The sequence below is a fragment of the Canis aureus genome, chromosome 17 (assembly GCF_053574225.1).
Source record: "Canis aureus isolate CA01 chromosome 17, VMU_Caureus_v.1.0, whole genome shotgun sequence".
Classification (NCBI taxonomy): Eukaryota; Metazoa; Chordata; class Mammalia; order Carnivora; family Canidae; genus Canis; species Canis aureus.
Window position 1 is genome coordinate 8794895 of NC_135627.1, and position 144179 is coordinate 8939073.

General features: G+C 39.0%; 2 protein-coding genes, 3 long non-coding RNA genes and 2 pseudogenes across 5 annotated transcripts; 5 read left to right on the forward strand and 2 right to left on the reverse strand.

Moving 5' to 3' along the window:
• Positions 1-25408: 25408 nt before the first annotated feature.
• On the reverse strand, positions 25409-26809 carry LOC144287433 (SWI/SNF-related matrix-associated actin-dependent regulator of chromatin subfamily E member 1 pseudogene; annotated as a pseudogene).
• A 10105-nt stretch (positions 26810-36914) lies between these two features.
• On the forward strand, positions 36915-56715 carry LOC144287745 (uncharacterized). The gene is made up of 2 exons (XR_013355511.1): positions 36915-37907; positions 56429-56715. It is a non-coding gene; the product is annotated as an uncharacterized LOC144287745 (long non-coding RNA).
• On the forward strand, positions 45142-45758 carry LOC144287743 (iron-sulfur cluster assembly 1 homolog, mitochondrial pseudogene; annotated as a pseudogene).
• Positions 56716-60094: 3379 nt separating the features above from the next.
• On the forward strand, positions 60095-79464 carry LOC144287744 (uncharacterized). Its single transcript, XM_077855013.1, has 7 exons — positions 60095-60474; positions 62704-62793; positions 62947-63106; positions 63813-63917; positions 76821-76910; positions 77240-77391; positions 78968-79464. Exons 1-3 carry the CDS (start codon positions 60279-60281, stop codon positions 63009-63011), a joined length of 351 nt encoding a protein of 116 aa, XP_077711139.1. The 5' UTR covers positions 60095-60278; the 3' UTR covers positions 63012-63106; positions 63813-63917; positions 76821-76910; positions 77240-77391; positions 78968-79464.
• On the reverse strand, positions 70772-102604 carry LOC144287746 (uncharacterized). The gene is made up of 3 exons (XR_013355512.1): positions 102171-102604; positions 72063-72181; positions 70772-71727 (listed from the first exon to the last, which is right to left on the reverse strand). It is a non-coding gene; the product is annotated as an uncharacterized LOC144287746 (long non-coding RNA).
• On the forward strand, positions 94760-115679 carry SLC10A2 (solute carrier family 10 member 2). Its single transcript, XM_077855011.1, has 6 exons — positions 94760-95341; positions 102650-102768; positions 107027-107115; positions 108214-108389; positions 110675-110832; positions 113376-115679. The coding sequence occupies exons 1-6, from the start codon at positions 94965-94967 to the stop codon at positions 113501-113503; spliced, it is 1047 nt and encodes a 348-aa protein (XP_077711137.1). The 5' UTR covers positions 94760-94964; the 3' UTR covers positions 113504-115679.
• Positions 115680-140935: 25256 nt separating this feature from the next.
• LOC144287434 (uncharacterized) lies at positions 140936-142231 on the forward strand. The gene is made up of 2 exons (XR_013355239.1): positions 140936-141232; positions 141336-142231. It is a non-coding gene; the product is annotated as an uncharacterized LOC144287434 (long non-coding RNA).
• Positions 142232-144179: the final 1948 nt, after the last annotated feature.

The following is a 144179-nucleotide window of genomic DNA, read 5'->3' on the forward strand; positions in this document are numbered from 1 at the left end:
AAGAGAGAGGCAGAGCAGGAGTGGCAGGGGTGGTGCCTGAGGGAGAAGGAGTGAGAGAATCTTAAGCAGGCTCCATGCCTAGTACAGAGCCCAAGGTGGGGCTTGAGCTCATGACCCTAAGATCATAACCTGAGCTGAAATCAAGAGTGGGACATTTAACTGACTGAGCCGCCCAGATTCCCTGGACATTTCCATCATTTTTAGGTCACTGGCATAGAACATAATTTGGGAGTGGAAGATAGAGCTCTATGGCTTGCTGGAAAACTAAACAGAAAAAGATTTGGGTTGGCTGGTGGAGTGGGTGGTGGCATTAGGCTTAAAGCTTTGAAGAGCTGGTCAGCATGAAGCTGGGGAGCTGCTAACCACAGGATTACTCCTCAGCCTGTCTACTTTGAGGCTGATCTAACTGTGGTAGTGGGATGTGCTATTTTTGGAAGTTCTGTTTCCTTTTCTTTTCATTGCCTACCATGCCACAAAAATGGAGGCCTCCAAGGCTCACAGAATATGGGTTCTACATAACCATTGTCAAAGATAACAAAGCCAGCCACTTGTTGAAGATGTACAGACAGATTTGAATCAGTGACATACTGTTGCAATAGGGGAAAGAATCCAGTGTGAACTCAACTTCAATTTGTGCAGAGGTGATTGTTCTAAAGGGAAGAGGAAGGTATAGATAGGGGGTACAGCAGGAGCTCCAGAAGAGTCAGGAAGGGAAAAACCACAAAAAAGCAGGGGCGGTGTTAGTCCCTATAAAACCATCTGGATTTGCTAACTGGTGCTTGTGGAAGTTAGGTTCCTCCTCTCCCATGGAGGCCAGGAGATGGGAGCCCTGTCTTCAGGTGCCACTGGGAACAGTCAAATGAAGCCACCTGCTTGTGCATTTGGGGGCATACCATCCCTATGTCCTAGTGTGTGTGTGTGTGTGTGTGTGTGTGTGTAAAGAACAGTGCTAAAATCTCTCCAGCCCACTGAAGAAATGGTATCAGGGAGAAATGAGCAGTTAAGAAACCTTTCAAAGATATTTTTATCTCAGAGAAAGTGGGACTCCACCCACGGCTGCATATACCCAGGAGAGAGTCTGTTTGGAAAACGCTGATACACCATGAACCTTAGAAGGGAGGTTCACAGAGACATTTCCTTTTTAACTTCAGGAAGAGAGACACAGCACTAAATATTCCAAACTGCTGCTCTAAATTTGTCAGAGACAAAAGAAACAGCAGAAAAGTCAAAGGCACGGTCATCTAAACACAACAGATGGTAGGAAGCTCATCTCCTGAGGGAAAAAAAAAATCTTGAAAAATAATCAGTGTACAACAAATGTTATTAAGTGGCAAAAGCAAACACAGTAAAATACAGGTGGAAAATATAGTCTTAGCTGTAACCAGGCTAGAAAACAAGACAATTAAGAAACTGTAAAAGACTTCAGAATATAATTAGAAGGGAAATAAGAATTAACTGCCAGCTAACGGAGAAGGTATGGAGTGAACATGCACCCTGGGTGTGTAATGAATGAAGTACAAGGAGAGGGAGAAAATATGTCACAGATTTTGACCCTCTTCCTCTTGTTCCTATTAAATTCCAATTGGAATCAAAGTTATACATGCAGAACAGCAGGCTTAAGAAGATGTAACATGAATAGATGTATAAAATTCATTCTTTGCCCAAGAAACTAAATTCAGTCACGATTCTCTCTCATGCTTTCCCCCCATGCTCTGTCCAGTGTTATATTTGTCACCCCTGTGCTCAGAGAAGCCCATACAAGTAAGGACATGAAGCATGATAATTGCTCAACACACCACCTACAAGGCTCAAGAGATGCTACAAGTTAAAGGCAATGGGCCCCAGATAGTGAAAACTTCCCACAGGTTTTATGGGCAAAGTAAGGGCAAAGGCAACTCATAGCTGGTGCTTTGAACGTTTCCCTGACTCAGGTGAGGGGCATTCCCGGGACACAGGTATGGCCAGTAGAAGGGGTGTGGAAGGCGGTCAATGAAGGACAGCCATGAAGCAGTAACCAGAGATGTCTGCACAGTTCTAGAGGGTGTGAATAGATCAGTGGTTCTCAGTGGTGGTCGTTTTATCTTCCAAGCAACATTTGACAATATCTGGAGACATTTTTGTCACACTGGGGGAGGGTGCCACTGACATTTGGTAAGTGCACGCCCAGAACACTGCTAACAGAACCCCCCACAAGGAAGACTTATCCAGCCCTAAATGTCCCTAAAGCTGAGATCAAGAAGCCATGGTGCAGACCAAGAAATTTAAAACAAAACAAAACAAGAAGAACTGTCAAAGTGTGAAAAGGATTCAGCTTGTGGCAGAAGAATCAGTATTAAATTTGGGGGAATGATGGAGATATGGCAAACCAGATCAGTAGCATAGCATGTGGATATTGGGATAGCAGGCGTGTTCTGAGAGAAAAGAGAAAAAGTCATTGGAACAATATGAACAAGAAGTCATACTAGATCTTTTACTTAATGCATAGTAGTTGGACAAGCTTGCACTAGATGTTTAAGATTTCTTATGAAGTAAGATATGCAAATAGCGCAGAGCAAGGGGAATGGCCTGAGCCCTATGTAAGTCATGTGAAGTGGGCTGCAAGAGAGGCAAGCTGGATGGAAAGCACTTGAACTGGGCTGAAGAGATGGAAGGCTCACATCCCTGCCGGTCAGGAACAAGGTATGCAATCCTTAAATTGCAGATTTATAGGTTCTCAAAATAAACTTGTTTGTACAGTTGGAGGAGCAGCTTCTGCCATAGAAGGAGGCTGAAAGGGGAAAGTTCCTGGAAAAGTAGCATTAATTTGAAAATATTTCTTCTCCTGAGTAGAAAACTAGAAGTTACGGCATTAGCAGCCCATGAATATCCTATGAAGAGCTTCTTCCAAGATCCTCGATTTAAATATGGTGTGTTGGGGCCTCCACCATAGCTCTGACACCCTGGGACAGAAAGTTCAACCAAACCCTAACAATTATGAGCAGGACAACTGACCACGTCAGTCTAAAGCCATTTCCAGGGCCTGAGTTTCACTCTGCCTCATACTGACATGTCCTCATGGAGCCAAGGCCGATAGCAAATTTAATAAATCCCACAGATTGCGGTACTTAGTCCAAATCTAGTGTGTATTCCCCTAGCGGATTTTGTTTTATCATGCTTTAAGCAGTCTCTCCGGAACTCTCTGAGTAACTATGATTTTTTTTTAACAAATTTGTGTTCACTGATCCATAGATGTTGTGATACCATCGTAAATCCCTACAATACCAGGCATGCTTTCAGAGGTTTCATTTTTGGTTGCTTCTTATATTCTCATCTACTTTGATGTGAAGCAAAACCTTTACACAAATTTCAAAGGTCTACAACATTAAAAGGATTACAATGGCAAAATGTCAACAATTTTGCACAATGAGCTGAGAAATGTTTCTGAAAGCTGCTCTCTTTATCAAAAGAACATACACATCTAGTTATTCTGAATCTGTGCCAATCTTCCTGCAATGCTGTCTTTAAGAGCATTTAAAAGGCTTTTTGTTCCATTACTATGGCTGGAATGATTAAAAAAAATACAGTTGGAAATGACACCTCAGTAAGTGAATTAAAAATGAAAGGGGGGAGGACTTAATAAGGCAAGGGCACATGCAAAGTACCATCATCTTTCAAAATCTGTTCACCTGGTTCACCTAGATTGAACCACCAGAAAATGCCATATCGATCCAAAGATACCTTAAAAATTACACTAAAATAAAAAAAAATGGTTGCTTCAAAAAAGTTTACATATATAATTTTTCTTTTTGTCAGAGAGTCTTTTCCAATAACTGTAAAGTTGTAACTTACTTTCGAAAATTCCTTAGTTCTTCATCAAATGTTCATGAATGTCACTTCTTATAATCATTGACCTCAATTTTCTTTTAAAAATAAGTTCTAAGAAACACACATAAGCATGCCTTGGGAACCTGATCTTCACTTCAGATGACCAGATAAAACCTATGAAAATTTTAAAGCTTGCTGCAATCTTAAAAAGCTTGCTTTTAGACAAGGGGAAAATTATATCCAACTTAGGACAACCTGCAGCCTGTGTTAAATAAATTTGAGTATCACCTATTTAATATTCTATATCTATATTTGCATATATCCAAGTAATTGACATTAAGACAAATAATAATTATCCTAAAAACACTTCATGTCTACCATACACTTTTATATAGAACTTTTTAAAAAAGATTTTGTTTATTTATTTGAGAGAGAGAACATGAGCAGAGGGAGGGGCAGAAGGAGAGGGATAAGCAAACTCCCCGCTGAGCATGGCTGATTCCCAGGGCCCTGCAATCATGACCTGAGCCTAAGTCGAATGCTTAACTGACTGATACACCCAGGCGCCCCTACACAGAAGTTTTACCATATCTCTTAAACAGGAATCTTCACACAAATAAGTTCATATAAAAGTACCTTACAGAAAATGTACAGAAGCATAATACTGCTCAAGTGTGCAACAGGAAAGGATTAAAATGTTTCCTATTTAAATAACGCTAATAAAAATTCTTTGGAAAAAAAATTTGGAAAGATCTGTCAGCCAACAGATAAAAGTCAAAATTACAAAACATCAATTTCTATTTAGTATTAGTCTTAAGTCCTTGATTTTCCACAGAGCAAAAAGAGAAAAAGTACAAGGGGGAGAAAACCAATATTCCAGAAGCACCCACCGTATTCCAGACACTCTGCTTGGTGCTTTGTGTCAATGACCTCACTCCACTGCAAGAATAACAATGTGGGATAGAAGCGTAACTGCATTACCTTAACATACCCAATTTTTGACAGCTAAAGTCGTAGTAACTACAGCTCGGTTTCTCCCACTGTCATACTTTTTTTTGACTATCCCAGAACTTTCCAAAGACCTATAGGAAACAATGCTATTTGATTGTATTTTTTTCATCATGTCTCAAATTAATTTGAGACTTTTTTTTTTTCCTACCTTTTCCTACAAATGGCTGTTGAGGGAACATGGTAATACACCAGTCTTTTTAGTGTGAGTAAACTGAACCTATTACTGGAAGATGAAAACTATACAGTCTGTTGAGGATACTCAAAACAAGTTCCTATGAAGGAACGTTGATCTAGGTACAATGCTACTTTTCACTTCTTGGCTCTTTAATACAGACATACCTCAAAGATATTGTAGGCTTGGTTCCCGACTACTGCAATAAAGCAAACATCACAACAAAGTAAGCCAAATGAACTTTTTAGTTCTGTAGTGCATTTGAAAGTTATGTTTAGGGATCCCTGGGTGGCGCAGCGGTTTGACGCCTGCCTTTGGCCCAGGGCGCGATCCTGGAGACCCGGGATCGAATCCCACGTCAGGCTCCCGGTGCATGGAGCCTGCTTCTCCCTCTGTCTGTGTCTCTGCCTCTCTCTCTCTCTCTCTGTGACTATCATAAATAAATAAAAATTTTTTAAAAAAAAAGAAAGTTATGTTTATTAAAAAAAAAGAAAGTTATGTTTATACTATACACTAGTCTATTAAGTATGCAATAGCATTCTATCTCTTTTTTTTTGCATTTTATCTTTAAAAAGATACATACTTAAATTTTTGAAAATACATGATTGCTAAAAAATACTAATCATCATCTGAACTTCCAATACATTGTAATCACTGATCATAGGTCACCATAACAAATATCACAATAATGAAAAAGTTTGGAATATTGTAAGAATTACTAAAATATGTCACAGAGACACAGAGTTCGCAAATGCTGTTAGGAAAATGGTATCAATAGATTTCCTTGATGCAGGTTGCCACACAAACCTTCAATTGTAAAAAAAAAAAAAGTTATATCAGAAGAATGATAAACTACAATAAAAGCAAGTGTGCCTGTATTCTAAGAATCCCAACTTGTCTCAAACAATTTGCAATAAATTGTTATAGCATAATTGGCTACTCTCTCCAGAAATATCTGCACATTAAAAAAAGAGAATGGGGCAGCCTGGGTGGCTCAGCGGTTTAGCGCCACCTTCAGCCCAGGGCGTGATCCTGGAGACCGGGGATCCAGTCCCACATCAGGTTCCCTGCATGGAGCCTGCCTCTCCCTCTGCCTGTGTCTCTGCCTCTTTCTCTGTGTGTGTGTGTCTCTCATGAATAAATAAATAAAATCTTTTTTAAAAAATTTAAAAAATTAAATAAAAGAAGAGAACGGTGAGAATTCTCTCCTTTAACACAATGGTAAGATTTGAAGTGTTAAGGGTTTCATTGGAATAGCTAAGCTCTACAGAGCACCTCATATCTCAATACACTTGAGACGATCTGCTTGGCATATCTTGGGACAAGCACCAACTTGACCTAACTGCATCTTACTTTCCTCCAAGAAAATGTGAGTAACAAGATGCCACTTTGTACAGATGTACAGAAATACTTAACAAATGAGCGAACTGTTTGTAATGCAATTGGAGCTGCCCATGCAAAAGGTGTAGAAGGAGGCCTGTAAATGTAAAACACTCCTATCTGGTAAAGTCATTGATTGAACTTAAAGTACAGGTTTCCCTTAAAAAATGGCACAAACAGTGAAATGTATGACTTAGTAAGTCCAAAACACATCATATGAAAATGACTTTTTTAGTAAATCGGGAAGAAACTAAAAATGTTTTTGACTATGAGTTTGTTAAAATATGACATTGTTACCATAATTTCCATATTTAAATATGAAGTAAATGCATAATTCTCATTTGTCAAAGTATCAGCAAGCCAAAGACTATTTAAATGGAGATAATCTCCTTTTTTATTTTCTTGTTACTGCTTTTCCACAAAAAGTTCAGCAGAATAAGTGAGAATATATTACAGAATTTCAGTTCTAATATTTTCACAGATTCCTCTATTTGTAGGGTGTTTTTCTCTACATTATTCTGTGTGAAATACTGTGCTAAAATGTGACTCTGAAAAATTCAAATCAAAGTTTTAGAAACTGCTGGCATTCACAACTTTCCAAATATTTATCTATTTTGCAAAATTAAAAACACACTGTTGCTGTAAAATAATTCACATACTCTAATTCCAGTATCCATAGCTAATTCTTTAAACATCAATTTTGGGCTGAATCTGTGCTAAAGGCACTATAGGAGGACACCCACACAAAAAGTTTATATAACATGGCCCCTCCCCTCACAGAACTAAGAATTCAATTATGAATTAAAATAACAAGCAAAATAGTGGCCAAACACCTTACTAAAGTACAGATCCTTGATACTCTTGAAAAAGGCATTCAGAGAGTTTCATGGGTCCCAAAGCATCAGGCTCTCCCTACAGCTCTCCTGGGTTACTGAAATGGGTAACACATAAGCTAAGTGACTTTCAGAATTGAAGCAAGAAGAGGAGAAATGATTAACTGAACTTTCATAGATTCCCAAGTCTACTTAAGAACAATTATGAAATTGTGTGATACTGACAGCAATGCTAATATTCAAAAAGGAAGGACATACACAATCATGTATACACAATAAATATTATTGCATATCCACTACGTACCTGGAAACTCTTGTTGGTGCCGCAAATATGGTAGTCAATAAATATATTTGCAATGATGTATTAGTAACATTTATTAGTCAATAAGTACCAAGACTATTCTCTTATGCAACTAATATTCCACTAGAAAGAGACAGGGAGTAAATCAATAAATATTTAGTTTCTCAGCCTATGCTATGAGTGCGAGAGACATAGGAAATGCTAGAAATGGGGCTTGGTTACTAGTTATACAGAATGGTCAGGAAATATTTCTCTGATAATTTGATATTTGAGTAAAGAACTAAAAATGTCAAAGAGAATGACAAAAAAAAAAAAGAGAAAAGCATGTGCTAAGACCCTAAGGTGGCAGTGATGTTAGCAAATTTGAGTAACAGTGAGATGGCCAGTGTGGCAGGAGGGAAGTGTGAGGGAGAGAGATGGAAATGATGTTAAGGATAGATCTGTATATAGGATATGGGCAACAAAAGTCAACAGTGCTGGCCAGAAGCACACATGATGTAGAGTCATGTTAGAAAGTGTCATAACACCTTTCAAGGACACCTTTGCACAGATCTTGAAAGATAAATAAGATTTGTCCAACTAGAAGGGAAGGGTAAAAATATTGATTTATACTTAGCTCTATTAACTGCCTGATTTTTAAATATTTTTGATACCTTTGAGAACATTCAACAGAAGACCAAAACTTCTCCCCTGACTTCTCTTCAAGATGAATCTTCCATTCCTGGCCATTTTCTCCCACCAGAGCATCTTCTTAGAGCCCACTGAATTCTTCTAGCCAGTTCATGGCTTTCTAACTTTCTTCACTTTACTCTGGAAATTTCTCAAAAAAATAAGAAAGTATAATCAAACTACTCACATATGGCTCCATGTGAAAGGAAAACTTCTGAGAAACCATTAGTGTCTGATTAACATTTTTTAAAAAATCCATGGTGGCCTCAGTTGCTACCAGCTTATAGTAGCAGAAACCTTAAGAATGTAAAAAAAATGTGAATTTTCAGACTGCTGTCTGATAAAGGTGTTCAAGCATGGTTTGGAAAAAAAAGGCGAGAACTAATCATGCAAGATGATCTCATCCTAAATATACATTAATTTATGAGGTGTTAACAGCATAGGAATTAACTTATGAAATAACTGCTTATTTTATTAAGCAAAATGGATCAAAATGTGATACTCATATTATAACAAATATGAAATACATCATACTAAAAGACAACTAAATAATGCCTGAAATGGATTTTATAAGGGCAACATGCCTACTCAGTGGTCCAACCCCTCTCAAGTTCAACATACTAAATCAGGAACTAAATTTTCAAACTCATTTCTTTAGCCTTAATAGACATACACAAGCAACTGGTGGCTGTTTCTGTGTTTCAATTTCCTTAGCTATTCATTGAGGAAAATACTATTTCTTTACTTCCCAAGGGGTATCTTTTACAGTTAGTTCATGTCTGCCAACTGCTAAATATAATGGTTTTTTATATTGTGTGTCTATAGACCTCAAAACAATTATTTGCAATTTTCGAGGCACAAAAAAGAAAAAATCAATGTATCCTACTTTCATTTATTGAAAATCTAAAAGGTCATTGGAGTGTATAGCCCAATATCCTGAACACCAGTTCCTTGGGTCTATGATTCATAGTGGAGATTTCTGTTGAGCTTACATAAATGAAAAAAAAGAAAAAAAACAATTCTAAGCATTTAATTGGGGATGAGAGTTTTAAAATCCTGCTACCTTCATAAAGCCTTTCCCAATCCGCTACATAAAAGCATTATCTCCCTCCTCAGAAATCCTGTAGCAATTATGGCCTGTATTATTCATTTGTCAATTTACTTTATACTGCTTTTGATAGCTCTTCTAATTTTTTTGCAGTTAAGTGTCATTTTAATATTTCATTGTTACATTGCTCCATACTTAAGGCTTACTTAACCAGATTTTTAAGCCTTATAAGATTAAAGACTAAAAATTAAATATCTATATAATCCCTCCTTCACAGCTAGGCACCAGGACAATATTTGGAATATTACGGTCCCTTCTGACAATACGCTGATTAGATTTTTGACCTTAAATTGTAGGAGAAAAGTCTGCAGCTGTTTAGTATTAGGCATAGATATCGACACCAAAGTGATTAAGTCTTCCAGAAAATATTCACTCAGTCCTAAAGAGGTCAATTTACAAAAACAATCCCAATCTTCACACAAATGAAGATACAAAAGCTGTGCATTGAGAGACATTCCAGGAAGATTCTGAGAAGATAGCAGAATAGGAAGAACCAGGGATCTGTCTCCTCACCAAGACAACAATTACACTTACAGCATCTGTGTACTGTAATTATTTTTGGAACTCTGGAGTCTATTGAAGCCTTGCAACATCCAGAGGAAGACTTGGGTGGTAACTTGTGGCTAATATTAGTCACTTCCAGCTCTTAGCACAGTAGCATCTCCAACTCCCTAACCCTAACCCTGCAGCAGGCCTTGGAGCAGTTTGCATATAGCTTGTGGGAGCCAGGTGGGGAGCAAAAAGGACTCTTGTCATTTACCAAGGGATAAACATCCAAATATCAGAAATCTGTGCTGTGATTACTAATGCCACTTCTAGTCACAGAAGGACAGACAAAGAGGAGGACAGCCACTGTTGTCGCATCTCCCTCCACTGTTGCAAGGCAGTCCTCCTCCAGTTGAAGTGACTTCTAGAGAATTTAAAAGGTCAGTGCCCTTTTATCTATTTCCCTTTATTTTTCTCTTTTCCTCTCTTGGGAACCAGACACTAAAGAATAGGGCATGCAAAAATAACTGCATAATGGAGAAAATTAAAAAGTGACTGCACATGCCCAGAGAAAGGCACAGGCTCAAAAAAGAACTGAGGAGGAAAAGAAAAGGCTGATCCTTGAGACAAAGATGGAGACAACAATCAAAATAACAATAAACAACAAAAACAAAAACAATAAATAAAAACAATGACAAAACCCAGCAAAGCCTGTGGGAGAGGGAGAATCTGATTCTCAGAGTTATCATTAACCTGGATTCAAATAGGTACCATTCAAAGGAAAATAAATTAATTAAACAGAAACTTTCCTTCAAAAAGACCTGAGAGCAGATCTACTAGACAAAGATTTTTAAAACAAGTCTTTAAAATGCTCAAAGAGCTAAAGGAAGATGTACAAAAGGTTGAGAAAATAATACATGAACAAGGTGGAGATATCACTAAAGAGTAGAAAACCTAAAGGGAAACCAAAAGGACATTCTAGACCTGAAAAGTCCAATAACTGAAATGAAAAATTCACTAGTGGGATTCAAAGGCAGATATGCACACTAAAAAAAGAATCAGCAAACTTGAAGATTAGAAAAAGGAAACTTTCAAGTCTGAGGAACAGAAACAAGACTGAGGAAAAGTAAACAGAACTAAGGGACCCGTGGGACACCAGAAAACAGGTCTACATACACATTTTGGGAGTCCCAGTCAGAAAAGAGAGGAAAGGGGGCATAGAAAATATTTGAAAAAGTAATTCCTGAAAACTTACAAATGTGATGAAAAACATAAATACATCCAAAAAGCTCAACAAATCCCATGTAAAATAAACTCAAAGAGATCCACACTAACACACATTACAATAGAATTTTCAAAAGCCAAAGATAAAAAAGAATCCTGAAAGCAGCAAGAGTAAAACACTTACATGAGACACTAAGAGAAGTCAAAATCATAGACACTGAAAGAAGACTAGTGGTTGTTGGGGGCTGGGGTGGGGGCATGCAGGGGGAGGTTATTGTTTAATAACTATGGAGTTTCACTTTTACAAGATGAAAAGACGTATGAAGATGGATGGTGGTGATGATTGCACAACATTATGAGTGCATTTAATACCACTGAACTGTACTGTAGTTCAGTTTAAAATGGTTTTTTTTAAAAAATGCTGTGGATTGAAAAGCAGAATTCTGTAGAGAGCAAAACATGTACTATGACCTCAGAGAAATTTGGGTTCAATTCTCTGGTGCTCAGTTTATTGCATCTATGACATTGTATAAATTACAAATGTTCTCTAAACCTCCATTTCCTCATATACATAAAGGAAATGATAATATCTTCTTTGGAAATTTATTTTGAATAAGGAAGGAATACATTTAAAACACCTGGATAAGACAGAGGCTCAAGAAGCTGTCCATAGGTATTACAGCCCTCACTGGACACTAGCAGGTAATGTCTGTCATTAGCCAGATGGTCTTAGAGATAGGAAAAAAATATTGTAAGAGAGAATATTTTCTTGTTTAATTTTTATTTTTAAGATAATGCAGAGCTTTTATCCCAACTTTATTAGTAAACAAGCTCCGCTACATGCACTTTTGTGAACTAACTTTCCTTCTTAACTCATCTTACTTGTCTACTTCTGTTTTACTCTTACTCAGTATAATGTTTCTATTTATGTTTTATTTTATTATATTGTTTGTATTTGTGCAGCTGCAAAATTTTTAAGAAATTTCCTAAATACATGAACAAGGGAAATCAGCTAAGTGTTAGATGTTGAGGGATTTCCTAAAGGAGTACCTACTTCAATTATTGTTTTTTAAGTCAATAAGCAACAGAAGAAAAGAAGTTAAAAGCAAAACAGTCAAGTTTTCCACTTTTCAGTGGATTGTTGTGTCATTAAATAGAAAACCTATGGTTCTGGCAGTGGCTTATAAAAGCAAATATTAAAAAAAATAAAAAATAAAAGCAAATATTTTGATGCATTAAATTAAATAGGATCTTACAAGAGCATTGCTATGGTTTAGGGAGAAATCACTGCAAAGAATTAAGAAAAGGATATAATGGCTTTCACTAGTTCTCTCTACACCACTCATCCTCCATGAATGTCATGATTTTCTCATTTTACTGAGTTCAACAGGAAACCAAAAATTTCTGGAAAAGCTGAGATTTTTGGGTTAGCCCTATCACTTTATAAATGCTCTTAACAGCTTGAACCATACAATTTCGTACACATGGGAATACCCCCCAAGTCAGAGAGGTTGAAATTTTGACCTACACCTCTTACTTAGCACAAGATATCCCACTGCACCTGGTCTACAAATTAATGTTTGTAAAAGTCCCCACCCCTCAAAAAAACATTAACTTTTAAAATTGTGACTGAATCATTTCTTTGAGACTTTTTCAGAAAAATGCTGATCCTAACAGACTTGCTTTCAAAAATCTGGATATGATTTCCGTAACATTTTGAAGGCAAAATGCCAAATGTTCAGAACCATTAAAGACAGTGCAAATGACCAAGTAGACATACAGAAAATGTTATCAGCTATAAAAGCCATTGACTGGATAAGTTTCACTGGTAACTCTTGCATTTCCTCAGCTATGGACTTTTCTGGATCAGCTTTTTTCAGCAAATCTTATTATCTTTTGATCAAAAAGGAATCATAGTAAATGGAGAGTGAATTGGTACTATCCTTGGTGTAAAGTCACAGTTAAGGCATCACCACCTATATATATTCTCACAAGGGTTGCTATTTCCCCATTCAGGTAGTGGGTACGCTTTGTGCACATTTATGGAGCCATAATATTATGCTTTGTATGCTTTTGATATGTAAATTACAAAGATAAAAGTATGTTAAGTGGTTCTTAATAAGTGATATTGATATGAGGCTAAGCAGTAACTTTATTTTTCCAACACATTTAGCTTTACCAAGACAAGGTTTATTCATCCATTTAATTGAAGAGATACTAAAATAGGTAAGAGATATGAATGTTTTATGTGCATGTCAATCTGAGACATATACTGAATCCTGCACATTTGAAATACACATCAAATTCATTATAGGCAGTAATGAGAGGGAAGCAAGACAAGGAAAAAATGGAATCAGGGCACCTTAACTCTTTGCCACCATAATGGATATACCAAAAGTCTCTCATTATAAAGGAAGTAAAATGTATTTCCCAGAGAGAAATGGTGATTGAGAATTTAGTGATTATCACTGGGATTCCACGATTCAGTCTAATGCACACTCATTTGCATGGTATTTGAAAAGTATTCATAAATAAAATTATGACATCTACACACTATCTATTGATAATTGTTTTATACTTGATGTTCAGTCACTTATTCTGGATTTCCTCTTTTTCCTACTCTGAATGTTGCACCAAAGAACTTCCCCGCCTTGATCTATTCTTCTGTTTTGGGTCTAGAAAGGTGTGGCAAAGCTAATCAATTTTTACAATGATATTTGTATTCATTTTGAAAATGATAAAAATGGGGGTGCCTGGGTGGCTCAGTCAGTTAAATGTCTGCCTTCAGCTCAGGTCATGATCCCAGGGTCCTGGGATGGAGCTCCACATAGAGCTCCCTGATCAGCAGAACTCCCTGCTTCTTCCCCTCTCTTTGCCCCTCCCCGTGTTCATGCTCACTCGCTCTCTCTCTCTCCCTCTCTCTCAAATAAAACCTTTTAAAATAATAAAATAAAATTACAAAAATGATATTCATTTCAAGTTGATTTCCCAGATTCAACCTCCTGAGGCACCCATTATAATATCCCACATGCTTCTCTTGATTATCATGGGTTAAGAAATCTAGATATCAGTCTGAATGATGGCATACCTATTTTTCGAAACAAAAGGTAAGTCATTGTATTCATTGCATTCATCTTTCGATGGTAATTGGTTGAATTTTTATGTTTACTTTCTCTAAATAGACATAAATCCCACATTGACTTACCTTTTGTTTCAAAAAATAGGTATGCCATCATTCAAACTGATATCAAAAAAAAAAATTCAACCTATTAAAATGTGTGTGTGTGTGTGTGTGTGCTGTATGTGTCAGAAAGAGATAAAGAGACAGAGATAAGGAGAGAAGCGGAGACACAGGGAAACAGAGAGCAAGCATGAGAATGCTGGTTTGTAGAAACTGATCATTCCACACATCTATCACAACCTACCAAGTTTTATTCAAAAGCTACAGATTGTATAGCCCATTTTCACTGATATCCAACAAAAACAAGTTACATACTTATAAAGCCTTCTATGGCTATAAAGCACTTTTATATGTATCACTTCATTTGATCATTATAACCACCATTTTATAATGTAAGACAGTCATTAGTCTATCAGTTCCATGGGAAAGAAACTTTGGTAAATATTTTAGGGAAAACACACACACACACACACACACACACACACAAACCACATGCATACACACTCAACATGGGAAACATTCCCAAAGTCAAAAACAAGGAAATGCCAAAACTTTGTTTAACTGAAAACGTATGAAGTAGCTGAGAACCTGTTTAAACAATTCCACTTCATATTTTATCTGATTTTTTAAAATCTAGAAAATAAAACAGATTAAAAGGTCCAAATCAAACCATTAGTTGGGATTTTCAGAATATCTTCCACAATGTTTTTCTCTTCCTAAAGATGTACAGCTAAGAACCTGTGTTAATGGAGAGATGATAAGATTATCCAGACTGACTTCACTCACACCATATTCACTGATTACTGATTTTTCTTTTTCAGATTATTATGCAAAACAAGAGAAAAAGAATTCAAGTCAATTCTAAGCAGGCAGTTTTTTAGTATGTGAAATTTCTATTTTAAAACAAGACCCCAATTTTTTCCAGTCGTATATGATAGTTATCACAAAAGTGTCATATGTTGCATGAAAACTTAAATTATAAAGAATTACTTATGAGATTAGCACATTTCAAGTATTAACAGACTAAAATAAAGGTCATAACTTTGTCAACACAAGTGCCTTTCACATAGTTGATTAATAACAAAAGAAGGTATTCTGGACCTAATTTTTTTACTAGCTTTCCAGTGTTAGATTGTGATATACTTATCACAAATATGATAAATATTCTTAATCAGTGATACTAGAGTTCTCATTAGGTACTCATTAAACTCCTCCACCTTAGGATAACCTTGAGAAGTGTATTAGATACTAATGAGTAAATGCCTTCATTATATACCTCTTATTAATGATAATGGAATTTACATGCATGCAGTAAGCAAAGGCAGTATGAACTGTAAAAATAATGGTGATTGGAATTTCAGATCTCAAGACCAAAATAAATAATATTTCGTTGATTTGTTAAGATAAAATTGTCTGCACAATGCCACACACAGGATACAAATTAGTTGAATGAAAAAAAGCCTTTAGACTTTAAATATTTAAATATTTGTCTATAAAGAGTTAAGATAAAACATGATGATTTTTTTAAATAAGAATAACTATTTAAAAACAAAGCACTTTGGGATTCTGTAGAATGTTATAGTGAAATTCCTTAACATTAGTAAGCAATACAGTTGATGAATTGATAAAGCACTGATCTCCCCTCCACCCTTTCTTTTTAATTTAATTTTCTTTTAACTTATTGTTATTGTTTATCTTTTTAAAAATATCCCCATGCTCAAAACTAACTGTCTTGCTGTGGGGAAAGACATCATATAGGTCAAATTAAACTATGAGTTAGAGGTAATATGAGCCTGCCTATTCACTTCCTCTTGATTTTGAATATGTCACAAAGTTATTTTAATAAATGACTATCCAAACTATTTTTCAAGTTAATCTGCATTCTAGATTTCCTAAGGCCTCTGACCAACCAAATCATGAATATCATTGTCTTTCAGGAATTTCTTTTTCCTTGCTACCTAAATTACCCTAATGTACTTAAATTCCATTTCTTCTTGAGTCTCTCTGGAGATGAGAAAAATAAGGCTGCCATCTTGGAATAGTAGAATCTTAGATCTGAAAGAACCTGAAGAGGTTATCTACCAAATAGTCATCATTCTTCCTGCACATCAGTAGCTTTGAGACGTCTAGTTATAGAAAAAGCAGTTTCAATTGTTAAAACATTCTTTCTCATAATTAGCTGAAATCTGCTCTGTGGATAATTTCTTTCCAAAAAGCCTAGCTCTGAAAGCTTAATGGAATAAGTTTAATTCCCCTTCCACATAATAGATCTCAGATACATGAAAGCTTGTTTCTGTGCTGATGTCTCTTTTTCCCACTGAACAATCACAGCACCTTCAAACTATTGCTTATGTAAGGTAGGGTTCATTACCCAATGACCTCTCCACATAGATGTCAGAGAGATGTTCTCCTTCCTCAGTAAGGGACCCAGAATTAATCGCAATTCGCCTGGCGTGGATTTCGTAGTGCTGAGTGCAGGGAGCTTATTATCCTCTGTGAACTGGATACCATTCTTCTCTCTATTAATGCAGCCTAGGATTGCATTAGATCTTTTGTCAGCCTTATCACCTTGGATAACCCTCCATATCCCTGGATATATTACCAGGAGGGAATTGAGAGGAACTTTTAACAGAGCATCTAATCTGCTCCCCTGATCCCTTGATCAAATAGCAGTGCTTTTATAGCAGGCTATCTGGAAACCTATATAAATGGGTCATTAAAAACTCTGTAGTTTTTGAACTGCTAAAGATGGAGGGGAGGGGGAATATTGTTCAAATATCCCTTCTTTCATTCTTGTCCTCAAAAATTCAGTATTTATTATTGAGCCCCAACCATGTGTCTGCCTGGGTCAGAAACATAGAGACCAGACCCCTGAATCTCAATTCCCAGGTTTTTCAGACAAGTAAATCAACAATAACCTACTGTGCTGAGTAGTGAGATAATGATATGTAATAGTGATGTGAGCTCACAAAAGAGGGACATTCAACTTAGCCTCAGAGGGTAGCCTCAGAAGCATCACCTAGAATCCTATGCTGAGTTGGTCCTTAATAAAAAGTGAGAGTTCTCCTGGCTCCCTCTCCCCTGTGCCTTAGAACAGAGCCTAGGTGCTGAAAAAAATGAATAGAAGTGTAAAATAACATAGAGGTGGATGAGTTAATTAGTTGATGAAATTACTGATCAATGAATGAATTAGAAATTGACTGGCATATTCCAGTCACCAAGATGGGAGTTTAACCTATTTATAGACAGGTAAGTGATTTGGTTAAGCTACAGTTTGATCTTGTAGAGGAAAAACAAGAACTAGGATTAGAGAAGTAAGTAATAGAGAAAGGAATGTGAAGGGAATGATTGGATGCAGAAGAACCAGCCAGTGCTTCTTTGGCAAAAGTCTGGGAGAAAGAAGAGAAGGAAAGGTGGGGTGCATTTAAAAGATATTGAGGGCCAGATATATGTCAGAGGTAAAGGGTAGAGATCATCATTTCTTTGTTTCCTGCTTGGGCAGCCCTACAGAAGAAGATTGCATTTACCAACCTTCAGACCACAGGTAACACGAGTTTTGAAAGTAGGGAACATGACAAATCCAGTTTTATTTAGATTGAATTGAAGATGGAATTTCAATTCCATGAGCCACCTATGCCCCATCTCCAGTTGGGGAGAGGAATTTAAACACAGTTATCTGGGTCATCAGAGGGTATAAGTAATAACTGAAGCCCTTGGTGTGGATGAGATTGTCCAGAAAATTGCACAGTGTGGAGAGAAAAATACCAAACAACAAGTACTCGAGAACATAAATAACTAAGGACTTGCCTAAGGAAAACAGTCTGCAAGCCAGACCTCGGAAAGTATTAAGAGGTTTCCCGCATAAGGTGGAAGGACTGAATATATTTCTATGCAGAGTAACAAAGGCCAACTGAGCAGAAGTTGAAAACGTAGGAAGGACAGAATAATTAATGGACCGAGGCTTCTTGCATTCATCCATGGTTCTGAAAAGCTCTACTCTCCTACAGACTTTAATTATAAAATAAGAACTTTATTCTCAAATTATACATTTTTCTAAGAAATCAGCTAAAAGGGTGGTTTCTTAATTATTAATCACTTTTGCTTTGGCATCTTTCTCATATTTGGAGTTTCCACTCAGCTACCTTCTGATGCTAAAAACTTCTAGAACTTTCTGGGACATTGAGATAGAGTTTTTTTGTTTTGTTTTGCTTTTTACAGTTCAATAAAGATAAGTTTATGCACTGTTTCGAAACAGATCTCCCAAACTTTTTCATCTTGCACTGATGAAACTGAAACCCTAATACCCATTAAATAACTCCTCATTTCGCCTCTCCAGCCCCTGACAGCTACCATATATTTTCTGTTTCTATGAAGTTAACTACTTTAGACACTTCATATAAGTGTAATCATACACTTGTCTTTTTGTGTATAGATATTTTAAAGAATAATTATTTTAATACCTGGAGATCAAAACAAAGAGTTTTCTTTTTTTTTTGTATTTTTGAACAACTATTTTATTTTGTTTTTTTATTTTTAAATTTTACCTAAATTAAATTAATTAGCATATCAAGTATTATTGGTTTCAGAGGTAGATATCAGTGATTCATCAGTTTTTATAACACCCAACACTCATCACATCAGGCGCCCTCCTTAATGCCCATCACGCAGTTCCCCTCTCCCTACCCCTTTCCCCTCCATTGACCCTCAGTTTTTCCTATGATTTAAAGTCTCTTATTGTTTGTATCCCTCTCTGATTTCCTCATTTTATTTTTTCCTCCCTTCTCCTATGATCCTCTGTTTTGTTTCTTAAATTCCACATACGAGTGAGAACATATGATAACGGTCTTTCTCTGATTGACTTATTTTGCTTAGCATATTATCTTCTAGTTCCATCCACATCATTGCAAATGGCTAGATTTCTTTTTTGATGGCTGAATAGTATTCCATTGTATATATATAAACTACATCTTCTTTATCCTGAGATGGAGTTTGAATTCAAATCTCTGTGAAGTAGGAAGCTCTCAACAGCTAACATTCAGCAGCTCTGGACTGGGGTGTCCAGACTTCACCAGTAGGTGCTGACATCTAATAAGACACCTGTGCTTAGGACCTCAGTCCTGGAGAATCCCAGGGAGTGTGGACCATTCTAGAGAGCCTGATGGTTTACCTCCTTAAGCAATCAAACTGCTGCCCACATCTCTTTATATTTTTAATGGATTTTTCCCTAAAACTTGTCTACAAATGTTTCTATCTTTAGATCTGTTTCTTATCATCTTATAGTGAGAAAATAGAAGTCATGAAGGGACTTTCCTTCTCTCAACACCACCAAGTTGACTAGCCTTTTCTTATTTCTATCAGTTGTCTGCCCTCCCTCTTTATGGCCTGGATCAAGTGCCTCAAACTGTACCAAAATCTATCCCTCCTCTGGTGCTCTACATCCCACCCTGACTTACTCACTTCACAAAGACTTTGCCTGGCTATTATCAGAAATTATCTCATCTCCCCTTTCTTCTATATCCTTAATTTTCCCTCAATACTAGAACTTCCCTTTCAAAATACAAATATACTATACATCTCCCACCTTATCATTAACACGCAAATACCTTGACCAACCAAGGTTTATGCTCCCCCTCACAGAATAACTTCAACTGGGTGTGAACTGTTCTGACTGTCCCTACTTTCTCACTTCCATTTTCTCCACAACTGATGTTGCATCTCAATTGCCAATTTTGCAGTAGAATTTTGAACAGATTTCCAGTATCATAACAGAGCTCCAGTTAGATTTCTCTTCTGTCTATAAACTGACCAAATGAAGACACCAGTGAACTCCATGCTGGGAGATCCAGTAGCCCCTCCCCAACTATCATGGTATTCAGTCTTTTCCATGATACACTTGGCCACTTCTCCCTTCTTGGGCCACTTTCTTCTGTTGTCTTCTATGACAACACTAATTACCCACTCACCTGACCACCTGTTTCCCTTTGTTCATTTTTCCTCCTCCTCCCATGCTCTCCACTCCACATGTATGATGAACCTCGCACTCAGCACTGCAAAACAGGGCCTGTGATCTATATCCTGAATCCTCTCTTGCTAGTCCCCATTTCAGTAAAGACCACCAATAGCCAGTCATGCACACAGTTGCTTGAGTCAAAAGGCTGGAAATCTTCCTTGCTCCTTCCCTCTCCTCCCTTCACTCCCCACATGCGATCCACCAGCAAATCCCAACAGCTCTAACTTCTGAAGCACATCTGGATTTCACCCACTTCTCCCCACCTCTGTTGCCTCCTCCCTAGCTCCCAAACCCTCCTATCCCACCTGGACTTTCCTAACTACCTGACAAGCTCTCTCTGTTTGCCTTTTACTTCCCTGTAATCCAGAGTAATCTTTTTTTTTAACTGTTTTCAATTTATGTCAGCTTCCTGAATAACACCCTCCAGTGGCTCCCCAATTCACATAGACTAAATCCATATCAGGACCTTGTTTCTGGGCCCAGCCCCCTCCTCTATTTCACCTTTTCCAGAATTCTCTCTACTCACTGTGCGTCACCTGAGACACATGAGTCCTTCTGCTCCTTGAAATCACAAACCTTGTGTCAGCCTCAAGAACTCTGCATTTATAATCCAGCTGCCTGGAACTCCTTTCCCTGGTTGGGTCCTCTTCATTCAGGTCTCTGCTGAAAGCTCACCACTGTTAATAGCCTTCCCTAGTCTAGACTCCCCTCTCCCAGCCGTAAGCTGGGTCTCTATCACATTATCCTGTTTTCTTCATATCACTTTTCACTATCAGAAATTAATCTTTTATTTCATTTTTATAGTGTTATCTGTCTTTTCCCACTAAGAATATAAATTTAATGAAACCAATATCTTTGCCTGTTTGAGTCACTTCTGGATCTCCCCAGTGCCTAGCATATATGAAGTGTTTAATAAATAATTAAAATAAACTAGAGATAAATGCTGCCTGGTTTTGCTTCCGAGATGCCTGATAAATCAAAATAACATTTATGGAGATAATAGTTTTCTCCCTTAAATGTTAAAAATCTCATGCCCTGACTAAGGTATTTGAAAGCCTCTCATTTAAAATTGCAAAGATGGGCATGAAGCCTGAGGAATTTATTTTGACTTGGAATCCATACAAGGCTATGTAAATACATTTATATGTGACCTCTCCCAATGACATTAAATATTTTTTTAGAATTTTAAGCATTGCTGATTATTGTTTAATAATAAAGGGTGAATTAAAAATTTTTAAATAGTCTAATTCCGGGATCCCTGGGTGGTGCAGTGGTTTGGCGCCTGCCCTTGGCCCAGGGCGCGATCCTGGAGACCCGGGATCGAATCCCACGTCGGGCTCCCGGTGTATGGAGCCTGTTTCTCCCTCTGCCTATGTCTCTGCCTCTCTCTCTCTCTCTCTCTGTGACTATCATAAATAAATAAAAATTTAAAAAAAATAGTCTAATTCCATTTCCAAATCAGGAAAGCAAACTTTGCTGAAACCACCCAAAGTTAACTACACTAATATGAAGCAGGGACCTTGAAAAGTTTGCAATTGCTCACAAGAGAGAAGTAAGCATCTAAGTGGCTATCCATTGCCCTCTCCTATTATGACCCCATTATAACACCAGCCCACAAACTGAGACATAAAAGACAGTGAGATGTAGCCTTCAGCAGAAGTTGTCTTAATAGAGTGGCCATGACCATTCATCAGTATCCCAACCACTGAAGGCTCCCTAAGCTCAGGAGCTGCTCAACATGCTTGACCCCCCCCCTCACCTATATTCCCATGGTGATCAGTGCTCTAGATTAGAACACAAGTACCCTCTAGTTGTCTTAGGAGAGCCAGTTTCAAAGAGCCCCAGCGGGGGGGCCTGACAAGGCTGATGGGATGCTGTGAGCTTTACGACAGAAAGAACTGATGAGAATTACTCAGGCCTCCAGAATGAAAGGAAAGGGAGCATGGGGATCCAATTTGGGCCTAACAAACAGTAGAAACTAGATTTGCAGTAAAAGGGACTGTGATTTCTCCACACCACTCCATCAGCTTTAACGGCTGCACAGAGCCATCAAAACATCCTCAGGATGCCCCGGTTCGCTCCTTGGCCTTGAACCACAGGAAGTTGTTGCTTGACCTTTTGGAACTCAGCATTCTTTTTTTTTTTTTTTTAATTTTTATTTATTTATGATAGTCACACAGAGAGAGAGAGGCAGAGACACAGGCAGAAGGAGAGGCAGAGACACAGGCAGAGGGAGAAGCAGGCTCCATGCACCGGGAGCCCGATGTGGGATTCGATCCCGGGTCTCCAGGATCGCGCTCTGGGCCAAAGGCAGGCGCCAAACCGCTGCACCACCCAGGGATCCCGGAACTCAGCATTCTTATCTGCAAACACATGCAAGGGTCACTATTTTCTCCCAGGCCTGCTGGAAGAATTAAATAATATTAATAAGGCCATAGTAAAGACTTAATGGAGCTGTTATTATCATCACACAGGAGTGCTAAAACCATGGCTTCTTGTCTGCCTTCCACAGTTCTTTTGTATCCATCTTTGCTGTTGGGCCAATATTTCTCAGAGGATCTACTTTAAGTAGCTTTTTCCTATCCATCAGACTCAGTACTACTTATTTGCATAGGGCCTGAATTGTCTCAAAACTGACAATAAATTTATAATCTTCCATTTGTACTCTTCCCCCTTTGCTGTAAGCTCCATGAAGGCAGGTAAAGTCTGTTCTATTCTCTCTATACTCTCCCAGTTTTCCCCTGGGTTAAAGCAGACTTCTATTTGACTCCTGACTCAGTAAACATTTGTTGAACACTGCTGAGTGAGTGGCTAGAAATCTGGTAATCAGATCCATCAACTTAGTGATAAATGAGGATGTGAGTGACAGTTGGGGGCTCCATTACGAGGAGCATGCATAGTGGCACCTGGATAGCTCAGTTGGTTAAATGTCTGCCTTCAGCTCAAGTCATGATCCTGAGCTCCTGGGAACGAGTCCCTTGTTGGGTTCCCTGCTCGGCACAGAGTCCACTTGTCCCTCTCCCTGTGCCCCACCCTCCACCCATGCTCTCTCTCTCAAATAAATAAATAAAATATTTTTTTAAATTGTATTTGAGGAGCATGCATAAATATTAATGTATAAACTTTTTTAAAAGATTTATTTTATTTTAGAGAGAGAGTGCACACAGTGGGGAGGGGCAGAGGGAGAGAGTCTTAAGCAGACTCCATACTGAGTGCAAAGCCCAACACAGGGCTCAATTTCACTACCCTGAGATCACGACCTGAGCCAAAACAAGAGTCAGATGCCCAACCAATGCACCACACAGGCATCCCGTGTATGAGCTTTTAAAATAACTTCTCAGAGGCTGCTTTTGGAGAAACACTGCCTGGAGTGGGGAGGACATTTACCAACTTCTGTGAGTGACCCCATGGCAGCTGACTACCCTGAGCCTGAATTCATCCGTCTATGAAATGGAAATCACTGTGAACACACAGGAAGGTTATGAAGAAGAATCAGTGAGATATAGAAATAATTTGCAAACTTATTCTTAAGCAGGAAACATGTTTTTTGACACAAATATGACAGGAAATCCCAAGATACAATGGGTCCAGTGGAGCTTCAGTGGGGAGGACTGTCTGCTTGGCACTTTGCAACATCCTCAGGAAACCTTGTCAGAAGCCAGAGCTCAGGGGCCATGCTGGCAAACCCACTGACACTCAGGCTAAGGGAGAGTGTAATAGGCTTGCAGTAGATACCTTTGCTTTTCTCCATTGCATTTAGCTGAGGTTGCTTGATAAATAAGTTATAAGTCAAAGTCAGTTATAGATCAAGTCATAGGTCAAAGGAGGGAAGGGATATGCGACTCTCCTCCAGCATGAAATTTAAGTTCTCATCTTAGAGCCAAACAAAACAAATGATCAGTCCTCTAAGTTTTAAATTTTGATATTTTAAATTTGTTGATATTGCGTTAAAAACACTCAAATCATTAAACACAAACTCCGGGCATAAAAAAAGAGCACTTGCACATGTCATCTTAACTAAATTACATAGATAACACTGAGCCCCATCTGACGGATAAAGCAGGAAGCATTATTTGATCCCATCGTGAGCCATTTCTAGTAAATGCAGGGCCATTTCTAGTAAAAGCAACCAGCAAAAAAGATTTTAACAGCTACAAGTTGACTATGAAACACACAGGTGATACTCAATTTGTTGTTGTTTTTAATTCCCCCTCCAACAGAAGAGAGAGGGAGAGAGAGCTGGTACTCAGTGTTTTCCAGCAGAGAGAGAGCTGGTACCCAATGTTTTCCAGCAGCTGAACCCAGTTTCAGGATTGATGTGTTTGCACTTCTCTCCTCCCCAGGCACAGACCATACAGCTCTGCCAGAGGCTCCTGGGTCTGGCATAAGCTTTGCAGTTTCTGCCTGTCACTCTGGGCCCAGAGATCTCATCCAGCCCCTTGACTTCATCCATTCCATTGGGAAGGCCCATCTATTGACTTTATGGGCCTCCAGATAAAACAGTTCAGTTCCACAGGCACCCAGGGCACTGTGTTTTAACCTTTGCATTTGTTCATCCTTCAAGTTAGCTCAGGCACCTTGGTTTGCACTTAATGGTGCTTCTCACTCTGCCAGCAGGCATTGCTTCATCTATTTTGTATACAAAAGGACAGCCCACGGAGTCAACTTGGTAGGTAGCCTGTACAGCCTGACAAGACTGTTAGGATGCCTTTTCTCCCCTCTCAGTTCATGGGAAGTGCTCCCAGCCCACCAGATGGGAACTGCCTCTCTACCTCATGGGCAGCTCAACATTTGAGGGCATTTCCAAGGAATGCAGCAGAACGTCCAGCTCAAATGCCCTCTTATGAGAACACAATGCCCCATCTGAACAAGAGCCCAAAAAATGACCTGGAACTTTATTATTGTCTCTTATCCAAACCAGCATGATGCCCCAGAGAAGACATCCAAGACTTCTAACAAACACATTTACATAATCTTTCGAGTTTCCAAGTCTGAGGGGGGAAAAAAGTGGCAGGAAGCCAGCCTTAGGTAAAGTCTACTGATGCTTATCATCCACCAATTTAATTTTAAAAGCGGGGGTGGGGGGGGGAATATCAAGTGGTTGTAAATGATTTAAAGTTGATTTGGACAAGGCACAGTAGAAGATCATTGTTTCAGTCCCTGCAATTCCTTTTATGCCAACTGAGCATGGACCAGAATAAACCAACCCTTTTCTTAGCAAGGCAGGTCTTTTTTTTTTTTTTTTTTTAAACTCAAAAAACATTTTTTTTTTCATTTAAAAAAGTATTTAGAACACATAAAACAAGGCAACATTTATTCTTTCTTCTCATCTTCTGGTGTGGGGTCTGTCGGTGGCTCCTCCACTGTTGCACTGTTGCTCTCTGAGCCAGTGTTACTATCACTGGTCCCTTCCTTGGCCATACTGTCCACCCCCTCTTGCCTGCTCTCCTTGTCCTCAGGAGTAGACGTGCCTTCTTCACCGTTCTGTTGGCTTTCCGTTGCTTCTTCAAGGTGTGTCTCCTCTGTCTCCATAGGGATGCTTTCGTCATCCTTCTTCCCCTGTTTCTTACTAGCAGCTGGCTCTTCCTCGGGAACCGTGCTGCTCTGACTACGTTCAGCTTGCTCTGCTGCTTCTTTCTCCCTCTCCTCTTGTCTTTTGCGGGCCTGCTCTTCAGCCTGTGCAATTTCAGCGGCAACCTTTTCCGTATCCACTTCTACTTTCAAACCGCACAACCTTTTAAGTTCATTGTTAAATGAATCTGTGCTTTCTAGGAACTTCCTCTTCTTTTCCTGGTGTCGCTCCTCTATCTGAAGAAGTTCAGCTTCTAGTTTTCGCTGATGAACCATTAAGGACTGGACCTGTCGTTTGAGGACCTGCATTCTAGCTGTTGTGACAACTGACCGAACGTCTGGCACCACACTCCAAGGATTTCACTGATGAGGCGGTGGTTTCTCTGGAAACGGGCAGTGGCTGTAGGCTTCATTGAAAAGCCATCATCATAATCATCTGGATCTTCAGCAGGCTGAATGCTCAGGTAAGGTTCTCCTTTCTCCATGCGAGACTGTCTCTGTCGACTTTCTTCCTCTAAAGCAGCTTCTGCACGACTTTTCGCATTTATGTAAGCAAGGTATGCGGGGGAATTATGCTAGGCCTTCATAGATTCATTGTACTCTATCTTTTCTGCTTCGTATTCGTTTAAATATTCTTGTTTTTCTTCATCAGTGAGATCTTGCCACATGCCACCAATAATCTTGCCAATCTCCCACAACTTTAGGTCAGGGTTGGAAGCTTTTACTTGGTCCCAGACCTTTCTGCTGTACCTCATGTAGGGCATCAGAGGCTTATCTGGTGGCTTTGGGGGTTTTGGAATCGTAATACCAGAGGATGCCGTGCCCCGGCTGTTGGTGCCCGGGTTCCCTCCCAGCCTGTAGTTGTTGTAGGCGAGATGACTGTATGGATTGTATCCCACAAACCCTGGTGTGCTGGGCATTTGTGTTGCAGGAGCTGGGGTGGGAGGTGGGGCATAAGATGGTCTTTTTGACATTTTGGAAGATTAAGTTCTCAGTTCCTTAAGAATGAATCTGAGACACCGCGGGCAGAAAAAGCGCCCCGCAGCTCCGGCCTCGTTTCTCTTTTTAGCAAGGCAGGTCTTAAAGGAACTTGATTGCTGCTTGCTTGCTGCCCAGGCCTTTCCGATCAGGAAAGCTGAGGAGCGGGCTGAGAGCCATTTCTAGCAGCAGACTCCTTAGCCAGTCTGCAGCAGAGAGCAGTGCCTACAAGGTTCACAGTCTGAGTAAGAGACACAGCAAAAACTGTCTGGGGACAACCAAGGAGGGCCTTAGCCACACAATACCAGGAGACCTCCACCGTGTCAGAGACTGAAAGGCAGAGCCAGGGCAGGCCTCCACCGGTTGTCTTCAAAACTGCCTGAGCTTCTTTGTTATGCTAACCAAAAATACAAAGAACCATGTAGGAGGAGTCAGAAAAGCAGGGAAAGGAGAGGGAGAAGGAGATGGAGATGGAGATGGAGATGGAGATGGAGATGGAGATGGAGATGATGGAGATGGAGATGGAGGGAGAAGCAGGGACAAATGCCCTGGGTGACAACTTGATTCCCTTGCCTCCTTCCAAGTACCATAGGGGTGGCCTCGGGCAGTCTGGCAACCTTATTCCCGACCTTATTTCCCCTTTCTGCTAATCGAACAGGAACAGAGAGAGCATAGAACCACTGATCCAAGGAGGAGCAACCAGAGATTCTCCCAGGGGTATGGAATTTGGAAACAAAAGAGAAATTCTCATTCTACCTGGAGGGCAAGATCTGTGGCATGCTGGTGTAAAAACAGCTGGCAGCCCTTGTTCTAAGCACTTTGGGTGCAGCACCTGTTGGGTCAAGGCAAGGGAGCACATCCCACCCACCAAACAGGAAAGCAGAGAGCCACCCAGCAGACATGTTAGAAATGACGCAGATAGATGCACAGGGCTCAGGGCCCAGACCCGTCATCTTCACAGGCAAGCCTGCCAGAGAATATTCCCATTGCTGAATCTCCTACTTCATGACCAAGTGGAAATCTGACCCAGGCTTAAACTCTAAGCAGAAAGTCTGTCATTCACTCATTCAAGAGCATTTGTCAAAACAATCACTGTTACAGGCAGTAGACAAACCAAACAACAACAGTAAAACCCTGTGGCCTTTGTAGAATTCACATTCTAGTGAGAACTAATTAAGAAAAAGCAAAACAATATAGAAAGTATATTATATAGCCTGTTAGGGCTTTTTTTTGCGGGGGGGGGGGAGCAGTGTAGGATAAGAACCACAAGTGTTGGGGGAATTCTAAAAGTTGAAATTCGAAGTTTCAAAGTAAACTTTTCTCAGGTGAGTAAAGATTTTGAGGGAGTGAGGAGGGAGCCATGTAGGTGTGTGGGGAAAAGCACTCTGGGCTGATGAAGCAGCCAGTGCAAAGGCCCAGAGGTAGAAACAGCAAGGAGCCATTGTGACCAGGCAAAATAGGGGTGCAGAAGAGTGATGGAGTCAAGGTCAGGAAAGGAAAGGGGCAGACTGTGTGGAACATTGCAGGCCATTGGAAGGACACTTTCCTTTGCTCTGAAAGAAAACAGGATTCATTGGTGGTGTTCATTAGGAGAGTAATGTTATCTGACTTCCCCTTCAACAGGTCATCTCTTACAGCTCCACTGAGAACACTGAAAGAGACCAATGACATTAACAGCATCAGAGAAATGCTTGGGAACCAACTCTGAGAGATGACAGTGGCTTGGATCCGGGTACTAGCTGGAGAGCTAGTTAGAGCTCTGGTAAGAGTTCCTCAACTCGGGGATCCCTGGGTGGTGCAGTGGTTTGGCGCCTGCCTTTGGCCCAGGGCGCGATCCTGGAGACCCGGGACTGAATCCCACGTCGGGCTCCCGGTGCATGGAGCCTGCTTCTCCCTCTGCCTGTGTCTCTGCCTCTCTCTCTCTCTGTGTGTGTGACTATCATAAATAAATAAAAATTTTTTAAAAAATTTAAAAAAAAGAGTTCCTCAACTCTTAGATACATTTCTAAGGTGGAAACAAAACAATTTATTGATATTAATTCATGTTATTATCTTTACATGATCCTCAATATTCTGACTACCCATTTATTCACTTTGCCTCTTTGAGCAGCTACTTTGTGTTCAGCCAGTGCTAAGTTTTTAAGCAATGAAATATGATTTAAAACAAGGATTCTAGGTTCCATGGGATTTACAATCTAGCTGGGAAGCAAGGATGAAAGCTATTTAAATAATTATACTACTTGGGGGTGAGGCCTGAAGAAAGCAGTTTCACCAAAGACATGCCTCCTTGCCAGGACAACCCAAGCTTTCTCCCATTTCAGGATGGCTCTAAAGGGTCCTCCCAGCCTCAGAGCACCCCAGAGAGTTGCCTATGGCCTCACAGAGACTACGACCTATTCTGAGATTTCTCTCTCTGCCCAATCCTGCTATTTTCTCTTCTCTTCTGGAGGTGATGATCCCAAGAACACACCTAGACAAACTTTCTGTGCGCTTAGCTCCCTTCTCAGAATCTACCTCATGATCAACACAACATGCAACACCGTTATGCAAATAAATCCAGTGAGCTAGATATGTGGACGTCTATACTATGTTCCCATCAGCATCTAGCTCCAGATTAAAGTTTGTCTTGAATGCATTTCTATGACTTATTTTGTCAGACAAAACAACCATCGCCCCCAAACTTTCCTTTTTGGCTCTAGCCGCCAGGAAACTTAAAGCTAGATACAATGATGAGTTATAAATAAAGACACATTTCTGCTGTCTGGAAGCATCAACTCCCTCTCATCCTATTTTTCAACCCAAGTGTCCTTCTTTCCATGATGTTCATTCTTATAAATCCTTCAAATCCCTTTGCATGACAATTGGCAAATAGTCTAGGAAAAGATATTTGCCGCAGGGGCTAATAATTTTTGAGGTATTTCCAGCTGCCTAAACTAGGGCTCAAAGACCACTAATACAGAAAACACTTCTTCACTTCTGTATCCTAAATGAGCTTTTGGCTTCATCTTCAAAAACCATTCAGAAGAGATACAAATCCAGATCCAAAAACCCTGAATAGCAATGTACATTTTTACTGAAGTTGAGGAAAGCAAGTGAACTGAGGTGACACCAAGGGTGCAGAGCAAAATTTCTATAACCCTGCCATCATCTCTCATCTTGGAGTGGTCAGGATGCTGTTGAGGACAGGTTTTAGAGACTTAATCAGATTCACACAAGAAAATACAGAATTTCTTAAATACTGGAAGTCCAAGACTGGACCTGCTCCTATCATGGTTGAATCCAGAGTCCCCAGTGGCATCATTAAGACTCCATGTCTCCCTCTGTCACTAGGCTCATCTCACTTCTTCATTGGTTTTGGTCTCAGGCTTTCACAACATGGTGTTAAGGATGGCCACAAGCTCCTGTGGGACTATGTAGTCATCGCAGCCATTGATCCCAAAGAAGAGAAACCCTTCTCTTCCCTGATACTTCCAGCAAATATTCCAAAGAGCTCTATGACTGACGCTTTTGGATTCACGTGCCCATCTCCATGATGGGGTAAAGATGCATCTAACTCAAACCACGTGAAACAGGTTTACTCTAAGAAAGAAGAGTCCACAGAAGTGGAAAAGGAAATGTATTACAGGAAGACAGCAGTTCCCAATTTCTACAATGCTTAGGGGCTCTAGCTATGCTTTTAAAATTCTAGCACAAGCTCATTTCCTCCTCATTCTTCAGTCCTCTCTCTTTGCATCAGTTCATCTAAATCCTCCTACTCCAAGATCATATTTTTTCATCTATGTATTCCCTCCCTTTTCTTTGTTGACCATTGTCTCCAGTTTTCTAATGCTTGTCTTTACCACTCACAAGGATCAGCACAAAGGAGGCCAAGTAGCTAAGCATGTTGACTTTTTTATCTTTAGATGGTAAGGAAAGACAAGGGATTGTGTTTTAATATGATTTGGACTTATCATACCCCTGGTCCATATGCTTGTATCTATCGACATATTCAGCAGTTCTTACTTCATGAGTGAGGAAGGAATTTTGTTTGGAGGAGAGGGTCCTCAAAGAGGGATAAAAAAAAAAAAAACGGACAGGTTTTTAATCATGTTTCCAGATGAGGCTTTGAGTCTGTAGGGAGGGAAGTAAGAAACACAACCCAGTGGAATAGTTCAAACAGAATTTGAACAACTCTGAGCTCCTGAAGTCTAGAAGAAACAAGTGATAAACTGAGAAGAAGACCATTTTCCCCAACCTCTGAACCTAGCAATGCTCTTATACCAGAAGAACAGAAGCTTGGCAACATCTAGAGACAGCATCTGTGGCATGGCCCCTGGCATTCTGATAGCCAACAACAGATGAAATTTTCATAAGGGGTCTCACGGACATGGGCCAGAGAGCGCCCCAAAGTTGTATATCTACTCTGTACCATAGCTGGTAACCTGGACCATGGTCAACACCAAGTAAAACTTTGAAGATTCTACTGAGAGGCACTGGAGAGTTGCTAATTTCTTGTCAAACCAAAATGGTCCCATACATGCTAGAATTATTTCAGGATTATATTTTACTCTGTAGCCACAAGCTGAGAGTAGGAATATTTGAGTTCCACAAATAAAGAGTTCAAACACATTTCTAAGAAAAGAATAGAATAGATAGAGGTACAGAAGATAAATTTTATAAATGAGGAAAGGTAAGGAACATTTTTAAATGTTCAACATCAATGGAAATAAATATTTTCAATCAAAGGTATTTTTTAACAAAGAAATGAAGTAAAACCTGGTAACACTACTAGGTTAACAGACTAATACATTACCATTAAAAATGAAAAGTGGCCAAAGTATATTGAAAATTGATTTAATCATATGCATTAAAACATTTTAAAAGTCTTTTCCTGTGAAATACCTCTTCTTTATCTTAAAAAAGTCTTAAATACATAAAGGTATTATGTAAAGCAGTGTTCACTATGGAAATTTTTGTAGTAAACATCTTAGAGAAGAGTGGCCAACTAAACTATGCTACATGTACTCAATTAAATTTCATGCAGATATTAAAAGTAAGGATTACATAGTTGTGGGAATAAATTTTTGGGACTAGTTTGTGATACAATGTAAGGTAAAATTACATATCCCATATAATTAAAAATATATGAAGTTAAATGTAAAAGAAGAATATGTTGGGAAAAAAGAAAGTAACACTAAATTCAGATCTGTAGGCAAGAAAAACCATGGAAATTTTTCTATTTTTTTTCTCTGTATACCAAATTATGTCATTTTTATAGTGGGAACATAGATCTATGAACAGTTTCTACCTAGAAATTGGCAGAAAGTAAATAAAAATAATCAAATATTCTTATACTCTTTTGTAATTATTTTCTACTAGTTCTCATCCACAACTGAATTTTCTGTATTCTATAGGAATGCAAATGAATAATTAAAGTATTGACATAACATGTTCATCAGAGTGTTTAGAACGTATAGAAGTGACATATTTAGGACCCTTGCAAACCTGAGGAAGATATGGGACATAATGCTGCAGATTGATATGGAATTTAATGAGTAAGAGGTTTTAAAGGAGCATTGTAGGTATGCCAGTGTGACATGCTCCATGCATTTTTGCAGAGTTTTCAAGGACTCCTTGACTCTTTCCTCTTGGTGGGAGTCAGTTCACCATATCCAACGATGGAAATGGAAGCACCCAGAGGTTCCTCTTCCCTTTTCACCACAGTAAGGGCCCTGGCCCTCTTTTTGACCTATGCCCAAGCCAGCAAATGAGTAAGTAGTGCCAAGATAAATAGCAGGCTGGACTGTCTTCACTGCAGAAGTAGTAACAAAGGTATCCTGCTATGAGTAGGGACAAAAAGATCTGACTGTGCCCGGTCTGGAAAAATACTGATTGTGTTCCGTAAGTCCCAACACCATTCTCACATGTTGTCTTGGCCACCACCATAATAAGAATTTATTCAGGTAAAAGTTATTCCTAGATCCTAGAGTGGCTGAGTCAAGGTTGGTGAGGAATAAGATATTTAGGACATCTCCAAATGCCTTCCAACAAATTGTATACTCATCTTGAAAGGGAAAATGATTACTTTATCATGGAGAAGCCACTGATAAACAAGTGATCAAAGTTAACGACATGGATCACTGGATCCCTTACCAGGCTGTGAGACTGTGAAAAAAAGGGTCCTGGTCTTATTCATCTTTGCTCTCCCAGATTCTATAACACCAAATGTTACAGCAAATGTGGAGAGAGCCAACATTTATTGGAACTCAGGTATGTTTTCACAGTTCTCTGTCAGGTGGTAAATCTCCCATTTGACACAGGAAGAAGCTGGTGGTCAAAGACAGCAAGAAACCTGTTCAAGGTAATTAGACAAGTCACATTCAAGATCCAGATTCGAGCCCAAATCTGCCTGACTGCAAAACCCATGTTCTCTTCCACAATGTTTTCGGTATGAAATCTAACCATAAAGCAATTGGATTCATCAGAGAAATTTATTCATCACAAGAATCAAGAACAAACATTTTGCATAGGCTGGTGTTGCAAACTCAAATGCCCATGATTGGCCCCTTAATATACAAAATGAGTGAGTTAATAAGAAAATGGTGCATGACTGGGCTGGGGTGAATTGAAAAATGAACAAATCATCCAGACAGGGCAGCTGCCTCCAGATCAGCTGGCATTTGTGGATGAGAACCCAGCACTGGAAGCTCTTCTGTTTCATGAGGGAAAGGAGATTTGGATGTGTGGAAAAACTTCCAGTTTTTAAACATTGGCAGCTAATGTTTAAAAAAGCAAAGCATTTAGTTTGCCAAACTCAACATATCTATGTGCCATACTTGGTCTGCAGTCACCAGTTCATGACCTCTGGCATGGAGCATTATTCTTACAACTCTTCACGTCGGTGGTGGTCCTGTCTTCACACATTAATGTTGGTGTGGGGATGTCACCTTACATACCCATCCTGGAACTGCCACCACAGGAACACAGCAGACTGAGTTGAGCCTCAGCAGAAGTCAAAGTGAACAGGCTGATGTGATTGCTGGTGCTTCCTAACTGATTATCTAGGGAGCTAGAAGGAGGGCTGGAGGAGAACCCAAATTCCTTGGTCTGTAATGTCTCATCCCACTGGTTGACATTGCCTACAGAATCATGTGCCTTTAATTTAGTGACCCTCAAGGGCCCTTGCAGTGACAATATTGCTAAGAAATAATGATGTGTGTCTGAGAAATACATAGTCCAAGTATCTCTAATGCTCTGAGGTGATAAATTGGCAAATAAACATAAATACGATTGTCTGAAATGTGTTTGTACTCTGAATTTGGAGCTTCCTTCCTTCATTTAGTAAGGAAATATAGCGCAAGCACCTCCTTTCAATTCCAGGTGCTATCACCTATGTTTAGGCAAGTTACCGTGTATCAGTTTGCTTATATCCAATATGCAGGTAATAATAGTATCCATCCACCTTAGAGTGTTGATGTGAGTTCCACATGGGGATTTGATGACACAAAAGCAGTGTGTTTTATGTTGTTATCTATTATTATTATTAAACTAATAAGAAAATGGCTAATTAAGAATAATATAGGGAAATAAGTGAACGTGTGGCCATAAATTATAACTTGTGAGTTTTAATTTGATAGGAAAAGAAATAGCTTCTTACAAGTTTGTTTTAAATACAATAATTTATTAAGAATCTCTTTAGCAGTAATTGAATGATGATAGCTACCAAAGTCATTAGGATCCTGCATAATTTGAAAGCAGATAACTTCCTTTATAGATATTCAGGATGAATTAATAATAAATAGAAGATGATAGAAATGGTTATAGACACTTAAGTAGAGTATTTTTCCCAGCATAAAAAGTCGATGTAACCATGACTCCATACGGAGGTGACATAAAATATCAATTCAGGAAAAGGATGATAAAAACTTTTTTTAAAGCATTTTGTCAGATACCTCCTAGAACTGCTAAATTGCCTTTCTATTCTCAATAACATGAGTCAAAGGCCTCAAAGCCAGTATAAAAAATGTGAAACAATCCATCTCTGAAGCAGCACCTGATAGGAGAAAACAGGATTTCCAAATCAATTTGTCATGATCCAATATGGATTAAGCAGTTTATTTGTTTTGACATTTCTCATTTGCTAAGTGCCAGGATGCCAAAGTAATCTCCTTGTGATACATACAGAGACCAGAACATTTATTATTATTTATTTGGGGGATTTATAGCCCCTTTTCCTCCAGAGAACTCATTTGAAGGCAAAAATATTTTGAAATTGGGACTGCAGGTGGTTTCACCTGATAATAATTTAATCTCGTCACTTTGCTCCTGCAGTGGAAAACCTTGGAAAACCTCTACCACCCTGGACAAAGTAGGAAAGGCCTTTCAGATTTATGTGGTGAACACAATCATCCAGGGTAGACTTGAACATCCACCCTTGACAAAAGTGGTAGAAACTCATTTGTATTCTAGAATCTTCCAAGTCCAGCATCTCTTAATCCCTTTCCATCCATCTTACTATTGAACTGGGGACAAGTAGAGCCTTAGAGACTGTTTATAGGGACTCCTGAATAGAGTTAAAATGGCAAGAGATAGAACAGGGGTAGTGAAATGATCACCTGATCTGGAGTCAGACCAATTGGAGTTCAGATCCCAGTACTTCTTTTATTGGCTATTTGACATGGAGCAAGTCCTCTCTTGGAACTTCAGTTTCCTCATCTATCGAATAGTGATATGATACTTTTCTTGTTGGATTATAGTGGCATTGAAATCAAAGAATATGGGTAAAATGGCAAGCACAGTGTCTGGAACTGGTACCTCAAGAAATGCTTGCCCTCTCCTTCCAGCACCCCTGCCTCCCCTCAGCCCTCATGTTGTGAGTTTTATAAGATGGGAGGTGGAGGAGGATAAAGGAGATACAAAAAAGTGGCTGGACATATTTCCAACAAGGTGTACACTCATATAACTTAAAATTACCCCCAGAGGCTCCACTCTCCAAAATGTTCTCTTCAGCCCACTTTAGGGAAGCTTGGAGAAATATACAACATGTCATAGAAGATGGGAGAGAAAAGAGGAAGGAATTAAAGAAAAATGACTAGCTCAGTGAAGGGGCTTTGCCCTGACACAGGGGAATAGATCTCCTGGCAAGAGAGGAATGCAGGTAGAAAAGAGGCATGTCCAGTGTCTCAAAGCCTGCTGTCCCAGGAGGGTTTTTCTTGGTGAGAATATCAGCTTCCTCAAATTACTAGCACTTTCTCTTATATGTTCCCTTTTGAACATTATGTATGTTCATTATTTCTTGAATGTATTGAATTAGGCACACTTTAGAATTTCCATTCATAGTTTGATCCTGAAAAGAATGGGCTATAACACCCAGCTGGAGGGCTTCTTTCTTTAAAAAAAAGGGGGGGGGGATGCTGGGGAAGAGAACAGATTCAAAGCCCTGAGTTTCTGAGTTCCAAAATTTAAGTGGGATGAATTAAGGACATTAGCAGGTAGAAGCTGATCTCTGCCTGGTAGCCAGAGAAGGAAGTATAACTGGGACTCAGCCAAAGTAAGAACAATACCTCTACCTCCCACATTCTGCATTCCAAGAGCAAACATTCTAGAAGGGTCTGTGTGCTCAGCACTGGACTGAGCATCTTCCTGTATATACCTGTGTCTGGTCCTCATGGCAACACTCTTGGAGGGCATCGCTGAGGTCAGGAAACCCAGCCTTGGGGGTAATGGGTCCATACTGTTACTGAGGCTTTTCTAGTTCTGAAATCTGCACATAATTTTAAGTAAACTCCCTCCATATCAGCCTGTCTCCTGCAGGATGGACAAAAACAACCCATGCTTGGAAGATCTGGGCATGGAAAGTAAGTGACGAATGAAAAGTCTGAAGCAATAAGTATCTGAATGAAATCTAAGAAACGTTACTGGTTAAACAATTCCTATTTACGTAGCTGTCTAGATTCACAGTTGAAAACAAGAACCAAGGGATCCCTGGGTGGCGCAGCGGTTTAGCGCCTGCCTTTGGCCCAGGGCGCGATCCTGGAGACCCGGGATCGAATCCCACGTCGGGCTCCCGGTGCATGGAGCCTGCTTCTCCCTCTGCCTGTGTCTCTGCCTCTCTCTCTCTCTCTCTCTCTCTCTCTCTCTCTCTCTCTGTGACTATCATAAATAAATAAAAAAAAAAAAAATTTAAAAAAAAAAAAAAAAAAGAAAACAAGAACCAAGAAAGAAATTCAAGAGGTACCTATGAAATAGGGGACAACAGAGAGGGCTTCAGACAAAGGATTACAGTCATGAACTAAAAGCAATGCCTAAAAAGAGTGAATCAGGGCTGACCAGGAAAAGCAAAAGATGAACTCTAAATTTGGGATGAAGCTCCAGCTAGACCACACATGTGATGCAGACTCTGAAGTGCAGCATGTGGTGGCAGATCTTTGAGTGAGTGATCACTTACATCCTCTGGTTCAGTAACCAGGAGAAGTGGTCCCTGCCAAGGGGTGAATATGCAATCTGCTGCCATTTGGATACCTAATCTTGCTCCAACCTCTATACACAAAAATGGAGCCTCTGTGGTCCTAACTCTCCACAATGAAGTCATGATTCAGTACTTATAGCTACAAAAGGAAATAGGGAGGTATGTGTCTGGCATTTTTCCTTCTACAGTAGGAGGCTGACTCTCTTCTACAAACACTCAGAAGATGGGGAATTCCCTAAGCACTGGCAGGGAAATCAAAGGAATAATAAAACTCACTGAGGAATTGTTTCAAATTATGCCACTTTGCTATGGCCTCTAAACACTACACAGATGGTCCCATAAGGCTCTCTTCACTACATTCCAAAACTCCAGAAAGTTGCAAGATTCCAGGGCTTGGAATCTTGGCTTGGAAAGTATAAATTGCTTCTTAAGCCTATCTTACCCCTACGATTGTCCATGCTGGATTTGATGAAATCTCAAACTCCCAGACCTACCACATTCTTCCGCAGAGTGGTTGGAAATGTATCAAACCATAGAGTTGTTTTGGAATGAAGCATTACTAAGGAAATTGCAGAACTAAATATATCTCAAAGTCATGCCACCATTTAAAGCTGTACCCCTAAATGGTTCTATGAGGCTATGTTGCTGCCCTACATCCCACATCATGGACACTTTGCCCTACAGGATTACTGAAATCTTGAACACTCTCAATTCTGGGGAGCCCAGTATATGGTAAGGCACCTTTTATTTGTACCTACCTGGCCTCATTCCATAACATCATTTAAATTTAAGTGTAGCTATGTTTTAGCACCAGAAGAAACTGTAGGTTAAAAAATTATGTTGTGGTTAAAGAGTGAGTCATGATTAAGACTTCCTGGCTCTACCACTCACTAGATATTTGATCTTGAGCAAATAGAACCTTTGTTCATCTGTAAATTAGGGTGCTAGCAGTTTCTGCCTCATAAGGTTTTTTTTTTTTGAGAGGATTAACAATAATACATAATGATGCATTTAAAAGTATCTAAAATGGTTCCTGACATATTCAATGCCTTGACAATCCTATTATCAAAATTGAGGCTTAAGAAGATTAAGTAACTCATCCAAGATTATACAGCTATTTATGCGGAGGAGTGACTTTTTCTAAATTCATTCCAAAGAGTTGGCTAAGGATTCTAATGAGCTATGAAAAAATAAGTGAAAACCTAGATCAGAGAATATAGTGGACAAATCAAGAGATCCAAACCTGTTTCTACATCTTTAAAATGGGTAGATTGAGCTTCATTTCCAGGTTAAGTTGGCATTTATAGAGCAATTCCTGGTCTTTGCCAAATTACCCTCACTGAAAAAATTATAAAGACATAGGAAAATTTTTAATGTGCAATACTTCCAGGAAATTAAGGCTAGTGGCAAGTCATTGATGGACTTGGGAGGAACTTCTAATATATAGAAAATGGATACAGATAGACTCATCAACAAAACTGCTGGCCTACATATGTGTTGTTCTCTGAAACAGAACAGTATTCCTGCTTAGACAGTGGTAGAGAAATGCCAAATCTTATACCTACTATCCCAGTGCCTGCTTGGATTTAGAGGATCTGTAAAATCATAGATCGATAGATATGGATAGATAGATAGATGATAGATAGATAGATAGATAGATAGATAGATAGATGATAGATCCGTTCCCACTCACCTTGCCTCACCCTACCATGCACACAACCTATTTCTATAAACTGTAAAAGTTATATCCCCCCAAGTGGCCACCACCATACCACCATATCCCATACACACATACAAGTATATTCACTTAAGACCTAGAACTTCAAAAACATAATGTCCAAGAAGACAGTATCATTTTGGGAATTAATAAAGACCATCAGATGAGAATAGGCAAAGGCTACTTATTGAGAGCTTGCTATAGCAAGAGGGGGAGCCACCATCACCTGGGTTTGGCAGAGACTCAAAGGCAGACAGAGGATGGGAGGGCTTCACAGAGGAAAGGGGAAGGCTCCAAAGGTGTGCTAATTGGCCTGGGAGGCTGGAGGCAGGCTAATTAGAACTGGAATGACCTATTGGTTTGGCTAGGGCCCACATTTGGCTTTCTCTAATTAGTCCCAAGTTGGAAATGAGTTAAAAAATTAGGGAAGCTAGGACACCTAGGTGGCTCAGTGGTTGAGTGTCTGCCTTCCACTCAGGGCATGATCCTGGGGTCCCATAATCGAGTCCCACGTCAAGCTTCCTGAAGGGAGCCTGCTTCCCCGTCTGCCTGTGTCTCTGCCTCTCTCTATGTCTCTCATGAATAAATAAATCTTGAAAAAAAATTAGGGAAGCTGTCAGTTATTAATTAAGTCCCAGTCATTTGGGGCCAATTGTTACAAGGGTTATTGTATGGTTGCTAGAGATAGTGGTGGAACTTCTGTTAGGTTTGACTTACAGGTAGTATGTTGGCTTCCCTGGCTGCATACTCTGGATAATGGGTTGCTTTCTTGGGCTGGTCACTACAAATCTCCTTTTATAAATGGTTTAGCCATTTTCTTTTTCTATATTCAACCTCTCAAATTTATTACATTTTGGTATATATACATAAAGGCAGAAATGGGAAACTCTGGTGTCCAAATATGATAGAAGATTCTAATTTTTCATATAAATGTTTCTGATTAGAAAAGAACTGTGGATGGCCACAGGAGATCTGGAGATAGAGTTTCTCAATCCTGCAGGCAAAGCACTTAAGCTGCAAGGTAGGAGAAGAGACTATCCAAGTCTAGGAGAATTTTACTGGATAATTTCTGCTTTCAAGATACCAGACTGGTTTTGGTCTGAGATCAGTTTCCAACAAGGCATCTAAGATGACACTGAGCACAGTTAAAGGAAGACTTTTTATTCTATCTGTTGGCAAAAACTAAAACTAGACCAAAGCCTCCTAAGTCTAGATGAAGACACAATAAGTCCTCATTTTCCCTAAGAATGATTATTCTATGGCATAAAGTCTTAAAGACTTTAGGGAATCATATCTCTGAAAACTATTTGCTTTAATTAAAGGAAGATTTTTAAAACATATTTTCCTTATCCTCAGAGATAAGCAAAAAATCAGACTCCATTGAAAAAATAATCATATAGAATAGGCTGCCCTAAAAAGAGACCAAGATAACACAAGAAGAAGACAAAGGCTGAGATTTAATCTGAGATAAGAAAAGACCTTCCCTAAAACTGCAAAGGCAGAATTGAAATCCAAAGACAGCCATCTTTAAAGAGAAGAATCTATATATATTTAGCTCCTACATAAGGAAAAACTAAAGTTACCTAGAATACAAAGGAAAAAAGTAAAAAGATTAGGAGTAGTGATACAACTGAGGGAAAGTGGTGAAAGGAGCCAAAGAAACTAAAATATATTATTTTTTATAGAAATTAAGAAGAAATTCCCTGAGTTGAAAAAACTAACTACTTCTGTAGATCAAAAGGATTTACTTAATTCCAGGAAGAGAATATAAAACTTGACAAGAGTGTTAAATTTCAAAGATCCAGAACAAAATTCCTGGTTTTTAGCAAAAGAAGAAACACCATATTAGCCTCATATGTCTCCTCCATCAGACTAGATTCCAGAAGAAAATGGATCTAGGTCTATAGAATTGGATAAGAAATCAGAGAATTTCCTACATCAAACTAGCTCATTTTATTTACAAATGGAAGGAAAGATTTTTTCAAATATGCTAGGAAACTGAAAAAGAATAGCTTTCATATAGATTGCCTAAAAACATATATTACAGATGATCAAGAATTTAATAAAAATTAAAGGGCCAAAAATATTCAGGACAGCATAAAGAAAATCTGAGAATGAACACTGAAAAAAATTGAACAATTACATATTAAGGATGTTTTTGGTAAATGAGATAAAATTAATATAAAATTTTAAAATTATCTTTCACAAAATAAAGCAAAATATAAAAAACATATAGCCTACTATTAATAATAGGTATCAATAAATTTCAGATTTGTTAATAAAATGGTAAAAAATGTAAAAAGTTTTTTGAAAGCATGCTGAGTTTAACTTTACATAGGTCAGAGTAAGAAGTTATTACCATTGCTGTTCATTGACAATTAGAAAAATTTAGATTAGATTGTGTTTTGAAAAAAACTTAAAAGATAATCATTACTGACATTAAGAACAGGATGCACACCTGTTTTCCAAATTACTACAGAACAAAAAAAGAAAATTCAAGAATCTGCAAAGAATAAAAATACCTAATGTTTATTTAATTCACACTATGCCAGGTGCTATACATACTTGCTTTTTTTTCTCATTATTCCTTACAACTATTCTATAAAGTAATTCTAATATTTTTCCCATTTTTTAGGGAATGAAATTGAAGATTAGAAAAATGTAATAATTCATTCAGTGACAAAATAACATTAGAGCCAGTATTTTAACTCAGAGAGCTGGACTTCAGAGTTAATGGTGACCCACTCCTATACATTGTCCCCTCTATATGTTTCCTGAGACCTTATGATATGCCAGGAACCCTGCCATTAATTCATTTAACATTTCAACAGTTCTACAAGATAAACAAGAATGTAAAAAGGAGAAGCAGAAAAAAAAGACTTATCAAGCAGATCAGTTTACTAGTGACTTAAAAATGTTATATTAGGGGCACCTAAGTGGCTCACCCAGTTGAATATCTGACTCTTGGTTTCAGCTCAGGTCATGATCTCAGGGTTGTGAGATCTAGCCCTGAGGCAGGCTCGGGTGTGAGGTGTCCGGATTCTCTTTCCCTCTGCCTCTGCCCCTCCCCCGGCTTCTGTGCGTGCTCTCTCTCTAAAATAAATTTTAAAATCTTTTAAAAAAATTCATCAATAGGAATTTGGCAACTGATCATAAACTTGGCCAAAAAACATCTATCACGTAAAGTCAGGAATTATAGGATCCAGATTATCTGATTGTAAAACTATGATGTTGTGCTCACTTCGGCAGCACATATACTAAATCTATGATGTTATAAATTAATTTTTTCATGTAATACAAAAACTCTCATGATTAAAAAACTATTCAAATATTTAACAACAAACAAAAAAAGAGAGAAACATTATAAAATAAAATTAAGAGAAGGCTATAAAATATTTAAAAGTTTAGGATGTTATATTTTTAAATAAAAATTAATATAATTTAAATGGTTACTAAAAATATTAAAATTACGTTAACCAGACTATAATGCATTTGTGAACAGAAAAGAATTAAAAAAATAAGTTCAGGAAAAATTAATATTAATATATATTATTACAGAGATTGCTTCTTAGGGAATAAATTAACAGAAATACCAAATTAAGAAAAAAATCAAAATTAGTAAAGAAAAAGTTAAAGTAACTTTTAATATGGAATACTTTGTGTAATTTCATGTTAATTATTTGATATATTTCAAAGAAATGGAAGCTGCCCTGGAGCAATATAAAATAGCCAAAATGGGGCCACCTGGGTGGCTTAGTCAGGTAAGCATCCGCCTTCAGCTCAGGTCATGATTCCAGGGTCTTGGGATGGAGTACATCAGGCTCCCTGCTCTACCTCCCCTTCCTGCTTGTGCTCCCTCTCTCTCTCATTCTGTCTCTCAAATAAATAAATCTTTAAAAAACATAAAATAACCAAAATCAATTTAAGGAAAAAGAAAACATACCTATAAACAATGAATGCATGGGGAAAAGACCACTTCCAATTATGTCTTGGACACATTGCAAATTACTTCAACCTTTAACCTGCTAGATCATTCTACACCTTTATATGCCCTTTCAATATCTAGGGAGGAAAATAAGCTGAGCAATTTATCTTATGAATCCACTATAATCCAATCATCAAAGTTTGATAATGACAAAACAGAAACTAGAGATCAGCCTCATACATTTCTGTACATATACATGAAAGTCCTAACTGAAATACTCGCAAATTTATAATTCACTAAAATCAAGAAAAAATTCCTGGATGCTTCAATAAAGGTTTTAGCATTGAAATATGTTATTAACTCCAATGTGGGGGGAAAAAAAACCTCAAATGTGGGAAACCTTGTGATTGCCTCGATTTGGGGTTAAAAAAATATTTACTAAAATTTAGTCATTATTCTTGATTTTATAAGCTTTAGCAAATCTAAGAATTAAAAACATGAGATACAGTAACAGTTTCATGCCAAAAGCCATTACCATTCTCACATCGATGAGAGTCAACCTAATTAAAGAAAGGGTATAATCATCACTCTTTTGTAGCATTGTTCTGGATGCTCCTATGAACCTAAAAACAGATGACAACAATTAGGAAGAGACAATATTGTCAATATTAATGACTAATGTAGCTGTAAATCTAGAAAATCTACATAAATAAGCTGAAAAACCTCTCCTAATGCACACAAAGTTCAGCAAAGTGGATATACATACAATAAATACACAAAAAATCATTTTTTTCAATATACCAATAATAACTTTGCAGTGAATTTTGTAGGTTTTTCTTAAGATTTATTTATTTATTTTAGGGAGCGTGAGGGGGAGAAAGAGAGAGAGAGAAAGGTGGGGAGGGCCAGAGGGAAAGGAAGAATGTCAAACTCCACACTGAGCAAGGAGCCTGCCCAGTGTAGGGTTCAATTTCATGACCTTGAGGTCATGCACTGAGCCAAAACCAAGAGTCGGATGCTTAACTGACTGCACCACCCAAGGACCCCTAAAATTTGTAGTTTTTATAAAAGCATTTAAAACTGTTGACATTTTCTCTAGATGCTTTGTTGACAAAGTATCTTTTTCTTCCTACATATTTTGAACAATATAAAAGAAAATCTGAAGAAATCATCAGAAGTGTCCATGTTGCTAGATGAGTAGACAGAGGACATTAATTTCTTGCACCTCGATATATAGGTTAAACATAATTTCAATTAAACTCTTAAGTTTGGAAGTGAACAAGATAATTTTTAAGAATACAAAAATGTGAAAAAATACAAATTGAGAATTGCTAAGTAGTATTACCCAAAGAAAAACAATGAAAGATGACACGATTGCCAATACAACAAAATACACCATCAACTAAGATGTTTTCAAGTTTAGCAAAATACATGCAACATATACGATAAATCACAAATTTAGTTACAAAAATACTAAGATCCCAATAGACAGCTAGAGAACAGACAAAACCAGAAATTCATGAGAAGATTACATTGGCTAAACACTTGGGCAGGGTAATTACATCATGAACAATAATTAAAGAAATATTTGTTCACTTGTGAAATACTACTCATACCTATTAAATTTGCAAATATGATGCCAGTTGTATTGGTAGAGATGTGATAAAACACGTCATTGCCAAAGAAAGTGTAATAATTTTCCAGGTTGTGATTTGGAAATGTGGAGGTGAGCAGAGGGTAAAGGGAGAGATATAGAAAAAAATATGAAAAATACTTATGCATCTCAGAGGAGTGAGACTTCTGTGGTGTTTTCTTCTGTATGCTTTTCTGTGCTTCTTAAATCTTTTATAATATGACGTAATAATATAAATATTACTTTTAATTAATATACAAATAGAATGAGAGCTTGAACTAGATCATCTCTAACAGACTTCCAGTTATGATTCCATTGACATGACAATGTCACCATTCAAATTCCCACAATTATTGTCTAAGTACAGGGGAGAAATATGCACCTAAACCATTTTTAAGGCTATTGATGGCCTACTATGAATTTTATTTTTTTAAGATTTTATTTATTTATTTATTTATTTATTTATTTATTTATTTGACAGAGAGAGAGTACAAGCAAGGGGAGGGGCAGGCAGAGGGAGAGGGAGAAGTAGACTCCCCAGTGAGCAGGAAGCCTGATGTGGGACTCAGTCCCAGGATCTCAGGATCATAACCTGAGCTGAAGGCAGACAGATGCTTAGCTGACAGAGCCACCCAGGTGCCATGAATTTTAATGAATCTTAAATCTCTGTATCTTTATTTCTTTAAAAGGTTTTATTTATTTATTCATGAGAGACACAGAGAGAGAGAGAGAGAGAGGCAGAGACACAGACAGAGGAAGAAGCGAGGATGTTGCTTCGTTAGTCCCGGCCACTGTCCGGGCTGTGAGCAAGGGGAAGCTGCAGCCCACCGGGGCCACCCTCACCCTGACCCCTTCAGCAGTAAACAAGATAAAACAGCTACTTAAAGATAAGCCTGAACACGTAGGTCTCAAAGTTGGTGTCCGAACCAGGGGTTGTAATGGCCTTTCCTATACTCTAGAATATACAAAGACAAAAGGAGATTCTGATGAAGAAGTTGTTCAAGATAGAGTCAGAGTGTTCATCGAAAAGAAAGCACAGCTAACACTTTTAGGAACAGAAATGGACTATGTTGAAGATAAATTATCCAGTGAGTTTGTTTTCAATAACCCAAACATCAAAGGAACATGTGGCTGTGGAGAAAGCTTTAATATTTGACTACTCTGGCTGTAAGCTCCAGGAAAACTCATGGAAGTCCTTGGGCTTACTGAAGAAATCATGTGACTGTCACATGCTTAAAGTTTATAATGTATGACTGCCTCATGAGGAAAATAAAATGATGCATTTTGAAAAAAAAAAAAAAAAAAAGGAGCCTGATGTGGAACTTGATCCCAGGACTCCAGGATCACACCCTGGGCCAAGAGCAGGCACTAAACCACTGAGCCACCCAGGGATTCCCCAAATCTCTGTATCTTTAATAAAGCTTGATGGTATATTTTTATATTTTAGTAAAGTAGACTCTGAAGAAAATTGTCCAGCTTATTCTAAAACTATATTAAGATGTAAAGAGTGGGGGACACCTGGGTGGCTCAGTGGTTGGGCATCTCCCTTTGGCTCAGGTCATGATCCTGGGGTCCTGAGATCGAGTCCTGCATCAAGCTCTCCACAGGGAGCCTGCTTCTCCCTCTGCCTATGTCTGCCTCTCTGTGTGTGTCTCACATAACTAAATACATTTTTTAAAGATCTTTTAAAAAGATGTAAAGAATGGGAATAATTGGTGGCTTAGAACATACTTGAAAATTCTACAATTTAGACTCTTCAATGAGGAAAGCAAGTCTTTCAAGTGATATTTAACATATAAGTTTGAAATATCTATGAAAGAAAGTTTCTGCATATAGCCTGACAATGTGGGTAATGTATAATATGAGCTGAGAAAGACTTATACAGTTTGAATTTTTATAAAAAAAGAAGGGAGAGAGTAGTGTCTATGACTTTGCTTAGTTAGATCTGAGAAAGATTTCTATCATCTGGGTTTAAAAGGAAAGAAAAGTGCTAAGGTGTTGTCGTCCATTCAGTTGTTCAGGTGAAACAAATTCACCAGATAGCTACTCATCAATTCACATCTTTTTTTTTTTTTTCTAAGATTCTATTTATTTATTCATGAGAGATACAGAGAGATAGAGGCAAAGAAGCAGGCAGAGGGAGAAGCAGGCTCCATGCAGGGAGCCTGATGCGGGACTTGATCACGAGACTCCAGGATCACGCCCTGAGCTGAAGGCAGCCTCTTTTGAAAAACAAATCAGTTTGTTGTCACTATATATAGTCTTCAATTATATAGGGAAATAAAATTTAGGGGCAAAAGTTTGCAGAGGATCTGAGTGGCAGTCTAACTAAATTGTGGCCCCCAAATCAGCTGTCAAATATATATGAACTTACGTAATTGACTCAATGTATTTTGTTCTCTATATATGGTTGACAAGAAAAGTCATATCTAGATTGTCACTTGGATGCAGAAGAAAATAAGGTGGTTTTGCTTCTCTCTGTGCTCCAATCTAGGTTACCAGAGAGTTCTCTTCATTGAATTTTTCACCCCAAACCCAGCTAGCAATGCAGTGATACTTTGATTTCCTTTGCTATAGTCCCTTCTGTGTATATTTCTGTCAGGAACCTTGTGGGGAGAAAAGACATCACCTGTGGAAGAATTATTAGTAGTAATTCTGGTACTAGTAGTAGAATTAGTAGTAATCCTGGGTAGTAGACACAGGAAAGAAAACCTTCCCTTCCCTTCAGTAAAATCAAATTGAAGGTGCCGTTGATGGGTTTGCATTTCATCAATCTTATTACCCTTATCTCTTCCTTATTTGAGGGTTTAAAACTGAGATTTCTTCATTTTCACGAGTTCACTATTCTTTAGGAATCTAAAGGGAATACCTTCAAAATTTGCTTACCCAGTCCCAGTAAAGGCAAGATTGCTTTGGGGAGAATGTTTCTTAGAATAGAAACTCCATTATTTCCCTCTATTGTCAAGATCATCTTTTACTACAGAGACAAATTCCCAATCTAATTAATCATTAGTCTGACTTTCAGTACCTAAAAATTAGAAGAATTTTGCAGTTTCCCATGTATTTGTAACACTGAGCTAAACATAGCTAGTGAACTCAGGGAAATTGTTTCTACTGTCCTCTAGTCTCCGTGATAAACTGTTTACCTCAGCCACATGTTTGAGTCAATCAAAATACTATGAATCATTTGTTGTTAAAATGATTTGATTAATCACTTTAAGTTTCAAGAATCAATCCATACTAAAATCCTTTTCTTATTTTTTTTTCCACCATATTCAGTCTTCCTATTTACCTTATTCTGTGTAAGCCAAGAAGTCTTCAATGCATCTTAACTCATAGTATTTTGCTCAGGTCTTGCTATCAATAGATGCTTTGAAACCATTATCCTGTCTTAAACTTCCTTTCTCCAAACTGGGAAACCTTTCAATTTCCTGTTCTTCTTAACCCTTAATGTATTTTTTGTTCTTGTCGGACACTGTTGATTTCAACCTTTTTCTAAACTCTGAGACTAACATTTTCTCTAATCCATTAGTTTATCTAGTGTTTCTATACAATTGAGCATATGATATGTACTAAGCTCCGTGATGACTGGTGGGGGTGAGCAGGGCAAATACCTTGAATACCTACCCAAATGGCATGAGAGACCTCTCTCTCACTGGCAGTGTCTCCATGCCCACATCACAGCCATTTGATTTCTGTGCAGTGACAGTGAGTAGCTGGTTCTGACCTAATGATGCATTATCATTTGACCAATCCAGGCCATAGAGTTGCAAGGTAATTTCAATATCCTTTATCTGAGTTTTTTTTTTTTTTTTTTTTTTTTAGATTTTATTTATTTATTCATGAGAGACCCAGAAAGAGGTAGAGACATAGGCAGAGGGAGAAGCAGGCTCCTCGCAGGGAGCCTGATGCCGGACTCCGCCCCAGACTGAGACCACGCCTTGAGTCAAAGGCAGATGCTCAACCACTGAGCCACTCAGGTGTCCCTCCTTTAGCTGAGTTTGATGTTGGTCCCTACATAGGTACTTTTGGTTTTAATACACAGCTCTTAATTTATCAAAGCCACTGTGCAATCATTGATGTCACTGACCAAAATCTCAGTATTTATTCCCATTCAGGAACTTGCATGCTGGATCTAGTTTGAAAAATAATTTGTTTTCTCTCCTTTCCCCTTTATTTTCTTTCACTATTTTTTATATTCCCCAAATGAAAATGAGTGGGAAATATCAGTGAGGGTGACAGAACATGAGAGACACCTAACTCTGGGAAACGAACAAGGGATAGTGGAAAGGGAGGTGGGTGGGGCGTGGGGGTGACTGGGTGACAGGGACTGAGAGGGACACTTGTCGGGATGAGCACTGAGTGTTATGCTATATGTTGGCAAATTGAACTCCAATTAAAAAAAATATACCAAAAAAAAAGAAAAAGAATGTGTTAATCTTCAGTACTAATCCATTCAATTAGTTATTTTATTCTTGAGACACTGTGCTTAGAACCAGTATGACAGGTGTGGCCCTTTGAGGAAGTAGTATCCAAGGCCTTCAAGAAGCAATTTCACCTACTTGAGCTAGCAGGTTTTATCACCTCTTCTGCCTCTTGGTTTTGCCAACTTTGATTAGAACTCATCAAAATGGAAAGGGGAAATATTAAGACAACTAGAGAAGCCAAAATAGAATTGAAACGGACCAGAGAATGGATGAAGGATCAATAGATCCATACTCTGAAAAAGTATCAGCAGCACCTTAGGGCTTTCACAGTCCCTAATATTTTCAGAATACGGTTACAGACATCATCAGACTCTCTGTTCACTATGCTTCTCTCCTAATCAATAGTGACACATCCAATTATAATTCAGAATGAGCAGTGAATTTGGTTTGAGTTTAAGGAAATAGAAAACACAAAATAACAGTGGCTGAAGCAAGAAATAACTTATTCTTTCTCAGGTAGATAAAGTATGAGGGCTCCACAATCAGTGGGATCTCGGCCATTCTCACCGCATGGCACAGACCTTGTTGATCAAGATGGCTGCCTCAGCTCTAGCAACGTGAGCTAGAAGTAGGCAAAAGGGAAGAGGAAAGGGCAGACATGTATTCTCCTTCCCTTTAAAGATCCTCACTGGAAGATGCCTATACCACTCTGTGCACATCACTTTGGCTAGAATTTAATTATATGGCCATACCAGCTGTGAAAGAGATTAGGGAATTTCATCTTTATCCTGGGAAATTAGGTTCCCAGCTAGCATTTGGATGTTCTATGATTAAAGAAGAAGGGAGAATGGATATTGAGGAAAAACTATCATTATCTGCCAAGAACTAATTATTTTTGTTAAATAATGATTGGAATCATTTAATGACACATGAAATCTGACCACCTTTTTTCTACTTATGCTCTCAGTTCACCTTCCCCTATGTAAAGTCTGACTGATTCATTTGTCCTAAAAAGCAGTTATAGCAAACCATGATTGTAGAAGAGATATCACCAAGCACAATATCTATATTTATCATGGATGACTTAAGTCTGTATTCAGATAAATCAGACCAAATAATCTATGCACAGCATTTCACATAGCAAAATAAAATACATATTAATGGTTATGAAAATCAATTCCTTAAACCTAAGTAATGTTTTGACAAATACATGAAAATGTGCATCTCTTCCCTGACTGCACTTTAGCATCATCTGGGGAGTTTGTCTTGTTGTTGTTACTATTTGCTTCATTATCTTCTAATAATTCCAATGCCCAGCACACACCTGAGACCAATTAATCCAGAATCTGAAGGGTGTAGAAAGGGAAGTGGGACTGAGATCTCTGTACCTTTTAAAAGCACTTTCTCCAGCATAGGACTCCATCCATAGTAACTGCTAATGAAGTCTTAGAATATAAGCATTAAACAGGGCAGCACCAATGCTTTTAATTGCACTCAAGAGTAAAGTGCAATTAAGAAAATCTGTGATGTGATTGATCTCTCTGTATATGGAAGGCTTTGCACTAAATAAAGTCAGTCACTAAGGTAAATTAAACACATTTCTGACTTTCCTCTGAAATCCAACATCTTTTTTTCCTTCCAAGTTAATTATATAAAGCAATTGCAACGATATAACACATAACAAAACACTCTTTAAGCACAGAAGGAGGGGAACTAAGGCACTCAACATAAGAGAAAATATAAGATTTGCTTGAGATCCTTTAATGTCTTCACAAAAAGTATTTCAGTTCTACCTGTCTGTACCAGGTGGCTGGGTGCCTCAGAGGTACCCACTGCTCTTTCAGCGAGTCGGTCTTTTTGGTTGTTCTAACACTCCTAAATGAAGGGGACAGGGCAGAATGACAAGGACTTTCCCCTAAAAAATAATGCAAGGGCCAAGCCTGACTTGCCAGGCTGAAAACACTTGGATTCCAAGCCTTGACCTGCCTGATTACCTATCTGACTTCTAACAGCTCATTCTCCCTACAGCAAGGCATCTTCATCTGTGAAACACAGGCATTTGACCAATGGTGTCCAGGTTCCCTTCTAGCTCCAGCCAGAATCCAAAGTTTCTACCCAGCAGTCATCCTACTTGGAGAGAAAATTAGTCATTCAGATTTCCTGTCCAAATAATTCCATCAGCCCTCCCCGACCAGGGTCATACCAGAATAACAGCAATGACTAGAGGGCAAATCCTCAATCTGAGTCTCTCCCAGGTCCTCCTGACACTTCAAATACATTAAGTTCAGGGCCTACGGTTAGAGTGTACTCAGAGTTCATGCACATAATAGAGAAAACACCTGAGATGAGTGCCTCCTCTAGTGGTCTCTAGGGAGGACCATGATCAAGGCTTTTGAGACTTTCTAAGAGGCATTGATAGGCCATGGGATATATAACTTTCCAATGATCCAAAGAACCCAGCCGACTTCAGAATGGGTGGTAGAAGTGCTGCAGTTCTAATGGGATAGATCCCCATAAAAAATTCAGATACTGAGATTCAATATGGAAACATGGACTGGAAAACAAGGAGGCTCATGGGTATGAGACAAGCCTGGAATGTGTCTTTTTCCCAGAATGAAGAACCACGGACAGAGCGAGGGCAATGCACACAGCATTAAAGATGGAATCAAGATACCTGAGGGTCTTGTACCGAGTTACAAGCAACTTGTTACAGAATCTGAGTGCAAAATGGCATACAGCTAATGAGAAAAACACTGAGGGTCTAGGGAAGCATATATCAGAAACTAGAACACCAAAACTACCCAAAGACAGGGCCAGATGAAAGAAAGATTGATCATTAGGCTCAGGAAGGGATTAAGTTAGGGTGGATATCTTAGGCAGATGGTACACCAATATTTCTCCCATTGTTTCCTAAAGAATCCCAGTCTTTAGGAATCATTCAGGGTAGCAATCTATGTTGCCGGAAATAGTCTCACAGCCTCCCTGGCATGAGCAGGAGTGCAGGGGTGGGGATCAGGGTCACGAGATAGTTCTGGCTCCATGTGAGGGAGGTAGAAACCCCCAGAGACACCATCCTCTCCCCAACAAGGACAGATAGAATCTCTGAAAGAAGCAGGCTGCTGGCTCTCCCTCTTCCCTCAGCCTGACTATGAATATGAAGCTGGAGCCTCTATCCTGCAACCATGAGGTGGTAAGAAGGAAGTCAAAACACGAAGGTAAGAATGGGAGGAAAATGATGGGAGGAGGCTACGACAGGAGACATCACAAAACCACCAGACCATCCTAGACTCATGCTACAATGGGAAGGAAAGCACTAATTAAGGAAGCCAAATTACAGGAAAACTACAACATTTAATAAGCCCAACAGCTCATTAATTACAGTTTAATAATAGTCATGACTCCATACTGCAGGGGAATCAAAAAGCATGAAAACCTGTACAGTAGAGCATATCCTGCTCTTCCAACACCTGCCCGTAGGAACCAACTAAACATCTCTCATCAATAAGGTCATCTCCCTTGAGCTTAAAAAAAAGCTAAAAAGTCTTCAAAGAGCCAGATGAACTCAGAACTCCAAGACACATGTGACCAAATGCTTAGAATGCCCCCACTGAACAGGGATGGTTTATGCCATTTCTATAAACAAGGAGGAAAGAGAGAAAGGAACTGAAATTAGAATCATGCCAAAACCCTGACATTTGAGATGATATTAAAACTACAAACTGGCACTTAAAAATGACGAGAAATTCACAGGAGACGAGCACATCTGCCTCATGTAGCTGATTAAAGTTTGAAAGGCAGCATTAAGACGCAGCAGTTACAGATAATGCCTGAAGAATTTCAGATTAGTTGAAGAGAGACAAGTAGGAAAACACTACTTTTCTGGTTCAGGAAGAGGTATCGAGGCCTGAACACCTGGTTGCTGGAATAAATAAGCTCCCTTGGGGTTGCATTGCATTTATTGCTTGAAGTGAGTAGCATTTGACCTCAATACAGGCTGGTCAGGGCACATCAACCATGCAGCTAAGCCTGGTGACATCAGCGGTGCACTGCAATATTGTCAGCTACTATGCAGGCAGCAGTGAAAGTGCAAAAAGAAAAAAAAAGAAAGGCCTCCCTGGCCCCAAGAGTTATTTGTATTAGGAAAACCCAAACTTTCAGAGGAGCTTCAGTGCAGAAATGCTGCCAGCAATGCTTTCAAATGCAGTTCCACCACAGAGTGGCAGTGTGCCTATACCATCCTTCTCCTTGCCAACCAAGGACATGACCCTGCCCGCCCCCCAACATTTCTGGTGGTGTGAATCCTGGTCAAGGGCCAGCACAGACTATGACCCAGAGATGGCTGTGGCCTCACCACTGCTGGCTCCAGACAAGCCAGCTGAGCAACCATGGTGTCTGGGAGCTGGGACCCCAGCAGCAAGTCGGCCCCAATAGTGACTCTAAGACACCTTTAAGATGCCAACTCCTGATGCACCCAGTGGACAAATGAAGCTGAGCCACTCAGGCATGGACAGACATCCCACTGTGAGTGAAACGGGGTTTGGAGGATTTTTCCCTAAACTGCTAAAAACTTGGCTGAGTCTGATCAGAAATTATGTGAAGAAGCCTCTACTCCAACAAAGATGCATGCACTCTATGACAGGAAACTTGAATTTTAATTGTGACTGTACTAGATACATGAAAAAAATCATAGCAACATGCTTGTCTTTGGGAAAAATGAGATAGACCTCAAATGGAAATCCAAATCCCTCAAAACTAGAGGTGCGACCCTAACTTGTTCACCCTACCACAGAATGCCAGGCTCTCGTTAAAAGGGCATCATCACAACCCCCTGGCAGGGACTCAAGCAAGATTAAATGAGACAGTATCCGCACAATGCTTGGCACTTTGGTAGTCAGTAGAATTGTGGCATCATTATTGGCATTCTCTAAAACGTGACTAATACTTCCCTCATGAGGAGAATATAGCTTCTGGATTAAATTCTATCATAGACAATAGTTTAGTCCACTAAAAGGGGACCTCTGACCTTATGTCTGAAAGATACAAATCACCTTGACATGAGAAGATCCTGGTTTGCTCAAACCACTGACTAATTGCTAAAGACCAAGGTCTGCTAGCCCAGGAGGGTGCACTGCTCTTGATCCAGGGAGTGAACCTCCTCAAAGGAGCACTGAAAAGTGTATTTCCCCAGAGCAGGAGGCACTTGGGACAGAGATACTGAGGCATGAGCTAGGATGGAACAAACCCACGGTGTGATGCAGAGTCAGGGCCCGGGGCAAAAAGGAAATGGTTTGTCTGGCACATGTTGGTCCTAAACACCACTGGTCTCCAAATAGCAATGAGTGCTGTCTGCACAATGATCTGGGGTGCAAGGAGACACACAGGGCAAGCTCATGACGCCATATCCATAATAGTTTGCATTACTGAGCATCTACCCTGTGCCCATCAAGGTATACTCACGCTCTCATTGAACCCTGGCAATCAAACTATGAGACAGATCTTGTTCTCTCCATTCCTATGAAGAAACACATGTCTCCTCAGCCACGTAGGTCATGCAAAGTGAGCAGAGATGAGTCTTTCTTGTCCTGAGTTTCCCTACCCCTTTCAACTTTACAAGGAACCTACGGCCTTCAGGCTGGTTCCTAGCTAGAATATCTATCTCTATGGTGACAGATAACTTGGGTCCTTCTGCCTTGCTACCTTGGGTCCCCTTCATCATCCAAACCTTTTCTGATTACAATTTCCTAAACATAACCTGATATGTCCTGCCTGGTTCTCTCATGGCTAAGATAATCTGATAACTAGATAATCTGATAAGCCTGGCAGTACTAATGTAAGCAAAGGTACTACTGTTCATCTCCTCTTGTGTGTGTGTATATATATATATATATATATAAGTTTCTCCAAGAGTATTTTCAACAACCCTAAAAGTCCTCAAGAACTTTCAGTGGTCCATATGGCCAAACCATTTTTATAGTAATGCTGAGACATTGTTTGCCTTTCTCACTGTTCGTTATTCTCCTTGAAGTGATTGACCTATTTAGCTCATTTTTAAGAAAATATCTGCCAAATACCCAAGTCCAAAACACCATAGTTTCTCTACCATTTTTTCAAGTCCACTAAAAAAATAAAAAAATAAAAAAATAAATCTCACAACTCATACAACAGCACAAGGTCTTTCCTTGGGAATGCCATCAGACTTCGGATAAGCAGAAGTCAAAATATGTACTTGTCATTTCATTACTAAGGAATAGTATTAAAAACCTGTGCTAAACGGTTGAGATTTAATAAAATTATAATTTTTGCTTTTTCATCATAAACCTATTTAAGTGAAACTGATTTTTATTTCTTTACTTTCACTGTGCAGAGAGGGGAAGAATGCCATGGCAGTCCAGTCTCCTGTCACTGCCACGATTCATGTGCAGGTGCCAGCAGTTTTATTCACTGCTGCTTTTGCACCAATAGTGCAAGTGCCCCACATAGGGGAAAAGGTAGATTTGTTGCCAGGAATAAAATCTAACCTTTAAGAAAAAATTAGAAATTTAGAAAACCCATATTGTCAACGTGAGCTTTTCAAAAGTTTTTTTCTGGTAAAAGCAGAAGTGATATTAACAAATTTTTTTTGACATGCTAAAAATTTGATAATTGGAAGATCTTCATAACTCTATGAATCAATATTTTCCAAATTATCACAAATGGGATTATAAAATCATATATGAGTAAAAGATCTGTTCAAAGCGCAATATCATTGGGTATTAGAGTAATAGATTACAAAAAGTTCATTGATGTGTTTTTATATTCCACATTGCAATTAACCTTTTAAAAACTACCACCTGTCTTGCTTGTCAAACTCTGGTGTAGTATCAAAGAAGTATACCCACAATTATCTATAATTGAAACATCTCTCCCCCATTTTCAAACTACATAACTGTGTGAGGCTGGATGTTATTCATAAACTTCAACCAAAACAGCATATTACAAGAAATGGAATGAAAAATCAAATATGAGACTCAACTGTCTTCTATCAAACCAAAGAGATTTGCAAAAATGTGAAGCAATGCCACTTTTCTCACTAAACTTTTATTTTAGAAAATGTTTATTTTTAATTAAAATGTCACTCATATTAACATGCAATAAGTTTGCTATGTACACTTCAGGTAAATTAATAAGTGTGTTTAAATTTTCTCAGTTTTAATTCCTAATGCAGTAAGTGTCAATAGATATAGCCCAAGTAAACTAAAGCTCTTTGGTATCCTTAAGAATTTTAAGAATGTAGAAAGGACCCAAGCTGAAGAAGTCTGAGAGCTGCTGCCTTAAGTCAAAAAAATTCTAAGTACTCAAAAAAGTAGTATTTGGTAAAATAGGTCTCTTTGTACATTCCTTGAATTATTCAAGAGATGTAGAGTACTAAGCAAATAATAACCCCTAATGAGGTCCAAGTCTTATTTCTTGGAACCTGGGAATCTGTTACTTTATGTGGTAAGAGGGGATTAATGCTGTAGGTGGAATTAAGGTCAATGATCAACTGACTTTAACATTGGAAGATAATCCCAGATTATGCAGGTGGAAGAGCAAGGCAGGAGGGTCCATGTCAAGGTGCTGTAACACGAGGACAACGCTACCAGCCATTGCTGACTTTGAAGACTGAAAGGAGCCACAAGCCAAGGAATGCAGTAGGCTCTAGAAGCTGAAAAATTTGAGAGAATATATCCTCCCCTGGAGCCTCCAGAAGGGAACACAGGCCTGCCAACAGCATGATTTTAATCCAGTGACGCCCATGTAAGACTTCCATCTTCCAGAATATAAGATAATAAATTGTCATTGTGTTAAGGCACTGAAAACTTTGGCTTTTACCTAAGCCCTGTAGTCCTGAAAAACAGTCTATGTTGAACAAAATTTTATTGCTATTTTGTGCTCTGGGAAATAGCAAATAACCCTTCTTCCCCACAAGTGACTTAGATAAGATGCAAGGATGCCCCTCTTGCTTACCTAAGACAAGGCCACACACAAACCCTCCAAATCTCTGTTCTGTGCTTCAAAGATGATTGAGTGGACTGTTTTGTACACATTGACAAGTGGAGCAAAATCCGTGTTAATCAAACATCAGTTAAGTTTCTCTCCTTCCTCTGTGTCCCTGAACGTTGACCCAGCCTCAACCAGAGCCCCTCCTTAAAGTCCTCTCTTAAGAACAGGCTGACCAGAGGGTACAACATTCTCTGATCCGCTGTCCTGTCATCCCGCTGCAGACACACACACCTGGTTTTACGCAGCCTTATTCACCCCTTCTTATTAAAGAGAAGGCTTTTTCTGCCTGACCTTGGAGTTGCTTGCAGATCTCAGGGACAGAATGTTCTCCCTATTGCAATTGTCATTCCACCTCTCTTGCAATAAGCCTTTTGAATAGAGTGCCTCCCTACCAAAGTCCACATTTGTTTCCCATTTGACCTCATTAGATGTGGGGTCATTTGTCACACAGCAGCAATAGGAAACTAACACACTGCCTAGCTCCACAAACAGTGGCTTACCATCTAAAGCCATCTTGGGAGAATGAACAAAGCAGGAGCAGGAGAAAATAACCTCATTTTCCACTCATCTATACTTCCCATTTCATTGCTAGTGTGGCAGTACTCAGAGCTAAGGCACTGACATTTTGGGGTTGAAGGAAGTCACCAAGATGAGGATCTCTGATCAATCAGATCAATGATCCCTCCATCCAGACTTGCAGGTGCATAGCAGGGAGTCTCAAAGAACTGGCTTAAATTCCTCAGGGGCCCAGAGTCCAGAGGATCATCATTATGGGAATTCCATGGCAGTCCAAACAACAGGGGTGCACTTGACCTCATAGGTGATCTCTTCTCACACATGTCTGCATGTGAGAATTCTTATCCTATCTAAAAATCAAAAAGTAAAAGTTGCAGAATTAATGCATATCATACCATTCTCCAGAGTGAGAAATGAAAAGAGAATCTTCTCCCAATCATTATACTGTGGAACCCTTGAGGAATACCCCCAAACCTCACAACGTCTAGTATTTACAAGGATGTTCCTTCAACAAAAATGACTTTGTTTTCCTGTTTGCATTATTTTGAGCATTGGGAGATCCAATACGAGCAATGCTGATCATTGCTGACATTTTGAAGTTGCAAGATGAAACCATTTAGTTCTTATGAAAGAGACCTTTGCCTCCCAAAACTCACCCTGGTGAACCCAATGTTTGAGCAATACTGTGTATATTTTAACATCTTAAGTTCTCATTTTTTACTTGGATATTTAAAAAGGATGAAGTCTGAAAAAGGATGAACCTTAGCAGCACATAGAGCCTGGCTGGTGAACAAGTCACACGTGTGCACTTTACACACATGCATGCACACTTCCATCAGTTGTATTGCTCCAACAGATGGCTGTTCAACTTCCCCCATCTAACTCCAGAGTTTGCAAACACTATCTACTGAGAACACTCACTACTGTGTAAGGGATCCCTGCTGTGCTAGAGACAACTGCCAAGCATTCACCTGAGCTGTCCCCATCTTTTCCACACGGTAGGTAGAATCTGAGATTTCTGACTTATCATCCTATAAAACTCAGAGCAGGCAATTTAGGATATCTCATAAAATAAAAAGGTTTTAAATAGGGAGACCTACCCACAGCTGTACTCCTGGCCACATTTTATTACAATTTCAGAGCCCAGAAGCCCGGTTTGCATTTCCCCTGCAGCTTGAAATCTGCAAGAGGCCTTTCCCAGCTGAGTGGCCTGCAGCAGGAGCTATGGCCCTTCTCCAAGGAGCACACAGGACGGCACATGTGTGCTGTTTCCAACCGGCCACCTGGAAAAACTGTGAATTGCCCCCACGTGAGGGTTGCAGGTTATGGAGGGGAGGTAGAAAAAGCAAGAGAAAAAAAGAAACAGCAGGTTGTGTTTAAAATGAACTCGACATGTGCGTGGACAATCAGCTGTCCCTAGTCCTCCTTCGATTCCTGCATATGTGAAGCCTTTCCAACCTGAGCTCCCCAAGCAGGTTTGGGGAGAAAGATGGTTTCCTGTTACTAGATGCAAAATTGGGGGTTGGAGGGTGAGCAGAAGTGGAAACGGCTTTTATCAGATTCTCAATAAAAGGTTAAAACCCACCTCGGTAAGTTTAAAATTCAATTGAGTCAGAAATATCCTCTTTAAATGCTCCAGCACAGCTCACAATAATCTCTCTCATATCTGTGTTTTAACTTTGGTTGTACCAAAGGGAAGTTACTGTTTCTTTCTTTCTTTTTTTTTTTTTTCTGTCTCTAAGAAAAGAAAATTAAGGGGGGGAAAGGGGAAAGCATAGAAGAGAGAAAAGGAAGCAGAACTTGGAAAAGAAGACAAATTAACTTCTAGATAAAGAGAAAAGGTAAAGGTTATTCTTTGATTAAAAATATGGATCAAATGAGAAATTGCTGCTGTGTGAGAATTTGAGAGCTAAAGAGATCACTTATGGGTTGCATGGCTGGCTCAGTCAGAAGAACATGTGCCTCTTCATCTCGGGGTTGTGAGTTCAAGCCCCACATCGGGTGTAGAGACTACTTTTTTAAAGTTTTTTTTTTTAATTCAGATGTCTTTGGGGTGCCTGGGTGGCTCAGTCGGTTAAGGATCCAACTCTTGGTTTCGGCTCAGGTCATGATCTCAGGGTCATGAGATTGAGTCCCATGTGGTCAGAGTCTGCCTGTCCCTCTCCCTCCCTCTCTGCTCCTGTCCCAGCTCATGTGCTCTTTCTCTCTCTCAAATAAATAAGTAAATAACTAAGCTTTAAAAAATACAAAATAAAGACATCACTTATTGCAACACTCTTTTAATAAGTGAAAATAATTAGTGATTTATCAAAGAGCATACAGCTAAACGTTTGCCTGGTCACTCCTTCTTCCATCCCCAAATCAGCAGCCAGAAACGTGTTCAGGGTTGAGTGGGCAGTGGCGAATCATCACAAATGCCTCAGCTACTGGGTCACTAACAGTCTCCTTACCGAAGATATTTCCCTCTGCGTTTGTCTTTAAAAATATTATGGGTGCACAAAAGTATGCAGTGGCAACAGGACCAACATGGAGCAAACTCCAGTGCAGCTTTTGAAAATTCTATTTGGTATTTATTTGGTTTTCATACTTTTCTTTCTATTTATCCTTATGCCTTGGGAAGTAAAATAACTGGGTTTGGGAAACATTTTTGGATTTGCTGAACAGTGGACTCCGTTGTTTCATGCACACCTTTGTACCAGTGTGCATCTTATTGTTTAAAAAGATGTTTTTCAAGAGTATGAAGAGATCTGATCAGAACACGCTGGGGTGTCAAGGAATGGTTCATGGATCCTGGGGTCCTCCACAGTGACCTGTGTACACTTGATCTCCAACATTAACCTTCGCCAGCTCTCTTGCAGTGGTCATGAGGAATGTGGGCTGGTCAGAGCAGCCTCGCTCTGCCCTGGCCTTGGCCCTGTCAATGACCATCTCTCCAGAACACGCTTCCTCTCTTTTCTACCTGGCAACCACTTACTTGTATTTCCTCTCCTTCCCTGTCCCCACCGCTGGCAGCAATGCCCCTCTTCTCTGTCATCCACCAGCCCCTAAGGATGTTAAAGGTAAGAACCACATCCTATTCATCTCTGAAGACACAGCTCTTGGCAGAGGGTGTGGCATATAGAAGGAAGTCTTTGACTTTAATAGTTGAACTGTAGATTTAATGAACTAACCTGACAAGCATTTGCTGATCATCTACTGTGTACCTGGTCTGTGCTATGAGGACAGGATGTAAAGATGAATAAGTCACAGTTTCTGTCTACACAGAGCTCTTAGACTAAGGGAAATGAATGCAAATCTGTCACCTCTATGGGAGAAACCATTCTAAGTTTATTCATTCCCTCTGATAATAGTTCAGAGGCTTCATATTCGCGGATAAGAAACCTACCCTTACATTCCACCAGTATAAGAATAGTCTACTATTCTTAGAGGAACTCTCTTAATTGTGTATAACATCTATGCCTAATGAAGGTTTAATAATTTGATATTTTTAAAGTTAAATTCAAGTTAACAGAGGCCTGGAGTTACTAGGTTTGGGGAGAGAAAGTACAGGAGACAAGGGAAGAAAATTAAATATGAGAACAAGAAAAATAGAAAAGATAATCAAATTTTACAGTAGGAGATTTCGTTCTATTTCTTTGTCTCAAAGTGAAGGCTAAGGAGAATTTCCCTTTATTCTTTAGAAAATCCGCAACTGGCCCAGGAGGCCAGGCACGTATTCAGTTCCCACCTCCAGACTCCATTTAGAGCATTCTCCTATTTTTAAAAATGGATTTCTGTAAAATGTTTCATAATGTGGATTGGTTTCTTTGGGGTCTGCCTCTGCACTATAGCTGCATAAAAAAAGACATTAATAACTTCTCCGTTAATGGGTTTTTCAGAGTCTCAAAAGACTCACCTTGTACATTATAACTTCCTCCCACTTAGCCCCCTGGCTAAATCTTGATTGCCCTTGTAAGACATCTTTAGGACATATTGCTGGAGTTAAAGATGGTCCTTCCGAGAAATAAGTTCTCATACAATGTACCATATACGCTCATAAACCAGCTGAGCAGAAGCCCCTTCATCTCATATGTCATCCTACCTTGATCCCATGAAACACTCTGCTCCAGGAGGGCTGACCCTGTCCCGGAAATGAAGAATTTCAGTGACATAGGCCACTGAAGCTCTCTCCTAGACCTGAGGGGTGGCTTCGAACCAATTATTTCACACAATTGCCATTTGCCAGGACACTCTAGTCAGCTTACCCAAGCTTTGTTTCTCAAGGTGACATGTGGTGTGCCTAGGGCAAAGTGGAAGAAAAGACTATATATGTGGTATGTGTCCTATAGTAGTGCCTATCCATGGATACACATACAGGAATATACAGACTTAGGAATGTGTGTATGATATGTGTGTGTGCATATATGTGTGTCTACCATATATGTGTGCATAAATGTACATGTGTGTATGTGTGCACATATGTATGTGTATGTGTATTTCTGTGTATGTGAATACATGTGTGTAAATGTGTATATGTGTGTGCATGTGTATGTGTGCGTATATGCATATGTATGTGTGTATATGGTATGTGTATGTGTGTATATGGTATTTATATATCTACAGCATATAGTAACATAAAGATGGCAAAGGTAGAATCCTGCAATGGGTTGTCTCCAATTTTGCTCCATAGGGGCTGACCCCACAGGACATAAGCCAGTGGAGGGCAGGGACTCTGCTAGCTCATGTTTGTCACTGCTTCTAGCATTAAATCTTAGCCTTGGGCAGCCCCGGTGGCACAGAGGTTTGGCGCCGCCTGCAGCCTGGGGTGTGGTCCTGGGGACCCAGGATCGAGTCCCACATCGGACTCCCTGCGTGGAGCCTGCTTTTCCCTCTGCCTGTCTCTGCCCCCCTCTCTCTGTGTCTATGAATAAATAAATAAAATCTTTAAAAAAATTTTTAGCCTTTTCTGGTTCCCACAGGAATGGTGCCTGCATCACTATAAATGACTGTCCTTGGGACTAGTAACTGCTTTAGTTCAACAAGTAAAACCTGAATTCGGATATAACAAGCAAAGAATTTATGGCTCATCTTGCTGAAATAGGAGTTCCTTGCCTTTTATAACTAACAGACAGCTTTAATCAATAAAAAAAAATCTTTAAAAAGGTACTCCATAGGCACAGACACACACAAGTTTGCATGTGATTTTTAGAAGATCATGGACGCCCAGTTAACTTAAAGTCTCTACTCTTGAAAACAATGTTCAAAAGCAGTTTGCCTCATCTCCTCCTATTTTTCCCTTTTGTCTGCAGCCGCACAGCTCTCTGTGTCATCTTGGTCCATCTTGTCTTCAGTGCTGCCCAGAGAACACTCCCCACCTAAGCCACCACTGAAATTAACAGGTAACTACTGTGGGGTGCATCTCAATGCACTGCCCCTAAATAAATGACAATCTGGTTAACAAAGCAGCACTGGTTTTAGACAGATGACAAAGCATTTATGGCACTGCAATGAGATTCAGAACAGCCATCTCACGCTACTCCCCACTCCATCAGGCGACTGTCCTGCGCGTCTCAGGATGCCTGGCCAACTGACGCTCAGAGGACATGACATGTATTGATGGCATCACGGCCTCCAAGTGCTCCACCAAATGTTCAAACACAGAGCAGGATGAAGAGGAGAGACACTGGGGTGGCAGCCACAAATAAGCAGTAGGTAATGAAGAGTTGCTTCCAAAATTCAGATGCATGGTTGTGACGCAGTGTAATGTGGTAGCTCAAAGCACTGGCTGTGAACTCCAGCAGACCTCTGACATGTATCTGCTACTGCACCCCCTGACCCTCAGTTTCTCCTTTATACAAAATGAGGCTATTGGAGGGAGGGAGGATCTCTATTTTCTAGGGTTAGAGAGAAAGGGAGAGGGGAAGAGTTCCCTGGTGTCTCTTCTTATAAAGACAACAATCCCATCAGATCAGGACCCCACCCTCATGACCTGATTGAACCTTACTTATTTCCCAAAGACTCCATCTCCATGTACAGTCACATTGGGGGTTAGGGCTTCAATATATGAATTTGGTGAGGGGGAGTGGGGATGACATAATTCTGTCCATAGCAAGAGGTAATAGATTTTATGTATTCTGAGCAATCTGAAAACTATGATATTACCTCTGGTTTTGAAATTTTATAAATTTTGAACTGAGAGAAAACAAAATTGAGAAAAAAAAAATCCCAGATAAGAGAAATTTCTTCTCCTTTGTTCAGAGGGAGCCAGGCTAAACATGGGAATTCTTCAACATTTGACCGGCCATGTGAGAGTATTTGTACAGGTTGAGATTTGGGTTATACAGCCAGATGTAGGGCAGAAGGAACACTCCAGCAAGATAGCATGGCCAGGTAAGGAAGGTAGCTCTCTGTACACCAGGCTTGCTTCACACCGGCTGGGCCCAGTGAAGATATCCAGAAGTCAGAATATTTGAGGCTCATATCCCAAAGAGAGTGAGGAAGAAAGGAGGGAATATTTTCTGAGGTGAGTAACACCTGTCTGGTTCTCTAACAAATTGGCATGGTTTTGCAACCAACGGGGGAAACTAAAATATGAGATAAAAGGCCTTCTGCGATTTCATGCTCCTTCCTTCCCTGAGGAGCAAAAGAGCCCTCCCAGAGGCAGGGCAGGTAAGGCTCACATCTACTCTGCTAGTCTCCTCCTGAGGGTTTGAATCCCCTCCCTCTTGCCCTGCACCTCAGCATGCTCCCTGACCCCACACTTACAACAGTGTAACCATTGCCGAAGTTCCTCACACCCTCGTGCCTCAGCTGCCTCATCTACAAGGTGAATATAATATTGGTGTATGTCTCGTTGATTTGTGACAAATACTGAAATCATCATCCTCTGTGCGTTAGTGTAGAAAAGTTTGTGTATCTCTTTTTGAAGTTCTCCGACCTTTATTTCTGCAGTGTCCAGTCAGCTAGCAAGCCCATCTACATATTCTGTATTTTAGAGGGATGCCTGGGTGGCTCAGTTGGTGAAGCATCTGCCTTCAGCTGAGGTCAGGATCCTGGGGTCCTGGGGTCGAGCCCCACTTTGGGCTCCCTGCTCAGAGGGGAATCTGCTACTCCCTCTGCTCCTCCCCTCACTTGTGCACACTCTCTCTCTCTCTCTCTCTCTCTCTCTCTCATAAATAAATAAAATCTTTAAAAATTTTTTTTATTTCAGAGATATTTTTCAACTTTATAATTACATTTGGTTCTTCCATCTCTAATTTCTGTTCTTGCTGTATTCATGTTTTTGTTTAAATCTTTTGTTTAAATATTTCTGACAGGAGTTTTAAAATTCCTGTCTGTTATTTCCATCATCACTGTCATTTCTAGACCTATTTCTATTGACATATCTCTACCCCCTAATTATGGGTCACATTTTTTTTTACTTATTTCATATCTAATAATATTTCACTGGATGGTAGATTTTGTGAATATGATGTTAGAGTATTTTGTTGTCTTCCTTAAGGAGTATTGTGTTTGTTTTGGCAGATACTTGAATAGCAGTGTGATCTTCTAGATGTTTTTAGGCTCCAAGACTGTAGATTCAGAATCGTCTTAATTCTGGGGCTATTTCAGCTCTAGGGCTGAGGCATGAACTCTTGGAGTCTCTACTAAGGCATGCATGATCTTCTGGAGTCTTTTTCTTTTTTTATTCATTTATTCATGAGAGACACACAGAGAGAGAGGCAGAGACACAGGCAGAGGGAGAAGCAGGCTCCATGCAGGGAGCCCGATGTGGGACTCGATCCCGGGACTCCAGGATCATGCCCTGGGCTGAAGGCAGGTGCCAAACCGCTGAGCCACCCAGGGATCCCCTGATCTTCTGGAGTCTTGACTGAACGCCCAGGTATTCCTTCTGACTTGTCAGAAATTGGATGTCTCCTAGTGCTGTGTCAGCTCTGGAAATTATCCATACGCAGTCCCGTGCTGGTTATCCTTGGCCCAGCCTTGTGGAGTTTCATCCTTTGCCTATGCAGCTTAGGGATCAGCCAAAGATCAAGGGCTGACCTACGTGCCGATTTCTAGAGCTCTTCCTCCTAGCAGTTTCCTTCATTAGCACTCTGCTCTGCAAATTCCAGCTACCTCCCCCTCAGGTCAGCACACCTGGCATGTTCTGTTTGTGTTCCCTCTTCTGGTCCTGAGGGCCATGAAGTACTCTCAGACAGGAAATCTGAGACAACTGTAGGATTCACACTGTCAGTTTTCCTTCTTGAGATTGTGCTTCCAATTTCAAATATCTGCAAATGGTATTTCCCACATATTGACCAGTGTCATAGTTGATTACAGCAGAAGGTGTGCCCCATATCACTTTTATGTACCCTTGTATACACAATTATTATACAATGTATCATTGAAATATAACCATTTTTTAAATTAATCTCCAACACCCCCACTAAATCACACCGAGGTTGAGAATTTTTGTCCTTCCTAGATGTAGAACCTGAATCTAGCAAGATGCCTGGTACGGAATGAGCATTAGCACAAAATATTTGTTGAATCGATACATGGTTTCTTCTTCACTCTTGACCCCTTTCCAGGTGTGACTAACAGGCTGACTTAAGTATCTTTTTTTATTGACTGTTTTCCCTTATCATTGCCCCTGCTATTTTCAGATGTAGACATATGTGGCTTAAGGCCTATCTGGGAAGTCTACTCTGATTCCTATTTATTTCTTCACTTGATTTTTTTATTTGGAGATTTTTAACTAGACCATATCCCAAGTCCAACTAGATTAGCAGTAGAGCATAAAAGATGTGGACTTTCTCCCTTGGCCAGTCTACACAAATCAGTATGTGAAAGAATTTACGCAATCCCCAGCACATAGATGGTAGCTAATAAATGCATTATATTTCTATACTGTCAACCAATCAGTCATCATGGAGTCAGAAATAACCATAAGAACCCACCACATCTGGGATCCCTGGGTGGCGCAGCGGTTTGGCGCCTGCCTTTGGCCCAGGGCGCGATCCTGGAGACCCGGGATCGAATCCCACGTCGGGCTCCCGGTGCATGGAGCCTGCTTCTCCCTCTGCCTGTCTCTGCGCCTCTCTCTCTCTCTCTGTGACTATCATAAATAAATAAAAAATTAAAAAAAAAAAAAAGAACCCACCACATCTGCATTCCCAAATACAAGTTAGGAGAAACACTCAGTGGTTAATTTGCCACTCTAATTACATACCTACCTTGCCTTTTACATGCAAAATTCTTAATGAGGTTTTGATCTCTAGTCACTATAAGGGTTTCTGTCCCCTCACTTAATAATTTCATGTTTTATGCTGCTATCTGTTCTTCAGACCTATAAGCTCCTGGTATGCAGTAAGATCAGGAATTGCCAATGCTTATCCAGCACTTGCTCTATGTCAAACACTATCGCAAGTGTTAAATATCTATTAACTCATTTAAACTTCCTGGGGCAGTGAGTACAATTATTATCTTTATTTTAAAGGTGAGAAAACTGAGGTCCATAAAGGTTATCCAGTGTATACAAGGTCACCTAACTAGGAAGTATAAGAGAAGTGATTTAAACCCTAGAACCTAAACTCCTACTTGCTGCAAGATACTGCTTCCGCAGGATAATCTTACATCTTCTCACAATGCTCTAGTCTTCATACACAAATATGGTGTGTCTTTTTAATTGGATATCAGACGAGTTTATGCATTATCCCAGATCCATTCAGCTCCATCTCAGCTCCTCGCTTTGTCTCCTGGCCAGAATGGCTCCAGTAAAGACACATATTTCTACAGTCATTTCTTCCTGTCTCCAAACACCTGACAACTTTCTCAGCCTCTCCAAAGTGCTGGAGTCAGACTTTGTCATGGCTTCTACGCATTCACCCTTGCAAGAAGTACATAGTCCTTGTGCCCAGAGCCAATATGACAAGACCCTTGGAGAGTCTAGCATTCCTAGTAGTTGTCCAGAGTGACAAAATGATATTACTAAGGAACGTGAAGAGTTAATGCCCCGTGGGGAGTACTTTGACCCAAGACAGACAGGAAGAGGCTATCAAATAAATTCCTCTCCCTTCCTCCCCACTTAATTGCTCTAAGGCACAGTAGTGTCATATCACTTCTCCACCCTTCTGGAGACACTTCCTGACTGAGCTATCAACTATGTCATCCTGAGAAACTGAAGCCAACTTTGTTAAGCACCACTTTGAATTTTTTCCTTTTCTTCCTCATCTCACTTTTCTTTTTCCTTCACTCTTGCTTGCTTCGGATTGACTCTCTAATATAACAAAAGCATGCAATCTTGACTTTAGGGCTGTTTTCTCAGGCTAAAACAGCTTGTTTCCTTCCAATAATACAGATTAAATGGTGCTGGCACATATATCCTCTCTCTTAGAATATTAATTAGTTTTTGTTGTACAACAAATTATCCAACACTTAGTGGCTCAAAACAATAAACATTTATTATTTCATTGTTTCCGTGGGTAAGGAATCAAGAAGTGGCTTAGCTCGGTTGCTCTGGCTCAAGGTGTCTCATGAAGTTGCAGTCAAGTTATGATCCGGGGCTGCAGTCATGTGAAGGCTTGATGGGGGCTGGAGGATCTGCTTTCAAGATGGCATCCTCACATGGTTATTAGCAGGAAGCCTCATTTCTCATTGACTCTTGGCCTTAGAAGGCCTTAATTTCTTAGACAATATGGATCTCTTCATTGGGCTGCTTTAGTGTTCTCAAAATGTGGTATTGGCTTTCTTAAGTGTGAGTAAACCAAGAGAGAGTGATAAGGAAGATGCAAACCCTTTCATGCCCCAATCTTTGAAATCACACACCATCATTTTCACCTCATTCACTACGTCTGGTCAACACTCAAAAGAAGCAAAATTCTGCTTTACTTCTTCAGGAAAAATGGTCAAAGAATTTGTGGGAAGATTTTAAAATCACCACACCTGGTTTTTCCTTAGTTGTCAAGAATAAATATTTACAGAACAGACTGCTAGGGATAGAGTCTGCAGGGTGATGCTAACAATCCTACAAAATCATTAAACTAAAGATCATCACCAAATAGCTGTCTTGTCGCATTGTACTATCAAAAATGGTTCAAAGTGGCTTTTAGATTTGAGTATAACGTCAAGGAAAGCACTATGGAAAGCACTATGAAGTCCTCTTATCACCAGCTAAACCCCAAGACCTGACCTTTATTGCCCACCTATTTGTACTCATCAAACTTGGTCCCCCATTTTTCCTTAAGCTCTTCTTTCCATCTTATCTCTTAACTTGGGCAAATGGAAAACAAAACCACCATTCAAGCAATAGTGACTGCCCTGACAAGACTTCCAACTGGACCAGACCACCCAGACCAGTCTGAGCTTAACGCCGGACTCCTGCCAGCACAAATGGAGTAATCTCTAGAGTAACCAACAACTACCTTTGCCTCATTATAATACTAAAATCTCTACCCAAGGAAGAACACAAGCCTCATTTACATAACATATAATGTGTGTATAAGCTTGTTTCCTTAAGATACACTTGTGACCTTATGCCTACATCAATATACAATGACAAGACCTCCCTATCTAAATATTTATCCTAACGCTAAATAAAAGGAACCCATCCTGCCTTGCTTGGGGAGTCATGGTTTTCAAAGCTGTGCCCCATAATCTCATTTGCTACAAATAAAGTTTTCTTTGTGTGACAACTAAACCTGGTGCAGCTTCTGACTCACCATGTAGCCAACTCATGTTGGTTTAGTTAGTCTTAGTATATTGTTTCTTTGTTTCCTCATATCCATGTCTCCATATTATAATCAATATCCCAATATCTGGTCAATCCAACCACCTCTACTATAAACTTTGACTGCATCTATTAGTGACTGTTAGCAAAAATAAATGTTCTCATTTGTCAGTAATCACAAGGTTATTAGAAGAATAAAATAATTTAGCAAGTTAAAAAATACTTTGGTGTACTACTTGGCACAGTAGATGTTCACTAAATGTTCTTCTCTAATCAAAACCAAAAAAAAAAAAAAATCTATACCAACTACCAATCAGCCAATAGCTTTTGACATACTATTTGAGTCACTGCAGCTATGGTCATGTAAACTCTAGATCATATAACCTGATTTATTCCCCTCTGACCTCAACTGGTGGTAACTTGTCTCTTTCATCTGCTATTTTATTGGTACAAAATATATAAAAATAAAATGTCAGTTTGAGCATTTTTCTACTTAACTGTCTTCTTTTCATACTTTGTCTATCCCTTTGCCTTTAACCTTGGTGAAACATGATGTTAATCTCTTTTTCACACTGTAGTTTTAATGAGGTTATTACCTTGCATATCCAATGAGATACTGGCTTATGTCATAAATTTGATACTTCAAGGTATATGCCTTCAGCTGTTGAATTAACATTTAACTGAAAATAAATTTTAATTGCTGATCACAACTAGAACTTTAGATGGATTATTAATAATATTACTATTATTATTTAAAATGACTATTTTGCAGGACACCTGAGTGGTTCAGTGGTTGAGCATCTGCCTCTGGCTCAGGGCATGATCCCGGAGTCCTGGGATCAAGTCCCTCATCAAGAGCCCGATGAGGGATTTGATCACAGGGAGCCTGCTTCTCCCTCTGCCTATGTCTCTGCCTCTCTCTCTGTCTCTCATGAATAAATAAATAAATAAAATCTTTAAAAATAATAATAAAATTAAATTAAATTAATATTTTACATGCAAGTAAGGTAAGCCTTGTGAATAAATAGTCACTAAAAATGTTTCTGTCTTACTAAGTTTCTATGTACAGCCAACTTAATTATTTGTGAAAATAGGTAATAACATAATTGAATTTAATGATCTAATAACTCTATTCTTTTTTCCAAAACTCTTTCATTTTCTCTTTACCACAACATCAAGCTTAAATAACTAAAGTTTCATCTCCTGTTTCTACTATCCATGTTTATAGATGAAGTGCTAATAAATAGATAAGCATCATAATAGGTCAACTAGAAGGAGAAAAGAGATTAGTATACCCCAAAATTAATATTCATTCCCTAAATAAATAAGAATCAACTGCACTTCCTGTTATAACAAAGAAAACAAGAGACTTGCCACAAAGACAATGGTAAGTGATATGCCATCAGATCAAGAAACAGTGTTGCTCACTAAGCCAATCATTTTCAACTCATGTCCCAACTGCAATCTAAGGTACATGATGCAAAAACATTGCACTGGAAAGGATTCCAGAATCAAGGACATGAATGGAGAGAGGGTGGTGGCACATCTTACTCTCTCTAGGCTTTTGAGAACAGCTTCATTCATAATAAATTATGTAAACCATTTCATATCCATCATGTTCACTTAATTTACATAAGCCTCACTTTTGGGCCAACCATACCTTCCATTTCTGGGATGTAGGTTATCATTAAGCATTCACTTCCTGCACTCCACCACCACTAATCCAACTGCCTCTGTGGATTCCTCACGTCACTCACTCCAGAAAGAGAATGGCAGAAATGAAAGAAGTTATATGGAAAGTCCAAGCATGAAAAGGAATAGAGAAGAAAAGACAGCCATGCTCCATGAGAACAGTTAGGGATGATCATAGCATAAGGGAATTGTACTTTTTAAAGGGAAAAGAATAATGCAAGTTTTTGATGTCCCTGGAAATTTGCCTGGTAATTCACTGCCTTAAGGATGGACCCAGCTTGCCTTAAGGGTATATACTCAAGGGCTAGGGAACAGGGCAAATGGGTTTCGACAGCTGGCTTACAACTAGCTCTACCTGTCAGCTCTGGAAGACATTTCTTTGTACAAAGCAGTAGCTTTTCTATAGAAGGTAATGTTAAACGAACACACATTCCACAAGCATGCTTACCCAGTATCTAGTTTATGAAGGAACACTGTAGATTTATTGTTAGCACGTACTGTTATCTCTACCAAGTGACACTCTGGCAGAGAACTTGACACTCCTGGCCCTTTGGAGGTTAGCGCAAAGTACCAGTCTCACTTATCAGGGAGAGTCCAACCTTTTCTCTCAAAGAACCAGGAAACTACTCCACAGTTATTTCTCTCAGACACGGAGGATCCCTGGGTAGTCACAGAGGAGCAGTTTCTCTCCCCTGCCTCAGTGCAGCTCCCCAAGCACAGTTATGCCTCCAGCTGTCTTCAGTACCCATTTCTTTAATGAGTGCTTTGCCTTTACAAAGCTGACTCAGACAGATGCTCAAGGGCCCCATGCTTGATGTGCCTTACATCTTGAATGTCCTTCCAAACAAATGCCTAGTAGCTGAGAGCCCCATTTATTGAAGAGATGAATGCATTTGTTCCCGTTACAGAGCTGCAGGCAAAGTCTAGCAATCTGGAAGCAGGAAGAGGAAAAAAAAATCTTTGTATTGTATGGCCTAAGCATGACTTCAATGTAGCAAGGCCAACAAACTGACAGGGTCAAAGAAACTTACACCAAAGACCTTCTATACCAATTTTAACATAGCCATGCAGATAGTTTGATTAAAAAAAAAAAAATCTGTTTTCAAGACTGAATCTTAATCTTGCAAATTTCTAATCTAAGTAACTATTCATTTATGTTAATAAATGGGTCCTTGATGAGATCCAAGTACAATTTTACCAGCATTTCTTTGATTTTAATATTGAAACACGGGATTTATTATTTTTTAAAATTCCTAGACCACTTACCTACATAATTACCTCTCTTACTATACAGTTCTTCTTTATAAGATGAATTAGAACTTGACCTCTTCCAGGCTGTGACAGTGAGTGAATCATTTCACCTCCATCTGCCTCAATCTCTTCACCTATGGGGTGAGGATATAATATTGGTGCTGAGGGAACTTAAGTGTCGTCGATACATTGAAAAGCACACAGAACCTAGGCAGGTGTAGACCTGTGCCATTTTCAGTTGAAGATGGCCTCAGAGAGAGAGAAAAAAATTCAGGTTACGATATCTCAGACTTTGATATTATATAGAGAATTAAATAAGTGTTAGTTATTGTTATCAGCCAAATGTCTAGCACCCAATAGGACCATGTGCCAGGTGTCCCAATCCTAGATATTCTTATCTCACTGTATCATGTTTCATCAGTAATGTCCCCACCATCAGCTGACTCCTGACGTTTTAGACTTTGTGTCTTCTCTGGTACCCAGGCGTGATGACAAGTTTGACTTCTGTGATCCTACTTCTCAAACTCTCCAGAAATGGTTTTGTACTTCTGGCTCAGATCTCTTCTAGTTGTCTTGAGTAACTTCATGCAATACCCATCCTCCAATGCTTCCCTCATAACACCTTTCCTAAAATTAATTAAACAAAGATGCGCTGGTACCTATGCATGTAAGGTACCTGCTGAAGTGCGTCCTGAGCAGGCACGAGGCAAATCAGCACAGTCACATCTTTGGAGCTTGTTTGAACTCAGTCTTTCTTCCATCACTTGGCAGTTTAAAAAATGACAAATAATATTTTTAAATGTTGCTGTCATTACATTCAAGGAGAAAGAAAATTTGCCACCAACTAGATGGCAGCCTTGGCACATGCTCTAGTCCATTCCCACTTTCTTGCTTCCCAGAAAGTCCAGAACAAAGGAAGCATTTAAAAGATAAATGAGACACCTCTAAAACAGGAGCAGCAATGAGTTGAGTGGTTGAGTCTAGCCAGGCATCCTTGAAAGCCAGCAGCAGGATACTGCACGATGTGTGCCCTCCAGTCTCCACAGCTACTACCACCAGCCTCCTTTCTTCAAAAGCCTTCATAGATTAGCCTCAACCTATCTTTCTGGCCCGATCTCCTTTGATGATCCAAATACATAACACACTCCAGCAAGATTGGAGTATTCGATGTTCCGCAGTGATCTTTCTTGATGACTTGTGATATTATTTCCACCAGAAAGTTCTTTCCCACTTCTCCCCCAGCCTTGTTAATTTTTCCATATCAGATTTTACTTCCTCCATGAGCACAATCACCGTGTCCTCCCACTCTAGCAACAAGATGTAATCTCTTTCCACCTAATCTCTCTTAGCACCGTGGGTGTACCTCTCCTTGGGCCCTTATTCCATTCTGCTCTATATTATAATCATTCACATATTGAATTGTTTCCCTTACCACCATCAAGCTGTATTCACCTTGAGGGGAGAGACTGTATCATTGTATCCCCTGCCAGGCCTAAAACAGAGCTTGGCATGCTGAAAGCACTGAGTAAATATTTTTCATGTTGAATTAAAGATTGTATTGTGGATAAATATCCTTTGATTTACTTTATATTTATTTAAATTTATTTTGTTCCATTTTGCAAATATTACTGACTATATCAATTTAATATTTCTTTTTTCCCTGTTTTGTTCCTGTTACTGGCCATGAGCAGTTTTCTCAATATACTGTTTATGTGCCAAAAGCCAAAAAAGCAGAAAGAGCAACAAAAAATGGAGAAGCAGGACTTCTTTTTAATCTTGATGTTTTTTACATTTTCAGGTGAAAGTCCAAAAGTATCTCATGTTCTCAGATAACCTGCATACTGCACAAGGCTATGGTTCCACTGGAATAAAATGAAATTTTAAAAGCCAGGTTATATTATTACTCTTTGAGACCATACGTCTTAATTATCCTTTAGTTTATCTCTAGTCTTTCATCCTCACAAAATTCAGTGTTCTCTTCCTGTTATCATTGTAAACAATTCACTTCACAAATGTAGAATAATAAAATTGGGCTTTATAATAAGAAGTTCTGGATGCTGATAGAAAATAAATCATATCTCTTTGTTCTCCCTGAGCCTGGCTTCTTTGTCTCTGTGGTTTCTTCTCTCTGGATCTGTGCCTTTTAAATGCCTTATGATCAAAAAGTGGGAAGGTGGATGGGCACATGGGTGTCTCAGTTGATTTAGCATTCAACTTCTGATTTTGGTTCAGGTCATAATCTCAGGGTCATGGTATGGAGCTCTGTACCCGGCTTGGCAATGAGTCTGCTGGAGATTTTCTCTCTCCCTCTCCTTTTCCCCTCCTCCGCCCCACTCTCACATTCTCTCTCACTCACTCTCACTCTCTCTAGCTCTCTCTCATGCTCTCTCAAATAAATAAATAAATATTTTTTAAAAGTGAGAAGGTGGAAAAAATGAGAAAAATGACTTCAATATGGCCAATTGGGTAGGGTGACTTTGTAGTCAATATGTTAGGTACAGAGCAAAGGAATGTTCATTTGAGAACCATCTCAAAGGTGTCATCTTGTATCTCAACAGGAACACCTGGAAGGATGTTACTATTTTTGTTTAAATGGATTTTTATAAGGTTCATCAGAGCCCAGTATATTATAGTAAACAGATGATACTCAATACAAACCATGTGATGAAGATAAAAACTCAATATTTTTTGTTTTCTCATTATTTAAAAGACATTGAATCACTGAACCACTTGGAAAGAAAGAAACAAAAAAAGAAAGGCAAAAAGGGAAGGAAAGTGGGAGGGAGGGAGAAATGCTGACCTCGGGAGAGTGAGCTCAAGCTGTCTCCTATAATAAGTAAATTGAAAAAGCGAAGGGAAGACTTTCAACTAACCTACACAGCACCTGTCAAAGTCTAGGGTTGAGTCTATCTAAAGAAAACAATATGGTCGGTTTCTACATTAAAGAGCTCCAATAAAGCCATTTGAAATGTTTAAATGGTTGTTTACTGTAACTCACTTATTTCGTAAACACTTAGCCACATGCCTATCTGTGATATAGTCCATGACATTTAAGGTATCCTTCCAGATTCAATGACCAAAAAACTAAGTGTCTAAGAAACCCTTCATCCTTTGCCTTATATGGCACTTCCATGCTGGGGAAAGGAGTAGACAACAAGATTGGGTGAAGGGTGTTCAAAAATTGGAATATACATTTTTAAAGAAAATCAGCAAGGAAAAGGGACTACTCTGGTCACTATCCTCTAACACAATTCTCCATTCAAATATTCCTACTCAAAGACTCAAGTTTTCTTAAAAGCAGAAGTTTCCTTAAAAGCATGCCTCCCTCTTTTTCTCTTGCTATTTCCTTAACTTAAAATTCCTTCTATTCTCTATTCCTCTTATTAGGATTGCCAGATTTTCCAAAGAAAAATACAGGACATCCAGTTTACTTTTATTTCAGTTAATTACAATTTTTTAGTAATATATATATTCATGCAGTATTGGGAAATTTGTACTAAAAAAAGATTCATTGTTTATCTGAAACTCAAATTTAAACAATGAATCATTTTTTAGTGTAAGTATGTCCCAATTATTGCATGGGATATTCTTACCCTGAAATTTTATTTGTGTTTTATCTGAAGTTCAAACTGAACTGGACCTACTGTATTTTATCTGGCAGGTTTGCTCTTAGGTAAATTCTATCATTCAAACCCAGATTAAATGCTATTTCTTCCATGGGTGCTTCCATATCCATCTTATTTTGAAAGGATTCATGCATCTATTTATTACTCCCCAGTCTAATATATATTGAGCACCCATTTTCCTCCAGGAACTGTTAGTTACTGGGGATAAAAAGCAAACAAACAAAATCCATAGCTAACAGGCAGAGGATGGCCTTGAAGGCAGGCAATAATGACCCAGAAGAGTAAGTGTCATGAGAGTGAAAGACGCACAGGGTGGGCCACAGAAAATCCGTAAATAAGCCTCCTTGAAGGACTGCAGGCAGTCACTCTCATCCTCTATCTAACTCTATCTTATATTAACACTTAGAACTATATCTGTTTCTTCTCAGCCTCTTCCTGGTGTCGTACTCTGCCTGTAGTAGGTACTGATACTTGTTTTGTGTAATGAAGCCCTTTTTTTCCCGTTCACTTGCTCTTCTTTGGAGTTTTTAGAAAGATAACCACAAGACTGAGTTTAGTTTGTTTCACTTCAACCATAGTGAGAAATCACCCATTTTCCAGTGTACAAAATGGGTCAGCATCACTCTGTGTGCTTCACATAGTCACCTGATCCTCACACTGTCTCAGTGAATGAGGTGCTCTTTATATGCCATTTTATGGAAGAGGAAACAAAGACACAAAATGGTTCATTAACTTGCTCCAAATCACACAGATAATAAAGGTGAAGCTGAGATTCAAACCCAGTTGACTGGCTTCAGAAAGCTGTGTTGCCACTCTATGATGGAGGTGATTTTAAAAATTAAAATTAAATAAACTTTGGATTTTTCTGTGGACACTTTATTTGTTCTCTTTTTTAAATTTTTATTTTTAGGGCAGCCCAGGTGGCACAGAGATTTAGCACCTGCCTTCAGCCCAGGGCGTGATCCTGGAGACCCGGGATTGAGTCCCACGTCGGGCTCCCTGCATGGAGCCTGCTTCTCCCTCTGCCTATGTCTCTGCCTCTCTCTGTGTGTATGTGTGTGTCTCTCATGAATAAATAAATAAAATCTTAAAAAAAATAAATTTTGTTTTTAAAAAGAGTAATCCTTATGTTTCTGATGATCCACAGATGAACTGTTTAGGCTCAAATACAATTCAAGAGAAGAAAATTTAAGAAGAAAGCTAAAACAGCCTTTTTCAAGGAACCATTTAACTGAAGGTTAGTTATCATGGAGTTAGAAAAAGTAAAATCATTCTTCAACAGGTGTTATAAAATTTAGAGAAAACCAAACATGATGCTGAGAGACAGACATAGGATGGAGTATTGTAACCTTATTACTTGCCTTATAAAAATACAAACTTAAGTGTACTAAATGTCCTAAATCTTATGACTTCCAAAATGTGACCTGGAGAAGCCTACTTGATGAATGTTAAAAATTTCCACTTTTCCATTTGCATAAAATGAGGATATTTAAAACATAAGAGATTAATTTGAAAGCACTCAAACCCACACTCGCTAAAAAGGATACTGCCCCTTCTCTCTTCTAGATGACTGGCACTTCTAGCAAATATATCCTGGTTAAATTTCATCTACATGGATACAAAGAGATTTCTGTCTTCAGGAAATCACCTCCCAGGCTGCTGTGGCCTGGTCTCAGTGTTTATGTCCCACTTGGTTTGGTGCCATACATCAGGGGAAGGTTAGCTCAGTATAACTGTTGCTAATAAATAATGGTGTTAAAATAAGTAAAATTATGGAGAAGAGCTGTTTGTCCCTACACAGCATTCTGATACCAAAGCTAAGACTTTAAAGTCTGTGAACTAAAATATTGTCTATGGCTTCTTTCACTTTCTGAGTCAACAGACAGTGCAGAAATGGGAAATTATCATAAAAAATTATATTTAATACTTAATATAAATCCAAAGCTTCCAAATCTCAAAAATAAATGAAATTCTCTTACTTTGGGCAAATATTCCACCATATAAATTAATGGGAGCTTCATATATAATTGATAATAGTGTGACATTTGGAAAAATATAAAATGTCAACAGAGACATCTTGAGTAAACATGTCACAAAAGTCTTCTTTTATAACAATAAAAGATAAATCAGTTTGGGGGAATAATAGAATCTCAGAGGTTGAAAGAACTTTAAAGGTTATTGAGTTTACTACCCCAAGTTTAATATACTCTCCAGCATCTTCTCCCACACTTCGGTAGCTCTGGCCCAGGTACAAGTGGACTGTACAGTATTACCCCAGAGTTTGTACCTACATTTCCACTCAGGAACCATCCCTGAGATTGATTTACTGACAACAAGAAAACAGGGCCAAGACTGGGCAGGGACCTTGAAAGGAACCTGTTTCCACTTGTCCCAAAACAAACAATCCTCTTCATCTTTCTTTTAACTTGCACCCACTTTGTCCTCCATGCCTTGGAAAGAATTTGGGCAACTGAGGAAGCCCAATGGGGTGAACCAAGAACCACAGGCAGGAACACTGGCACAAAATGAGAGCAAGGTCAAAAACAGGTGTGTGTGAGAGTCGGTGGGAACAGCACAGAGTTTTCAAGGAGGGCAGCAAGTGTCATCACCACCATCTGGAGCTGAGAAAAAGCCATGTGATCAGAGACTTCTTTTTTTCAGTCATGGGAAAAAATAAATAAATAAACACATAACATGAAATTGACCATCTTTTCCAGTTTTAAGTGAACTATACATTAGTGTTAACTACGGGTGCATTAGTGTTAACTACAGATCTCTAGAAGCTTTCATCTTGCAAAACTGAAACCCTACCTTCACTGAACATCAACTCCCCTCTTCCTCTTCCTCTTCCCTCAGCCTCTGGCAACCCCATTCTATCTTCCCTTTACATGGGCTGACCACTTCAGATACCTCATGTAAACAGAATCATACAGTATTTGTCTTTTCATGATTGGCTTATTTCACTAATTATAATGTCCTCAAGGCTCATCCACGTCATAGCATGTAACAGACTTTCTTTCTTTTTTGAAGCTGAATAATATTCCATTGCGTGCATATGCCATCTTTTCTCTGTTCATTTACTGATGGGCATTTAGCTTGACTTCATCTCTCAGCTATTGTGAATAATGCTGTAATGAGCATAAGTGGGCAAATATCTTTTTGAGATCCTGTCTTCAATTCTTTTGGATATTATTCAGAAGTGGGATTGCTGAATTATATGGTAGTTCTATTTTTAATTTTTTGGAAATCTCAAGGCTTCTCTTTTTTAACTATATTGCTATGTGTTCTTTTCAGCTGCCAATTCTTCCAACTCCGGCTCCTGGGAAGATATTCTTAACACTATCCAGGGACATCTGGCAACAACCTTCCTCTGACTCCTCCTACACAGATTAGTGTCAATGCTGAGAGTAAGTCTTTTGGCATCGCTCTACACAGTCCTCCAAAGATAAAGCCCAGCTCAGTTATTCTTTGCCTACTACCTTAGGATGGAGAATATGTTGGTTCCTCTAATAATTGTTTCCCAGTCTATATTGCAAGAAAGTCTATAGGGACACAATTTCTATTTCAAAGGAATGATCTCCTTCCCCTCTTCTTTGGAGAAAGTAGTTTAGATATTGTTAGTTTAAAAAAAAAAAATTCTGGGCAGCCCTGGTGGCTCAGTGGTTTAGCGCCACCTTCAGCCCAGGGTGTGATCCTGGAGTCCCAGGATCGAGTCCCACATCAGGCTCCCTGCATGGAGCCTGCTTCTCCCTCTGCCTGTGTCTCTGCCTCTCCCTCTCTCCTCTGTGTGTCTGTCATGAATAAATAAATAAAATATTTAAAAATAATAATAAAAAAATAGAAAAGTATTCTTTGGAGATATTTGATATGAAATGTGTATAAATATGTTGTTTATGTGTATAGTAATTTATGAACGTAACTTACAGGATTAGGTAATGCCCACCTAAAATCTCAAATTCAGGTATGCCCTGTGAATTAGATTACTGAATAAACACATCAGGGAAATGGCAAGTTTTAATGTTTCTAAGTAGAACTCTGAAAAAATAGAGCCTACTAGCCCAATAAAGACTTGACTTGTGTATTAGTCAAGATAGCTCCAGAGAAATAGAACTAAGACAGAAGGATGAGGAATTAGCACATGTGATTACAAAGACCAAGAAGTCCCCAAATCTGACATCCACAGGCAGGAGACACAGGAAAGCCAGTGGTATAGTTTAGTCTGAGTCCAAAGGCCTGAGAACCAGAGAAGACAATGGTGTGAATCCCAGTTTGAGAGGAGAAAATGATATTAGATGGACTCTGCTTAATTACTTGAGGCAGGGGGGAAAAGGATGAATTCCTCCTTCCTTCTGCCTTTTGTTCTATTCAGGCCTTCAAACTATTGGAGGATTACCACCCATATTGGGGAGGATATTTTATCCTCCCCAAATTTTGAGTAGGTGGATCTATTCAAATGTGAATCTCATCCAGAAACACCTTCACAAATACAGCCAGAAACAATACTTAATTTGAGAACGCATGTCCCACTCAAACTGATACATAAAATTAACAATCACACCTGAGCATCAAGAAAATTTTGCTTAATTGGTGCATTATTCTGCAGAAGAAATGTGAACAGCAAGGGGCCAAAGAAAGACAAGTGCAAAACAGAGAAATTTTCCAGTGTTTGTTGAGAATGATTCAGAAGAAAAAAAAACAAAACAAAAAAAACCCAGCAATACTGAACCCAAAGTGCTCTTTCTAGAGCTGGAGAATCTGAAAAGCAGGAAGAGCTCCCTGGATTTTCCAGAGCCTCAGGGTAATCTCTTTCTCTTTGTTCGATATCAAGGAGCAGAATTTTTATTACCCCCAAGGTATCCTGATAGTTCAAAGGAGGTATCAGATGGAGGCCACTGGAAATAAATTTTCTTCATTGTCAGTAATGGTTTGTCACTATGTTCGTGCATCAATCTCTTGTGAGTTGGTTTAAGTTGTTAGTCTCTGGGAAGTTGATAAACTCTAACCACTCTGCACCAGCAAACCAGAAGACAAAACCACTCCCAGGGGCCCTCTCCAAAATTCCCCACTAAAGGCATACTCCACAAACAGCTGAGCCCTAGCATAGGTTTATCTTTGGTACCTAATTTCCACATAAAGACAAAGGATATCTATCTGTCTGTTTATCTATCTAACCACTGCAAAGAATGAAGCTGAGTGGGAAGATCTACCACAGACTGTAAAAATGAAATTTGTCTCAACCTGAGATAAAGGGTAGAAACTAGAATGGTACAGGATGAAAACTTAAGTTGGGAAATGAGCACAGTAATTAAACCCAGGACACCCAATAAAAAAAAAAAAAAGTCCCAAGTCATGATACGCAGGACTAGACAGGAGTAACAGCACCAATCAAGACACACATGACTTTAACACCCTTCAGCCCTCCCCCACAGTTGGTGAAAGAATTCTGTTTGTCATCTGCATCTATTATCCCTGGGTGAGAACCTCTCTTTCTCTCCCTTTTTAGGGGCAACTCTCAGGAATAAATACAAAATCAGTCATTTACACCTTGACATGATTTTAATTCTGCTCAGGGGGTTCCTAGAGGTCCTCACATCATAAGCCTCAAGTTGTTATTAGGTGCCACCATGAATTGAGCTCATGGGATAAAGGTAGAGATGTTGGAGTGACCAAGTGGCAGGGAAGCAGATGAGGTCATCAGTAGGAATGCTAGGCCAAGGTAGGCTAGGTAAAGTTCAAAATCAAAAACTCAGGCACGGCAAGAGCTCAGATGATAAATAGTTCTAACCCTTCTGGACAAGTTTTGTAATAGACATCTGGCACTGACTGCAGCTTTTATTTCATTTTCTGGGTTTTTGTTAGTTTGCAGATTTTTGTTTGTCAGGTATGTTGGGGGTCACTGATGGGGAGGGGCAGAGGAGGAGGGTATGTTAGTCATTCTCTGCGAGAAACATAGATAAGAATGACCAGGATTCTGATTTCAAGTTTTGACCAGGTATCGAATAATATCTACAACCAACTCCGAAAAGATCTGGGAAAGTCATACACAAAACACAAGGATACATAAGGTTACATTGTATTTCTTTAACATTTTGTCCCATAACCCTTAATCTAAACAACTAATCCCCTTTCTGACATGTACCTAATCTAATCTTTGTCCTCCGTTGCTTCAAAAAACCACAGAAGGATGAGCCCAAGGGAAAAGCATGCCAAAAGAAAGAAATAGTGTGGTGCCAGGACCTGCTTTGAGAAAATAAGGTAAAAGGCAGGATCCACAGACAAAAATTGGCCCTGGTCTTTTATTTTAACTTTCTCTTGCTATGGCTATCACCCTTGTTTTTATTTAACAATGCAAGTTCTCTACCACTTCCTAACATATAGAAACCCAAAAAGTGACCAACTGCTTGGAATAAAAATGGAATTCTTACAGCAAAAATAGAAAAAAAAGTAATATCTCAAAAATTATCCTGCCACACATGCAACAAAAATTGAAAATGCTCTCCTCAATAATTATCAAATGTTAAGATAATCCTCAGTAAAACAGATGGAATAAATTAGAGTCAAATATTTAAACATTTATTGATGCTGCTGCAGCAACTTTCCAGACAGCCAAAAATTCCAGAGTAATATTCTTCAAGATGTGGCACAGATTTCTGGAGTTCTTACCACATCTGAGAAGCTCTGCTCCTTCTATTAGTTCTTCAGGAACAGGGAAGGGCATTCTGATGGATGACTTCCAAATCAATGAGATTTTCTGCTTGTGGAAACAAGATATGCCACAGGAAAATCAAGCCCATGTGTGAGTAAACTATGGTGCCTCCACATCTCTTTATGGGAATTGACATCCATTGATTTTTGAAAGTATACATTTTACCAGAACTCAACAATCTTTTTAACGAGGCCTTCTTCCACCATATCATCAGCTTCAGTCACTCTGTAATTAGATTCAATTAACATGTCCCAAATGCCAGAGAGGTTAGCAATAGTGACAACATTGAGTACAGTTAATGCATAAAAATTAAAATGTTTGCTCTCTATAATATTAAATTACATATCATATTCCTCTTTGCTTCTCTAATGCTTCTTTGTAGGAACCTTAAGAATTATGGTTTCTCTCTGTGGGTCATTCATATCAACATATTTTATAGACAAGTTTACTGGTAGATTATATAGTAAGAAGACAAGACAGTCAATTCCTCCTAAAAGTAAAAAGTTTCCATTCCAATCCCTCTTTCCTGTCAATCGTGGGGCTGAAATTGGCCTGCCTATCTGTATGAGCTTATCTTTGAGGATGAGAGAAGTGTAGTTTGAAAAAATAAAATGTAATCTTCCTCAAGATGTGTGATAGCAAAAAAAAATTTAAAAAAAGATGTGTGATAGCCACCTCCAATTCCATCAAATAAGGAGGATAGGATAAAATAAAATCTAAATACAATCATACCTATAATATTTAGTGCCTACAGGAGTGTGAAGCAAAATATAGTGATAAGAGAAAGACAGCGAAAGAAAGAAAGAAAGAAAGAAAGAAAGAAAGAAAGAAAGAAAGAAAGAAAGACAGCAGACAGCAATAAACCACAGCATCAGGTCCGAGGTGGTACTTACTAGGACAACAGGCTGCAACAGTATTATCAAAGCAAAGTTTGCGCATGAATTCCAATTCCAAATTGATCAATTCATTGGCAGAAATAAAGTCACATGTAAATATCAACCAATAAAAGAGAATACTAAGAAATATTTGATTATTTATCAATGTAAAAGTACCAAAGTTACCAGAGTAAGCAACTTCAACCAGCATCCCGGTGGGATTAAAATAAGTATAAACACCTTTTAAAAACTGCTTGAGGGATCCCTGGGTGGCGCAGCGGTTTGGCACCTGCCTTTGGCCCAGGGCGCAATCCCGGAGACCCGGGATCGAGTCCCACGTCGGGCTCCAGGTGCATGGAGCCTGCTTCTCCCTCTGCCTGTGTCTCTGTCTCTCTCTCTCTCTGTGACTATCATAAATAAATAAATAAATAAAAATTATTAAAAATAAATAAATAAATAAATAAATAAATAAATAAATAAATATAAAAACTGCTTGAAAATATAAAAGCTTATTTAATAATAGAGGAAGTACAGAGGTAAAAGGACGTTAACTAAGCATGGAAGGTGGGGGACATTTTTACCCAAGGCCCTTACAGTTCTGGAGGAGAGTTGAAGGGATTAGCTTCACGATTAACAGCTTTTTAGGGGGAGAATTACAGTGACTGGAGTCCAGCACATAATAAAAAATAACCAAAAACTCAAGGATACAAGGAAACCTAAATGAAATCCAGTGGGGGGGGGGGGCGGGGGGAAGGGAGGATAGAATCAGATGTATGATGTCTTCAGATATTAGAGTCTATATTTTTTAAAGTGTTATTATTGTTTTCAATAATTTCTTTAAATTTATAATTATCATCAGAAAACTAGACAATCTCAAAATAATGAAAATTCCAGAAATAAAAGGTACGTTGGCTGAAATTAGAAAGATATGAATGAGTTTAGCAGAATTAAGACAACTAAATGCAAAGAATATTGGTGAACTTGTAGATAGGCCAGAAAAAAAGATTCAAAATAAAGGATAAAGAAAATATTATGGAAAATAACATAAGAGTGTGAACAGGTCAGAAGTCACAGTGAAAAGCCTACAGTACATGTAATTTGTGTCTAAGAGAAAAGGTGGAAGAGAAGTAATAGTCACCAACACCAGGCTGGTAGTTTGCCAAAATTGAGGAAAGATATTGAACAACATATTTAAAAGTATGATAAAAAAATAAAAAAATAAAAGTATGATAAAGTACTTCTAAATAAATTTTGTAATCAAAGAAGGAATCAAAACAAAACTTAGAAAAACATGTTCAACTCATTAATACTAGAAATTAAACATATCAGAACTTGCAGAATGCAACCAAAGATGCCAAAGTGTGTATATAGAAGAGAAGGGTTATATATCCAGCTCAAGAGATGAGGAAAAAGCACAGAAGTAAAATGGAGAACCTAACAAAAAGTTTATAAAATAGGAAAATTATAACCACTTTAATTCTTCATAAAATGTATTTGGAGAGAGTTTTAGAGTATTTAAAACAATTTATCAGTGAAACCTTTGGACCTGGAATTTTCTGTGAGAAAATTTTAATTACAAATCCAATTCTTTAGTAGCTATGGAACTACTAGTATTTTCTATTTTTTCTTGAGTTAGTTTTAGTAAGCAGTATTGTTTAAGGAATGTGTCCACTTCATCTAAGTTTTCTAATTTATTGGCATAAAATTTTTCAGATTTGTTTATTATTATCCCTGTAATGTCCATAGGATTAGCAGTGATATTTTATCTTCCATTCCTAATGTTTATCATTAGGTTTTTTTCTAACTCAATCAGATATCCTGGCCATTTATCAATTTTACTGATATTTTCAAAACACTAATTTAGCTCTCTCAATTGTTTTATTCTCTTTCATAAATATCTTATTATGACTTATATATAGAATTTTTGCTTTTTTATCATCTTAAGCCTAACATGTGGATCATTAATTTTAAACTTTTCCTCTTTATTGTAAGCATTTGAAGCTAGTAATCCCCCTGTTTCTGCTGTACTCTACCTTTGATACTGTGTGTTTTCAGTTGCATACATTTCAAATGCTTTAAATATTTCCTGTGGTTTCTTCTTTGACCCACGGACAATTTAGAGAGTTTTTTAACTTCTAAATTTTTGAAATGTTTCCATTTCTCACATTGGTAGTTCCTTATAGTTAATATCTTACAGATAGATCACTTACTACAGACGATTTGATCTTCTTACATTTATCAACAACACATCTTTTGTCCTGTTATCTGATCTATCTTGTGACTGTTCCATGTATACTAGGAAATAAAAGTATGTATTCTATTCTTATTGGGTACAGTGTTTTTAAAATGCTGAGTAGGTGATTGTGGTTGATAGTGTTACTCAAATCTTCTACAACTTTCCTTAGTTTTTGGCTATATGTTCTATCAATCAGTGAGAGAGATGTTAAAAAATCACCAAGTATGCTTCTATATTTCTTCCTTTAGTTCTCTATTTATTTCATATATTTTGAAGTTCTGTCAGTAGGTGTATACACATTCAGGACTGTCACATCTCCAAAACAAATAGAATCATTATGATTATGAAATATTTCCCTTATTGATAATATTGCTCCTTTTTCCCTGACTTCAGTTTAAGTGATATTAATAAAACCACACAAGCTTTCTTACACTTGGTAGTCTGATATATCTTCCATCCTTTTACTTTCATCAGTCTATGCCTTTGTATTATGATGGACTGAAAGATTTTGTCCCCCCAAAATTCATATGTTAAACCTCTAAGGTTTGGGAGGGTCCTTTGGGAGGTAATTAAGTATAGATGAGGTCCTAGAGGGAGGGTGGGCTCTCATAATGGGATTAGTGCCCATTCCACCACAATTCAGTGGTGAACATTCATAAACTTCTGTTCAGGGAAGGAAATACAATATCACCAGCACTCAAGATGCCCATTTGTGGATCCTCCCAACCACTATTCCCTCTACCTCTCTGCAAAGTAGAACTTCATTTTCAAGGTAATCACATCCTTTCTTCTCTTTACTATTTTGCTACCCAAGTATGCATCCCTAAAGACTAAAGTATGGTTTGGTTTGGTTTTTAAATAAATAAAATCACAGACTACTGTTTCTGGTAATGACACAGTGGCTTATGGTGAATTCATTCTCTTACAGATATCAATTATAAATTCTGGCAAAAATACTAAAAAGAACTACTTGAAAGTAATGAATGCCACCAAAGGCAGAACAAAACTGAAAGATTTTTGATCCTTGATAAAAGAGAACCACCATGAATGAGATCTATGATTACAAAGCTCTTCCCCCCAAGGCAGCCATCAGTTCATGCAGCATAGTGTAGTGGAATTAAAGCAAAAAGCCACACAAGCTTGAGATATCAAAGAAAAAAGTTTGCAATGGCCAGAGAATCTGAAAATTAAGGGATAAATCCCAGGAAAAAGGAAGATATAAAAACATTCCCCAATTTTGCATATAGTCTCCCCTAAATCTTTGGCTAACCCCTGATCCCTTGCTCATGTGCAAGGGAGATTCCAAAGAGTAAAGTAGAGAGAAAGAGCTGGAAGTCTGAAAAAGCTGATCATAGATTTAAGCTCCTGCCCACCAAAAAAGACACAACTTTGGATTTGAATTCCTACAAATTAAAGAGATACTGTAATTACCTCAAGATTTCATGAAAGAAGGGCCATGCCTCAAGAATAAAATCTGTGTCTCAGGACTAAGAGTCTAATCATAAGACTAGACTAAGTGCAAAACCAAAAGGCTCATTCTTGCAAAGTGAAAAGCCCATACAAGTTCAAAATAATAAGCCAGTAATTTAATTGCCCACCATGTCAACTGCCACTTGGGTTAGTTGCATTAGCTGCCACTCTCCAGAGGAAGGTCCTTAATTAGGACCTCTGCAGCACACAGTGTACAATGTCCAGTATAAACTGAAGAAAACAAAACATAGACACATGAAGAAACAAGAAAATGTGATTCATACTCAAGAGGAAAAGTAATAATGTCAAGGAATAAACCTCAAAATGCCACATTTTTGCCTCAAAAAATAGTAAGGTCCAGCTCTCTCTCTCTCTCTCTCTCTCTCTCTCTCTTTCACACACACACACACACACACACACACGTGCAAATCATCTGAAAACAAAGAAGTTGAGATACATAACCCAAAGCTACGATTTCAACATGTAGGATCCAAGGTAAGGAAAAAAAGACTCTAGATTCCATTATAGCAGAGCTCCTAAACCTGTTACGTGACAGCCATCCATTTTCCAGTTATGAAGAGGCAATATCCTATAATTGGTCACTAATATTCTAATATATGGAACCAACAAAGGGGCTGTGTCAGTGTGTGCATTTTAGAATAAATGCTCTAAATATGCTGGAGAATAATCCATAGTTCAAGGGTAAAATATATTTTCCTCAATAGGTGGAATAAATCCTGGCAAAAAAATAAACAGAATTTATTAAGCAGGAAAATGTGAGAGTATTGGAAAGAGGAAGAAAGAAGACAGGAAAGCATAGGAGAAAAGGAAAAGAAAAAAGAAAGAGAAAGAACAGTGCATGCAAGACATAGATAAGGAAACTAATCTAGAAGCAAATCTAACTCAAGGAACAGAAAAAAGCTCTGTGTGAGCACTTCCTACTTTAGAACAACTAAAAGTGAACTCAATGAAATAGAATTTAACAGATTAAGTGTTAAAAATACAGACTTTGATGTCATTGGACATTCCAGAACTAAGTAAACAATTTAAGGACAAATATATCATTTCCATGGGAAAAAAAATAATTTGGAAAGACAAGGAATCAAACAGATATATAAAAGACTGGAGATAATCACCATAAATGAAAAGAAAGGTGGAAAAGATATTTGTAAAAACTAGAGAGTAGATAACAGAAAGGAAGGGTCAACATAGTTATTCTAAATTAAGTAACTGATCTTTCCTTAGATATGAAAGCTAACATATGAAATAGGGAAAGTATCCAGAGATAAAATATAAGAAAACATCTTAATCAAAAAGGAGTACTTGAATCTAAATACACAGAGTATATAGTCTTCTAAGACATGTCAATATAGTATGACCAACCCAGAGTCATGTTCTGATTGGATTCCTGAACTTCAAAGTCAAAGAATAAGTTCTTTAAGTATTCAGGCAAGAAAAAAAAAAAAGAAAGAAAACCACTGAAGAAAAAAATAATCTAGTCTGAGACTTCTCTATGGCAACATTCAGTGCCAAAAAGATAATATAGTACTGTCCATAAAGATCTAACAAGTAATGTGAAATAAGAATATTTTACCTTGCAATAGGAAGGTAAAAACTACACATTCACAAATAGGAAAGCACAGGGAATAAACTCCTAAAGTCTTTCTAGATAAAACTATCCAGTGGAACACACAATCAAAAATTAAAATTAAAATAGAGGAAAAAATAAGAGAACTCAAAGAAATAGAGAATTCATCTGTAGTGAATTAAAATTAACTGCTTTTTTTTTCAATTTCTGCAAAAATGTTGGGACTTTTTTTTTCCTTTTATCTGGAATCTTTGGTAGAAGTGATACTGTGCCAGTTTTAGGTTCAGCCTTTAAGGACTGGCAACTTTGGGATGATCTGGAAGGGAGCTTGAGATACCTTATGCCCCTGGAGAGGCAACATGTAGTTGTCCCAGTGGACAGTTCCAGTGGACTGTGTAATTGTCCCAGTGGCCAGTTCCAGTGGACAGTGTAGTTGTCCAGTGGTCAACCTCAGCTGAACTCCCGGCCACCAGCCAACATGGACTGCCAGCATATGAGTGAGCCATCTGAGAAGTACTGGTCAGCCCACAGAAATCAGGGGAGATAATATCACAGTTGTTGTTTTAAATCACTAAGCTCTGGGATATTTTGTTACACAGCATTAGAAAACTAAAACACTAACAGAAGGATTGATAATAAGCACTAAGTTCATTTTAAAAAGCTAAACATCTGTGAAGATTATAGTTGCAAAGCAGAATGTAAATATTATAATCATTGCAATGAGAAAAAGAACAGTAACCAATAATGGCTCCCATTTCACTTTGGTTATCAGCCAACTTCCTCATAATGGCCTACAAGGGATCTCCGTGATCACCCTTCCATCCTGGACACTTTCTCTCCTCTTCCATTAGTCTGCTTTTCATCAACTCCATTCCAGTTGGGCCAGCCTCCTCACAGTTCCTGGACCTGCCAGGCACTCAGTAGGGATCCACTCTAGCTTTCCTGTGCCTAGAATGGTTACCCCAGACACTCCATCGACTCCATTCATCCTTTCCTCTCACCCTGCCTTTGTAATAAATGATTGGACTCCAACTATCTTCTCTCACTCCTACACATGGCACACCTGGTCCTTCCTACCCTTGTTTTTCTATTTCTGGTTTTTTTTTTTAAGATTTTTTTAATTTATTCATTAGAGACACCCACACACACAGAGAGAGAGAGAGAGAGAGAGAGGCAGAGACACACAGGCAGAGCGAGAGGCAGGCTCCACGCAGGGAACCTGACGTGGGACTCAATCCCGGGTCTCCAGGATCACACCCCGGGCTGAAGGCGACGCTAAACTGCTGAGCCACCCAGGCTGCCCTGTTTCTGTTTATTTTTTGTTAACTAAACTATCATCATGTTTCCCTTCATTATTTATTTCCTTTTTCCCCCTGACCACATGATAAGTTCCACAAGGGCAGGGTCTACCCATTTTATTCACAGATGTATCCCCACCTAAAACAGTTTCTGGCTCAGAGTAGGCGTTCAACATATATGAATTAATACAATTTGGAAACTGGAAGGCAGGCAGGGAAGAAATGTGTGAATGTCCATTTTCCTACCTTTTATGGTAGGGAGTTAACATTGCATAAAATTCCATGTACGTTTTCAAATACCTTCAACAACTCATGCTTTCCATAATAGCCTCTCAATATTTACATGAAGCTGTATCATTCCTTTGATATTTTTCTATTAAAATTCATATACAATAATTTTAATACATCTAATTTTTACCTGAGCAGATGTGATGCTATTGTCGAATGTAAGCTTGTCTCTCTATGCCAACAAAAGGACCTTTTCATTCTCATCATCTATCTGTAGAGGGAAATGTTTGTACCCATGCTCACTTTTAATATTAACAAAATGTCCAATAATTTGGACTTTTTTTTACTTCCATCTTCGAACCTTTTTGTATTAAATGAAATTTTTGTAATAAATATTTATCAGTTGTAAAAATTATAAAGTGAAATATAAAGGATAAATTACTTATTTCCTTAATGAGTTATCTCCACCCTAAATGTCCCCAAAATAGCTCATATACGCCATGTACTAAAAAAAGAAAAAGAAAAAAAAAAAGATTGGCCTTAATCCTTTTTACCCCAACATTGTTTTCTTGTGTGTCATCAAGGATGCTTATCAAATTGCAACTTGATTTTTAAATGTAACTTTGACTCCTATTTTAACAAGGCATCTAAGTATCAAGCATTCTCTGTTTTTGATTTTAATTAGCATCTCAAATCCAACTCAGCTCCTGTATTCCATTGCTGTGAGCAAATACCCTATGCAGGAGAAGTCCAAATTCCTCCACACGTAACTCAAGAATCTTGAGAATCTGCCCCTGACGGCCCCTCCTTTATCAGTTCCTGTTTCTCCCCAGCCTGGCCACTGGGCTTGCATTCTGAAAAGCCAGAAAATTTGCTGATTTTAGGCTTTCCCGCCTTTCATTAATTTTGTTCTCAGCTCTCTCAATATTTAACAAAGTTCCCTTTGAAAAGCCAACCTTGTCTCAGAAATGTGGAGGAAAACAAGGAAAGGTTGTCTGTCCACTTTTTTGTTCTAGTTTTGCCTTGAGCTGGAAGTTTGAAAGGAGGTACAGTATGTAGAGATGGTGAAGAGGTGGTGCAAGTGTGGTACCATGGGGAACCAAGGGGATAAAATCTGAGAAGGGAAAGGAGACCAAGGGGCATATCCCACTGTTGCTTCATCTGCTTAATCAGCAGTCCTGCCACTTGAAGAGATATATTACCAGAATCTCACAGTTGCAATGTTGGATGATATAAAGGGTTTTTTTTTTTAAGATTTTATTTATTTATTCACGAGACACAGAGAGAGAAGCAGAGACATGGGCAGAGGGAGAAGCAAAGGGCCCTATGTGGGAGTCAATCCCAGAATCCCAGGACCACGCCCTGAGGCGAAGGCAGATGCTCAACCACTGAACCACCCAGGCATCCCAGGTAATAGGTTTTATTAAACAGATTATCACCTTGAACTTTGTTTTACAAAATGCCATTGAACAGAAGCCTCCTGAAATGATTGACATACAGCTGGTGCTCAGTGGTCAAGCCTTTGATCCCAATCAGATGAATGGACAGCTAGTCCAGCCCCAGTCTATTCTCCCCAGGGTATTTTGGCCTCAAAGATGGTCAGTGGAGACTCCAAATAATAACTCCAAATAATAATAACTGTGAGACTTGCAGGTTCCGTACGAGTTCAGCACGCAGGAAGGAATGGGAAAGAGGAGTGAGGGGGGGTCATCTCACCCAGAGGGAACTATTCAACGGAATCACTCAAATCCCAAATGACTGTTGATCTGAATAGAGCCACAATAGGAAACAGAAAGCCTGTCTTGCCCGTGTGATCTTCAGGGCAAACCCTTTGAAAAGCTGTTAAACCTTCACTACTCCAATGTGATACACAGGCACCAAATGGAAGCCTGAGCAGTCAAACTGACCCTCCAGCTGTTTGGTCTCTGCCCAGGAGGCCAGAGGCAGGAACCACCTGCTGGTTTCATAAAGATGGTCTGTACCCAAACCTAGCCCAGGGAGACAATGAGCCGAAAAGATTGAGGAGGATGACAGTGGGAATCAAGCCCCAGCCTCCTGACAGTGCACTCAGGTGCGCATCTGTTCCCTGATTCTGCGTTGCAATTAAAAAGAATGATTTTTACATATTTAGATATTTTCCATTTATCCTGGTCTGATGCCTGAATTTGAATACGGCTGAAGTTAAGGGTACTAATTAATTGTGAATCACTCCAATACTTGAATATGAGGCCTCTCGAGCCTAATGTGCAAATTTATGTAAAAACAATGTGAAAATTAGAAATGCATTGGCACATTTTTTTAAACCAGAACTGTAGCTTTCTGTCTAGTCGAACAGACTGCTCATTTGCAAGTTGTCTATATGCAAAGCGTTCTGCCCCTGGGAGCCTCAAATCTCCTTAGCAAGTCGTCTGAAATTTGAGAACAGCTTTGTTCTGAACCCACTTTCTACTCTCTTCACTTTCTCTCCTCCGGTTCAGCAGTGTGGAAAAAAGGCTAGGTACAGGTTTCACCTGGCAACCTAGCAGCAAGTCCAGCCCAGAACAGGAAGCCCACCCTGGGAAACAGGCCAGATCCCCCTGACAACCCAAAAGATTCAAGTGACCCTCTTGCAGACCAGCCCTGGGGAAGTGAAAGAGGCTGTTGGTGCGTAGGTCCCAGGCTAGCTTTCCCACGACTCTTGGGTGCCTTTTGAGGTTAAAGCACGGCAGCTGCCCTGAAAGCCCTCACCACTTGCGTATGTGTCAGGCCCTCAATTCTGCAGTCCTGTGTGGCCTCGCCGTGGCATCACGGGAAGAGCCAGCGCTGACAGGTGCCAAGGTGCAGCAGCAGGGGGAGCATTCGGCTCATCTGCCCTCAGCTGCCTGGCACCTAAGCCAAGAAGTGGGCCAGAGGCCAGTCCCAGAAGATGCTTGCAGGGGGCCAGCAGGGCAGGGCCAAGTCATTCCACATGTAGGAGTGGCAGGGGAGTCCTTATGGGAATTACCTAGCTAATCATTTAGCTGTGGGAGCAGAAAGGGTAGTGACAGAGACAGGAGAATTTCCCAGGAACTGGCCTGCAGCCAGACAGAGCTAATGGCCACCCACCCAGGCCAGCAGAGGCAGTGTGAAGCCCACCAGCTGAAGAGGGGCACTCCTGGAATAGAAGCTGCACCCACGAAGAGTGTGAACCATTGTCGACCCTTAGGGACATTGCTCAATGTTTTCCCAGCAGCTCAATCCCAGGTTAAAGAGACAGCACCCCTAGGACCCCAGTAGCTGGGACATCTGACACAACCGACTTCTTTGCTTGGTGCTCACAGCTCATGTTGACTCAAGTTATGAAAAAGGTAATTCCCCATATTGACTTGCTCTGTAAATGCTATTCTCAGTTGTAACCAGAAAACTCAATTTCCACCAGCTTTGGTGCCACGGTTGCCACCCTGATGTAGGTATTCTATGGTCTTGATACGCATAATGTGGTCCCCTAGATCGGCATCGGCACTGCCAACTCTGAGTTCGTCAGAAATGCAAACATCCTGGGGTCCACCCTAGACTTCCAGAATCAGAATCTGCGTAATAACAAGACCCCTAGAGGATTCACGTGTTTTAAGAAGTTCTGTTCTAAGGTTCTTCTAATTTTCACCAAGCCAGACTGAGTTTCAGGGGGTCCAGTTACCAGCTGGGTGACTAAATAAAGACCCTTAAGTCTTCATCTGTAAAATGGGGATGCTCATCCTACTTAATTTAACATGATTAAATTAAACAAATCAGGAATAATTGTCCTATAAAATGAGAATCCTGATCAAAATGCTCAATTTTATTCTTATGCTGCATCTTGACTCAGTAATTGGATTACAGACTCCTGAGAACAGGAACAATCTCTCTTCTACCTTTTTTCTTTTATCCTCCTAACACACCACGTACAGTGTCCTGCCTATAATAAGGTTGACTATTTGATGTTTACAAAACTCAACCTCTCTTGAAACCTCCAGGCACCACCCCCACCACAAATAAAAAATCTGATTTCAATTCCTGACTCCAAGCACAGAGCTCCTGTCACTCTGACCTAATCCTCTGAGGTTCATCCCTCTAAATAATTGTATTGTCTCTATCGAAAAACAGCACTTTGTTACCATGACGACACACACATAATCGCTTGTGTAATTGTGGATGGCTCTCCTAAGCAGCCCCCTTCCCTCCAGACGACACAGGAAACAGTCTACCCTCCCGCATGTTATTCCCCCATAGGTTTGCCTCAGGACCCTACACAGTTTCTCAAATTTACATAACCTTTATGACCGCTAGAGACCAATAGGAGCAGACTGATTGACACAGTAGGAAGATGATTTGGGGGGAGGAAAACTAGAGGTCTGGGTCCCAGGTCAGAGCCTGACACTATTTTGCAATCTAACATGGCACAAGACACCCGACTTTTCAGGACCCAATCCCCCCCCTATTCAAAGAGAGGTGAGTGAACAACGTGCTTTTCTACAGCTTACCTCTCTGATGTTCTATCATTTACTGACTTGTTTTTTAAGTGTCACTTAACTGAAATTATTTAACAAACCTTCGCAGCATTAAACATTAACACAGATCTTTTTATATGGCACGGTTCATTATCATGCCAATAAATGATTAATTACAATTCTCTGACTGAGCCAATAATTTGGCAGTACTTTTATGATTCATAATTTGTGTGTGTTGTAATGTCACCTCTGAAAACTGACAAACTAGCATTTACTGTTTTTTATTGCCTCTCTGAGGTGGCTTTTGAAAGAGACACCAAGTGACACATGGTTAAGAAGGGTTTAAAAGTTTGACGTGGTTGGATTAGGCATTATTTATCTCCTGAGGAGCAGAAGATCGGCACTTTTGTGGACTTCTGTGACTATTTGAGCAACAAATCCAGCAATGAATAATTCAACGGGCTGTTCGGCCAATGCCACAGTTTGCAATGGTGCGTCCTGTGTGGTAGCTCAGAATAACTTCAATGACATCCTCAGTGTGGTACTGAGTACTGTCTTAACCATCCTCCTGGCTATGGTGATGTTTTCCATGGGATGCAATGTGGAAATCAAGAAATTCCTAGGACACATAAAGCGGCCATGGGGCATATGCGTTGGCTTCCTCTGTCAATTTGGAATCATGCCCCTCACGGGATTCATCCTTTCAGTGGCCTTTGACATCCTCCCTCTCCAAGCCGTAGTGGTACTCATCATGGGATGCTGTCCTGGAGGAACTGCCTCCAACATCTTGGCCTACTGGGTAGATGGCGACATGGACTTGAGGTAAGATATCTAAGCCTCTGCACACTGCAATCACATTGAATGAATCTTTTCAGAAGCCTATGTCACTGTGATGTCCATCTGATCTGCCACTGATCTAGGCTACAGCTGAAGAGTTAAACAGAAGAAAATAAATGCTTTCACTCACAACTGCTTAGCTATTGGAATTTGGGGGTTATATTTTGTGTTTTTGTTTTTTAATCTAACTCAGCTAACAGGGAGTTGACTAATCACTGCTTATCTTTGGGAAAAGATTCGAAGTTTTTCAAAAAAGAAATTCTAAAAAAAAGAAAGAAAGAAAGAAAGAAAGAAAAAGAAAGAAAGAAAGAAAGAAAGAAAGAAAGAAAGAAAGAAAGAAAGAAAGAAAGAAAGAAAGAAAGAAAAAGGAAGGAAGGAAGGAAGGAAGGAAGGAAGGAAGGAAGGAAGGAAGGAAGGAAGGAAGGAAGGAAGGAGGAAGGAAGGAAATTCTTTCTGACCCACAAATGTACCTGAGGAAGTTTTCCTCGTTGGTATCAGCAACAAAACAAAGCAAACCTTTCTTTGTGGTGATGAGAAGCTCTATGAGCAATCATGAAATCAAAATGTTCATTTAACAGTAGAATCTGTGCTGAGATGATGGTCAGCTCTACAAATACAGCTAGATCTTTGAACAAGCTTTTTCCTGGTATAAAGCCTTAGGAAAAATAAGGGAAGGGAGAAGAAATGTGTGGGAAATATCAGAAAGGGAGACAGAACGTAAAGACTGCTAACTCTGGGAAACGAACTAGGGGTGGTAGAAGGGGAGGAGGGCGGGGGGTGGGAGTGAATGGGTGACGGGCACTGGGTGTTATTCTGTATGTTAGTAAATTGAACACCAATAAAAAAAATAAATAAATAAAAAATAAAGCCTTAGGAAGAATTTGTGTATTTACTTCACTTCTACTGGCATTAAAAGAAAAAAAAAAAAAAAACCTGCAACAGCTTTTTTTAAATTATGCTTACCTTACTATAAAATAAACAGAAATGGTTTCTCTGCTTCCCACAGAGTAATCTAAATTGTAATGTTTGCCCAATTCATCCCATGCCAGTCTGAACTAGCAGTGGGAAAAAAAAAAACTGATAGAAATAAGATGACGCATTAATGCGATGAGACTGAGAATTTTAATGCTTTAAGTTGAATAGAAAAATGTCTTTGTCCATACCTTACAATTCCTCATTTCCCGGGAAAGGTATGCATTTCTGCAAAGCAGCCAGGTGTTAATGTAACATATGCTTATTAAACACTGTACACAAAAAAATAAAAAATAAAAAAAAATAAACACTGTACAGTAGGCAATCAGCTCTGTTAATCACCAGCTTAACAGAAGAGCGAAGCTTAAGATATAGAAATGTAACCACTGCAAAATGTAAAATTGTACTCCATGTTGATCCAGTGCCTACTGAGCAACTGGGAGCCTTCCATCTCATCTCAGCTGGTGCTGATCTTCACAAAGCTTTAGAAAAGCCATACAGACTATGCGTCTGCACTTCACATAGTTTTCACTTAAGGAAATACCATATCCTCCTTGAAATAGATTTTTTTTCCTAAGGAAGGCCTGTAAGGAATGCAGGATGGCAAGTATTGCTCAGGTTTAGTTAATCTGTGAACCACCATGTAGCAAAAGGTTCTTTTAGGTTTCAACTTAGTTTGATATGGACATAAGCACACAGAGGTGACAATTCCCAAAGCCAGTACCCTCTAAACTGCGGAGAGGGGCCTGAATTAAATATGGGACTTTGATGTCCGCTGAAGAGCTTTTACCTAATATCTGTAACTTTTCAACAAAATGGAGGTCTTATGCCTCAACATAATGCCATGTATAATCATTTTGTAAGATGGAAAAATATGCATGATGCTGGGTTATTTGGCTGTTGAAACAGATTTCATTCCGCAAGCTAAAACTGGAGGGACCCAAACTAAAAGCTCCAACTTACACTTCTCTGTGGTTTTAAGGAAATCTTGTTTGTCTTGAAACAGATGATTATGTAATCCTATCTACCTCATATAACAATTCCTGTAAAAAAAAATAAAATATTAAAAAATAAGAACCAGAGTAGAATTTGAAACCCTGGTAGAAAACAGCCAGCTGAATCACTGTATATGAATTGTTCAGCAAGTCAAAAGAATCCCTAATGGGACATATGGCATTGAAATTTTTAATTTTCAATCTAAAAAGTGTGTACTCCACAGATCCCTTTTGTCTTGCAATAACAAAATAACACCAACAGCTCTGGTCCAGCAGTGATGCTAGCAATTCCACCTATCCAGAACTCAAATAAGACCCAGTAGAAGACTACACACCCCAAATACATCCTGCTTAATCTCATAAATGTTCCTTACACAGGACCTTCTTATTCTCCTAATCCTAGAGTTCTATTATGCAATTTCCCAGCACGAAGGATAAGACATAAGAAGTGGGGTAGGGAATGAGGCACTAGAGGGGCAGGCCTGTGTCCCACAGCAGCAAGTGGCCCAGAAAGCCTGACCTCAAGAGAGAAAACCAAAAATGCCTGCAAAGCAAAGAAGGCAACTCACAAGACACAGCAGCCTCTGTATCATCACTTAATCTACAGCCAAACAGCTCTTTAAACACAATGACCCAGAAGACATGGCTGTATTTTGGCAGAGCGAGTAATAATGTTTATCACAATGCTCATAATCATTGAAAGGAGCTAAATTCTGCTACTATATAAGATGATGACATTATGCATTGCATATGTTAAAGGAAAAACTGTTCAAATATTTCTCTAAAGCAAATTTAGGGATTATCACCTCAGCTGTTGGGAAATAGTTCTCCAACACATTCTATTCTTCTGGAGTCAATTCTGTCCTCTAAGAACTTTACCTTCTCCACTTCCACTGGAACTCCAGCAATGGCAGCCAAGATATGATCATTTATACCAACAGTATCTGTACTGGTTACTAGTTGCTTGAACGGCTACCACACAATGCAAGTAAAACTACTCCGTCTACATTGACTTTCTTGGATGCGGTTTCTGGGAGAAAAAAATAAATAATTTCCCCCCAAGGACCCTGTCCCCTCCTCACCCCCACTCCTATCCCTCACCCACCACATTATTCCCCCCTCATACCCTTGTGTCCTCCTCCCCCCCTCATCCCCGATTTCCCTCACCCCTTCATTTCCCCCTAGGTTACCTCATCACTCCTCACCCCTACCATTTCTTCTGAACCTGGGAAGCATTGCATTTTGCAATCTCTAGTGGAAAAAAAAAAAAAAACAGCAAAAAAAAAAAATAGCAGACAATTATCCTTAACAAAATTATGGACCTTGCTCATTGAAATACAGCAAGAGATATTTCAACTCCTTCTCAGACCATTCTAGCCTAGAAAATTGTTGCACGAATTTGATTAGTGTACAGGTGTTTCCTCCTGCTCTAGCTATGCGGTGGGCATCCTATGCACAAATGTTTCTGGGAAAAATGAAGGTGACACCTTCAGGTAAATCTGGTGACAGGACCCATAGTTCAAGGGACAAAAGAGATGTCTGCTTCTTTTGTGACTGCTATATTCCCAGAGATCCTCCAGTTTCAAAACCTCGTTTCTTAGCAGTGGCCTCAGCCATGCAAGGACTTTTCCTTCTCATTTTCCTTTCCTTGACTTCTTTGGGAAATCCCTGCTCATGCATCCTTTCCTCCACTTCTCTCAGTTCCTTCACTAAATCTATTAGCTGCATTCCCTGTAACTATTTTCTAGTGCTAATAGTTTCTAGATTTTCCTTCCACATCCTTTATTTTCTGGCTAAATATTGTTGCATTTTTCATCTTCCAGATAAGTTTTCTTGTTTTTTTTTAGCTGTTCAAGATGCCAAACCTCTGGCTTATGACAAATTCAAAGCAGTCTCTCCCATTTAAACCACATAAACGTCCAGCTCCTCTCTACTCTAAGAACTAATCTAACAGTATTGGACTTTTTCTGTTTTTTCTTCTAAGTAACCAAACTTTGTTTCTCTATTTATTTTTATTTTACTAGCTAGTATTGAGTTGGCACTATTATGAGCCATACTCAGTACAAGTATTCCACATAATTCTAAGAGAATTCCAAGATAATCCTCTTGAGGCCAGTACTATTATTTTCTGCATTTGACAGATGATAAAATTAAGGCTCAAAACCTTTACCAAAGTCACAGAGGTGGTACATGTCAGAGTCAGAATTTGAATCCAGACCCATCCACTTATCCCTATCCAGACTCTTATTCTTTGTTCAACATTGTATCTATTGCTTATCACATCCCCAATTTCTAGCAACACCTGTATACACTTTGTTTGATCCTTTGAATTTGGTGTTTCACTTCTAACATGATAAAAGTCTGTGCATTCCTCATCACTGACTTCACCAAATTCCTTAACATTTACTGAATTCTCACTTATTGTTTTTATTTCTAAAAGGAAAAAAAGAAAACAGTTATCCCCAGTGATTAATAGAGCTAATGCCAAAAATTAAAGACAGGAGATTTTTGCTTTTTTACATATTTCCTCATTCCAATATAAATTCATGATAGTATTTCTATCATTGACATCTATATGTTTCTTATAAAATTTCAGATTTCATTCATGTAAAATGATTTTTTTCTTTTGCTAATCTGTTCTCCTACATTGCTCCCCAAAATTATGACTTGTGAATTTTTTAAATATTTTATTTATTTATTCATGAGAGACACAGGCAGAGGGAGAAGAGGGCTCCCTGCAGGGAGTCTTATGCAGGACTCATCCCAGGACCCTGGGATCACAACCTGAGCCAAAGGCAGACACTTAACACTGAGCCACCCAGGTTCCCCTACCTTTGAAATGTTTTTCATCTCATTTTGAGTGTTTCGATATTGTTCTCATATGAGTTCAAATGGCACCAACTTCTGGCCACCTATTCTCTTGTATCTCTGCAGTGCCTCATGGTCAGGATGGCTTGCTAAAGCTAGACCATTCCCTTCTCCAACTGCTGACTTGTCCTTCTTCATGGTCTTCAGGAAACCGTTCTTGCCAAACCCAAAACCATGATGCAACTTCATAAATTGCCTTAGCGATAACTCAAAATTGAAGCTTTCACAAAGATGTTTGAAAGAAAAAACAAAGACAGAAACAGACTTCCTTCTAAACATAGTTCTCATAGTTTAAAACAAAAAAACTCTTGGCCTTCTGTTGGCTATACGATCCAGGTAGTGAGCACCACTCCCTTTGTGCACCCCCTCCTGTTCTCTCCACTCTGGAAAGTACATCAGACATACTAGAATAAAAGTAATTTCATTATGGTGCTAACTAATCCATTCTAATTTATTTTTTAAGTAAAAGATAAAAAAGAGAATGTCAAAGGAAGGGTATTTACAAAGTAAATAGAGTTTACAAAGTCCCGTATTTTTATTATAAGTAGGACTCCTTATGAAAAGTATTATTCTGGTTTAGGATTCTTCCTTAACATCTCTTTTTTGTATCTAAATTAAGTTAACCTGTCACCATAATAGATGGAACTTCTTGAAAACGTTTTATATACATCTCTAGCATTGGTTGGTGTTATACTATTTTAGCTCCACCAGACAAGTATTTTTTTTTCCTAAAATCTTTAAACACATTTTAAGTGAGGTCATCTCCAGTTTTTAAAAAATGATTATTAAGGAAGTTAAGCCCCCTGATAAATATTGCCAGTTTTTGCCAAAACTGTGCTTAGTTAGATACATTAAAACAAAATTCCTCACCTCCAGCTGTTTTCCTTAGAATTGTGTAGTGTGGTTGTTGGTTTTTGTTAGGGGCGGCGGGGTGAGGGAGGGGGGCACAGATAATGTAATTTCACTTTTTCCTTCAAGTTCACATCTAATACCTTTAAGAAATTATTACTCTGATAGTCTCCATGATACAACTTTCTGGAAAAAGAACTTTCAGAAAAATTTCTCCAGTTTCCTGATTCTGTATTTTGCCAGAACACAACACAACACAACACAACACACACACACACACACACACACGTAAAGGCAGGCACACACACTATGGCTGGATGGCTAATACAGTAACTGACTTTTAATAAGAGCCTTGCATTATTCTAAGTACTGGACTCGTTGGGTCATTAGTCCTCACAGTCTATGAGGTGGGGACGATCTTATCTTCATTTCACAGATAAGGAAGCTGGCAAAGGGAAATCAAGTAAATTACCTGAAGACTGTAGTACTTATGTAGTAAGTGGCCACACCTGCTTCCAGCCCGGGCAGTGTCTGCCTTCAACATCTGGCCCAGACATTTAACAGCTCGGCTCCCCAGGAGGAGAATGTGCCTCTGTGTATAGGGCCCTTTGATGGGACCAGGAAGACCCACTACCCAAAAACCTCTCTTCCATCCACTGTCACATCGTTGAAAATAGCACCATTCCGTATAAATTCCTCCATATCAAAAGCCAAAGATACGCAGCCAGATTTGCTCACTAAAATACAGATGCTCTCAGGAGGAATGGTACAAAACCCTGGTTCTTCTGAACACACATTTGGTAAAATTTCTTAGTGGAAATAGAATCCAGGCCTCCCCTGCCTGCTTACATGTCTTCTTTCATTTTTTTTTAATTTTTTTTATTTATTTATGATAGTCACACACACAGAGAGAGAGAGAGAGAGAGAGAGAGAGAGGCAGAGGGAGAAGCAGGCTCCATGCACCGGGAGCCTGACGTGGGATTCGATCCCGGGTCTCCAGGATCGCGCCCTGGGCCAAAGGCAGGCGCCAAACCGCTGCGCCACCCAGGGATCCCATTCTTTCATTTTTTTTAAGTCAGTTTCCTATTTATTTTCTCAAGCCATAGGCATTGGGGCAATAATCTGTTTACCTTGGAAAAAGACACTGAGGCTCCCTCTCTTGGACATGTGTTCTCCTCCAAGGTCCCAGGGAGGCCTGTCTCATCTCAGTACAGACAGATGCCGCAAAGCTCCTAAAGTTGTGGCTGGTGTAGAGGCGTTTGCTCTTCTCTGATTGGAGGTCCAAAGGGTGGCGTGTCCAAGCACCTTGTAACTTTTTAAATAATGAATTGAAGCAGTTATTAACTATCTTCTTTGATCCTCGAGAACCAAGGGGGAGGGAGGAATGACCCAAGACAAAGTAGAAAAACAAATCCGGATCTCAGCATTTTGCTCAAGGCTGGGACCTGTACAAAGATGGGCACGTGTTTGTGTCCTTCCATCAGCCTAGATGCTGCTGCTGTTGCTGGAGCGTCTTTTGTGGGACTTCCTAATCACAAATTGCACCATGAAGCAAGCTTTCCCCCTAGAAAGCCCAGCTGGACGAATCAACCTGCCCATTTCCTTTCAGCATCAGCATGACTACATGCTCCACGCTGCTCGCCCTGGGAATGATGCCGCTGTGCCTCTTTATCTATACCAAAATGTGGGTCGACTCTGGGACGATCGTCATTCCCTTTGATAACATAGGTAAGTCATCCCCCTGCAAGATTTCTGGATATCCCCCTCCTATTCTCTGTTCATCGTCAGGCCAGGCTCAGTCCTAGCTAGTATTTACCTCTGGCACCAGCAGCAGCGTTGACCAATCCGGATTTCATTACAAGTCACACCTGCATTTGAATACGGGTTGGTAGAACCTAAATCCCAAACCTTGATCCCAAGGGAAAACCTGCTTTTCCTCCATTGAAATCAGCAGAGAGCGGGGCTGACTTAAGGCACAGCCATCTGGACCTGAGGAAGCCAAGATTGCTGGGCCACAGGGTGCTCTGTCCTTTCTGTAAACCACAGGACAATTAGTTTATGGGAATAGGAGTTTGCTCCCAGATACTCAGATTGAAGAAATAGAGAAAAACCATTTTTCCACTAATGATTTAACATTAGGGCACCTCATAAGCAATCATGAGTGTGACCCTGGGAAACTACCAGATAAAACATAGTGTAGATAACACCCGACTGTGAGCCACATCTTGGTTTAGAAGTTGATTGCCTGGCACAGTCTGTATACTATGCCCCAGAAGTCAGATCTGCTAGTCATGACTCTGTCTCCACTCGTTTTGCTCCCAGATGTTCACACCCACCCCAAAGGGACTGTGTTTCTGTTTCTGGGACAACAGATGACAGTAGAAAATTAAGTTGTTTGTATAACATGGAATCACGGCCAAGACAAAACGGTTCCTGGCCTTCCCAAACCAGGCATTTCCCACAGAACCGTAGTCACAAAGGATGAGATACAGGTGAGACGGCACATATCGCCAGGTACATGGCATGCTGCATAGTCTTTATTCAGCTGACTTTATTCAGGGCTACCTCAGGAGGTATGGGTGTCCACTGAAGGGAGCATAGCGTAAGCAAAGCTAGATGGCGACTCAGAAGGATATTTGTAAAGGAATTCTTGTTGGCATGGGAAGCTGGACTGGCTATATCTAAAGTCCCTTCCATCTCTACGAAAGATGCTTCCCTGTGATACTAACAGGACTGAGGTCTATACAACTGAATTAGAACAAACACTAATCTGGGACAATCTGTATTGACACACCTTACTCAGTATGGGATTTCTCCACACTAGGTCCTTCTACTGATCTGAGGAAGTCTCTCATATCAGATATAATCTCCTGTGAATAAGTTTTAAGGTGACCCTACAGAATCAATCACCTGCTACGCCTCAGGCTCCTTAACTCTCAGTCTGCCCCCTTGGAGGGCACCTTCTTTCAAGCTAAACAATGTAGACTGCTTGAGTAGTGTGCACTGTAGGTCTCTCAAAGAACCTGTCTGTTGAGTAAGGAGTTTAAGTCTGTATTACTTAGTGTTTTAAAAAATAATTTAAGCTTTAAAATATTCTCCTCTAGATGTTCATTCCTGCCTGGAAAACACTCCATGGCCTCATTGAATAATTCTAACTATACCATGAATGACTTAGAGCACATCCTAATAATAAGTTTTTTAAAAAAGAGAACATGAGAAAGAGTAATTAGCAAATGAGTGGCAGCCAAGATCAGGGCAAAAAGGAAAATAGAAAAAAAAGAGAGGGCAGCCCCGGTGGCTCAGCAGTTTAGCGCCACCTTCAGCTCAGGGTGTGATCCTAGAGACTGGGTATAGAGCCCTAAGTAAGGCTCCCTGTATGGAGCCTGCTTCTCTCTCTCTCTCTCTCTTTTGGTGTGTGTCTCTAATAAATAAACTAAAAATCTTTTAAAAAAAAAGAAAAAAGAAGAGGAAAATACTTTTGAAAATGTTTAATGAGTTTGAAAAACAAGCTATTAACTCTGCTTCATCACCATTTTGCCCAGGCTTTTTTTCCACCCTAACCTTCTTACTATTGGCTCTTCCTAGTCCTTTAAGAAAACAACCTAGTTACTTCACAGGTTGTTCTCACTACTTTTTAGATGAGGAAGCAAAGGCCTGGGTGACTAATTTGTCCTGGATGAGCAGTGAGCTGGAAGTGCCCTCTGGTCTGTGCATCCTCTCCGTGGGCAGGGCTGCAAGCCTAGGCTCCCCACGATGCCTGCCAAACTCTGCAGGGGCCACACTCTGGCTGAGCCCTTCCCATGGGGATGTAGGGGTGGAGGAGGGTGGCCGCAAGGCTGGGGCAGCTGAAAACAGCTGCAGCAGATTGCTGCCCCAACCCCCGCCCTGACTCTGCCATCTGTTTACGGGTGTCTAGCACCATGAACTGTGCACCTGCTTCATCACCTAATTCCCATGGCAGCAGCATGAGCTAGACACAACTCGACCCACCTCACAAATGGGGAAACCAGAGCACAGAGGAGCTGGACAGTTTGCATCATCCCCACAGTCTGTAAGGTTCCACTCTGAGTCCATCTGGCCCCACACCACCCTGTGACTGTCCACCTCTCACTTTTATCCACCCTTCTTTCCTCCCATACCTGCTCTGTGAACTCTATTAAAGGCCGATTTAGGGTTCACATGGTGTAACTGCAAGCAGATGATTTCCCATCTGACTGGACAGGCATTTGACACGGGAGTGGGCAGGGAGTGGGGCAAGGGTCAGAGGCACATCAGGAAATCAAGAAGAGGGAAAACAGCCCTGAGAAGGAAAGAGAATCTTTACCCCCACTGAAGAGTCAAGAGTCCTACACCCCCACCTCTCCAGGTGGGAGCCACACACTCTGAGTGCGAAGAAGGGCAAAGAGTATTGATGGGTTTCTTTTTTTTTTTTTTCCCTCTGGTCAACTTCTGACTCTGGAAAAACTGTCTCTGGCCTCATCTGGGTGAGAAAGGAAACACAATTTGGGCAGGTGGTCCTGCCTGCATGCTTATCCTGCAGCCTTGAGCTGCCAGGAAGAGATAAAGACTCATTGGGAGGAGCCCAAACCTGGTGAGGCAGGGTCTCTCCTTTCATGGAGCCAACACATTAAATATATATACATTACCAAAAACCTAACCACACTGACATTCCAAGCCCAGTATTTGCACTTAGATTGAAGCTACCACACTACAATCAATTCATATCAAGAAGGTTTTAATTTAAAGCCTACAGACTTTACACAATTTAGGGAGTAGTCTGGACACCCGGGGGAGGAAGTCTCCTCCCAAAGTAGCAGGATGTAAGGCTACCCAGAGGAGATTTTTCTGGGGGCTCTTACCAGCACATCTATCAACGACTCTTCCATATCCTGTGTTCCACCATTTTCTCCCCACCCTGTCCTTCCCCCACCGCCCCAACCTCCCGCCTGCCCTTTTTTTTCCTGCTATAGGTATTCCTGGCCATTACTTAATCCCTTTGAGTAATTTCTGAGAAAAAATAACTGCTGACCTTTATATTGTCAGGAGGACCAGAAGACTACAAAGAAATTATGTTTTCATCGCTGTTGTGATCATTTTAAATTCATATTTACAGCCCTGGAATCTAGAATCCATTCTCCAGTCCTCATTGAATCTACTCCAACACTAAGCAAAAACCACTCTCAAAATCTCATTATTCAATTCCACTTTCCCCTACTGCTTTAAAAGGATATTTGAAAAAGAAACAGCCCATGAGAAGTTCGAAGCTGTTGGTACTATATTATATAAAAGCAGTGATTGGACCAATGAGTGTTAAGTAACATGGAGAAACAAACCACATGTCATGGGAACAGCAGTAAATTTAACACAGGGAAATTGAAGTATGACTCTTTTATCTGGCTGGGTGAGCACGTTCCTGCAAAGAATTATAATTACTTGAGAGGTCGCCAAATATATTATCTCACAGAAAATTTAAAGCGTGCTTTTTCAACCTCTTCTCTCACCTCTCTGCTATAGATTTGAATAACCGAGCTCGGTCTGAGCCAGAAGTCATTGGCCCATAAAGTGCCTGGAGAATTTTGAACTTTTTGTTTTATTTCTGCTACTGTGAAGTTAACAGGCAGATGTAAAATATCTGGGTAAAACATACACACAAACTTTAAGAAGGTATTTTTCCTAGGACATAAAAACCCAAAGATCAAAGAAGCCAAGATTCTGACAAATTGAAACGAAGAGTGTCAATATAAAGAACTCTAAAAAGGATTTATATCTTCCATATTATCAGTGCTCTGCCAGTAATATTAAATTATTTGCTGGAGTGGGTGAAGGAGGAGAGTTTTGTTGTTGTTTCGCTTGTGTCTGTTTTGTGTGCTCAAGAAGGGAGACCCACCTACTACCTAAGCCTCTTCCAGGCTGCTTACTCTTTTGTCTTCGTCTTTCCTGTACTATGTGTATTCTGCTGATCAAATCCCTCTTCTGTCATTTTTAGGTACATCTTTGGTGGCTCTTGTTGTTCCGGTTTCCATTGGAATGTTAGTTAATCACAAATGGCCCCAGAAAGCCAAGATCATACTCAAGGTCAGTGTCCCATGCCATAGGTTGCTAAGTCAAATGCTCCACAGTGTGAGTTGCAATAATAGATCTCTCCAGCCACTAAATTTATTTTCTTATCATATTATAAACCTCCATCTGAGGAGACTTCAAGTGTTAGATATGCCATCCACTCTTCTACAATGCCACCTACAAGGCCACCCTTCCTGGCCCCACCTACAGGGAAGAATTCTATCCCCACTTTGAGATATCAAACTCAAACACCACCTCCTGCTTTTACCCTACCCTGCACTCCCATGGCACGTGGCTCTGATCTCTGTTCTGTGGGTTGGTGTTATAAAATAGACCTAGGTAGCTGTTTTTGAAAACATGTTTCTTTATCTCTGAATCCATATGGCCAGTCCAGTACCTGGCAACTGGTAGATATTAGTACCCATTAATAATTAGTAATCATGCATTCCCCTTCACCAGCTGTATTTGAGCCAGGTGAGATGGATACAGATAAAAGTGGTATAGATAAAACACACAGATGATGTAAATACCCAGACATTAATACAGATAAAGATATAGATATAGAGGTACATATACCCCACTGATCAGAAGACAAAATAAGCTAGGTGGTTTTTCTTTGTTCCTTTGGATCCCCCCTCCAAAAAAAAAAAAATAGTTATAATCTCCAAATTTTTTTAGTGTGAAAAGGAGAAAACAGTAATAACAGTGGTTTTGTTTTCATATGCTTTTTTAGCTTTTGTAGAATTTCATATCCCCTTTCTCATTATCATTATAACAAAAAGTGTCTGGGGCAAGATTTTATCCTCAATTACAGATGAAGAAACCAGGACTAAGAGAAGTTGTGTGACTTACCAAAGGAACGAGAGCAGGAGGAATTGAATCTGGAGCTCTTGTTGACTGGGCTTTCTTCCTCTCCAACAGGATAATTTGCAAGCTAGAACATCTTCTTCAGGCTAATGGAGCTCAGACTTTGAAGGTTCTGTTATTTTTTAAAAATGAGAACATGGGACAAGCACCAGAGTTTCTGGTGGGCTCACCACAGTCATCAGGAAAGGAAAACCCAGAGTGGTGACTTTGCTATCAAAGTTAAGTCAACTTGTATCTTCCCTCCAGGTTGGGTCCATCACCGGGGCAATCCTTATTGTGCTCATAGCTGTCGTCGGAGGAATTCTATACCAGAGTGCCTGGATCATCGCTCCCAAACTGTGGATCATAGGAACACTATTTCCTTTGGCTGGATACTCTCTAGGGTTTTTACTGGCTAGAATATCTGGTCAGTCCTGGCACAGGTATGGTGTTTTGATAAATCAGACTGGGAAGTTTCTTCTTGTAACAGCTGTCGTATGCATTTGTTATGGGCTGCTGTAGGGGAGGACCCCAGATAATGTGGCTTAAACAACAGAATCTGTTGTCTTACAGTTCTGGAGGTTAGAAGTCCAAACATCAGCATGTCAGCAGAATGGTTCCTTCTGAGGGATGTGAAGGGAGTTTGCCCCTTGGCTTGAAGATGGCTGTCATCACATTGTCTTTTTTCTATGAATGTCTCTGTGTCCAAATTTCCCCATATTATTTTCAATCATATTGGATGGGGGCCTACCCTAATCACTTTATCTTAACTAACTATATCTGTGATGACCCTATTTCCAAATAAGATCACATTCTGAGGTCCTGGGGGTTAGGACTTCGGCAGATGCATTTGGGAAGACACAATTCAACCCCTAACAGTTGTAAATACTGATAACAAACTCAAAATCTTTCACCTGTAATAACATTCACCCCATTTCTGAATATGTCATGATACAAACTCATTCATTCCTCAATTATACTAGTCCCCTAGGAAGAAAATATTGACTGCCTCTTTGTTGCTCAAATGCTTGGGGACCATTCCCCATACAATGTACATTGAGCTCTTCCAGTGTCTCACATTCTTAATCTCCAAGCAGAATAACTTCAACAAAAGCACTTAGGCTGGCCTTGTCACACACAGGGGCTCCACCAGTCAGCAGTAGGATGAACTCACCATCCCAAAGTGCTGACATTAGAACTGGGTTCATCAAATGTGAGTCTGGTACCGAGGAAAAACTTTTCCTCTCCTACCAGTGCATCTGAATCCATGGGCAGGTGTCAGAGTTGGAGCGTGTATGAGATTGGGAAAGAGATGAGCACCACTGGTTAGTGGGGAGTGTTACCTGTCCTCAGGCTGACCTGGCTTGCACTCTGACCTACCACCTCCGGACCTTGGGACCTCAGAACAGGCTTTCACTCTTCCTCTGACTTTTCTCATCTGTAGAATGGGGGCAGTAATACCTACCCGATAGATTTTTATCATGATTTAATCAGAAAAACAAAACCCACTTAAAAATAAAGGAACTCTAACAATATTCTATCTTGAGTGTTTTCTCAGCCCCTGCTCTATGCACTGCACTGTTACCAAGGGCATAATTGAAAAGAGTGAAATGAGCCCACTTTGAATTTATGGAACACTAATATAAATGATCCTACTCTTTTCATATCTGTATTTTTTATTTATATATACCTGCTTTAAACATATATGTATTGCTTAATATGCAATTTTATTTATATTAAATATATTACCTTTTTAATAAAGATTATAACATAATATAAATATTATCTTTATATATAAAGATATATATACATATACACACATACACATATATAAAGATACACACAGACATATAATATCTGTATAGATACATAAGGATATATTCCACTGCTCAGGAGGCAAAATAAGCTAGTAACTGTTCTTTGTTTCCCTGGACAAAAAAAAAAGTTATAAACTCTATTGTTTTTTTAATGTGAAAAGGAGAAAACAGTAACAACAGTGCTCTGTTTGCATATGCTTTTTTAACTTTGCAGAACTTTTATCTCTTTTCTCATTATCATAACAATCATAAAAGGTGACTAGGGAGGGTACCTGGGTAACTCAGTCAGTTAAGTATCCAACTCTTGGTTTTGTCTCAGGTCATGATTTCAAAGTCCTGGGATGGAACCCGAGTCAGGCTCCCTGCTCTGCTTGTCTCCCACTCTCTCTGCCCCTCTCCAATCTGGCTTTCACACTCTCTATCTCTCAAATGGATGGATAAATCTTTTTTTTTAAGGTGATTAGGCCAATATAGAATATTTATATAGTATATACAGCATATAATGACACATATTAAGAAGTTATATATCTATGTAGTATAAATAAAAGTTTATGTTGAATATATACATTAAAAGCAGATATAAATATATAGACATATATGTATCTGTTCTCATATCTGCTTTTTTTTTTTTGAAAGAGAGCACACACGTGCACATGTGCAAGGGGAGGAGAAAGGGAGGGCAGAATGAGAGGAAGAGAGAGAATCTTAAGCAAGCTCCACAGCCAGCACAGAGCCCCATGAGGCTCAGTCTCACGACTATGAAATCATGACCTGAGCCAAAATCAAGAGTCAGACGTTTAACCAACTGAACCACCCAGGCATCCCACATTATACCTGCTTTCAATGTTATACAATAACAAAGCAAAAAATAATGACAATAAAAGCATAAATCCTTGTAACATGTCTCACAGGTGCCGGACAGTTGCTTTGGAAACAGGGATGCAGAACACTCAGCTGTGCTCCACCATCGTGCAACTCTCTTTCACCCAGGAAGAGCTCAATGTTGTGTTTACCTTCCCACTCATCTACAGCATCTTCCAGCTTGCCTTTGCTGCAATATTCTTAGGAAGTATGGAATAATGCTAATCACATTGTCACTGATGACGTTCCTCTTTGAGAAATCATTGAGTTGCTAATATGACATTTTTTAAATAGCCTTTTTGTGGTGGTGAATTATAGAAATTAAATTAAATTTCCTTTATGTGATAGCAAAATAAATGGGTGGAAAAGGCCACCTGTAATGTAATCATGACTTCCCAACTGTAGATGAAAACATTGCAATTTTGTCAGAAGTTTTTAGTAAAGATTATTTATTTTTTTATATTTTATATGTTATATATTTACATATATTTTATATTTATGTATTTTATTTATTATTTTTAATGAAAAGTAATAGAGTTCGAGTCTCTCCACTAACGTTCTTTTTCTGAGTAATTGGGGAGGCATATTAACCTGCTAGGAACATTTTACTGTGTGCCTTTCTACATGCTTCCAGGAACCCCAATTGGTCATTTTTTTCCAAATCATCATCTTGATATGCTTTGTAAACATGGGACACTTATCTAAAAAAAGAGGTATACAAGAGATATTTATCAGGCTAAGTCATGCTGGAAGACAGATTTTTGTGCATATGCATGTGCACATGTATTAAGTAACATCCATATAATTGGAACAGTTAAAACAAACATGTTCCTTATTTTAGGTATAAGGGATAGCTTGCCTGATTTTTAATTTTACTCCACTGTAGCATATGGCTGGGATCCTTAGCCCCTGCCACCTGCTGGCATTCACCTAGTTAAAGCTTTCCTTCATTTTGTTCTCCAAGGACTGATATGTTTAACCTTTATATTTAAACTCTATTTTTTTTCTAAATAAGAAGACTGGTGTCTTAAGCTTCATAGCTTTTTAAGGGAGGTTTTATAGTGAAGGTGAAAGACAAAAATAATGTGAGTGTTAAGTTATAGAATGCCCAGAGTCCACTGTTGTTTGGCCTGATTTTACTTTTTTACTCCGCTCCAATAGGTATTCCACTTGCCTATGGTCACTAATACTTCTCTGCAGTCCTGTCTTGAACTCTCAAAGCAGAGTTTTTCAGAGAAAATAGACTGGTTGATAGAACACTTAAGTGAATTTACTAGTTGAATAACTAACTCAAAAGGGACTCATAGAAAAGCTGAAGGAATGATGGAAAGGCAGGAACTGGTATTGGTCATACCTTCCCACATTTTTATCAGTAGGAATAAAGATGAGGAAGTCATCTTTATTAATTACATGCATTGCCTTGGAACATATTTTGGTAAAAGGATTAGAGGTCTAAATTTGTTTTTTGGAACAAGGAAAATAAGGAAAGGAGGAATGGGAAGAGACAGAAGGAAGGAGAGAGCAAAGGACAGAAGGAAGGAGAAGCGAAGTAAGGAAGGGAGGGAGGAAGTGAGAGAAAGAAAGAAGGAAAGAAGAAAGAGAATAAACAATTTGGTTCAATAAAATAAGCAGCATGTGTTGGAGAAGTCCCAGATGAAAACAGTTTATAATAAAACTGTTGAGCTATTTTAATTAACCACAAGCTCAATTCAATAGATTCAATAGCTCAGTAGCTTCAGAATTAACATATCACTAAAAGCTCAGGGACCAACAAAGAGACGTGGATCTTGACATATTAAGATCTTTGAAGCAGGCCACTGTCTCTCTCAGTTGTGTATCATGACAGTTAACATTTCCTGTCCACTAACTATTCTTCCAGGGCCATACAAGTCACCTTACTATTTCATTTAATGTTCACAATCACCCTCTGAGATAGACAATATTACTATATCTATTTTAAGTGTGAGATTCCAATAAATAATACTTTCTCTTCCTCTGTTGACTTTGGAACCAGTTGAGAAGTAGAAGAAATATCAGGTATTTAGATAACAAAATAGCATTCTTATTACAGATAGAGCTTAATTAGAAAATGTGGCTCAAAATTGTGACCAAATGGGCTTATTAAACCACCCCCTCCACTGCCCCATACATGTGCCCATATACACACACATGCACTGCTCACCTCCCCTCACCAGGGAGTCTTCCCAGGTGAGCTGACCTCAAAAATATGCTGAGAAGCCACTGCCACCAGGGACTAGTAGCTTCCTAGAAGAGATGAAGGCTGGTCACAGATCAGCCAAGGCTCCCACTTCGTGGGGAAGGAATGAGTGAAGTCAGGAGAGACGAAGTGTTATTCCAGCCCAGGTCTTCCCACAAAGAGCACTAGACCAGGGTCCTGGACACTGTGCCTTAGCATGTATCATATTTACTGAGTACCACAATAACTGGGACATGGTGGGCACAGAACAGGTGTCCACTACTGTTCTTGGTGAGCACAACCTGTGGGGCTGATGCCTACAGATGTCATGTGAGCAAGTACCTACCCCCTGTGGTTGTGTGTCAGGTCTTCCTGAGATACAGCCATCCATGGGTGGCTATGGAACTCAAGAATGGGTTCTGCTTTCTCCAACTAGCGTGCAGCCTACAGAAAATGCAGGCTGATTTTGACTCATAGATTATAATCACTGTCCAAAGAAAGATTGCAGCTAATTGTTAGGAAACTTCACTAACCTCCTCTGTATTGCTTTCTAGTTTATGTGGCATACAAGAAATGTTATGAAAAAAACAATGCGGAATTTCCAGAGAGCAAAGACAACGAAACGGTCTCTGAGTCATCGCTCTATAAGGTGAATGAAGGATTTCAACCAGATGCAAAGTAGACACGAAGTGGAAAAAAAAGAAGAATTCTAAAGTACATGCTTCCATGATAAGATTTGTTTGTTTTGATGGGATATTTGGCAGGAAAAAGTTAAAGTGAAAATTTAAATTCCAATTGAATCCATATATTGGTTTTGGTACCAACTGACTGGTGGTCCAAATCCTTAATGTGACAAATATTTATATATATATATATACATATTTATATATATATATACATATATATATACTGTCTTTGTTATATATATATACTGTCTTTGAAATATGCCCAAGAAATATCCTCAGGCCTCCTACTAAAACTGGCATCAGTAACACTGAGAACCTCATAACTCCTGAACTGGATTCTTACCCAGAATCTCATAACCCAGAGACGAGCACCTGACTTTTTTGTATCTTAACATAGATGCAATGAATTATTATTATTATTGTTGTTATTATTATAAGTGACCAAGATTTTCTTCAGTATTTATGATTGTAAAAAATTGAAGTGAAAATCTTCCACTGACATATTAATTATTACTTTGAAATGTTGCAACCTATTTATTTATATAACTTTGTAGTGTAACATGGACAAATATCTGACTTCCTGTATTTGAAAAAAAAAAAAAAAAGCCTTCTTCAGTGACAGTCCAAAAGCAAAAATTAGAAAAAAGAGTTACTAAATAGAATTCAATCACCAAATTAGAATCAAGCCCATAACTCATCAGTGATATTTTATACATTGGTTGCTCTGCCTCAAGAGTCCAATGATGCCACTAGATGTTTTAGGAAAAGCAGAATTCTTTCCTATGGCTTGATTTTGGCAAAGAGCTCTTTAAGCTCTTCCTCGAGGGATTTCTTCAAGGTTTGCCTGCAGGAGGTGGGTCTGTTCAGTTCATGGGAAGGCCCCCATGGTAGGCATCATGGAGCAGGGAGAGGACAGGAGGCCCAAAACCTGCAGAAGTACTGGAAAAAGCGCCACTACTCTAGTGGGTGAGTTCAGTTCAATGGGAGAGCATGGGAAATGCAAAGAAAAACACAAATAATGAAGGCCCACTTGAAATGCATGATAAGAGTCAGTTAGATGTGCACAAGTGCATTATCAATAAAAAGAATTAAGTCAGGGAACCACAAGGGAAGTGAGCATTAAACAGTAGTTAAAGAAGAGGACATGCCCAGGGCCCAGAAGTAAGAAAGGTGTTGCCAGGTGAGTTCTCTGCATGCTATGAGTAGGTGTCACAAGAGGAAGCAGGGAAGATTTGATCAATGGCAGCAGAGTTTATTGTCAAGGGGGAGACAACTGGCCACATGCTAGATCTAATTTAATTCCTTTTCCTTCATTCTGCCACAACAGGGGGGCACATTCTTAACTCACTTCATAGTGGTTTAGTTCTGTTTTCCATTTGAGCAGTTTCCCTGCCTCATAGATTTTCTTTTGGATGCTTTGGCTCCAAAGGGCTTTTTGTACTCAGATGACATGAGTTCAGATCCTGTTGGGGCTCCTCAGCATTAAAAGAACATGAAGAGCAATTCATAGCTTTTAATGGAGTGTGAGGAATCTGTTTTTATTTTTATTTATTTTGGGAGGGGGGATCTGCTTTTAAAATTGTAACATTTACACCTTTTTATACAAGGTTCACATTTACGATTGAATAAATTTCCTATTTTTTTCTCATCATTACACAAATATATTAAAAGGAAATAAAGATTTTTATTAAAGGCCAGTAGGGGAGAGGTGGTACAAATTTTCCATTAGGGAGTTTCAAAGAACAGGCTTCCGGTGGTGCCAAAGGAAGACTTTGGGTTTGTCTGTTAAGTACTTCCTATGCTTTCCTCATCAAACAGACAACAGGCAGGTGCAGTAAAGCCATACTGTGAATTCCTATCTTCATTTCAACATACCCAGAGTCAAGGGCCCAGATGCCAGCAGCTGAAGCAAGCAGGCTTTTCCTCCCTATAGATCCAGATATGTGAGTCAAAACTTGGCTTTCTTACATAGTATAGTATCTTGTGAGTTGTGGTTTTTTTCCTAATGTGCTAGAGGGAAGAAAAATAGCTGAGCTTTGTAAAATGACAGCTCTCTATTTTTAAATGAGTTTGAAAAGCCGATTAAATTATGTATTTTATTGCCTCTGTGAATATCATATTAAATGAATATTTTATTTTAAAGCCTTGAATAAATGAAAATAATTTTTGTAATGTTTGGTCTATTCGAGTCTTTGTGACAACTGTCAAGATTTCTTTGCTGTTCAACTGTAGAGATATAAATAAGGTGGAGTTTCTCTAATATTAAATTGTTCTTTGAGTGGTGCCTGAAAGAAACTCTTAATTAAATACTCAAATAATTATGTCTCCCACTGATACAGATTGAGATTGTCCCCAAGCAAATCATACTGGGGGAGCATTAATCAAAGACTTAAAAACAGTGTGACAATGACAACTGATATAAAATAATAATAAAAATATTACATATACTTACAAATAAGACTACCATCACCTTTTATGAAAAATTTATAGAGTAATATATAAATATGAAAATGAATATATATTCATTTTGAATATATATATTTATATGTATAATATATAAATACATTTAGTGAGACACAGAGAAAGAGACTTCAATTATGGTGCCAGTGCATTAAAATCTCTCACCAAAGGATTGAAGAATTCTGGATATAAGCCCCATCTGACCCCTCAAAGACATCACTCTTTTGTCCCTCTAGGAAACTTGACTCTCTTCTAGCAGGAAGCAATTTATCTTTCTTGGGATATTTGACAACCCATTGCCTTTCAAGCATTTACCTCTTCAAAACCACATTGGTTTAGAACAAGAGTCTTCATACTATTTTATGGGTACTCCTGGGAGTTCATGAGATTGTCCAAGGAATATGCAGGCATGGACAGGGAATCAGTTTCCATTTCTTCAATTTCCATATGTACTCACTCAAAACTTCTGCTTGAGATGCCCCAGTGTTCCACATGAGCTGGGTTCTCCCTCCGCACCTCCCCTTTCCTGGAAGAGCTCTTCCCCTTGAAAACAAAAGCCTACTCTAGCCACCCCTAATCTACCTGTGGTGGATAGGCTCTGGGGGACAGACTTTTGGACACCAACTAAAGGAACAATTCAGAATATTAGTGTCTGAGAAAGGCTTATTTTTTTAATTGATTACATATCTATTTAAGACTTTAGGAATGGAGTATTTTTGCCTGCATTGGAACATTTTGAATATAGAAATATGAAGAAGTGGAAGTGAAGACAAATTTCCATGAAACTGCTAGCACTTCCATCTCCACCTTTTACCCCCCCCCCCCCAAAAAAAAAGCCTCACTCTTGAGGATAATCCAAACCCATATTGATATATTTGTTAGAACTGAAAAATGAAGTCAGATTTTTTTTCTGACAGAAAGAAAGTCTGATTTGGCTGATTGGTTTAACAAGGGCCTCTGTTTTGCCAATTAGGAAATATGAAGGACATTTTTCATTAATTAGATTAGCTGAATCTGTAGCTCCAAAGTTTTTAAAAAATATTTAAAGCATGTGGTAATATAGAGAGCATATTTTAAAAATAATTGACCTAGAATATATAGACTCTTACAACCCTATAATAAGAAAGTAAGTCAATTTTTTAAATGAGCAAAAGAATTTGAACAAATGAGCAAAGAATGGCCATAAAGCAAATAAGCACATGGCAATGGCAAATGAATATAGGAAAAGATGCTCAACATCATTAATAGTTAAATAAAGACAAACTAAAACCACAATAAGGTACCACTTAATACCCACAAAATAGCTAAAATAAAAAATTACCGATGATAGCAAGTATTGATGAGAATATAAACAATAACTCCCATAGACTTCATGTGGCATGGTCACTTCAAAATCAGTTTGCAGTTTCTTATAAAGTTAAGCAACCAGTAACCATATAACAGCAGTGTCACTCCTAGATATTTACCCAGTTACCAGAAGTAGAACACAGTAACAGAAAAATCAGAAGCCAGGAACTTGGAGAGGGCTTGACGATAAGAATCATAAGGGGACTTCAGGGTGATGGAAATGTTCCAAATCATGACTTGGGTGGTGGTTACACAACATCATACCCTCGTCAAAATGCATAGAACTGTACACTTTAAATTGGTGAATTTTATTTCACGTAAATTATACCATTAATAAAGCTAGTTTAAAATGTTATTGTCCACGAGTAGCAGGGAAAATTATTACATTTTTCCCGACCCTCTCTGAGAATATTGAGTTAAATTTGGAGCCTCTAAGTGAAAGAGTAACAGGCTCTAAGAACTGTCAAGCAAGTCTACGAAAGCCTTTTATTCTGATACTTCCTAGAAATTAAAAGCTCAAGTTCTAGAAACATTTTGAAAAACAAGTCTTTCCAGTTCTTTTCTTTCAACAAAACTGAAAAAGGTTCTCATTGAGTTGTCAATCTTCCCATTAAAAATTTAAAAAAAAAAATGTTTTGAGGATAGACCACTGTGGTTTTTTAGCATATAACTTGGAAGAAGTTCGAATTTGAGGGGCTATATGCACCAAAAGTCCCTGTCATCTACCTCTTGATGTGAAACAAAGTTGACCAGCACGTAAATCTAAAAAAAAAAAAAAGAACAAAGAAGATGATGAAACTTAGGCACAGAGAGTTAAGAAACTTTCTCCATATCACACAGCCAGCAACTGCAAAACTTGGTTTGAACTTAAGAAAATTGGCTCTATATCCTGTGCTGTTGACCACATATATAGAATTTCAAATTTTTCATAAATTAATTACTTTAGAATAAAACTACACATTGGAAATGGAATTTAATGTAATTAAAATAAAATAATAATAAAAAATTTAAGTAAAAAGGAAAATATGTGTAATTGCCAAATATGAAAGCAGAACTTGTCCATGTTTTTTTGACAATGCATATCATACCCATGAGTATACAGCTTCCATTAGACACAGTAAAAAGTGATATAACAATTTAAAATTTTCAAAATTGTATTTATAACCATTGTCAGAAATTCAATTTGTAATTATTTAATCTTAGTATGAGAAATGCCAATGTCAACTAAAAATGTACAAGGTACATATGGGTTAAAAGTTATTTGGAGGGTATGCTATCGAGTTTCTCTACATATTTTTTTAAATTTCAGTGTTCCAGCCTTCTCTTAACTTGCTAAGTTTTGCATTTAAAAGTCCAGTCAGTGTTATAAAGATGGTAGGGGAAGTTAAAGAATGACTGTCCTTTCTGCACATAAAATATACAGACACACAAACACAACCTTATGTCTCAACTATAAGCATTCCTAACATATAGACCTGGTGATTACTATAACTGGAGGTGCCTTAAGTAAATGGTCTCCACACAAACATCTGAGAGAGCAGTGGTGGTGGACAAGAGGAGCACATAGTTGTAGAGAACTGTCAAGGCAGTTTCTTCGTGTAAGTTTTGCTCAGGGCACAAGGTGGCAAGTTTCATAAAAGCAATGACTATATAACATTCAATTTGCCATATCTCTTATCACAAAAGCAGCTCAATACGTACTTGTGAAATTGAATACATTGGCCCTGAGTCAGATTATGAAAAATATTGCTCATTTTCAAGCCAAAAGAATCTTCTCCATAAACTTAAATCTGAAAGTAATAAATAGAAGTTGCAGATACAGGGAATGGGAATTTTTTTTTTTACATTATTTCCAAGGAGTTACTCCCAAGTTATGTGTTGTAATATTTCACTTTGTACCTGGCAGATCCCAATTTTTTATTAATTCTTCCTAGATTATTAAAAATTTTAAAGGGTAATTACACTATTCATTTGCTGCAACAAAAAAGAAATCCTGCCATATAGCTATCAGGTGGGATTGGGAGGATAGAAAACAAAAATTAAAATTACGTAATTCTAGCACGCAGTGGTAGTTTTTAAAGCTTTCAGATACAGAATTATTACACTGGGTTTCCAACTGCACATGGAATCATCATTCTGACTACTCTTTGACTATTGAGTAAATATGCAGTAGGTGTGATTTTAAGTACTCATTATTAACTCAGCCAACCAGAACAAACCCATTAAGAATAAGTCTATCTGGTTTATCAAGTAGATTCTTAGGAATGTACTTACATGCCATATTTATTCATTAGACCTCGCTAGAATCCCAAAGTCATGTATTCATTATGTCAAATGATGTTCTCCAAAATGCTGAAGTGATAAAATTGGATTAAGTTTATAACCCAGGTGTTAATTCTCATGACATAAAAAGGGTCATGAATGACTCACCAACATTATAAAGAGCTTTGCTACCTTTGGTCTCTAAATGCCCCATCTATTGTCTCCCCAAACTTCCAGCCCCCACCTCTCCATTCACACTAGAAACTCGATCTCTTTCTTCTTTGCCTGGAGATTCTCCTGTTGAACCTCAGAATTTTCCTCAAATCAAACAGTCATGCCTCTCCCAGGCCACTGGACAAAGTTCACTGCTTGAAGCTGCTCTTAAAACCAGCCTCCCTTTGGGGAAATCCTCCATCTACTTAGAACCTGAGAAAGTGAGAATAAAAGCACTTGCCCACCATGAACTGACATCTCTAAGGGAATCATTTCATCATTCATGACACTCATCACATCAACTAAGATGGTAAAAAAATCATTTAATTTTGCGATTTGGTTATCTCGTCATTATTCTGTACTCTCACAGTTTTTATGATCCGCACTATCATTTGGCACTTCCCAAAGACTTGTTTGGTTAGTTTCCTTTCTCCTCCATGCCACATGAAGAGTTAAGGTTTGATGAATATCCATTAAATAATGGATATTTTAAAGTATTATAGATCTTTTAAAGGTTCAAAGTATCTTTATTCCTTTTCCATACCACCCAGCCAAAGATTTGTTATATCTGTGTTTCAAAAACCATGAGTCCTACAACATATTATTTCATGACTCACAAAATATACACTGGCTCCACACAAAGGAATCAGCAGCCCACTTACAGTTATACCTTCTTGTTTATATCCAGTGTTTCCTGGCTAAACAAACAAGCATTTATCTACAGCTAATATCTCACTGCAAAATCTTAACTGAACTGCAAAAATCCTTGGAAAGACTTACAAGAAATGACAGTAGCTACCAAAAGGCAAGCTGTATGATTATGTGTTTCATGTGTCTAATTAGTACAAAAAGAACCCTGATATTTATGGGTAAGATGTCTTCCATGAGTAATACTATCTTTGCAAAGGCAAGATATTCACAAAGGAGAGAACTTTTGATTATAACTTTAGTATGAGTTGTCGTCTTCTGAAGCTTGACTCCCATCATTTATTACATTCTGTTCTGACAATTCAGAAAAGGCCATGTCTTGTACTTAAAATCTAGTCAGCAGCTTCCTTGCCACGGTAATATGCCTTAAGTACCTAGTCCCTGCCCCACCTCTTCTACAACTCCCTTTTTCAAGGACTTGAGCATTTTATAGACTTGTAAAGAAACTGTATTATATCTAATGATAATTATGTACATCAGTCATAATCCTAAAGTTCTGCTCATTCTACACTGCATCTTATCTCTTTTTTATGACTCCATTTTATTGTCATTGTGATTACTGAACCATAAACATAAGGGGGGGAAATGTTCCATTAAAACATATCTTTTATACTATATTTGGGGGTTACACCAAGATTTTGAATCTTCATAATATAATGCATATCAGTTCTTTAAAATGTCTGTGATTGTATCACATGGCATTAGAATAGTCAACCTCCCTTGCATTCCCCCCCCATCAATACATAACCTCCATGAGGTCAGGGAAGTTAATACTCAATACTACATAATTTAGCACCAGCACCTGAAATAATGTCTAACTCATAAGAGGTGCTCAATGATGTTTGTTAAATAAAAATCTATGAAAATCTATTGTTGAAAATACTGACATGTGAAACTTTTTGTTTTTCCTATTTCCTCAAACTACTCTACTCCCTATGAGTCTTCTATTCACCTTTCCATAGCCCCCTATGCCAGTTGTGGCCATCTCCAATATATATTTCTCGGCCCTATGATCTTTAACTTTACTTGTTACAGTAAATAAGTAATATGTCTCAAGTTAAATACAATGGCTTTAACTTTGCAGTTTTGACAATTCTAATACCTATATTTCCAACCTGAGTTCTAATTTGAACACCAGTCCTGTATCCCTAATAGTATGAAGAGCACAACCACTTTAAAGTGATGTCTGTGCTCTTCCTACCAAAGTTGGTACTTACCTAACCCCATTCTTTCTATCAGGGGCATTCTCCATGTCAGCTCCACTTGAAAACCTACTCTTCCATTTCTTTTATCCCATATAGCCAATTCGTTTCAATGACCAGTTCAGTATTAATTCAAGAAGCTTCCTAAATCCAGTCCCTCCTCTTTCATTCCACTAGACCACACTCCAACACTGTCTTTCATTCCTCACATCTGGACAACTACATTAGCCTGTTGGTTTCCCTTCCTCCAGCTTCTCTTCCCTCCAAAATCCTGTACACCCAACACTTGAAAGCATGTCCGATAAATATTAGGAGTCAAGCTTGTTCAGTGAATGGCTGAATGGATAAATAATGGATAAATGCTCTATCATAAAATGTGCCTTGGATATTCAGTTCATAACAGTCACCCCGTCCTAATACGTCTGAACTCAGACTTCAAATTTATCTACAGTCTGACTCCAACTTTTGTCTACTATGTCCAAACTACCACACTGTCTCCAGTAGTTTTCCAGAATCAAGTTTCTCTAGCTCTGAAAGCACCCTTCCCTCTTTTCACACATGCAATGTGTGCCCTCTTACCTCCTGAATAGATGTCTAGAATGACTTGTGTCACTCATTAGCTGTCCATCTTCTCTGAATTCCCTATAACATTCCCTATATAATAGTAATAAATTTCAGTATTCTAATCTTCATTGATATTTCACAATTTCTTGTCTTTTTCCCTCAGCTAGATTTACATGATCCTGGAAAATGGACACTATGTCTTAAGGTCTTTGCTTGACTGACTATAATGATTTAAAGGAAGAGGCATTTATTTAACTCTCTACACACTTCATTTTATCTTTGTATAGTTCCTGTGAAGAATAAAAAGGAAACAAATTTTAAAGCAGAACAAAATCTACATATAACAGGCTCCTGAAAGGAGAGAAAACCACACATTCTACACCAACTGATTAACATGATGTATATAACCCAAGAGGACCTTTATAAGTAGAGCTTCCTAAATGCTACATTTATAGCCATGAAATAGAGTGGAAAAGTAAAAAATCAAAATTTGAAGTAGAATATTTTACTTTTTCATTGTTACTTCCTGAAAAACCAAAATCGACTCACTCTTTATTCACAGCCGGGTTGAAATGGGAAAATATATATGTAAACTTATTCCTTTTCTTGTACAATACATATGTAGAGAAGCATATTTAATGTGATGACTTTCTATGTACTTAAAAACAAATCTGTGCAACCTGTTTTTTAAAAGCATCCAGTCCACTAATAGTAATGTCAAAAGAAAGACAATAAACAGAGATAGAAATCAAATATCAAAGAAAGCACCATATAATTTTATTAAGGATGCTTGTTCCCACAACTCAAAAGTTGAAAATGCTCTTATCAGATAAGTTTCAAAGATAAGAAGAATGACTGAAGAATCAAGTTTATTTTTTGACCCTCCAAAGTCTAGCGGGCATTTAGTAAAGTATTAAAAATAATAAAGGAAATAACTCACATTTTTGGCCCCAGGAAATACCCTGTTGTTTATGGAAGTAATTCCCCAATCTTTATCCCCTGTTTTTTCAGATAATTATTTCAGCATTCATTTGGCTTTGGTGCTTAATAATAAAATAAGAGTTTTTGAGAAAGGATCCCAACAAAAACATTAATATGTGAACAGAGCCACCCCCAGGCCATCCTGTCAGGTGAACTATGTATATCTTCTCCTTCCTCTGCATTCTGCTGCCCTCTTCCTGCCAGGTGCTCCCTGTGGGTCATTACAAATTTCTAGTCTTATCTTCCATCACTTTCTTGGCAGAAAACCTATTCTCCAAAAAGGTCAATCCACTCAGTATTTCACAATCCCTCCTCATAGCTACTTGACTCCACACCTCAATGTGAACCATTCCTGTCACCTTCAACATCTTCCTCTTGCCTTACTACCTATGCAGATTTCACCCGTCCTGCAAGCCCCACTTTTTCTGTGGAGTCTCCACCCCCATCATAGTAGAGTTCGGTAATGCTGCATAGCTGTAGCATTCATGCAAATGCTATGTCTTCTGTCCTCATGTTTGCCCTGATGGAATGAAACCATGCTTTATATTTCAAAGGACAGGTGATTTTGGCCAAAAATATGGGCCTACCTTGTTAAAATTCCTACCTATTCCTTTACCTCTCTCCTCCACTTTCCTGGGTGGGGTCCTCCCATGAAGTTTTCACATCTTGCTTATAGCCTTTCATTTTGGTTAGTTTGTGTTTAGACATTTCTTATGTCCCTGACAATAAAACAAGCTTCTTGAGAGCAGGGCTATGTCCTATACTAGATGACTCAACCACCAAGATGAGAAATATCATACATATGCCAAGAAACAGGAGGGCACTCAGTAGACATCTGTTTAATGAAGGCAACAGAGTGGTCTAGAGTTCAAAGACATGGAATCAAAATATCACTGTGCTCCTTACTAGCAGCAGCAGTGCAACCTTGGCTTTGTTGTTTACCCTCCACCAATCTCAGCTGGTACATCTGTGACATGCAGTATCATCAGCTGCTTTCAGTATTGTTTTTGGTATTGTCTGGGTTATAGTGTCACCAGCAGTCTCCTTTCATCCATAACCTGAAGAATGGCCATGTCTGTGGTGAGAGACAACTTTTTATTTATGAAATCTTTACTGTCCCACTATACTCTCTGCAGAAATTCACTGACTCTTATCACTATATTTTTCTGAAGTTTGTCTTCCAAACTCATAAAAAGAAAAGTATGGGAAGGTAATAAAAATAAAAGGAAGGGAAACATTTATAATATATATGTTCACTCTTAAAAACCCAAACAAATGATACTGCAAAGGTCTTTACTGTCAAATATCACTTTGTAATCATTGATGGGCACCCCAACTCAATTATGAACAATACCCTGGGTTCTGGAGACGATTTTATGGTTCACTGCAGTCTCGGTCAAAGTCTTTAACCCATGACATTCGCGTCAGTGAAAAGGTTCAAAACCACGTTCAGTCATTTCAAACCTAATAACATCTGCTTGCTTTGTGCTATTGGAGTGTTTCTGCAGCATAAAGGTACACTCAAAAGGGATGTGGGCGGCCAAGTGGCAGTCCTCTGGGATGCTAATATTCACATGCCTGAGTGACTCTCTGACTCTCATATGCCAAAACAATTAAAGAAACAGGGACTAAAAATTGTTAGAATTTTTTTTCTCTCTAAGTCATTGCCCACAGTTCCTATGCATAATTTGTTTTCCATTATACAGACTCTAACATCTTGTTTACCACCACGCAGATGGAGTGTTTCTATTCAGAAAAGTTTCTGAGTTTCTATGAATTGATTACGAGTGGGATTACAGAATATAAAGAGTAGTAACTATTCAGTGTGTGTGACAAATGCTCATGCCCAGGAGGTGAACTTACTCCAGAGCTCTCATTCATCTAAACATTACCGAGTTATTGAGCAAATGTGATATCCCAGGCAGTGTTCTAGGCATTGGGAGTAGCTCAATTGCTTTGCTTCAGGATCCTCTATATTGTCTTTTATATTTGCAATTCTTAATTAAGATGATCTGATTAACAAATCAAAAGGGAACACATTGCCCCTTCTAATAATCAATCTGAACTTAAGGAAAGGAGTTTAAAATCAACCTCGCAACAGTGTGATATGGCCAAATGAACTTCCTGCACATGGTTGTTGAAGGTGTTCTATTAGAGCGCCTCTCCATCATTCTCTAACCCTCCCCAACTTTCAAGATGTCAACTATATTATCTTAGCTAAAATCAGTTAGTCATAGCCTCTATGCCATAAACGCATAGTTGATTTAGCCCTTTTAAACTTTCATTTCACTATTTTTTGCCATCCTCCTCCTCCTTGGAAAATGTTCTTCCTACTCTGTCTCTGCCAAATTGAGACTTTTTCTCAAATTCAAGCAACAGATTTATTTCTCCTATGAAATCCTTCTATACATAGTTTTAGTTACAATGTTCACTTGAATAAAAGACATTCCAATCTCAAACAATAGCTAGATTATTCTAAACTATAAATGTAAATATGCATTTACTATGCACCTTACACAGAATAGCTGTGTAATTAATATCTGATGAATGCATAAAATTTCCTTTATTTTTTCATCTCTCTACATGAAGATCTTTCCAGTGTACTATCATTCTATATTAGTGTACATTTTGGAACACCAACAGTTTTGCTAAGAGAAACCAATTATACAAAGTTATAAAGACCATTAGCAGTACTGGAAAAATTGTGTGGGCTTTGAGGAAAGACAAAATAAAGATTTAGTCATTTAGCAGTGTGAGCCACTTCAAAGGGGTTTGATTTTTAGAAGTTAGTCCTGAAGAATATAGACTAAGACTAATATAACAGATGCTAGACAAAGCTAGTCCCGGTTTCCCCAGGAAAATACACACACACACATACACGCGCACAACAATGACTGGTCAACCCATAAATTGGTGTCTTTTGTCTAGGAATTTCAGTGGTAGACAGATCAGGGAAATTCACACAGAGGAAAAATTCCAACTTAGCCAACCAACAGACATGATCAGCAGAGCAGTTACCATTCTAAACTGGCCTCCCAGAGGTCTCCTTGGCCAGAAATGGTGGAGACCAGCAGAAACTTCTCGAATTATGCCAGAATCCTGGGATTGACCTGGAACAGAACCATCGGGAGGCTGGAACAGAAGCTGTTTGTTCATTTGCCAACATTTACCTCAGCATGAAACTGCCAAATAAAAAGTGCCAACAAATTTTTAAGAGAATTACCCTTAGCTACACAAGGGTCAGAAAGAAGGCTGAGCAGAGTCAAATGCACATATTTATAGCGCCCTCTTCTGAGTATTGAATCTTGCCTAATGTCTGACAGTAAAAAATATCATTTCACCAGTTTTGTGTCATAATCAACCCCAGGATAAGACCTTACATCAGACCGTGAAAATCAGCTCAGATTTTTTCTCACATAGGCCCAGAAATGATGAGAAATGTAAATGTTAAAAGGGAATAGAGCTCTTTGTAGGACCTAAATCCAGAAAACAAAGGGGTAAATATATACCTTAACTTAGCTTTACGTTCCTTTCAACTGAATGTCCTATTAAAATGTAAAGAATAATGACCTGGTTATTGGCCCCAAAATATAGTTTTCTATGAAAATGTATCTCAGAATGAGGTCACTTGGGATAGTGGCTCACAATTGGGTGCTTAAGGGATTTCAGTAAAGATGCCTTTTTTACTGCATTGCAATAAAAATTTACAAGTTAATCCAATGCCATGAAATTTTTCCTTGATAATCTATGCAGCTAACAGCGCATGGTCGAGTAGCTGTTGAAATTCACAACTTCAAAGCAGGGGAAGTTTGCCGACAGGTATGACACAGAACATCTTGGGAGGAAAACACCCTTGGAAGTATTTTTTTTTTCATCATATTCTCAACGTCCTTATTCCCACCTATATGTGCAGCCCCAGGAACTGCCGGTTCTTCAGCAATGACATACAATCCGTTAGCTTCAAACACCAGAGAAGCCGAATGGGAGCCGTCTTTGGACTCTGCTGCGTTATCTGTCTGCTGCGTGACTCTCAATACATGCCTTCTTGGGTCCCCTGACTCAGCCATCCCCTGTGAAGCATGCCTGCTTCACCATATATCGGCAGTGAATCAGCAAGGCTGGGTTCAGGAATTCTGCTCAAGTACCTTCATTGTTGACCTTCACCAATACTATGCTACTCGGCCCTTAACTGTAAAAGAGACCAGGAAAAAAAGCAGTAGGTCCTTGGTAGTCTAATTACATTGTTATTTCAGCACGTTCTGTTCTTTTCCATATTTTGCTTTTATCTTTCACTCTTATTAAACTTAATCATCTAACACCGTATCTGATTTTTTAAATTCTATATATACATACCAAAAAAAGGAGCTGGGCGGGGGGGGGGGGGGGGATCAGACACATAAAAGTGTGATATCTCCAGCCAGAGCCAAATTCCTAAAGGGTTAGCCCATTCAATGGCCAAGCAAAATAAGACACAATCAGCACTAACTTCATTTTCAAAAGTTCCCACGTGCAGGTTTATAAGTGCCCAGAGGGATGAGTTACCCTCAATTGTGTCTTGTTTAATTTGGCTATTGAAAGGACTAACCCTTTTCTAACTTGGCTCTGGCTGTAGATATCACACCTCTGCATGTCTGAACTTGATTCTTAACTTGGCTTTTTTAGCGCACGTTAAATGTTTCTGATTTGGTATCACTCTAAAGGAATTTGTAAGTGGTTTCTTTGCACTAATGTCTGGACGGATTGGGGTCAGGTATGACTGGTGGGCTTCTACTATTAAATTATTTCACACCCCTTCACCCTCACCTAATGGCTATAACCTCAGAGTTCATCTTCAGTGTGGGAGGCCAAAATATTCTGAGATCTAGCACCAGAGAAGTTAGATCTATATGTTGCAATTACAGCAAACCAAAAATGATATATTGCTTTGTTGAATATACATGTTGTCTTAGCCAAGAGCTTCTCATTAACACTTTTTACTTGGAAAAATAATGAGGGAATTGCCTAATCCATTAGATAGTCTGCAGAGATTAAGTCCTTATTTCTGTCCATTTCTTCATTTATTAAGTGGATAGACTACTATTTATCGCAGAATTACCTAGTTTATGATTTAGTGGAAAGAATCTCAGTTGGAATTAACTCTAATATCCTTCATGGAAACTCATTTTATTTATTTTTCCCCCTGAAAATGAATAAAATTGATCTAATAGAGATACATAAACACAACGAGATAACCTAAATTAGAAAGGGTGAGAAAGAAGAAAACTCAAGTAAAGATTCATAAAATGGAGTAAGGAATGAGTAGATAGACCATGAATCTTAAGAGTCACAGAACAGCATTACATTCCTGACTTACTGGCTTTCTAATCAGTGGTAAGTCATTTAACCTCACTGAGCTTCAATCTTCTTACATGTAAAATAGAAATTACAATAATTCCTACCTGCCTGAGTTTTTGAGAGAATCACATAAGACTGTAGGTATAAAAGTATCCTGCATAGTATAAATCCCCATAAGATATTTTACTACCATTACAAAAGAACTAGAGAATGAATAAGTGCTAAATTATGGTATGAATATAAGAGTTCAGAGCAAAAAGGTATTGTATGAATTGTAGAAGATTATAAAGTGTTCTTGGGGCAGGTGCAACTTGAGATAGACCTTGAAGGATGTGTCCAATTTGAGAAAGTGCAAGGGAAAAAGAAAGTCTTCTGGATAAGAGAAGTAGGAAGGGGTTGGGGGAGGGAGAGGGCTGGTCAGCAGCAGACACAGCAGTATACAGGTAAAGGCACCGGGTCTGGGATTGGGGTGCTGGGAGTGAAGAAACTGAAGGTGAAGGTACACCTCAGAAGAAGCAGAAGTGAGGCTGAGGAGACTGAAGGACCCCTACCAAGGACTGAATGTTGGCATCCTCCCAAAATTCTTATGTTGAAACCCTAACTCTCAATGTGATGGTATTTGGACATGGAGTCTTTGGGAGGTAGGTAAGGTCAAATGAGGCCAAGAGGGTAGGCTCCTGGTCTGATAGCACTAGTGCCTTTATAAGAAGAGACAGACACCAGAGAGTTTGCTCTCTGCCCATGTGAAACAAAGATGTCATGTGAGCACTCAGAGAAAGAGGACCACCTCTAAGCCAACAGAAGAGACCTCAAAATAAAACCTCTCTTGCTGGAGCCTTCTTCTTGGACTTGCAGCCCCCAGAACTCTGAACAGAAGCTCTGTCATTTAAGCTGCCCAGCTTATAGTATTTCGCTGTGGCAGCCGATGCTGACTAAAACAATCTCCAAACATGGAAAGCCTCAAAAATTAGAGAGGTATGGCTGTAGTTTCCTAAAGGGAGTAGCAAAATGAAAGGAGTGTCTTTGGAATATTATCTTGGTAATGGTGTGCAGAGTGGACAGAAAGAAGGAATGGGGCTAAAAACAGAGGCAAGCCAGGAACCTGTTTCTACAATCCATATACAGTGTGATAAAAACAATGACTAGAAACAACACAGAGAGGAAGAGGGTGAATCCAATGGACAATTTCTAAGGCCTGCACAAAAGTATCCAGTGATAGGGAATAAAAGGAAAGAAGAGTAGGCTTGAATCCTAAATTTGGCTCCTGTCTTCATATTTTATTAAAAATGAATAAGGGGCTTGGAGTAAGCAGGTTGAATTGCTCAAAATAAGAAACTCAAGCATTATTATGATAATCATCATTTTCTTCAATATTATATGGAACACTAAAGTCTTTACTCATATGACCATAGATTGGGAAGCTAGAACTACACTCAATTTGGCTTAATTCGAAGTCCTATCTCTAACATCAGAGTTACATGCTACATGCCCATATTTCTACATCTAATAAAATAAGAATATCCAAACACTCCCTTCTTTATCTCCCAAGTTTATTTGTAAGTGAGACAACATTTGTGAATAATTGGAGCCCTGCAAAAATATTATCACGCAAACATAAAAATTATTATGCTGAGACACATAACCATTATGAATAAGTATTCATGGTCAGTGAAGCAACTAACCTTTAAAACTTAAGCATTTTTTATCAGGAACCTTAAGAATCAGGACTCAGAATTTCATTATTGGGCTATTCAAAGAATAAACTTAAAGTTTAGATATTTAAAGCCTAAAAGTTTCCTGCTTTCTTTCTGAGTCTGTGTTTTTGTTATAGTCATTCAAAATATTACTGAGATGTAAGCAGAAGAAAATGTTATATTTATCAGGACAAAGAAATTACATGATCATTTCTTCATTACTAAAAAAATCAGTGAAGTATTTATTCTTATATATGTATATATACATATGCATATATATATATATACACATATGTACATATACACATACATATAGTAGATATACAAAATCTAACTCAAAACAGAACTAGAAAAAAAAACAGAACTAGAAATAATGTTACAGGTCATCTAGTGTAGTGCTTTTAGTTGACAGATAAAACCATTGAGACCTAAGTTTATAAATTCATACTTCACCAAAGAAAAGAACTGAGGCAAGAGAGTTAAAGGAATTTTGCGAGGCCATCTCTTGGGTAAGTGGCAGAGCTCAGACTAAAAGCACGAGTCCAAGTTTCAGAACTTGTCCTTTCTAATGCCTTAACATATAATCTTTTCATCATGTTGTGCTGCCTTCCTGTTTTCTTCCCAGCCTATAATCCTAGATGTGACATTAGGAACCCAAAGCCACCCCAGAAGACCTGGAGGCCACCCTGGGCTTAAAAATTCCCAAGAATCTCCAGGTCAATGACCTGTCCAAGAGAGCCAGCTGGTTTGGAGATCCAAACTCATCTAGAACCAAGTCTTCACAAATAAGATTTCTCATGCAGTTACTGAGTTGACATCAAAAGCAGAGCTGAAACTAAAGTCCAGAACCAATATATAACTCATATTTCCTCCAATCTGCCCCTTCCTCTGACCTGCCTCAGAAGGTAAAATTGGAAGCACAGCGAAGCTTGCTTCTTAGCCCTCAGAACGCTCCTCTGTGCCCCTCCCAAGCACCCAGGACCTCCTTGTTGCAGATGCCCTCAGGTCTACCCTCTGCAGCTGCCATGCGTGCAGCCCTAACCTCACTTGACATCAGAGACTTCATTTCTCACATCTCCTTTCTTGGGTTCCAAGTGCGACAACCTAATCATTTAAAAGACAGGATTTCCCAAACTGTATTTCTCTGAACAAACAAATAAAAGGTTCCTCAAGTTCTAGGAAGTTTTGGAAATTTTGTTGACTATATTGCTTTCTTGGGGATTCACTTTACACATATTAAAGCCTTTGGGAAATTTATAGCTTTAAAAAAAGAAGAAGAAAAAGATGTGGAGAAGGAGGAAGAAAAGGAGAAAGAGGAGGAAGAGGAAGAGGAGGGGAGGGTAAAAGCAGAGGTGGAGGAGGAGGAGAAGCAGGGAAAAATAATTTGTTCCTATTTAACCCAGTTTGCAAAGCTTATCCAACCATAGACTCCTTTGTTTACACATATTTCTCAGAGACAATAGTCTGTGAGATACAAATTTTAGAAAAATTTGCATTAAGGTCTTTGTGCCTGTTGGATTAGTGTGCTGTTTGTCTCTGCTAACATTTTGTAATTTAACTTGAACTTCCTAGAAATATACCTTAACCCAAGAAAACATTCCCTGGAGGGAGATTCTTATGCAACTGACAGTCCCTTGGGGGAGCAGTGAATGGCAGAGCCTTTCCAGCCCCAGAAAATGTCATCAGGAAATGCAGCCAGCCTCACACAGATCCCTGCAGCCCTTCCATGCCTGGTCCCATGGTGAACACCTATCAGGGAGTCAGGAGTCATGGTGGCAGAGCCTTTTTTTAAATCACATTTTTCCACATAAAAGCATATGGATATAAAATCCCTGAGGAGAAAATTGAAACGATACGGTTTATCACACAGTTTTCTTTCTGCAGCGTTTATTGAAAAAGGCATTATCACATGGAATCCTTTTGAATTGCATTTTGATTTTGTAATTTTATTTATTCATGGTTTTCTGATGTTAAAGTGTTGTGCGAGCTTAAAATTCTATTTCAGATCCACCTAATTGTGTTTGAAAAGATCTGTGAAAACAGTCCCTACCGTGTGAATTATCTGTGTTGTCTGGACTCTGGGTAACAGCCTGCACAGTTTCCTGCAGGACTCAGCCCCACAGGCAGGTTTTTTCTTACCACCACATCCTCTCCACAACTTGCTCAAACTGAGCCACATAAAGCCTGATGGGCACAACCCCTAGGAGGACTTGTTTCCCTTCACTTATGCTCAGCTACCTATTTGGAAATGATACTGCTTCTGATGTTTTCTTTATAATCAATGCTGGGTGAAGAAAGGCCTATGCTAGCCTGTTCTATTTCTCCTCTTCCTGTTTATTGTCTATGGGCCTAACCCAACAGTTACTCCATCTATTACTGCATCTACTCCTGCAGCTTCAGTGGTAGACAAGCTAGAGCATAAATAGAGGTGACTTTCCTTTAAAGCAGCCTCATTTGAAGCACCAATGGGAAAGTAGAGTGGCAGTGGCTTTCTGAAGCTTCAGACCAGCCCCTGATATCATCTATTTGCTTCTTTCTAAGTCACCTAACACCCATTCATTCATCAAAAAGAAATATCAAGATCCCACTTGGTGTATGATGAGGGCATATGACAAATCACAACCCATGGTTACTTCTCACACAGACTTTTCAATGTAGTTGGGTACATAGCCTTATCACAAATGAAATGTTAATAATGACACAGTTGCAAAACCATAATGAAAGCAATGTCTCAGGATGATATTTTATTAAACACAATTAAAAATGCATTTTTTAAAAAGAAGCATTATTTAGCTCCTACTATGTGCCAAGCAATAAGCTTGGGGCTTATTGAATGAGGTGTCAAGGTGCTCACTTAGAGTCTAGGGAAAGAGTGAAAAAAAAAATTAACCAGCACCTACAAGACAGTGGGACAGGATGTGAGGGCAACCTGGCTATGACATATGTCATTCTATTGATCACCAGGGTTGATTCAGCTGTTCTGGCCAGCTAAGCAGGTGTCCCCTTCCTCCCTCACCACTCCATGTACATTCTTCTCAAGGCTGCATGGTCAGTCAAAGAGGACATTTCCTGATAGAAGATGACCATTCTTTGGTCAAGAGTATATGAGTAGCTGTGCTCCCTTGCTAGAACCTTCAAACAAGCTCTCAATGTCCATTTGTAGGAGAATGTAGAGCAGTCAAGCTTCCAAGACTCCAGACATACCCAAATGATGTGCTGTATGTAGCAATCTGCCTTTCTTAAAAACAAAAACAAACGAACAAAAAACAGTGGGACAAATCCTCTGAAAGAAGTACTTCAAGAGTGCTATAGGAAAATAGGAATTCTAGCCAAGAGGAGTCTAGAAAATAAGAAAGACACCGTGCGGTGAGTTTTGAAGACAAGAGGAATTTGGCCAGGGGGTTAAAAGAGAGAAAAGCATTTAAGGCAGAGGGGGCAGGTGGGGAAAAGGTTCAGATATGAGGGAGAAAATACTGAGCCCAGTGAACTGAGTTCATTGGCCATAGACAGAGCCATCTGCTACACACTAGGTATCAGGTAACAATGACAAGACAATGCAGTAGTCCAGCTACAGAGGGTCTGAAATCTGGACTTTGTCCCTAAGGTAGTGGAGATCATGGTAGCATTTCAAACAAAGAAATTATACCATTTAATCTGAGTATGACAAATATTACTGCAGCAGCAATACAGGAGGAATTCAAGAAAGACGTAGCATGAAAACAGAAGTAGTGAGGAATGTATGGTAACCTCCAAACTTGTGGCTTCAGTGAATGAAGCAGTGATGGCTCCATTCACTGGAGGAGAATATGTTTGAGGAGAAATGAGTTTTGTGATTGAGTCTAGACTGAATGAATTCAGATTTCCCATGGGATATTCAAGTAGAAGTGTTCAGTAGGGCATCAAGGTTATAGAAATAGGCTGAAGATAAATTTGAGTGTTTTCTGGATGTAGGTGGCAAATGGAAGCCATGAGAACATGAGTTTGTCAAATGGTGCCAGATCATCCAAAGGAGATCATGAAGAAGAAGGGAGCAGAAAGATGCAGGAGCAGCTCTAGGCAACTCTGACATCAACTAGGTGGATAGAAGACAGGAAATGCAAAAGTACAAAAGACAGCTGAAGAAACAAGTTTAAAAAAAAAAAAAAGACGTTAGGGAAGCAGCCCCCTCACATTGCTAGCCTATGTGAAAGGGAGATTCCTCACACATCTGCCAGGACCTTCAAAACCTTCAAAGGACTACATATATCTTTTGCTCTGATTGCTCTAATTTTCTTTTCTTTTTTCTTTTTTCTTTTTTTTTTCTTTTTTTTTTTTTTGCTAGCTTGGTAGTAAATAAACGTGAAAGCAATCTGATTCATCATCTTATCTACCTGCAATGGGGAAATATTTCTGTGGTCTCTCTGGCCCATTTAGCTACCACTTTTATTTTACAGATAAGGAAAAGGAGGTTCCAAAAAAAAAAAAAAGGAAAAGGAGGTTCAGAGGTTGATACCTGGCTACATGTACAGGTAACAAGAATTAGCCCAACCCTAAACTCTCACCTACCTTCAAATCCAATCAATCATTGTTCACTGGTTCTGATGACATTTCTCCATTTGTTCTTTCTTTGTCCTTTCAAATTCTTTCTTCCAAATGAATCCAAGTTAAAACTGGAGACTCTTTACAAAATTTGACCTTGCTGACCACAGCAAAGAAAATGGGAATAAATGGGAATCTCATTGCACATTCTAAAAAATAGTTTATAAAAAACAGAAATCATTAAACAGGTTTAGTTGTTTTCACTGTGTGAATGCTCAGTGCTTCTGTCCTGTTTCCCCTTCTGCTATTTGGGAAAAAAAAATGAATGAATGAATGAAAACTTTGACAAATTTCAGTCAGGAAATAACTGCCTTAAGAATACCATTGATCACAGTTTAATGTGAAAGGAACCTGAAGGGAAAATAAAAATCAATCTAGGTGAACATATATAAATGGTCTGCAAATAATATGCTAATAGAATTTTCATTACTATGTAACATATCCAGAAATTAGTCCCAGGAAAACCCTAAAACACAACTGGTCTAAGGTTTAATATTTTATAAGTCAAAACCATGGTAATCTCAAGCAAAATGTACTGAGAATGGGATGCTGCATAAGACCAGTTTGGAATAGGAAGCCTATTTTTGCTTAATCCAGAAGAATAACTTTTTTTAAAGGTTTCAGAATGTATCTCCAGTGATTTAAATTACTATGCTGCAATGAGGAAAGAAATTAGGTCAAAACTCATTATCAAGTGGCATTTCCACAAGCAGCAAGGGAATACACTGTTTCCTATCAGACATTACATCCAGAGTCTGGGTAGATTTCTTTCCTGAACCAGAGCCTAAAAAACTACTTCATTTCCTCACCTTTTCCCAGTATTTTTAAGTATCCGAGTTCCAACAGTGACTGCAAATAGTAGACAAACTATTCCAATTCCCTGGGCTATCCAACTTTTTTGAAAAGCAACTTGTAAATTCAGCCACTTGCTTCAGTTTCTTCCTGTCAACCAATAATGGTCAACCATCCCCATTCTTATGGACAGAAAGAAACTATCACAGTCAAAAATCATTTACTTTTTCTTTTTGATTCAGAATAAATCATTTTGGGCACAACTTTGCTTCCATTGCTCCCTCTCTGGAGGATCGTTATTATGGAGTTTCGTACCCTGGGCTTGAATTATCAGCTTTGGTTTTTGCTTTAGGGCCATAACTGTAAGTTACTGAGAGCATTAATTGTGTTGTTCTTTGTTCCACTGGCATCATTCTTCCGAGAACTCTAAGCTATACTGTTCAGTGTTTTAGTTCTTGAATCCTCACAGTCCTGGAAAATAGAAATTCTATAATGGCTAATCTACTTTTTAAAAATATGTGCAGCATTCTACCCAATGACATAAGATGCTTCCCTATTTATAACTTCATAATAAGCAAATGAGAATCATAGTCTATTCCTGATTAGAATAACAGACTCAGTTACCCATTTTCCTACTCAAATATCTTTAATCAAATTAGGGTTCTTCAGGACAGCATTTGGTGACTACGCATTGCATGATCAAATCCCTCTGGAAAATGGAGAACAGACCAACTCATTGCCAGAGATCTCAAGGAAAATAATTAGAATGAAGTGGTAGGAGGGAAATGAGATGGTAAGTGATAGAATTAAGGAGAAAGAGAACCAAGAGAATGCAGTAGGCTTTTTTTCCAGGGGAAGAAAAAAAATGGGGATCATTTGCAGGGATACTGTGCTCAAGGGAATTTTTATTTTTTACTTTTTATTTTGAAATAATCATGGACTCACAAGAATTTATAACACAGTGTATGGGAAGGTCCCATATATATTTTCCCCAATTTCCCCCAATAGTGACATCTTGTATAACTATGTACAATGGTCAGTATAAGGAAATGGTCCTTAAGCCTTTACCAGTACAGATATTTTATATAATTTATTGGATGGGTGGGTGGATGGATGGATGGATAGAGGAGATGTGAGTGGATAATATATCTTAGATGAATTGAGAAAAAGTAGTTCCTACAAGAACTCCATTATTACCAACAGCAACAAAGTGAAGAAATAATCTATGTAAAATGACCCCATATTATTTATATGACACTGTATTTGCTACGTATCTCCTACTCTATCTTAACCTATAAACCCTCTTACCAATTAAGCCACCTAACTGATAACTTGGTGAGAATATTATGATTTGTTACAACTTTTTATGTAAAGACATTTACTTCCTTCTATCTTTATATGACATTCCTAATGGCATCTCATCAAAATATTCCTTTTAGTGGACCCCAACAGTACAGCCAAATCACTTAAGAATGTGATATTCAAGATTAAAATTTTCAAAATGAATTATATGTTCTATAACTTCAAGAGTAAAAACAAGGTATATTTCCTTATTTACTGCTATTTTAGGATGACCTCTAAAAATCCACTTTGAAATGACTACTACAGAATCACATGGTCATTCATTTCTTCAACCATTACTTGAGTGCATACTCTGTGCCAGGCACCATGATAGATGACTCCTGTTTTCAAATACTTCATAATCTACTAAGGAGACAGACCCACAAACAATGAAAATGTGATGCGTGGGACTATAGGGAGGTGTGCAAGCACAGTGGAGACATAATAGAAGGACACCTCAGTCTGCTTCAGGATGTTAGGAAGAGATTAATAGGAAGAAGTCATGCTCGAAGTAATATTTGAAGGATGAGTTGTTTGCCATTCTCATTAGAAGGGCAAGAGAGTGCTTGAGAGAATAGTATGTGCAAATGTGCAAAAATGCAGAAATATGAGAGATCCTCATGTGTTCAGAGACGGCAGGAACTCAGGAGGAGAGAAAAGCTCAAGTGGCAGAAGAGGAAAATAGGTACATGGGGGAAAAGTGACGATGAGAGTCTTGTTTTCCTTGCAAAGAAATTTGGACTTGATTCCACAGACAGAATTGTGAGAAGAGGTGCACCGTTACTATATCTGCTTGTGATGAGCTGCTGCAAGTCCTAGCTCAGGCCCCTGACTCGAGAAAACTGCATCCGATCATCAGAGTCTACAGAATATCCAGTTTTTCTCTATAGAGATGTCAGCTGGCCATTACTTCAATAGCCATGGTGTCAGTGTGGTTGTCTTAACTACAAAGGTTAGTTGAAGACCCAAACGATCTAAGGTAAAATCCATCCCAATACTATTCTAATATTGTTACACTACAAAGGGTATGAAAACTTGTTTTTGTTTGAACAAATATTATGTGCTAAATAAGCTAAGTTTCTGAAATTGGGATATACAGTTGCATATAAGTATGGCATACCTTCCTGGTATGGCAATTTTGCTCAAAATTGTGTGGCAAAAATAAACATGCAGATATTTCTCAAAATCAACATGATATTTTAAGATTAAAAACCTGCAATTCAAACTCTTCCTCCAAACACCCATCCCAACCCCTGCTCCCAGGGGACAAAGTCATTCCTTGATACAGTTATGAGTTATGGGCAACAATGTGAAAGTCTGAAAATCCAGTGCTCCGTAAGTTATGTATGGGAAAGGATATTGCTCTTAAGAAAAAACATATTCAGGGCAGGGGGCAGTGCTTGTACATATTTTATTCTTTGCAGTGATTCAGCGTTAGTCTGTATATAAGTTAATACCAAACATTTAAAAACAGGAATAGTAGCATGTTGGATTTTTCTCCTCAACTGTTTAGCCTCTTTCAACAGCCCTGCCTATTTCTCAAGGTTATTTTAAGGATTAAATGAGGAAATGAAAGCACTTTGTAAACTGTAAAGTGCTACTCTGATGTAATGTTTCATTAACAAATTAATTTACAAATGGCTAGGACCAGGTGCCTTCTGAATGATGGTTTTGTTCCCATATGAACTAGAAAGAAAAAAAAAAAAAAAGCTCTGGTGTGGTCTACCAAGCAAAATGAAGGGCTGCGGCATTCTCTGATGTCATGGCACAGATGTGCAGAATTCTGATTGTCTACATCAGACAGTAGCAATCAGGCAGCGTGTGGAAACCCATCTGGTTCTCATATTGTCTGAACGAGGTGGTGAAGTGGAGGATTTTTTCTTAGCTGAATTTGAACAAATCCTCCTGAGCTTTTACCAAATGATTAAAGACAGTGCAAACTGTCCTCAACCTGGTCCCCATTCTTTGATGTACTCTGTCAGCAAACCCTAGGCTATCACATAAGACAAAAGCTGAAGTGGTGGATGTCAGAACAGTAATTCCAGAGTTCCTGAGTGTTTTTACTGAATTGTCACTGGTTCATTCAACTCAGAAGTTATACGTGAGACATTGGAGGTGAACCAAACATAAACCAGACCTACCCAATTTTTAATGTTCTCAGCTGTGTATTTGTGGGAAATATATTTCTTGGAGGCTTGCCATGTCTTTGTTGAGTGCTGTGCCTGGGGTTTCTGCTTCATAGTTGGGGGCGGGGGTGCTGCTGGTGACAGAAATGCTGAAGCCAAACACAGAAGCCTAGCTAAAGAAAACAAACTTTCTCTCAAGAAGACGCACAATTAGCTCCATGTGTTAAAAGAAGGAAGTTATTAAATTTTTTAGTCTGGCATCCATGTCAGATGCAAAATATTTCACCTTAACCCTTTCTAAGTCCACAATTTGTTCTTATTAACAGATTATTCTGCAGGAGTAAAAAAGATGGGACACTGATGGCAAATGAAGAGATACGATGACATTTTAAAGGATTAATCCTGGTTCTTGGATGTTTACTGGTTTCCACCAGGGTTATCCAAACCAAATCCAGAGATGTAAAAATAAATTCTTACACAGACCCTGAAATCTACCTGACCACTAATACATATGTCAGAACTTAGTCTACATGATAAAAGGGGGTTTTTCTTCTTTACTAAAAGGTGAGCCTGGCCAGTAGCTGAGGGAGCTAACATGGCCTTTATAAACATGAAATATGGTTAGGAAAATCTAATGACATTGAAAATGTTTCTCATTTAAGTAAATGAGGTGTCCTACATGAAGACTGATCTTATGAAACCCAATTGTTGAAATACCATATCCTCCAAGTTACCAAAACTTCAGACTGAGGTCAACTACCTGAGGACTCATCCAAATCAGGTAGAGATCCCCTTATCTTGGAATTCTATATACTTGCCAGATGTTCTAGAATTTAGTTTCCCACAATAGTTTATCTTGACATTATATTGGATGTACCAATTCCTACATTGGACATCTTTCTTACTTTTTTTTTAAGATTTTATTTACTTCTTTCACAGAGAGAGAGAGAGAGTAAATGAGTGTACAAGCAGGGGGAGCAGCAGGCAGAGAAAGAGGTAGAAGCAGGCTCCCCAGTGAACAGGGAGCCCTACGCAGAGCTCTATCCCAGGAACCTGAGATCATGACCTGAGCCGAAAGCAGACATTTAACCAACTGAGCCACTAAGGCACCCCTGGAGATCTTTCTTAAATCATCTATCTGATTTGTCCTGGTTTTTATGTGCATAAATGATCCTGATCAAGATGAATACTTGTGATTATACTATGGCTGCCTTAAAACTCTGCCCTTGCACTCACTATGCACAATCAGTATAACATCTATATTAAACTGAGCTTTGCACAAGGCTGACAAGGGAAAGAGATTAAACTTCTCAAGGAATAGATGTTGATGTTTATGTTTGGTCTAAACAAAATAGCCGCCTGAGAGGACACTTCCATTTCTCAACAGAACTAGGTCTATCACAAAGACTCGCTTGATCAGGTTTTATCAGTACTATTCTTGGGAATAAGAATAGCTAACGTGGGCAGCCCCGGTGGCACAGCGGTTTAGTGTGCCTGCAGCCCAGGGTGTGATCCTGGAGACCCGGGATCGAGTCCCACGTCGGGTTTCCTGTATGGAGCCTGCTTCTCCCTCTGCCTGTGTCTCTGCCTCTCTCTGAATAAATAAGTCTTAAAAAAAAAAAAAAAAAAAAGAATAGCTAATGCCTTAGAAGATACTCTATCTTACAAAGCACTGTACATGTATATTTACTGCTGGAAAATCTTGTAAAGTGGGCATTTTTAAAATCTTCATTTCCCAGAGAAGAAAACTGGGTGCATATGAGGTGATGTGACTTGCCCAAGAACATACAAATCAGTAAGTGACAAAAGAGAGATTGACACTCAGATTTTTGTTCTAATCTCACAGGCTTTTCCACCACACCCATCTTTCTCTTTTTATATAAAGAGAAAGGTTCTACAAGTTGTGGAGTAAAGAAATTACAGGAATGGCCTTTTAAACTCAGACTTCGATGAAGAGCTTCAGTTGCATGAAGTGTTTCCTTGCTGTGAGGCAACTGATGACCCTGGTCTTTCTCATCAGTCAGATCACTTCTAGTTTGGCTATTTTCCACTGACAAGATCATCCTATCCTTTCTTATCACTCTCAAGAGACTCTAGCAGAAGAGCAGCAGGAGGAGAAAGAGGTAAGTGTTGTGGTTTCTGGTCCATAGATTTTGACCCCATCATTCACTTTGCTTCCCACACATTTAATCCCAGAGTCACTTAATATCATATTTTCTTCCTTAGGAAAGAACACTTGTTGATTAAATTTGCTCACATGATCATAAATGTAAAAGAGGAAGTCAAAATTGAACAATTAAGCTGCCTGCTTATCAGGAAGTCAACATCTTTCGACTAAAGAGCACTGACCAACATGACTCATACAGTGAGAATCCTTTTGGCCTCCCATTTCATAAAGAGAGGTGAAGAAACCAGATGCTGCCTGACATTCTATGGGCTTATCTCTAAGAACAGAGATAAGCAAGGAATATAAAGAGAGTGAGAATCCACTCCCAAATTCTTCACCCAGCTCTTCCCCCCATGAGATTGTCTGCAAGTTGGGAACTTCCCAGAGGTCTTCAACCAGAATTAGCAGGGAAAAAAAGAATGAAGTCTTGCCATATTGGATGCCTTCAAAACCAAGATCTTCTGAGACCTGCAATGGGCAAGAAAGGTCAAGTAAATGTCCCTCATGCAACCTGGGGTGTTTCTATGGCCCATTAGAGCTTCTAATGACCCTCATCCTCTTTACATCCAGGATCTATGACTCCAAGTCCTCATGAAGAGATTTTCAGTATCAGAAACAAATCAACAAGTGACTTCTTAAATAATATTAAACTTGGTCTTTACACCTGGCTTAAAGTAGACTGTCAGCATATGGCCACCCACAGATTATGTGCCAAATCATGCACTCATTACCGAGAAAAATGAGAATGAACTTACGAACATCTCACACACCTCAAAACAGATGCTTTCGAAAAACATGTCAGTCATGGTTCTAGAGAGATGCTGACCACTGGGCAGCATTTTGGAAATTGTTGAGTCTATTATTCCATGGTCAATTGTTTTGTTTCTATTTAATCCAATATTATTTCTTTGGTGTATATTATCCATTAAATCTATTCATATACTTCACCTGAGAATTTTGGCAGGCTGCTGAACAAAGTGTCCATTTGATGCTTAACAACCCTCTTATCTCAGATTTGGTAATTTGGTTTTAAACATCTGCACTATTTCAACACTCACTTTATATCTGCCCATAAACCGTAATGAGAAAAAAGCCTTGGCTTCGAAATTATCAACTGCACTAAGCCTGGAACACGGTACCTGCTCAATAAATAATACTGTTGAGTAGAAGTAAAATGAACTTCCAGGGCAAGATTTAGATCTTAGTAATTATAGAGAGGAGGCATAGACAAGCCTACCAACTACCTCAAGTGGGATTTCGAACCCTTTACTTTACTCAGCAGACGAGAGTTGCCCAACACAGACTCAGATGTGACAGATATTTCTGTCAGAATGCTCGTCAGACAAACAATACTCTCCTTCACCTCAAAATTTCACATTTCAATTCTCGACTTAGTAAGTCAGGTCTTTCTGGGAAGTATTTACAAAATCTTTTCTCAAATCAGAGGTCTCTTTCAATTATTTGCTTTTCTAACAGAAAGTTTACCCAAGGGAACACCCATACTTTTTTTTCTTTTGAAAGACTGGGAAAGTACATATGCTATTAAGAGAAAAAAAAAATCTCATTTGGGTGAAGGTTGAGGAGGCAGGCTGGGTGTTCTTGCCATCTCAACAAGAAGTATCCTTGTTTTTCTTTCCCTTTTTTCTTTTTGGGCTTAAAGTTCTGTGATATTACGAGAAACAACAAAAGACTTTTACATAAATCATCTAAGTGCTAAGGTGACAGACTCATTGAGGAGAACAGAATTAATTTTTTGGCTCTCACGTTTCTACAGAAGGAAGCTTTTGTTAACTCTCAGCAAGGATCCTTCTGTAAGCCATTGTCCTGCTCTTAAGCATTCTCCTGCAGAAAAATAAATTAATTAACACTATTTAGACTCTAGATGCATCCCAAAATCAGAGCAAAAATCATGCTTTATGAATATCTTCAAATATTGTTTATTTGAGCATACGCTAAGGTGTTTAGCGCATTTCCTCAGGAAGAACCGGGGCTCTAGCGTAGACTAGAGTCTCAGGAACCAGACCTGTCTTCACAGAGGGGAAAAGAAAGCAAATATGGATAAGGTGGCCTCAGAAAAGAAGAAAATATTCAAATATGTCAGGTCCACAAGGAAGAGATAAGACAACATTTATGTTTTTCACTAAGGCTTCCTCATGGCCTAGAAAAGTGCACAGTACATCACAGGCATCCAATAAAGAATGAATGAATGAATGAATGAATGAATGAATGAATGAGATCCAAAATATAGTGATTCAGGCAATACCTTCAATTACATATGCTCAGAATATAAAATAAAGTGAAATTGCCCATGTGTAGCTAGCCCTCCAGGAGGCCTGAAGTGAGAAGAATGACTACTGGGGGAGTATTGGTTCAAATATCACCACACACCCCACTCAGCAATCACCCAGCAAACATGGTCTGGGTTTCTGTAAGTCCCTTAGTAGGAGCCTTAAAGGACTACTGATCCCTTCAACAAGAAGCACTCTTCCTGATGGACTGCTCATGTTGTGTTATTGGGAATCTAGTACTGCCTACACTTGTTCTCTCTTCAAGCCAATCACCTGAGTCAGATTGAATTAGCAGGATCTTGGTGCATCAGGAAAAGCAGGATAGTGTAAATAACAAGAAGAGCTATTGAAATCTAAAGGCCACAGAGATGCTCTCCTCCTACCTTTAAGGGTCCCAGAGAACACCCTAAAGCTTCTGGAATAAGGAGTTGGTGTTGATGTACTGAGAAAAGAATCAGACGTGATTCCATGGCCTGGCCCATTTCGTGTACTGGGTCTTCCCTAATGGTCTTCAAGATCCTTCTAAGTTACCTGTATTTTACCCAGATACTGGCTGCCCTCCAGGATGTTGATAGGGTTATGAAATAGGAAGAAGGAATGGGGAATAATGCTAAA

What these genes read in the sequence shown, in the direction of transcription:
- LOC144287744 (XM_077855013.1), top strand. Translation starts at nt 60,279, where the DNA reads ATGAGGAATGTGGGCTGGTCAGAGCAGCCTCGCTCTGCCCTGGCCTTG. An exon ending in AGCCCCTAAGGATGTTAAAG is followed by an intron (nt 60,475 to 62,703) that starts GTAAGAACCACA and finishes TTTTGTCTGCAG; the next exon opens with CCGCACAGCTCTCTGTGTCA. An exon ending in GCCACCACTGAAATTAACAG is followed by an intron (nt 62,794 to 62,946) that starts GTAACTACTGTG and finishes CCACTCCATCAG; the next exon opens with GCGACTGTCCTGCGCGTCTC.
- SLC10A2 (XM_077855011.1), top strand. Translation starts at nt 94,965, where the DNA reads ATGAATAATTCAACGGGCTGTTCGGCCAATGCCACAGTTTGCAATGGT. An exon ending in TCTGGTCAGTCCTGGCACAG is followed by an intron (nt 108,390 to 110,674) that starts GTATGGTGTTTT and finishes CATGTCTCACAG; the next exon opens with GTGCCGGACAGTTGCTTTGG. An exon ending in TGCTGCAATATTCTTAGGAA is followed by an intron (nt 110,833 to 113,375) that starts GTATGGAATAAT and finishes ATTGCTTTCTAG; the next exon opens with TTTATGTGGCATACAAGAAA.